This window comes from Mercenaria mercenaria, chromosome 5 (assembly GCF_021730395.1).
Source record: "Mercenaria mercenaria strain notata chromosome 5, MADL_Memer_1, whole genome shotgun sequence".
In the NCBI taxonomy this organism is placed as follows: Eukaryota; Metazoa; Mollusca; class Bivalvia; order Venerida; family Veneridae; genus Mercenaria; species Mercenaria mercenaria.
Genome location: NC_069365.1, coordinates 51,598,177 through 51,742,355, shown reverse-complemented (window position 1 = coordinate 51,742,355; position 144,179 = coordinate 51,598,177). Strand labels below are relative to the sequence as shown.

Genomic DNA, 144,179 nt, shown 5'->3' with positions numbered 1-144,179 from the left:
TACATTGCTTAAAGTGCGACTAATGCGCAAAATAACATAAGATTTTATACACTGTCCTTACTGTTTCGCAGGTATTGCCATGAAAATGAAAAATAAAATTCTGATGCGGTATTTAATAATGCTTTTGGCATAAAGAAATGATGTTGAATATTTCAAAAGTTTCATGTAGTCAGTAATCTCTACACCCCGCCTCCCTCGCCCCCTGTCAACTAAAAGCCATTTTATTATAATTTAAGCATTTTAAAATGAAATTTGCACAGATTTCGATCATAAAACTGATAGAACAGCAAAGCGCGAAATAAATGCTGTATACAACTAAGGAAGATTTAATACCTAATAACAATATATCCATTCAGGAAGGTCTAATACGCAGTTGTTCCAGATCCATTCGATATCAGTTAAATATGTAGTTAAACAAAAACAAACTGAGGCTAGTTTTCTTGCATATACTTCACATGCATGATGCAGTGAGGTCAATATGCCATTGAATCAACATAAAAACATAGTACTGGTATATTAAGCAAAGTTTTAGAATTCTTTTCACATTTATACGGAACCAAAAGAGTAGAGTTCAACACTTGTATTTTAAATGTTGAGGATATTTGCTTGTTTCATCTTTCACAAGTGAAACACCAGATGATATATTTTCACGAATAGCTACATCGCCACAAGTGAAACTGTAAGATATAGCATTCATGAGTGAAAGATATTTTGATCTTACATGTAAAATAAACAAATTTTCATTTTATTTCATGTTTTGACTAAATTCGTCCATTTTATAATTTCTTACCTGTGAAAAACACATTTGATATTTTTCACTGTGACAATATCCAATATATTTCATGGTAATATTTCGAACATACAATCAATTACGGTATTTTTAAATTTCGTATTTACAGAAACAATAAATATATCTGAAATAAATGTACAGATTATTTCTTAAAAATGCAAATAATATGCTGTTGTGTCGGATGTCACTCTATTGATTCCGCACAATTACATGTATTTTATTGCCATTCTTATCTAAAAAAGACATTCACATTCTCTCTAACATATTCTTTGAACGAGTTTCTTTTACTTTATTGCAAATAGAAAACATTTTCACCTGTAAGATGCATATAAACTCTTGCAAATCACTGAATATTAAGTTAGAACAACATCCACGTTATTCTGCAGCAAATCCACCCAGCCCTTCTCTAAACATCCACAAAATGCACTAAATGTGTTCGGTTAAGTTTATTCCGAAGATGAGATTACATAATATAACCATGGCAACGAAAAAGATATCTTATGTATGATTTGTTCGAGGGATTAAAACCATATGTTTGCCGGTAAAATGTAGCCTGGCTCCCTGGCTGCATGGTTATTTTTATATAAATACTGCAGGCAAAATAAGAAAATCTTAAACCTCTAAAATAGCACATTTTATCTGATGGCTGAACCATACCTATGTTCGGAGCCAGGGACAATAAAAAATGTCAATGTAGAAACAACATACAGGGGTTACTTCCCTCTTAATGAATAAACTTATAAAGGCCTATATTATATATGTAAATAAGAACAAACATACGGACGGGAGCCAGTCTAGGTAAAATGCATAAGATGTGTGGCGAGATACCTATGTTGATTTGATTTAGTAGTCACATACCTTAAGATTCGTACCTAAAATATTCGTACCACGTTTTCGACCCACCGATGAGCCGTCATAATTCAGTAGACTTAATTAAGTAAACATTAATCTTTCATGAATACATAGAAGAGAGAAAGTTCTATCTACTACTACGATAAAACCAATATTTAAGGCGTTAATAATGGAAAATATACAAAGATTAGTCAAATTACGCACTTAGATGATCATTGTACTAAGGAGCTTGATTTTGTCATTATCATTGAGCGCTCATTAATTACAGTTGGGAAAAAGGTTATAAATACCAGGGCAACATCACGAAGTGATCAGAATCTGCCAAGCTACCGACTGAATAACATCGCTGAAAAATAAATAATATAATAAATTGCCAAATACTATCGGGTTCTTGACCTCCTATCATAGTCTGGGTTCTTACTCAGAACATTGCGTTCCGTTTAAGTTCCACGACGATAGGAACTCGACATCTGGTGGTATTTAGGTAAAATCTTAATGTATGGTATTCACCTCAGGCATAGTTTGTTGTGAATCGCCATACTACAAGAGATCCCATCCGCTAATTTTGAGTGCTCGTCATCAGTTAAATTGAGATAGATTGATTAGCATTAATTATTTTATATTTCACCAATCATTTTAAGAATCATTTGTTTTCCAATCATTCGGCAAGGAAGCCCATAGGAAAATTATATTATATTTAATATACTGAGCTAGACCGTGCACGCTACAGATGTAACGCATTAAATAAATCGGTAATAGGGAGAGTGCGAAATGGAACTTATTCGGCAGCGATATGGATTTGACGTTTCCGGAATCGCGGATTTATTTTTGAATACGGGCTTCCATACAATGTGTCTAAATCTTCAAAAACTTATATGATAGATAAGAGTAAACGTACATTTGGCTCTTTTTTATCATAAAGTCATCCGATATGTATCACAAAAATAAAGGGGAGGGGTTTTGGCTAGTGTTAATGGTGTCTGGCCGCTGAATCCAGAGGTCGTGGGTTTCGAGCCTCACTGGGTCACGACCAAGGCTCCAAAATGACACCAGAACTGGGTTTTCAAGGAAGCGGACCCTAGAGTAGTTCAAATAAGTTTAAAGCTTTCATCACAATCGAGCTAAAATAAATTAGCATAAACTAAATATAGCGATAACTTCGAAATGGACAGTGTGCACGAGAAAACACCACCTATTCGTTATTGTATTTCAACGTAGCGCATTTCTTTAATAGAGCAGTAGATATATAGTTAGACTATGAGCCGAAGGGGTTTTGCTTCCCCCCACCCCCCGGGGGGAATTTTGTGGACCAAAATTTTTTTGAAACCCAATTTTGGGGTGAAAAATTTTGGCATAAAGTTTGCAACGGGCGAGTGGGGCTTTTCTCCGTAACCAACACCTTAAAATACTTACCCTAAAAACCCAAAATTTTTTATCAATATTACAGACAAATGGTACCATTATGTGTTAATCATTTCAAGTCTGCATATTTTATTACAAGGTGTATACTAGATGCTGCCAATTTGATAAAATTTCAATATCTAAAATGTGATGTTAAAGAAGAAAAATATCGCAAAAAGATACGTTACCCTAAAAAAGCAACATTTTTGGCATAAAGGTTTTTATTGCAAATTTAGATGACCAGGTAATTAGAAATTGAAGTTACTTTTAAAAAGTTCGAAGTTCAGCAAAAACAATGATTTATAGATGCTATAAAAAATTTAAAGGGAAAGCATACTTTTAGCGATTTTTAAATGTAACGTCATTCTTCCAAAGTATGCTTATTTTCAATCATACCTACTTCAAACATGTTTTTCATAAAAATGTCTGTCAATTTTATATTGACATTCTCTAGTTACATGAAATAAAACTATATACTTATTTATCAACAAACTTCTAACTTGTAAGATGTCTTTCATTGAATTCTACATTACATTTTACGTTACCAACATACAAAATTTTTATTGTATGTCTTCATTTTTTTTTAAAAACACACTTTATTAGTTTGAAAAAAAAAAAACAATATAATTCTGTTTCTCAACAGTATAGTTTGGCATTTCAAACTGAAGGTTTAACTTAAAACACGTATAAATATATCAAATTAAGTTACAATTTACTTTAACGAAACAAACTAACTATATCTCTTGTGTTTGTTACCTTAAAATACTGTAGCACTTAAAAAAAAGCATATCTAAAATTCAATCAAAATATGTTTTAACATAGCTTTGCATTTTAACTTTAAACCCATGTATTTAAAAAAACAGTCTACGTTACAATTTACGTTGTACGTTGCCTAACATATAAGCTAACATTTTTATGTATTCTGTGGTTGTAAACATATACTTTATTTTGGAAAAATAGCAAACTTACAATGATTTTGTTTGTTTAAATATTTTGCTTTCAATTCTAAACACATTCAGAACCAAATTTAAATGGTCCATGATTACACCTTCACGAGAAAAAACTATGCACCCAAAATATTTTTTTAAACAATTGATATATATTTTCAGCTATTTAAGCCATTGAAGTGACATACTTTAATTATACAGACATTCCCCAAACACAGTGCTCTATAAAGATGCTAAATTTAAAACAGGCTTTACACGATATTTAGAAATCTTGTGCATGTTTATGCACACACATTTTTCTTTGTTAATGCTTTATGTTGTAACTGTGATTGTTTTGAATGTACAGTAGATTCATTCACAACATAGACTTCACCCAAATTTTGTCAATCTCAAACTGTATCCTTTAAATAGGATAACCATTACATGATCTTCTATGGAGCCGGTATCCCGTAATGGTCATGACTGGAATACTGTGACTTTCTTTAATACGGTATGTATATATTGATGGTATTCAATAAGACAATTATAGGCACTCGCCTTAAAAAAAAGGAATTCTGCAAGTGAAATTAATGTAACTCTAGTAGGTAAAGTAAAGTGCATTTGAAATTTCCCACTCAGAAGGCAAGTTCTTACAAAACTAACTCTTTTGATGGCAATATGGGACTTTAAACTTTTATGGGTGAATTCCGTTACCAATTGACAAGTTTATTTCCCGACAGGACCTATTTGAAATTTTTAGTCATTTGAACCTCAACTGGTTCTAGAGAACCTAAGGTCAGAGACAAATAACACTATTGGGGAATATTGTTTTCTAAAAGTCAAGCCCCTTGTGTGAAGTTCGGAGGCCACTTTCTTTCCAAAGTTTGTGTACCTCATACTAAAACCCTATTCAACATCAACATCAAAAGCCCGCTTGAGTACTGCCCTTCAATCATACTGGGCAGTTGCCTTTTTAATAATGTTGGGTACCAACAGTCAATCTATATTGTTTTGTCTAGGTCAGAGGGCATACAGGCCTGGTGGTTGCCACCACTAGAAACCTTATTGTATTCGGTACCACCTTCTCTAAAAAGGGTTCCATCTTCCTGCATTTAAACCCAAGTGCATGTACAAACAAGTTATCTCCATGACGCAACTATGGAACAAAATATGTTGAGCAATACTTTTCCTGCGTCGCAAACTGCAGTGTCGTTGTTTTGGGGATCAGTGTCCTTCATGTCTATTTAACTAATCCCTTCATTCCGAGGTTGGTAGTTTACACTACCCTACTGTGCACATTCGGGGGAAAGGGTTGGGGTTATGACAGCAATTACGTATGACCTTGCTCCTGAAACTATGGCTTTTACACAATTATGGAAACATCGACTTTGGGGGGGCTGGGTCTATTGGGTGTGTTCATGTCTCCTGTTCTGAAAGGATTGGCCAGTAGGGGCACGTTGTGCCAGAGTCTCACTTATTGGTCTGGTTTTGGCTTGCTTACCCTTACCAGTAAGTGGACGTGTGGATTTGGTTAAGCGGCGGCAAGATCAACTTATCTCCAGTGTGAGACTGCAGTCTCTAAACCTGATGGTAGTATGGCTGTGCAGCCTTTATTTAACCACAACATCCTAAGTCTTTTTACTTACGAGTCCTTTCAATGGGTATTGGTATTTCGGGACCTTTTGAGGGACCTGTCTGGTTTAAGCAATAGAGATTCTTGGGCTGGAGGCTAGGAAAGGGACTTCGAGTCATGGATCATTTACTTGAGACCCTCGTTTAGATATGTAGAGGCAAAGCCCCGTCCAGCAATAGACACAGAAACTGTGGGCCACTGTTTTGAAGTCTTCCCAGCTTCCTGGGTATCCCAGGTTTATCCTTGTGAAAGATTAGAAGCTATGTCCCTCCGTCCGCCACACTTTCACGAAACCCAAGTTTTCTCAGATTTGTATGTTTTGCTAGTATCTTGACTGTGTTTTGAAATATAGGTCAGAATGAGTATCCCATATACACATTAGTATGGGTATTCCAGCACGGTAATAATTTGGTACATTTCTCCGTGCAACCCAAAAGTTTATGAACTAATGCAGTATGTGTATTTACCTTTGGGATTATATTAGTGTCAGTATTATGGTCCTTGCTCTGGGTATCCCAGGGGCCTTTGATAAATTGGTATTTTTTTTTTAGGCATCCCGGAAGTTATGAACTTGGGTCAGGTATCCATGACCTTAAAGGTTTTTTTATTATAAGATATGTGTGGAATAACTGCTTCAGGGATAGTAATTAACCATCTATTGGGGAATCTCGTCTGTTTTAAAAAGGAAGTACTTCTTGTTGCTTCGCATTAGATGTATGATTTTTATTGGCAAAACCTCCATATTAATTATCCTGCAGGGTATCCCTGTTATGTCTGATTCTGCAAGGAATCCATTTGTGACCCCCCAAGCCCTTATGACCCATTTTATAGAACAGGGCTGGGGGAGTGTAGTGAGAATGCTGTTAATGGTTACCAAGGGGACTGTCAGAAGTCACAGGAGAAACAGCAAATCAGCGAGGAGGATCGACATCACATGGCTAGGAGGATCAATCGTTTACGAGGAGTATCTCCTCTAGACCAGACTCTATTGAATGCAGCTGTATTTATCATCAACAACCGAAATCTAAGGCCATCTGCCTTTTAGCGTTAGAAACCTCTTCTGCCCCTAATAAGAGTGTATAGTGAATACCATTTTTCACTTCAAGCTCAATGTCACACTTAGTCATCAGAGGTCATACTAATATTGCTTTGCATTGCGGAGTCTATGTTATTTAATTATACTAATGATAATTATGATATGCAGTCATACTGGTACATTCAAAGAGCTATATATTCTTAATATACATTTAAATAATATTTCTAATGAATTATAAAATCTATATACACTTATATGATAATGTTGTTCATGTCTGGTGATGTTTATTTATAGTCCAATGTATATTATTTTTAAAATCCTGACCATATAGGTAATACCAAAATTTTAAATATTTTTTCTTTAACACATTTTTCGGAAAGGTAACGTATCATATGTGACATATTGAATAAGTTAACTCTAGAGACAGTTTTATTATATATAAATTTAATTACTGAACTGTGTATTGACCATTATCAGTATTTTACAACTTAAAAAATCATCATTGTTGATATATTTCTATGTTCTAGTAATTTCAAAAGAAGTAACGTAAGCTACGGATAATACATAACATCTATTCACCTAAAATGATATGAACATATGATAATTTCTATTTTAAATTCATAAACGTATCTAAGCGTCTTGTTTATTACGACTAATTGTACAACAGGCATGTTTATAATATTAAATTAACATAAATGGTGAATTAAATGAAAATTTGCATGGTAACGTATTTTAAATCTCCGTAACTCGTTAAAGCCCCAACGGAAACTTGCAAACTTTTGTCTGTGAATGCCAACTACCATAAGGTTTAAGAAAATCATAGTGTTGAAAATCCCCCCCCCCCCCGCGGGGGGGGGGGGTGAAGCAGGGTCAATTGTCAGCTCAAGGTCTAAGTGCCAATATTGTGCTAAATGATGGACAAACAACAAACTAGGCAGAAAATGAGTGAGTGAGTTGAATTTTACGGCGAATCGACACAAAATAGTATTATATCGCCGAAGGTAGACAGTGAAGACATGGTGTTTTATTATTCATAAACGAAAAATAAAAATGTGTGACATTTTTAAAATGGCCAAATAGCACTTTCTGAAAAATATTACAATATCTCTTATCTCTGACTCTCACCCCTACGACTTACAGACAAATCCAGCATCATCCTGATGCTCTAGTTATCAGTACCATTAATTAGGTTAATTGACTACCAGTAATAATAATCTAGTTATCATGCTAGGTCAGCAGTGCTGTTTCTGGGGTGCTGTGTGGAACGTTTAGGCCACGCCATGTACACACTGATATAAGGATCAGGAAATAATAAATAAAATAGATTTATTCGATGATATGTTCAAAAAGAATATATGAAATCAAAATGAGACATTATGTAAGACAGTTAATAGGTGTTTAGTGCAAAATAACGAGAAATTACATACCCGTAATTCTGATAGAATATGTACGAAAACTCTTTATTTCCTAATTCGCTACGCTCAAACGTAAATAAGTTATTTATCCCATAATCAACGTAAATCGAGGGAAGAAAGGAGAACAAATACATAAATGCATTTTAGGATTTGTTGTCTGCATTGTCATATATATCCACATTGTTAACACATTTCTAGCTTTAACACAACACATCATGCATGTACTTTAACAATATTTTGTTTTTAACTGAGCGAAAACTGCACATATTTATATACATAATATATAAACTGCCAAAACCTTCTTTATAATTATATCTTGTTCAACTGAACTTCAATCATATAAAATATCAATTTTCTTTAATTCCTAGGCGGAAAACTTACAAATATGAATATACTTTCCCAGTCAATGTGCTGCGAGGCGGCTACTCAACCCTAACTCCGTCATGGGAGGGGAATTAGAAAGATTCCAAGTCTCAAGACCAGCTACCATCTTCTGGTAGCCTGACAACACTCACCCCACAATTTATTGCCAAAAATATTATCCTCAGTGAAGATAATGTAGTCCATAGAAGTTCAATTGCTAGCCAAAAGCATGTACATTCATTAAATGTATGTCTTCCGAACATATCATTTCATTAAACTTACAAGTACAAATAAATTCATTTGAATTCTTACAATACATTTATATCTTAATGAGACTATGATAAAATCGGTTTCGCACCTTTGGTAAAATACTGTCTTTGTTTTTCTATCTTACAATAAAAAGTAACTTCCTCTTTTTACAGGATCTTTAAACGAGACAAATGTATCATTCGTGGTACAGTCTGTTATATAACAGTTCTCTATATGCATCAATGTAAAACGCATATCCATCCCGAGAAATCTAGACGACAATGTATCCAGAAGAACTCCTCAACTCTTGGAATAATCTGGAAAATATAAACTAAACTGTATTATTATCAACATCACGTTGAAAACTGTACCGATTATACTTAAATCAGCTCTTACAATTAAGCCCAGCAAGTTAAGCAAACATATCATAAAGTACACGAGGGAAACTTCGATGCCGTGATACTATGCCCCAACGATAACTTGATATTTACAAACATGACTATAAATAGATTAAAATGGAACATAGGGAATTCAACATTTTACTAACATGTTACAATCTAAATATTTCGAGGTTTTGTACCAGTTAAGAATTAGCTCAGTGGTAAAGCATACAGTCCATGTTCAACAGATGTTTTGCCGTGTGGGTTCGAAACTCAGCATCAACATTTATTTTTTTTTTTTCACTTTTGAATAAAAATTAAGATTCCTTCATGAGCTCTGTGGCAACACGACAGAGGTATCTAAAGGCGAGATGGCAGATCGGAAGGTGTATTACATAACAAAGATGATATTATTAAATGCACTAAGTCGTGCAAATAATGAACATACTAGTGTCTTATATAAAGACATATATACAAATACAAGTATGCCCACGGGCAGAATGTCGAGCCCACCAGCACCTTTGACCTCTAAGTGTGACCTTGACCTTGGGACCTGCTTCTTACGCATGACACTCCGTCTTATAATGGTGAACACTGATGCCAAGTTACATCAAAATCCTACCATGCACGAAGAAAAAATGCTCCGGACAAACTTTAATTTGACCTTTGAGATAGGAACATGGGGTTTGAGCATGACACGCCTTCTCATTGAACATTAATGCGAAATATAAACAAGATGTCAAAGTTATGGTCCGGGCAAAATCGTACGGACGCACGCACATACACCGAAAGTGGCGTCCATCAAAGAAAGAAACAAAAATACGGAAAACAAAAAGGAAAAAAATCTAAAAAAAAAAAAACACTCGTGAGGATTCGAACCCACAAAACGATCTGCTTGCACCCAATTATTATCTGCCTTTCGCCCAATTGAGCTATGTTGCCATATACTTAGTGGGTATTTGAAATGAAAGAAATACTAATATTTACTTGTCAAGTAATGTGCAAGCATTATGAATGGTTATTTCATCCGTTATCATGAATTAGACTCGTCCTCGCGTTTCGGCGGGAACCACGTTATCGTTGGGGATTAGTATGTACTGTTAATATTCGAAATAACGTAAAATCTCATATTACATTTGTTTATGACGTGGCTGTCACACTTTTATGAACATAAACATATAATTTATTTTTTAGTTCCTAATTTCTTTCTTTTGATAATTGTTTTCTCCAATATTTGAAAATTTGTCAGAAGTTTGATGATTAATTGATATTTAAATTCAATTGAAACTATTATTGAATTTTCTTGTTCTGATTGCCTCCCTTTATGGCTATTGTATAATTTCGTTTTAAATATTGAGATAAATGCCACTCCAACCATGTACAAAATGCACAACATGTATATCGACCAGTTTATTATTTACATTATTATCATTATTTATTTGTTTCAATTTTTATAGTTTTTCAAGACTTCAACATTTTATTGAAATTCAAAAAAGCTTTCAATGGGTGGGCGGGATGGGATCCAGTTTGTATACATATATGTAGTGTGTGTTGTGTTTAGCATTGCAGACAACCTCGAATAACTAACTGACTATTCAACTCAGCTATATACCAACTGAAATTTGCACTAAATAATCGTGCAACAAACACTTCAATAAATTTTCAATACAGTAAAATCTCAATTACTTTAAGGTACCGGGTAACTTGACATGGACAACCAAGATGGCGTCACGAAATTGGGGTTGGTCACATTATTTACTGGTATAGGCGATATGCTGCTACAGAGGTCTAAAGATGCATTTTAATCATTTAATACACACATATACAATTGTAAAAATGCATTTAATTTATAAAATTATAAAATCAAATGTTCTGAAACTCACCATGAAAACTAGTCAATTTTTGTGCGCATTTTGCTGAAAAGTTATGTATCCAAACTGAAAATAATTTATATCCTCATATCTTTGAATATGTCCTTTAGGTGCTCCACCTATTAACAAAAGAACTTATCCACTGAGTTTTATGCTATTTGCTATGTAATTTCATAAGGAAATTATAAATTTCAATATTTTGTTGCAAATAAATTCAGTAACAAGGGGCTATGCAATTCCAAAAATATGTTTATCGTAAAACTCACCCAGTCCTATGAACGGAAAGTGAACCCAAACATATCTGATGTTGGGTATATTACTTTGTTTTTTATGACTCCTGCATGTTCAAATGCAGAAATCCTCATCTAAACTGGCTCTACATTTTTTGGGGGGCAACAGAAAATCAAGAAAATGTACTTATCAATTACATTACACATACATTAATTTAGTATGGCCTAAGACCCACGCTTTGCATGAGATTTCCTTGCAAGTCAGTGAAGTTTTGAAATTGAGGGTTATTCAAACAGTAGCAAGCACATTTGAACTAGGACACAGATTGAAAAGATTGTTAACGTTTTATAAAATTAAAATACAAACACTGTAGAATTACTAAGAAATGAACTCAGCACTCAAAACTCTAAATATGTGAGGATGTAAAGTCTCAGAAATAAGGACAAAATAAACTTACATGTACTTCGAATTTTTTTAATTACCCTCATACTGCAGGCAGGTTTCAACTTTTTAGGCTGTAAAATATAGAGATTTATAATTTACCAACGAAATTCCAGAGCAAATAGCATAAAACGCAATGGATAAGTTCTTTTGTTAATAGGTGGAGCACCTGAAGGACTTATTCAAAGATATGAGGATATAAATTATTTTAAGTTTGGATACATAACTTTTCCGCAAAATGTGCACAAAAATTGACTAGTTTTCATGGTGAGTTTCAGAACATTTGATTTTATAGTTTTATAAATTAAATGCATTTTTACAACTGTTTATGTGTGTATTAAATGATTAAAATGCATCTTTAGACCTTTGTAGCAGCATATCGTCTATACGAGTAAATAATGTGACCAACTCCAATTTGGTGACGCCATCTTGGTTGTCCATGTCAAGTTACCTTAAACCTAGAATAAGTACATTTATTGAGCTTCAGCTTGTGTATATGATTTGATTTAATTGAAAAGACCTATAGACCTTGAGCTGACAATTGACCCTGCTCCCCCCCCCCCCCCCCCCCCCCCCTTATGGTAGTTGGCATTCACAGACAAAAGTTTGCAAGTTTCCGTTGGGGCTTTAACGAGTTACGGAGATTTAAAATACGTTACCATGCAAATTTTCATTTAATTCACCATTTATGTTAATTTAATATTATAAACATGCCTGTTGTACAATTAATCGTAATAAACAAGACGCTTAGATATGTTTATGTATTTAAAATAGAAATTATCATATGTTCATATCATTTTAGGCGAATAGATGTTATGTATTATCCGTAACTTACGTTACTTCTTTTGAAATTACTAGAACATAGAAATATATCAACAATGATGATTTTTTAAGTTGTAAAATACTGATAATGGCCAATACACAGTTCAGTAATTAAATTTATATATAATAAAACTGTCTCTAGAGTTAACTTATTCAATATGTCACATATGATACGTTACCTTTCCGAAATATGTGTTAAAGAAAAAATATTTAAAATTCTGGTATTACCTATATGGTCAGGATTTTAAAAATAATATACATTGGACTATAAATAAACATCACCAGACATGAACAACATTATCAAATAAATGTATATAGATTTTATAATTCATTAGAAATATTATTTAAAGTTATATTAAGAATATATAGCTCTTTGAATGTACCAGTATGACTGCATATCATAATTATCATTAGTATATAATTAAATAACATAGACTCCGCAATGCGAAGCAATATTAGTCCATAAAAGGTATGACCTCTGACGACTAAGAGTGACATTGAGCTTGAAGTGAAAAATGGTATTCACTATACACTCTTATAAGGGACGGAAGAGGTTTCTAACGCTAAAAGGCAGATGGCCTTAGATTTCGGTTGTTGATGATAAATACAACTGCATTCAATAGAGTTTGGTCTAGAGGAGTACTCCTCGTAAACGATTGATCCTCCTAGCCATGTGATGTCGATCCTCCTCCTGTGACCTCTGACAGTGACATTGGTTACCATTAACAGCATTCTCACTACACTCCCGCAGCCCTGTTCTATAAAGTGGGTCATAAGGGCTTGGGAGGCCACAAATGGATTCCTTGCAGAATCAGACATAACAGGGATACCCTGCAGGATAATTAACATGGAGGTTTTGCCAATAACAATCATACATCTAATGCGAAGCAGACCACAAGTACTTCCTTCTTAAAACAGACGAGATTCCCAAATGGATGGTTAATTACTATACTGAAGCAGTTATTCCACACATATCTTATAATAACAAAACTTAAGGTCATGGGATACCCTGACCCAAGTTCATAAACTTCCGGGATGCCTGGAAAAAATACCAAATTATTAAGGCCCTGGGATACCCAGAGCAAGGACCATAATACTGACACTAATGTATGCCAGGTGATACACATACTGCATTAGTTCATAAACTCTTGGATTGCATGGAGAAATGTACCAAATTATTACCGTGCTGGAATACCCATACTAATGTGTACTATGGGATACACATTCTGACCTATATTTCTAAAACACAGTCAAGATACCTAGCAAAACATACAAATATGAGAAACTTGGGTTTTCTTGAAAGTTTGGCGGACGGATGGACATAGCTTCTGTATCTTTCACAAGGATAAACCTGGGATACCCAGGAAGCTGGGAAGACTTCAAACGCATGGACACAGTTTCTGCGTCTATTGCTGTACTGGGCTTTGCCTCTGCTGACACATATCTAAACGAGGGTCTCAAGTAAATGATTCATGACCCGAAGTCCCTTTCCTAGGCCTCCAGCCCAAGAATCTCTATTGCTTAAACCAGACAGGTCCCTCAAAAGGTCCCGAAATACCAATACCCATCTGGAAGGGACTCGTGTTTCAACCCAAGTACAAAGGATGTTGTGGTTAAATATAGGCTGCACAGCCATATCTACCATCAGTTTTAGAGACTGCAGTCTCACACTGGAGATAAGTTGATCTTGCCGCCACTTAACCAAATCCACACGTCCACTTACTGAGTAAGGGTAAGCAAGCCAATCCCAGACCAATAAGTGAGACTCTGGCACAACGTGCCCCTACTGGTCTATCCATCAGAACAGGAGACATGAACACATCCCATAGACCCAGCCCCTCAAAGTCGATGTTTCCATAATTGTGTAAAGCCATAGTTTCAGGAGCAAGATCCATACAGTAATTGTTGTCATAACCCAACCCTTTCCCCCGAAATGTGCACAGTAAGGGTATTGTAAACTACCAACCTCGGAATGAAGGAATTAGTAAAATAGAAATGAAGGACACTTATCCCCAAACAACGACACTGCAGTTTGCGACGCAGGACAAGTATTGCTCAACATATATTTGTTCCATAACTGCTGTCATGGAGATGGACTTGATGTACATGCACTTAGGTTAAATGCAGGAAGATGGAACCCTGTTAGAGAAGGTGGTACCGAATACAATAAGGTTTCTAGTGGTGGCAACCACCAGGCCTGTATGCCCTCATGACCTAGACAAATGCCCTCATGACCTAGACAAAACAATGATAGATTGACTGTTGGTACCCAACATTATTAAAAGGCAACTGCACAGTGTGATTGAAGGGCAGTACTCAAGCAGGCTTTTGATGTTGATGTTGAATAGGGTTGCTAGTATGAGGTATACAAACCTTTGGAAGAAAGTGGCCTCCGAACTTCACACAAGTGGCTTGACTTTTAGTAACAATATTCCCCAATAGTGTTATTTGTCTCTGACCTTAGGTTCTCTAGAAACCAGTTGAGGTTCAAATGACTGGAAATCAAATAGGTCCTCTATCTGGAATAAACTTGTCAATTGGTAACAGAATTCACCCATAAAAGTTTAAAGTCCCATATTTGCCATCAAAAGAGTTAGTTTTGTAAGAACTTGCCTTCAGAGTGGGCAATCAAATGCACTTTACTTTACCTACTAGAGTTACATTAATTTCACTTGCAGAATATCCTATTTTAAGGCAGCTCCTGTAATTGTCTTATTGAACTACCATCAATATATACATACCGTATTAAAAAAGTCACAGTACTCCAGTCATGACCATTACTGGATACCGGCTCCATAGAAGATACATGTACATGGTATATCTACTTAAAGATACAGTTGAGATTGACATGTTGGATGAAGTCTATGTTGATGAATGAATCTACTGTACATTCAAAACAATCACAGTTACAACATACAGCAGTTAACAAAATGTAAAATGTGTGTGCATAAACATGCACAAGATTTCTAAATATCGTGATATGCCTGTTTTAAATTTAGCATCTTTATAGAGCACTGTGTTGGGCAATGTCTGTATATATTATAAGTATGTCACTTCAATGTGCTTAAATAGCTGAATATATATATCAGTTGTTTAAAAAATGTTTGGCTGCATAGTGTTCTCGTGAAGGTGTAATCATGGACCATGTAAATAAGGTTCTAGAATGTGTTTAGAATTGAAAGCAAAATATTTAAAACAAAAAAAAATCATTGTAAGTTTGCTATTTTTCCAAGATAAAGTATATGTTCACAATACAGAATACATGAAAATGTATAGCTTATATGTTAGGTAACGTACAACGTAAATTGTAACGTAGACTGTTTTTTAAATACATGGGTTTAAAGTTAAAATGCAAAGCTATGTTAAAACATATTTTGATTGAATTGTAGATATGTATTTTCAAAGTGCTACAGTATATTTAAGGTAACAGAACACAAGAGATATAGTTAGTTTGTTCGGTAACGTAAACTGTAACTAAATTTGATATATTTATACGTGTTTTAAGTTAAACCTTCAGTTTGAAATGCAAAACTATACTGTTGAGAACAGAATTATATTGTTGTTGTTTCTTTTCAACTGATAAAGTGTGTTTAAAAGAAAATGAAGACATACAATATAATTTGTATGTTTGTTAACGTAAAATGTAATGTAGAATTCAATGTAAGACATCTTACAAGTTAGAGGTTTGTTGATAAATAAGTATATAGTTGTATAACATGTAACTAAAGAATGTCAATGTAAAATTGATAGAACATTTTTATGAAAAACATGTTTGAAGTAGGTATGATTGAAAATTAGCATATTTTGGAAGAATGACGTTACATTTTAAGAATCGCTAAAAATATGCTTTCCCTTAACTTAAACTAGCAATCTATATATCATTGTTTTTGCTAAACTTTGAACATTTTAATAGTAACTTCAATTTCTAATTACCTGGTCATCTAAATTTGCAATAAAAACTTCATGCCAAAAATGTTGCTTTTTTAGGGTAACGTATCTTTTTCCGATATTTTTCTTCTTTAACATCACATTTTAGATATTGAAATTTTATCAAATTGCAGCATCTAATATACACCTTGTAATAAAATATGCAAACTTGAAATGATTTACTAACATAATGGTACCATTCGTCTGTAAAAATTGAAGAAAAAATTTTTGGTTTTGAGGGTAACGTATTTTAAGGTGGTGTTACGGAGAAAAGCCCCACTCGCCAGTTGCAAACTTTATGCCAAAATGTTCACCACACATTGGAGTTTCAAAAAAATATGATCCACAAAATTCCCCCTGGGGGGGGGAGCAAAACCCCTTCTGGCTCATAGTCTACTAATTACAATATGTGTGACCAGTGATAAATCTTAGACGAAATTGTATTACTATATATTGTAACGTTGATACGCCAGACACTTAATACTTACAGGAAAAAATATGAGAAACATTAAAACAGGTTGACCCTGTTAACATATTGTTAGTCTTCTATAAAAAAAGATTAATTCGTGTTCATTTTCTGCGACATTCAATATCAGTTTGTCAACATTTGTAGGAAACAATTATAGGTGAAATGTTTAAACATGCATAAGCCATATCTATACCAATAGAAAAATCCCGTATTAATAATAATTCTAACTAACAAATGTCTCTACAAGGAATAAAACTCGAATAAGGTTTTCATTAGCATAATACATGACTCTATTGAGATGATCCTAGAGGGTTTTCTGAGAAAATGTCAGTGTCAGTATAAAGTGTCAGTATGAAAGAAGACTAAACCTTATTACAGATTACTTGATCTGAACATCCTTTGTAAGTCTAACACCCTCAGTATTTTTTTTTCTATAATATGTGCTTCAAACACCGTAGGTAATTATATGAAATGTCCGAAGTGTAAAGGAAATTTACATTTTTGATGGCAACTTTAGTTTGGTTTGAGATGTTAACTTTTGGTTTCACCTCAGGATGAAAGAACTATCTAAGAACTATAAAAATACTAAAAGGACTGTGACTAAAACAGATCTGGCACGACTGTGATATAGTAGAGACTCTGGTATATACCAGATTCAAGAAATTGGAATGAAGGGTATCTTTAGTGTATATATTTTGTAACTATGGTAATATTAACCCTAACCAGTAGTCAGTATATTATGCATATTATACACTAAATGCGTGTAGACATGCAGCAATTTTCGTATTTTGTCATACGTTCCGATGATGATATTTTGACACGCACTTTTGGGCTCTTTTATTCTCTTTGAACTTGGTTACTCATGCGGCTTCATTCAGACTGAAATGAAATGAAAGTGATTACGTCACGAGTTGGATTATCATTAACAGTGCCCAGAGCGCAGATCTACGGATCGAGGGGTCGTATGTTCTCCGTGACGATTGATAAAAGAAATTGTGTCTGAAATATTATTCGTCCTCCACCTCAGTTAAAGATAAAGTAAAGTTTCTTGTTCAATGTGGGTAGTCGATGAAAGATTCCACCTAGAATGGATGGAACAACTTATTTCCAGCCGGCAGATGTCATATTTACTTCCCCAGCATCAAGTTTAGGCCGATACTGATGGAAACAGTACCAATTTAAGTAAATCACAAAGCACTGAACACTAGTTGGGATATCAGCCGCGACCGGGAATCGAACCCAAGACCGCTGGCGTTGTAGTCCAACCGGCTAATCACTGCGCCACTGACTCTCTATATTTATACTCCGTTACATACCTGAAATACTGTTGAAAAATGGCGTCAAACCCAAAACAAACAGACAAAAAATCATCAACAGCTCGAGAGTCATCTGGCATGGAGGTGCCAAATGGGGTTTTCTTGCACACTGGACTGGCATTTCCGGTGATTTTACCCATGCCGGTAAATCCCATCTGGATGTCACGAATCATATTTTTGATGTTTAATACTAAGCAGGTTATTGGGTTTAACAATCTTGTCGATTAAGGGATACTTACTGGACACTTTTCTAGGGATTTTCATCGCTTTTGATAATTTTGGTCGTAGCTAGGCTTATAGAAATGTGTAAATTCACTTTGCATTTGTTTATAAAGTTCCTCTTAAAAGAAAAGAAATTCTAATAAAACCGTATCTTGCCTTTCTGCATAACTTGACCATTTGTATTTGGTAGTATTTGGTTGTTAAAATTTGACTTATGGTTCATGTTCTTACAGCAAAAGCTCTAGAATTTGCACTTTGTACACATGATTATCATAATTACTTAGGCCAGTAATTCAAAAGCTCTCATTAATCTTTTGTTGCCAGATCGAACCTTTGTAGCATATGAAAATTGAATGTATACAGTATGTACAGTATGTATATTTATATATGTAGGGTCCAGGGAAACCCACAAATATAGCATTCAATCTTTATATTTAAATTGTTATAGTAGTTTACTACAAAAATAAGTGATTTGCTTTCCACGAGTATCAGAAAGTCTGAATATCGATCTTTTCAAAATCTAAATAGAAAATACTTGCACACGGCCTTTTAAATCGTTTTTGGTTTTTATTTAGAAAAATCATATATTCGTGTCGATTTAGTTTTGATCTTTACTGTCAGAAATAGTAGTTATAGCCGTAATTTAATGGGGGTTTTTAAATGTTGGTGTCAAATTTTAGAAGAATTTGTCGAACGAGGCCATTTTGTTTGTATCCTTTGTGAATTGCGCGTGCAATCTTGCTTGATATTATTACAATAATGATATTTATACGAAAATAACCTACAAAAAATATAGTGGATGTAAATACACGTGTATCTATTTTTATTCCATTATTTTTTGTTTTGACTAGAAAGGCAATAGCTCGATTACTAAAGAATTGATTTTTCATGAATATAACAGTAGAGGATTGTTTGAATTTCACGAAAAACTATTGACAGCAGACGGACTGTTGTCACAACCATTATGTTTTGACGTAAGCTGACTAATGATTTTTGAAATCGCGTCTGAATAAGATCTATTTAAGACACGAAATGCATTGTAAGATCATTCAGTTATGATTTAAATATAAACCATTGTACAGTTTAAATGGAAATGCAAGTAACAACGCAAAATGTCTCTATATCATAATACGCAGAAATTGAAAGCTATTTGTGAAACCATCATTAAGATTATTAAACGACATTGACATATTTCTTCCAAATTACTACTTTTATCTGTATTTTGCTTATCAAAGAACGATAAATTTACGCCTAGAAACAACCAAATCAGATGCGGTTGTTTTGAGATTTGTCCCCGAAACTTGAACATTGTACTGTTTTACAAAATCTACAATAAAATGACATAACAAGCAAAATTAAACTAGAAAATTGTTTATTAATTTTCACAATGATACAACACATTCAGTGTTATTTTCAATGTTTTGTGATATCATATTGTTACAATTATACGTGCTAGAAGTAACTTTCTTTCACTTTGAATGTACGTTATTTTTTTCATTCCTGTTCATGTCAATATGATCTAAATATCTTTTCTTCTAACAAACCAGGCTAAGTACGGAAAAACATTAGTGCCAGGTGCGTTTTATTTATTAACTCGAAATTTCGAGATACTAACTAAAACATTCGGGTTATTAACGAAATTTCGACTTTGTATCTTGCCTTTTTTTCCGCAAAATCTGAACGTCTGTCCGTCTGTCAAAGGCCAAAAATGTAATGGACGACTTTTGACTCTTCGAAGTGGAATCATCTATCTACACATCCATATATTGTACCCAACATGTAGCGACTTGAACATATACTACTATACATCAATGTATGACCTACCCAATAGCCTCTAGAGCTACTCCAGATTTCAAACTGTATCCAGGATATATACCTTCATTTACATGGTTAGTATGTTCAGGTGATAGGGGCTCGAAATAGGTAGAAAATCTTCAAGATATGGCCAAAATAGTGAAATATTCTAAGTTTGTATACTTTTAAGTCGCCTTCAATGACCTCTCCTCAAAATTTAGATCTATCCAGGTACCCAGTCTTGGTCAGACTCATTACTACACGTCAGGAGGTTAGTACTAATTTTTGCACTAAATGCATTAGTCTGTGTTCAGACCTTATGTTTTGTTCACAGGAGATAACTCCTGAGGCTATACAAATTTTGTATCATTATGTCCCTTTTATTCCCTAAACATAAGATAATCAGAGCCAAGACTGATGAAGTCAGAATATTATATAAAAGAATTATTTTTTCTAAAAAAAAAAAAGATTAACTAGTCGGTAGCCAGACTATAAATGCATATGTGCACAATTTATGAAGCGCACCTGTACGTATAGTGCGTTTTATTCGACCTGGTGGGGCGGAGTTAATCTCTGACTTATGCAAATAATGGTAATCTCAAAAAACGAGCAAAATAGGTAGAGCAATGTAATTGTTTAATTCCGTAATCTTCGGTAACCAACGACTTAAATTCAACGCTTCATTGGTTACATGTACTACATACCCTGCACAATAATGTAGTGGACCGTTGCGAAACCACGCCCTTCCAGGTCAAATAAAATGCACTGTAATAAATTTAGATATAAAATGTTGTTAAATATAGCGCATAACCATTAACAGATAAATACCTAAATAGGTACTTGCAGTTTACATAATCTTATTTCCTTCACTAGTAAGAGTTAAGAAAATGAGACCTAGACCGAAAGTGATTCTTGTTGGTATCCTGATAATATGTGGAACTGTTGGATCATTTTTTTTAGTTAAAGCTGCTGGATATCTTATATCAGCGTTTACGTTTGGTTTGGACATTTACGGATTCACTGACAGCTTCGATGATGACAAAACGTACACAGACGACAGTAAGTACAAGGATTTGGAAAAGGTGTTGTCTGACAAAATTGATACATCTACACGTTCTATAATAGCAAACATTGATCTTCACGATCATTTTAAGCGTTTACTTGACATAAGCGGAGTCACCAGTTCTTTATTGGATGATTTTCGAAATATCATTGACTCAAAAACGAAGGTAGCTAGAGATGAAAACATAAAAAGGTTTAAGGTATAGGTCCATGTTTCGGAGAAAAAAGTTCGAACGTCATCAAATCATAGAAAGAAAGTATTGTTTTACATGAAAATTTAACAGCGTATAAAACATTTATATTATTCTACAAAACCATTGTCAATTTACTCATATATGTATTGAATTCCGGAAAGGGACTGCATGAAGGGGCCACACTTCTGGACAGTTCAGCGCCTTTAAAAACTCACCATTATTTAAAAGCTGTTTCATGTCTTCGTTTTGATGCATTTGCATCATCGTGCGAGTGTTTAAACTTTACATTACTAGGTAAAACATCGTTTTTAACAATTGTTTACATTTATTTCTTTACAAATGGCATTCTTATTTAAAGGGGGACAACTCATTTAGAATATTTTAAGTATCCAACTCTGTGGGACAAAACAGTAAAACATGTATTGAACAGATAAGTTGTGTGTCAAGATGCTGTTCATTTACTAAAAAAATCTGTTGTTTTGTGATATACTGCTAAACCTTAAAGAAAAGTTCACAGTAAACGAAGTTAATATACAAAATATTGCCAGAGTACTGACTGCGAAGATATCTGTTAATGGTCAGAAGAAACGTCTGATAGACGTGTTCGTTGAAACGGTCGACTGTAGTCTAACAAGTCTGCAAGAGTTTATGGTCTACTACATGGATCTCGTATCAAGCGCTTTTGCAATAGATTTAACGAATGAACGTTTCAGCGTTGTCGATTTGTCAAACCAAACCAAGGAGTTTTGGACTGGCCATGTGGAGAAGCTGGTTGCAGAATTTGAAGCGAAGAAAAATGGGTGTATCGATCACTTTCCTCAGCTTGTCAAAGACGACCTCGAGGGTGTTGAAAATGCCAGTGATCTTCAGAGTAAAAACGCACTTAGATATTCAGACAAACTGAATAGTGTGATATTTGTCGGCAGTGACACTGACAGTCAGATCAAGTATTTGGAGCATGATGATACTATTTTCTTTAACACAACAACTGCAAAACAAAAAATTGTATTTTTCGAAAGGAAAAATGAAACTATTGAAACTCTCGGTCACAACTCAACAAAAGGCGAGGATAACTATACAAAAGCATTTCCGACTACACTCAATATCTCAAACCTGGTGAGCAAAATCAAAGAGAGAAACTGTGGTACGGAAACGATTGGTGAAATGATAGACGATATGTTCTTCTGGCGAAGCTACATCCTACGGTTCTGGTTGATAATGAATCATGAGTCACAAAATGAAATAGCCTTTGATCAAAGTAAGTCGTCTTTATTTCTGTTTTATGCTTATCAAATAAAGGAAAAAATAGTTTGCACACACTCTAGTGATGACATTCTTTAAAATGTGCAATGCCTGTCTATAACAATTCAATTTAAATATTCTATATGTTACATATAGTAATTGCAGAGTACTCAAAAAATATTATGACCGCGTTCTAGAATTTTGATATTACTTACAATGTATCGACACATTTTTTTACCAGGTACCCGGACAGCTTATATTGTAGAATGTGAAAAAGACATTATAATAGCAGTTAAAGAATGGAAAGCGGAAAATGCTTTTAATTCAGTTTACAAGACGATGAATAAGGACACAAGCGGTGTTGCTATAGTAACTGTGCCTACAACCTTCATACTTTGTTTGGTCATTAGTTACCTTGTAGAATTTATTTCATAAGATGTCCTCTCATTCTGTACTGGCAATTAGGTGATTTGTCAATTTTCTTTACATCGAACATAATCTTTTATTGAACAAAATATGTAGACAACACTGCTGGCGGAATTTGATAAAACAATGACCTTTCAATAAAACTTTATTGAAGAACCGAAACTGGATACCTTTAATACCATGCAATTGTAATCCGATGCATAGTATACAAAGTTCATAGAAATTATACACTTAATTCCTTTACAATTAAGTGTATTATTTCTATGATATGCGAAGCAAGACTTATCCGCAGACTTAATTTCTATGCGAGCATCTGCAAGCATTATATTACATGGCTGCAATCTTTTTAAGATTGCAGTAAGCTTACGCATGCTTATTACAAACTTCTCACAATCTTGTCGCATGCTTGTATTTTGGTTTGGGCTAGCTCATACTGAAAGGCGACGATTAACCTTTAACCTGCTGCAGGCAATAGATTCTGCCTTTTCGACCAGTGCAGGCTGATTATGGTCTGCACTGTTCGCTTTTCAGTCTGTAAATATTCAGTGGACATTCCTTCAAATAGTAAGTGGTACTGTCTATATTGAATGATTGAACTGTCCATGTTAGTAATTTAGCAGGCTAAAGGTTAAGCTAGTGGTAAGATACAGGTATTCTGTATTAACATGTGAACAAATAGGCATACTAAACATTATGACATTGGTATGAATATATTTATAGTATTTTGCATTGTTAGGGCGTCAAACAAATGAAATACAGAAGATGAAATCCTTATACAATTTTTCTGATACAATCAGTAATTCCTCGGTGAAACGTTAGCGCGCTCTGTTTCAGACACGTGCTCAGTACATTTTTCGTGAATTCGATTCCTAGAGCAATATTAACTGATATGAAGATTAATCATGTTTGTTTTCGATCCAGTTTTTACAGCAGTAAAATATTTCTTTTAATAGAAAATAAAAACACGTTATTACATCAAAATACACGTCGCTATTTTAATTTGTAATTTGTTACTTCTTGTGATATCGTAAAGCAAAAGGAGCTTATCTTAAAGTAGTTATTTTATACATACAGTGATATTAAACTGTTTTTAATATGTAAGCTTGTACATATTTCATAATATATACTCCAAACCTTGTGTCAGTTACTTCAAAATGTAATTAATTAAATTGCAATTACATTGTGAAATGTCAAATTAACTTACAATAACCATTACATGAAATTTTCCAATGGAATTAATTAAATTACAATTAAATTGCAAATTGTAATAATTACATTCAATTACAATACCAAATGTGGTAACAACCTAACATGCTTCTTACATGAACACTGTAGCAAAGTTCTTTACTTTGTACTACATATATAAACTGATTTCAGTAATTTCAAAATTGAATTTATGCTCAAAGTAAAATGTATGTTTGCGGGAGAACATTTCTAAGCCCTTAATATTGCAAAAGAAGCTAATAATCAGCCCTTAATTATTATTCAATACATTGTCAAGCAAAATTCAGTTAGAGAAAATGCATGTAAAGCCAAGTATTTCTACGAGATCTGAATTTCTCTGAAGTTTATACGATCATGGTTCTGCAGTATGTTTCACATTAAGCTAGTATAGTTCAGTATTCAATCATTTACATTTTAATCATGTATTTAAAGTTTGTATCCTTGACACTACATGTTATCAAAAGGATACCATTGGAAATAAGTTGTAAAACATTCTTGAGCCATCCTAGAATAACTATGTCACTAAAACTATAGAATACTCCTAATACCTACAATAATAATTATGTTTTTTTATCTTGTTAGAACTGTGATGTGAAATGTTATGTTGTTTGTATCATTTAATACGACATATTTTATCACAGATAAAAAATGATTAAACTGAATGCAAAGCTTTTCAGTTTTTGCTCCGATAAAAATCAAAATAATAATGATGCAAATAACAATTTCAATAACTTGATCATTTTCTTCAAACACATAGTGAAAAACATCATCAAAACAGTTGGCTCTATGCTAATAAAACAATTATATCAGAACAAAGGAGCTATGTCCAAAGGATTAACACCTACCAAAATAATCTATTATTATTTTTCACATCTATGAAATGCAAATTAGCATGTTTAAGAGAAGTGTCACTGGTAATATTGTTCAACAAACTGAAATAAAGCATGTGCCATGTAACTGGAAAGTTACTGAAATATAATCGTCAATTATTGATTAAATTACAATTACATGTAGTTAACACATGCCCCAATTACAAATTACATTCAATTACTTAGGGAATGTAATTTAATTGCATTTAATTACGGTTACATTTTTAATTACCACAGGTCTGATAGTCTCTTTATTGCCTCTTTCGCAGCAATATGCCGCTTTTTGCAATGTCAGAATCTGGTAATGTGAAAATATTTGTAAACTACTGGTACATGAGAAGTAGAATTACAGATCTGTAAATGCGTGTATCATTTATTTAAATTTAAAAATATTAAAATAAAACTGATATTGTTCATATTATTCTCATTATGTAATTTTGTTTGTTAATAGCGCTACCCATGTATTTATGCAATTATTATATAAGGATCTTATATGACTGGCTGTGTAAGATGGGTTAGCAATGAGTGGAAAGCCGAGTGCTACTGAGTTATTTTATCCACGCTGTCGCGAGGTTTGGGAAAGCACCTGCCTTACTCAGGCATTCGTCTTAGATATTTTTTCTTGCCTACCTTAGATATTATTGCAATATTTACAAAGATATTATAAATAAAAATGCACTATGACGTCATAGTATGACGCCAATATGTGCACGTGAGAAAGATAAGCAAGGTTATTGTCTTAGGAGATCAGTGTATGAGCGACTTTTGATTTACATCTTTGAAACTGATGCAATGGCATTAACAGTAGGCACGCAAAATAATCTAACATGATGTCTGCCTTAGTTCACGTTTTCCCTCGGGTGTGAGAAAACCCTGTCTTACACAGGCAGGCATTCAATTGTGATGCACAATCATAATACTTTTTCTTCTTTCTGAACTTGAAACAGAAACATATTATGCATGTTATTCTTATTTTTGTCTTTTGCAAAATTTGTTGATGTATATATATATATATATATATTTTTTTTTTACCCTGGATCGTACACTTCCAATAATCATCCGCATATCATGTGAATATTTGAATATACTCTATTCTCAAACATACGATTAAACATTGTACGTAAAATCATTGGTATCAATAAAGAAATCGGCCACATTTTATTATGATATCGACTTTTATGACGTTTAATACTGCAATCTGTTCTCAATTACAAGCTGTCTTTGTGTTTTTCAAAAGATATTTTGAAGATTTGGAAATATAGACAACTCTCGAAAACATTAATCACGCAATTGAATTTAGCATAATACGGCCTTAAGATTTATTTCAAAACATAGAGAAACTTGAATATTGCAAATTGAATATGGCAAAACCTTGTAATTTATAAGCCTTTGAAACACACAGACAAATCTCAAAAGTATTAATCACTCAATGTAAATGTTTTGTCAGTTGGAAGAAAATAAATATAGCTAAGTTTTATTACACTGTGAACTTGATTATAACAAAAGATAAAAGATCACCCCTAACACAACCATAGAGCCATGCACCGCAAAGTAGGTCCAAAACGAAAAAAAGTTGTAACGGAAAAATATTTCAGACGGATTGCTTCAAAAATCGAACAACAAGTACATTTTAATTATAGACACAATGCAGAAAAAGGGGAGGGGTAAGCAGTAGATAAAAGGGTCGGGTGTTGAGTGGAAAATTGGAGCAAGGATAAATATTCAACATGGAAAGCAACGTTCCTTAAAGCAGTCTTCATACATCGTAAAGCGCAGCAGAGCAGACACGCACATACAAAATACAAACGCACACACAACAAACAAAAACATATTTTGCTGCTCTTTTTCTATGTAAAATTCGTTATTCATGTATACAATATCTCTTTTGATATGAATCGTTTTTAGAAAAAGATGTTTGTTGTAGATATCTCGTAATGCAATTTGATGAAAACAAGACAGAAGAGTTTGAAAATTTCTAGAAAATATTGCATCAGAAAACATGCATTGGTTATATCTTACGTTCTTATGCTAAACATGTTCCTTCGAATAACATGAATATTGCTTTATTGAGCATCTGTATAGCTGTATAAAACCTAAAAGATTAATTGCAGGAATACGTTTTTTTTTCTATTATTTATATTCTACAACAAAGATAAGTTCAGTTTATTCAATACACACTTCACATAATCTTACATTGAAAGTGTACTGTAAATAATTTCCCAGGCATGCAGAACTTTAGAGGAATAGGTCTTGCGAAGAGATAATTCTACCTGGATTAACTTGAAACTGACCCATTTAATGATATCATATAGTGTTAAGTACCTTATACATTTATTTCCTGAAAAGCTATCTTTCGAAATAATAAAAATCGTGTGCAATTTTCAGTTCCTCTAAAAATTCCTTTATGTAAGCCTTTCATTAACTGCCTTATTTTTCTTTTATTTACAATATCATTTTTTGAATGTCACATTTTAATAACTTCTCCTACCAGCTGAATAATCCTAAAGAGTATCAAATATAGTTGCCGGTTTCTGCCTGCACCTAATTACGAATCTTCGACAATCTCAGCAAACTTCGAAGAGAATTAAAAACGTAAAGTGTTGCTGACGCACTTGTTAACAGAGTAAATAACATGCAGAAACAATAACTAATTAATTAAATATGTCTGAATGAAAGTAGGCATCTTCAACGTATAAACCATTGACAAAATGATTGGTTCCAAAAGCTGTGTAACTATTGTAAATAACATATTCATGTTTGTTTTGTTGTTATTTTTACAGCATTTGTAGAAGCAGTCGCTCTTATTCTTGAAGGAGTTCATTTAGTTGGTAAATCGATGGTATGAAAGTTCTTTATTCACAACTAATTTTGGTTTTTACTTGCTGACTGTTTCGGACAGTCCTCTGTCCTTCATCACGAGCACTGTCTTTCGGTCATCTTCTACTGTTTCCGCCACTGCACGGGTGAGCGGCGAAAACGGAATCATTCCAACCTCACAAAGGAGGAGAGAAATGCCCTAAAAGAACTGTCCAAGGACGACCAAACCATGATCCTCCTGGCCGACAAAGTAAAGGCTACGATTGTCATGAACAAGGATGAGTAAGAGTCGAAAGTTAATGACATGTTGTCTGACGATAGGACCTATGAAAAGTTAAATAAGGATCCTACTGCATCATACAAGCGTCAGCTGATTGGAATTCTGACTAGGCTTAAAAGAGAGAAAAAGATTGACGAGAAACAGTACAGGTATCTTTATCCAGTTTCGGAAACTATACCCCGTATGTATTGCACTCCCAAAATACATAAGCCAGGAAACCCCTTATGTTCAATTGTTGACTAGTGTGGCTCCATAGGGTACAATACCTCTCGAGCATTAGCAGACGTGTTAGGTCCAATAGTAGGGGAAACGCAGCACCACGTGAAAAACTCCAAAAACTTGTCTGACTCTCTTGCATTTGTCATGATACAGGAAGTTGAGACTTTCGCATCCAACGACGTGGTATCGTTGTTCACGAACACGCCCATTGAGAAAGCCATTTCAGTGATTTCAGACAGACTTGAAAAAGGTAACACCTTGAAAGACCGTACACATTTGTCAGTGCCGGACATTATGGAGTTATGCAAGTTCATACTCACCACAACTTACTTTCAATTTAAGGAAGTAATATATAGACAAAAATTTGGGACGGCCATGGGGAGCCCAGTATCACCCATTGTAGCCAACATATACATGGGAGTACTTGGAGCAGCAGGCTATAGCCACATCCCCACTGGATTGTCGGCCCACGCTATGGAAGCGATATGTTGATGACGTCCTAGAACGCATCAAAAAGGGACAATTGCAAAATATCACAGACCATCTGAATACAGTCGATAGTACCGGGAGTATAAAGTTTACTCACAAAGAGGAAAAGGATGGAACAACTGCGTTCTTGGACACACTAATAGTGCACAAGGGTGATGGAAGTGTCAAGTTACTTGTATACCGCAAAAGTACTCACACCGACCAGTACCTTAGTTATCACTCACACCACCCTCTCCATCAAAAACTAGGTGTCATACGTACATTAATAGAGAGATGTTTTACAATTGTGACGGAGGAGAAAGATAGATCGGATGAGGAAAAACATATCAGAACAACACAAGGAAAGTGTGGATATCTAAAATGGACATTTGATTAAGTGAAGCGTTCACTACAAAACAAGAGAGACGATAAGAAAAAGAAACAAAAGAAGAAGGACAATTCAGACACCAAATCGCGTGGACTCGTGGTACTCCCATACGTACAAGGGATTTCCGAGGCAATAGAGAGAACATTCCGGAAACACAAAGTTTCAACGGCAATGAAGCCACACAAGACTATAAGATCCTTGCTTGTGCACCCGAAAGATAAAACAAAATATAGTGAAAAATGTGAAGTAGTGTACAAAATAGAATGTATTGTGATGAGGTATACATCGGTGAGACTTGGAGAAAGTTTGAGACCAGATTGAAGGAAGATATGAGAGATACACAACAACATGAAAGATCCAATTTCACAAGATCAGAAAGGAAGAATTCACTGCCTCAGTACAACAAAAGTACAATTACGGATCATGTGACTCAGAAAAATCACGTCATAAGCTGGAAGGGGGCGAGGACAGTGGATAGGGAGAGTGACACCCGAACTCGACAAGTATAAGAGGCAATACATATCAAGCGCCAATCTTCGACTATGAACCATGACGAGAGGGTGTACAAGCTTGCAAGCGTCTACGATTCCGTTTTCGCCGTTCATCCGTGCAGTGGCGGAAACAGTCGAAGATGACCGGAAGTCAGTTCTCGTGATGAAGGACAGAGAACTGTCCGAAACAGTCAGCAGGTAAAACCCAAAATTACTTGTGAATAAAGAACTTTCATTCCGCAGTCGCTCTTAGTTTTCAGACTATCGAAAGTCTGACCAGGGAACATAATCAAATAAAACATTCGTTTACCGTGCTTGATCACATATTTTTCATTCTCACTACTACCGGTATTCAGTGTTATTTGATTTTTATTTAATAATACATGTAGTGCAGTAGTATACATCGGCTGAATGGAAATGTATTTCAGGTTCACGATATTTCTTATAAATGATTAATTATAACGTGGCATTTATAAGAAAGATACAGTGGTTTGGGGTATAGGGAAAGCAAACAAACTTTTCCTACGAAAATAAAGTTAGTAGGGTTTTTTTTTTTTTGGTTATTTTTTCATGTATGTTAGAATAGAAGTGTATATTCTTTTCAAAACATTTAGCATTTAATAAAAATTCATGTGTTTTCACTCCTTGGCATTGTTTACATACGCTCTGATTTAGTGTGTAGGGGATAGCTTTGGTTTTTTTACAGTTATTGTGATAAATACTTAAATTTCTATCCAATACTTTTCATTCACTGATGTTTACTACAAACACATTGATTAAGTCAGTAAAGCATACGTTGACATGTGCACAATAACACCAGAAACAAACATTTAAGACATTCAGAACGTCTGTCACAGGGGCAAAAACATTTTCAAAATGACTTTTTGGCATTTTTAGCTCACCTGTCACGTAGTGACAGAGCGAGCTTTTATGATCGCCCTTCGTTCGTCGTCCGTCCGTCCACAATTTCCTTGTGAACACGATAGAGACCACATTATGTATTTGATTTTAATCAAACTTACACACAACTTGTACGGGCATAATATCTCGGTTCCATTCGAAAACTGGCCAGATCCCATCATGGGTTCTAGAGGTATGGCTCCTTAAAGGGTCAAACTTGCCATTTTTGGCTTGTGAACACGATAGAGACTACATTTTATTTATCAATTGTACTCAAATTTGCACATAAACTTGTATTGGCATGATATCTCGGTTCCTTTCGGAAACTGGCGAGATCCCATCATGGGTTCAAGAGGTATGGCCCCTTGAAGGGCCAAACATTACTATTTTTGATTTGTGAACACGATAGAGACCATATTTTGCAATCAACTTTACCCAAATCTGCACATAAACTTGTATTGGCATAATATCTCGGTTCCTTTTGAAGACTGGCCAGATCCCATCATGGGCTGCAGAGTTATGGTCCATTAAAGAGCCAAACATTTGTTATTTCTAGCTTGTGAACACGATAGAGACAGCATTTTGCAATCGAATATAATCAAACTTGCATATAACTTGTGTTGGCATAATATCTCGATTTCTTTCCGAAACTGGCTAGATCCCATCATGGGATCCAGAGTTATGGCCCCTTGATGGGCCAAAATTTGCTATTTTGGCTTTTGCAGCCATATAGAGACTTCATTTACGGTTTGATTTGATACAAACTTGTAAAATATTTTCAACACAATAACTCTTGGATTTCATAATGAATCTGTCAGATCCAATCATAGGTTCTGGAGTTATAGTCCCTGATTGACCCCTGAAAGGGCCAAAACTTGGTAATTTTTACCTTGTGAATACGACAGAAGTAACATTTTAGATTTGCTTTTAACCACATTTACAAACAACCTAAATCACCATAAGATCTCGGTTTCTTTCGAAAACCGACTAGATTCTGTCATAGGTTCTAGAGTTACTGCACATGAAAGGGGCAAATTTTCTATTTTGGCACTTTCAGCCATAAAGAGGTTTCATTTATGTTTTGATCTGATACAAACTTGCATAGAATGATTGTCTTGATGATCTCTAGGCCTGGATTGAAACTGGGTCATGTCGGGTCAAAAACTATGTCATCAGGTCAAATCAAAGGTAAAGATTGTTAACAACCTAGAGGCCATATTTATGATCCTATCTTCATGAAACTTGGTCAGAATGTTTATCTTGATGATTTCTAGGTCAAGTTTGAAACTGGGTCATATGGGGCCACAAACTAGGTCATCAGATCTAATAAAAGGAAAAGCTTGTTAGCACTCTTCAGAGGTAAAGATTGTTAACAACCTAGAGACCACATTTATGACCCTATCTTTATGAAACTTGGTCAGAATGTTTATCTTGATGATTCTTAGGCCTAGTTTGAAACTGGGTCATATGGGGTCAAAAACTAGGTCACCTAGTCAAATCAAAGGAAAAGCTTGTTTCCACTCTGTTTGCATGAAATATCGGATGAATTTTTATTTGGGTCATGTGGAGATAAAAACTAGGTCAGCAGGTCAAATCAAAGAAAAAGCTTGTTTACACCAAAGGGGGCAGATATTTTGATTCTATCTTCATGAAATTTGGTCAGAATATTTGTTATCATGAAGTCTTGGCCGATTTCAAATCTGGGTCAGATGGGTCCGAAACTTGGTCAAATTATAGGAAAAGCTTGTTTACACTCACGTTTTTTGGTCCAATCTTAATGAAAATTGGTCAGAATATTTGTCTTCATGAAATCACTAAGTAAAACGTGTTTACACTGTTATGGTGTGTTACACAGGTGAGCGACCTATGGCCATCTTGGCCCTCTTGTTTCTGAGAAAACATTATAACTGTAATCCGAGGTACGTTACTGCCACCTGTGATTAAAAACAAAGAACGCTAATGCGTTTGAAGATTCTAAGATAATTTTTGTTTTATTCAATTTATCTAAAGGTCAGTGGGACTACCATGACTGGCGTGGCCCATTATTTAAATTTTCAGAAAATGATGTTTTTTATATTTGATTATCTGTAATTTATTAATGAAAATAGACATTCTACGTATCTAAGTGCCTTTTCATTATTTTCAGACGGCAGATAACTTTTACACTGGAAAAATCAAGATCTCAATAATAATTTATTGCTAATTTTCTAACTCCTTAATATTTTCAGAAAATATTTAGTTTTGATAGAAGAGACACTGTATTCATTATTAATGTATCAATCGTATGTTCACTTGTTCATTTAAAATACAAAATATAAATATTTTGGATATATGTTAGATATAATCTACTCTTTCTGTGAAAGAGCATGCTATATATGTTGTTTAGAATTTGCATAGTTACATAAATCACTCAGTTGTTGGAAATAATATATGCTGTACATCACCTGAAATTCAAAATTTATTTCATATTGTTGTAAAAATGGACTTTTACTACATGAAATTTGACAATATACTGTTTTAGTATTGCATAACATTATTCAATAGCTTATAAGTATGTTTTTTATTGAATGAAAAGTCACCGGTACTTTTAGTCTGTCCTTATTGTTACAAACTTAATAGTATTTTATATCATTGTATATTTCTTTTTATTTTCACCATCTTTTTCAGCATGACTAATTTCGAACAAAAAATGAGCATGTTAACAATGATCTGGTCATAGGTAGCTTGTAAAATCAATGTTGGATGGCTGATCAGAAAGAGGCTGACCAATCAGAATGTACTTTTTATCTCTTACAGAAGAAACGCATTCAGGGATAATTTCAATTTTATGTAAAGTAAATTTGGACTGACAACATTAAAAAGCTTTTTTTACGGTTTAGTAATTAATATCTGATTATTTCATGGCTATTTATCCAATCTGAGAGGTTTACCAATTTCATTGTAACTGTTCTAAATTTAGTCATTTATTTTTCTTCTGTTTATTTTTTGGCAGAATTTTTAAAAAGTATTCTTATTATTCATTAAGCTGCTTTATTATATCTTGTATATTTAGATCACTTTGTGAAAAATAGTAAAACATTTGGTTGAGGTTAGATTTTTTCATAAAGATCTCCTGTTATAATATATTCGATATATTCTGTACAAATCATAATTTGTTATGTGATAAAGCAGTTTGTTGTGTACATTTATTAGTTTGTCCGGCACATATCTTAGTTTTTGTTGTGCATTCAGTAGTTTGTGCTGACCAATTAGTTTGTTTTGTGGATCTGGCAGTCTGTTCTAAATAGTAAATAGTTCGTCATGTGCATTTAGCAATATATTCGGTACACTTATATTTATATAACAAATTATGATTTGTACCGAATAAATTGGAAAATGCACATGACCAACCATTAATTGTACAGAACAAACTAGTCAGTGCACAGCACAAAATGAGATATGTACATGACAAACTAATCAATGTACATAACAAACTGTTTTATCTGCAAAAACCAGCAAAAGCACATGTCAAGGCAGTCTACGCGTTCCATACACAAGCGTGATTAATTTACTTAGTATTGGTGTATTCCACTATATAAGAGTGTGTCAAAAGAGTGCTATATGTGACGCCATCTGCAAGTTCGTTGTCGTACAAGCTGCTCGTATACACAAACTGTATGACATGCTTTGTTCGTTGATAAACGCATAATTATCCTATAAACGATCATGGTTCTCCAGTGTTTTTGCATGTTCTAGAAAAACTCGTCTAACAACCAGGCGTGTATGATGATTCATGTGCTGTAATTTAAGAATGAAAGTTTTCGTTCTATTATTATGTCTCTTCTATTAAATGAAAAATATGCAAAATAAAAATCTAACCTCATTTCGTTGAAGGTGCGGATGGAAATTTCATACTCTCCGGTAACTGTTAAGCGTAAACCAGTTATTTCCACCGCATCTTCAACCTATAAACTGTTACCATTTACTACTGAAATTTGTTCCCAAACCTGTGTCACTTTATCGAGGGCTTGGTGCAAAACTGTTGTAAGTGTATATAATTAAAGAACAAGATACAATAGTTTTGCGCCAAGCCCTCGATATATATTGCTTTATTTTGTAAATATTGTATTCATGTGTTTCTGTAGCATCTTTAGAAGCCGTTGCTGCTTTGTTTTCAGATTTTCAAAAGTCTTACCAGGGTGAACATTTATTTAACGCGCTTGATCACCTTTTTTTATTCTCACTACTGTTCAGTATTCTATTGATTAAATGATACCTGTAGTGTAGTAGTCTATATCGATTAAATGGAAATGTATTTTTATGTTAACAATACAGAACGAGCTACCCGAGTCAAGTGGTATAAACCTAAACTTAGTAACAAAACACGGAAATTCCTATTCTAAAATAACAAAAATAAAGCTATTATTAATATTATAAATTGCGCTTCAAGTAACTATAAATAACGGATATAGAGCAAAGGACGAGGCCACCACAACTTACCCATTATATATATATATATATATATATGAGCCGTGCCATGAGAAAACCAACACAGTGGGTTTGCGACCAGCATGGATCCAGACCAGCCTGCGCATCCGCGCAGTCTGGTCGGGATCCATGCTGTTCGCTTTTAAAGCCTATTGGAATTGGAGAAACTGTTAGCGAACAGCATGGATCCTGGCTGGTCGCAAACCCACTATGTTGGTTTTCTCATGGCATGGCTCATATAATCTGAATCTGATGTCTCATTATCTATCACTTGTATATGAAAATATAAAAAAAATGGGCATACTACATATTTAAGCAGCTTTTTAGAGTTTTCAGACGGTAAATGTTCTAATAAATTAATTTCACATTGTAAATATCAAAAGCTCTAATGATCACAATGATAATTTTTATATTAGATACTGATGTTCTTATTCTTTAATATTTTCAGAAAGTATTAGTATTTCGTCATTTAAAATAAAGAAAAATATATACGTTACTCCTATGAAAGAGATATTATACTACTATAATTTTTGTAGTTACATAAATCACTCATTTGTGGAAATAATATATGCCGTACATTACCTGAAGTGCCAACCTTGTTCTATATTGTTGTAAAGTTGGACTTTTACAACATAGAATTATACAATTTATGGTTTAGTATTACTTATCATTATTCAATATCTTATATATTTCATATTAAATGATATACAGTACAGGCTTAAAACGCGTTGCCTTTGAGCTAGTTTTTTAAGGGACTGAGATCGTCTATTACGGGCAGCTCATTCTTTTTATTACATTCATCATATTCTTGAAACAAATGTTAAGTATATTTATTTCTGATACCTTATTATTTACTTAAAGTTAATAGTTATTGGTACTTTCAGTTTGTCTTTATTGTTACAAACTTAGTAGTAAATAATTGTATATATTGTTTCATCACTGATCTTGAGTAGGACCAATTATAAAAGAAATCAGAGCATGTAAACAACGATTAGTCATAAACGATTTGTAAAATCAATTTTGGATTGCTTGTCAAAGAAGGTGTGCTTTATATCCTTTGTAATACAGTCAGAGAGCATTTAACAAAGCCATTCTTTTACACAGTTTAGACGTTTTGGACTGACAAATTCTTTTGTATTTATTTTTTTGGCCATATATCTTATCTCAGAAAATTCATTGTAAATTTTCTAAAATTAATTAGAATGTGTTTTTTTTTCAGTTAAATACCTAAAATTCTATTGTTTTAACGGCAGCTTCTGTAGTTACCTTTAAATACTTTACTTATAATAAGTAAATAATTTACATTGTTGTTATTTTTCAGCGCAGAGTCACGCAAGCTCAGAGTTTCAAAAATACATTTTAATTGTAATACTTATTTACTTTTGGCAGAACTTGAAACTTTATTGTTTTTATTCCTTTAGCTTATTTATCAACTTTATCAGAATTGTATGGCATTTTAAAACTTGTATATTTAGGTTACTTTGTAAATTATTTGTTTAGAAAGTTAAGTAAAATGTGCTTGGTTTCAAATTTATACAGTGTTTGTGTCTTTATTTTACCTTTCAAAATATGATATCAGCCTGACGTAATATTTACTACCAGTAAACTGACAGACTACTTTTTCCAAGCCAACTGTTAAACGAAGGAAAAAAACACAGTTATATTAGACCTATAAATCGCCCACATAAATGGTGTAAAGAGTCGAGCCGCACATAGATAAATTTTTAATTCCAACAACACAAAAGTACTACTTCTTCTCATGAAACACCCGATGTATCATCACCAAACTTGGTTTGTAGTTTCTTAGTAAGGTCACAAAATTAGTTCAAATGGTTCTGCTTGACTGATCTTAAGTGCCACCATAGCTAAAAATAGAAGAAAAACAACATTTAAACTACTTCTGCTCTTTAACCACTTGACGAATCATCACCCAATTTGGTCTGCATCATTATTGTAATATGAAATGTGGACTAATTTTTATACATTGTTATACAAGATAAAAATACTGTAATGTGAAGAGTGGGATTTATTTCTTAGAGGAAAAGTGGAGTTGATATATAAGATATATAGGACTGAAACTGTTATTCACATGTAAATATATTTTTTAATTAAACAAATAATCTGGAACTAGTACTTATAATGAAATTCTCAGGATATATAGCTGATACACTTAAGTTACAAACAGCCTACTAACATTCCAAAATTGCAGTCAAATTTTATATAATATATCCTAATGTTCCTTTGGTAAAGTTCTATCAAGGATAACAGTCCCGATTACTAAAAAATACTGGGCGACATCTGCTGGGCTTTAAAGTACTTGGAGGACACTTTGAAAATTATCTTCTTTGAAACTGTTCCATTTAAGAATCGATTTCACATAATATTCCGTTCTTATGACCTTCTGCTAAAATTATTTAATTGTCACCATTATTGCACAACCCCAAAGAAACATGTTTGAGCTGTGAAACTCAGTAAGCGATCTAAGACCATCATGACCATCTTGTTCTACAATTTAACCTAAAGACCTAGTTTTCAACATCATTTCATCTAGTTAAAACTTTTACCTAGATTTCATAGAAATAAATATTATGAAAAGACTTCTAATGAATAAATAGAAAATACTAAATTTTGAACAATGTTTTTATGTTTTTATCGATGATTTTACTTCGTGACTTAGTTTTTGACCTCGTGTAACCCACTAGATTTCATGGAGACAAACATTCGGTCTGTATCTAAAAGTCGCCAGTTGTTTGGTACACGCGTGTTTTTTCCCGTGTCTTTGTTGTGTGGTGTTTTACACTACTTATGCCTCGGGTTTACATATATAACAGGCCTTCTATAGTTCTAAACGTTTTCAAAATCCTCTATCATCGAGTATGAGTATATAAGAACAATAGAGATTCATCAATAACTGAAAATATACCCCAAAAATAAGGGAATCTCATTTTGGTGAGTATAAAATAACTTGCTGGGCTTTTTCTTAGTGCAAACAAAATATCTCCTTTGTCAAAACGTCACTGTAAATTCAACATCGCGATAAAAAAATATCTTCGTGATCTAAAGAAATACACTGATTATGGTGCTAAAGGTTTATTTCGTGCGGAGGGCGTAATCGGTAAAACATCACGTGCAGTCAATTCGACTGAACAAGTTGGGCAAAAATTTCAAAAGAACAAGATTACTGACTTAGTTACTCAGAGTCGAATATGGCTTTGTACCCTTTCCCCATGTTATTAACAAACGAGTGACCCAATTTCTATATTTAGTAATATATAACCTGCATCCACACTTCAAGCTGGTTTCCCACCACGTATGACAAAAGCAAAATGACTACATCTTTATAAATAGATAAAGATATTTGGGAAGCCAAAAATTGGAAATAAAATGACCCAGAAAGACTGGTGTACTGTATTTTATGCGATACACGTCGCCATTTATTACTTAAGAAATAATATATCTCATTTAGTGATTTGTCACTGAATAAATGATTGTTCGGCGTTCAGATGCGAAGGAATTAGTTTACGAGGGCGCAGCCAGACAGTGAATTGTTGAATAATAATTGACTGTTTTCAGCCTTCTTTGTTTAATAGGAAAATGAACCGGATCGTGTTAGAATAGGCGTTGTTTCATCAGTGGAGCTATTGGCATAGGTGGATGATCTGGCGTCCATCGCCCGTCGTCAACTGTTCGTCATCGTTATCAGTATATAACTCATACTTTCAGCCCAGTTTTAATGAAATTGGTTAAAATGTTTGTCTTTATTACATCTGGAACGAAATTAAAACTGTCATTTTGGGTCAAAAACTAACTCACTTGTCAAATTATAGAAAAACACTTCAGAGCTGATCTTTATGAAATCTGGTCAGATTACTTGCAACTACCCATTTTCACATTGGGTCAATTTGGGTGTAATAACTAAAATTTCTCCATTATTTCTATATGAAATCTGGTGAGAATGTTTATCTATATGACATCTAGGTCATTTAAATTCTGGGTCAAATGTGTCTAAAAGTAGATCACCATGCGCGTATCCAGAGTGGGGTGGGGGAAGGGTCCGGTGGTCTGGACCCCTCTGGAAAATCCTAAAAAAAAGGGAAGAAGAGAAGACGAAAAGATAATGTTTTTTTTTTCAAAAATGGCAACATTAGGACCGCATTCACAGTGTATGTGGCTGCTGCTACATACGACCCCGATATAATTCAGATTTATGTTGATTATCTCAAAGAAACTAAGAATTTTACCTTTAAGAAAACTTAATTTTATTACTTTTTCTCAAATTTAACTGGTTAGCTCACAAAAATGTGAAAATTAGGGGTATATTATATATAAAATTGCAGTGGAAAAGGTGTTCTTAAATGCTCTTAAAATGCCCCAGAATACAGGAAATGAAGCCCTGAATTTCAAAATTTTCCAGGGGCCCCCAATGATTTGTACCGAATATACCGGAAAATGCACATGACGAAATATTAATTGTACAGCACAAACTAGTGAATGCACAGCACAAACTAAAATATGTACTGGACAAACTAGTAAATATACATATCAAACTGCTTTATCTACATAACAAATTATGATTTGTACCGAATATATTGGCAAATGCACATGACCAACTATTAATTGTACAGCACAAACTAGTGAATGTACACCACAAACTGACGTATGTACAGGACAAACTAGCAAATGTACATAACAAACTGCTTTATCTACACAACAAATTATGATTTGTACAGAATATATTGGAAATGGCACATGACGAACTAATAATTATCACGCAAATGCAGTTTAGGCGTTCCATACGAAGGTCTGACATCGGTGTTTTCATTTGGTTTGGACATTTACGGATTCATTGAAAGTTGCAAGGATGAAAATTCTCATAGAGACGACAGTAAGTACGGAGAATTGAAAAAGGATTTCTCTGAAAAAATCGCTGCATTAACAAGTTCTATCTCAGCAAAAATTGATATGCAGGGTCATTCTGATAGATTGTTTGAAATAAGCAAATTCATAAATGCTTTACTGATTGGTATAGAAAATATCATTCAATCAAAAACGAAGGAAGCTAGAGATGAAAACATAAAAATATTTAAATACGGTTTCAAAGAACACTAAGCTGAAATACAACACATTGCCCGTTTACTGACAGCTACGATACCCGTTAGTGGCCTGTCGAAGCCAAGTCTCAAAGATGCGTTCGTTGAAATGGTCGACTGTAATCTAACAAGTCTGAAAGAATTTATGAAATATTACATGGATCTCGTATCAACCGCGTTTGCAATAGATTTAACGAATGAATGTTTCAACGTTGTCGGTTTGTCAAACCATACAAAGTCTTATTGGACAGATGAAGTGGAGATCCTTTTTGTAGAATTTGAATCGCAGAAAAACGTGTGTATCGCTCGCTTTCCTCAGCTTGTCAAAGACGACCTCGCAGGTGATGAGAATGCCACTGACCTTCAGAATAAAAACGCGCTTAGATATTCAGACAAACTGAATAGTGTCGTATATGTCGGCAGTGACACAGACGGAGAGATCAAATATTTGGAGAATTGAGGTAATATTTTCTCAAAAACAACAGCTAGAAAATTTGTATTGTTCGAAAAGAAATATGAAAATGATGAAACGCAACGGAAGTTCAGAATAACAGTACAAAATATTTTCCAACTGAACCTGACATCTTGAGGCTAGAAAGAAAAACTGAGGAGGACAACTGTGATACGGGAACAATTAGTAAAGCGATAGATGATATGTTTTATTTGCGTGGCTACACCCTGTCGTTCATGTTGATAATGGACGATAAGCCACAGAATCAGATAGCCACCGATCCAAGTAAGAATCTTCAGTTTTATCTTATCATACTTATACAATAAAATTGTAATGTAATTGATAATTATATCTAACTTTTCATGTCAATTGATTTAGAATGTTAGAGAAATAGAATAAAAACCAAATAACCACTGGTCACTTAACACGGTATAAATGAAAATGTTGCAGGCTCGGTTTTATTGGGCATGTTCATGGACGGTAGTGGGTATGCAATCTGCAGCCCACGCCCTTAGGCCCCGTGTTGAACAGAAACTTTACACATGTTACAAGTACAAAAATATAATATATAAAAAAAACACTGGCTATTTTAGTTTTCAAAATGATATTCCTTTTTTCTTAAACTTGTTTAAAACAAATGAAGTTTGTTTGATCACCATTTTTGCAGTCTTTCTATTTTTTTCTTCTATTTTATACTTTACTTTAAATAACTTTGTCTAGTCATAAATTTTAATATTATGTTGTCAATCAAAGGTTTTGTCAATTATACGAAAATAATCGCTTTTTTCTTTCCATACAAAATATATAGATAATGTAAATAAATGTATATATACATTAAGAATACGCAAACATCTGTTTCTTTCCATTTACTTCTTATGTTTTTCTTTTTAATTTTTTTTTTCATAAGACAGACAATAGTTCGATTGGCAAAGCTGAAGTATCTACAATTGATTTTTTATGAATATAAAAGTAGAGGATTGTTTGAACTTTACTCCTGATATCAATGAATTATTGACTGCGACCGACTGTAGTCACAACCATTGTGTTTTGACGTTGGTAATGATATTTGAAACCGTGATCGATAAAAAACTATTTTAGACACAAAATGTAATTGTAAGGACATTATATAAACCATTGTACAGTTTAAATGGAATACCAATAACTACCTGCAGAATCGAGTCTTGAAAAGAAACTTGATAAAACTGACGAAAAATTGAATAACGGCCAGCTCATTTATATCTTAATACGCAGAACATGAAATATATTTGGGAAACCTCTTTATGGGAGATCAGTTTTGATTATTAATCGACACACATTATATTTCTTCAAACATTACTACTTTAATTTTGTGTTTTGCCTATTAAAGAACAGAGTCACGATAATTTTATGCTCAGAAACAATCAAATCAGATGCGGTTGGTTTGAGATTTGTACCCGTAACTTGAACATTGTACTGTTTTACATAATCTACAATAAAATAACATTATAAGCAAAATTTAACTAGAAAAATATTTATTAATTTTCACAGTGATACAACGCATTCAGTATTTTCAACGTTTTGTGATATTGTTATAATTATACGTGCTAGGAGTAAGTTTCTTTCACTTGGAATGATGGGCCTCCGTGGCCGAGTGATTAAGGTCGCTGACTTCAAATCACTTGCCTCTCAACGTTGTGGAATCGAGCCTCACTTTGGGCGTTGAATTCTTCATGCGAGGAAGCCAAACTAATATTGACATACTTCACTGTCTACTTAAGGTTAAGAAGGTGTGATAATCGGAAAATTTGTGTCCGTTCTGTATCTCCTAAACGTCTTGAAGGATTTTCACGAAACTTTGGGCAAATAATCACCTCATCAAGACAAAGTACACAACTTATAAGTCAGCCATGTCGGCTCAAGCTTAAGGTCAAAGGGTCAAAGGTTTGAGCATTCTATTTTGTGATTTTCATGAAACTTAGGAAAAATGATTAACTCATCAAGACAATGTGCAAAACATATAAGTCAACCATGTTGGCTCATTGTCAAGGTGACTACTCAAGGTCAAAGGTTTAAGCCTTCCATTTTGTGTCCCCTCTGTTTCTCCTAAACCCCTTTGATTTTGAAATTCATTGATGTCGTCATACATGGACTATACAATATACTTAACAACGGCAATGCTTCCACCCAATACCATCAACTCTTTAACTTTCCATAATAGCGGCGGTGGATATAGCTGTCTTTTAGACTGCCTTATTCAAATATAATAAACTTATTTATCAATTTATTAAAAAAATCATAATGTTTAAGAAAGAATTTAGCAAGTTTTTATTTCAAGTTCTATATGGGACAAGCACAAATTCAAATTTGATTTTTTAGAAAAATGTGACAGTCTCTCATATTATATTCTATTTACTGTTTTCATTACGTATTTCAATTTTAATATATCTTTTAATATCTTTGATGGTAAAATTTAGATACGATATGACATAACTGTTTATTTGCGTATGTATGGCGCAAAATGGTATGTCGTCACGCTCCTGTCTCTATACACGCCAGGAACGGAAATGGTAATACGTCTTGCGGAATACTAATAGTTCCATTAGGGAATTATTCTGTACAGCTAAAAATTATCTCCGTGTGTGTAAATTAGTTAAGACAGTAATGACTGGTGACATTGCGCTTTTAAACATGTTTTAAGTAAAATATTTTATCAAGTTTGAAAGCGCTATTTGAAACTCAGTATAGACAAAAACACAATAATACGATTTTATCCTGCCAAATTATATTTCAATGCATGTATCTGATAAAAACATTTTCCCATTCCTTTTGTAAGTATTGTATATACATAATGGTATGATCACTTTCAACAGTATGAACTTTTTTATAATTATGATATTGGCAGATACTGTTTGTGAATACAAAGAAACTAAACCTGTTGTTTGTTATTATCATAATTAGTATCCTTTTTTAATAACAATCGTAATCATTATAATTATTCTTACTATTATTATTATCATTTTTCACTCAGAGAAGGAAAATTAATTTATTTACACACCTTCATGGCCTAGTGGGGCACCTGCACGGGCTAATTGCCCTATAATTAGACACTGTTACATAATTGCTGATAAGCAGATAAGGCTGGATTTGTTTATTGTTGGATTATTTGCGGGAAGGTTGTGGGGGGTGCACTGATACAGTAGTGGATTTAGGCCTTTAACTAAAATTAAAATTTACCTACTTTTAGCGTTTGTATATAAATAGTGTGTCCGCTTATTCGAAAGAAGCAAATACGCTAGTGTTTTACTGGTTGACATACAAAATATCATTGAGTCAAAAACAAAGAACGCTAGAGATGGAAACATAAAAAGATTTAAAGATGGCTTCAAGGAACACCAAGCTGATAAACAAGAAATTTCCTGTTTACTGATAGTGACAATACCTGTGTCCTATCGAAGCCTCTTGTAGACATGTTCGCTGAACAGGTCGGCTATAGCCTAAAAGTCTGCAGCAATTTGAAGACTATAACATGAATCTTACATCAAACGCTTAAGGTGGTGAGAGTGCCACTGATCTTTGGAGAAAACACGCACGTAGATATTCAGACAAACTAAATAGCATCGTATATGTGGACAGAAACACTGACTGTGACATCAAGTATTTGAAGCACAATGATTATATTGTCTTTAATACAAAATCTGCAAAACGAAAGATTGTATTTTTCGAAAGAAAAAATGAAACCATTTTAACATTCGTTCAAAACTCAACGAAAACTGAGGAAAGATGTTCAAAAGTATTTCTGACTTTACTCGTTATCTCAAGGCTAGTAAGCAAACTCAAGAAGGTAAACTGTGATACGGAACGATTGGTAAAATGATAGAAGCTATGTTCTTCCGGCGAGGCTACAACCTGTGGGTCAGGTTAATAATGAGCCATAAGCCACAGAATGAGATAGCCATTGATCCACGTAAGTCTATATTTCAGTTTTATGCTTGATCAAATACAGGGAAAAAATATTTTTCAGACACACTAGTGATAACATTCTCTTAAAGGTGCAATGTCGCCATTAAACAGTTCATTTTAAATATTCTATATGTAACATATTATAGTAATTACGGAGTACTCAACAATATGACCACGTTCTTGAATTTTGATAAAACTTATAATGTATTACTACATTATTTTAACAGGTTCCTGGACAACTTAGATTGTAGAATGTGGAAAAGATCTTGTAATAGCGGTTGAAGAATGGAAAGCAGAAAATACTTCTTATTCAGTTTATGAGACGATTATGATGAATAAGGCAGTCCCAAGTGGTGTTGCTATAGTAACTGTGCCTACAAATTTGATACTTTGTTTGTTCATTAGTTACGTTATAGAATTTATTTCATAAGATGTCCTCCCATTCTTTACTTTGCAATTAGTGATTTGTCAACTTTCTTTACATTGAACATATTCTTTTATTGATGAAAATAGCAAGATTCTCTTTACATACAGCACTGCTGGTGGAACTTGTTAAATTAAGCTTTATTGAAGAACCGAAACTGGATTCCTTTAATACCCGTAACTGTAATCCAATACATAGTTTACATAGTTCATGAAAATAATACACCTAATTTCTTTTTAACATGCTTACTTTAACACAAAACCAGTGAAAACTCTTTTGTTCATAATGTACGTGCAGGTGAAAGGTTAAATTTGCGGAGACAAAACTAGTATGTTGTAAGATACAAGTATTCTGCATTTACATGTGAATAAATAAGCACACAAAACATTATGTTATTGGTATGAATATATTTACATATAGGTATCTTACGGTGTTAGGGCGTAAATACTTTGGAACGTTAAGTACATTTTCGTGAGCAGTATAATTCTCTTTTCAACTCTATTATTTCAAACTGAACTGATATGAAGATTAAATGTATTAGTTTTTGATCCAGTTTTTACAGCGGTAAATATGTCCTTTTAATAGAAAATAAAAGCACGAAATGTTATCAAAATACACGTGTCTATTTTTAACTTTAAAATTTGTGACTTCTTGTGATATCGTAAAGAAAAAGGAGTTAATCTCAGAGTAGATAATATTGATATTAAACTGTCATCCTGAATATGTAAGCTTGTACATATTTCATAATATAGTACCTTTGGAGACATATGCCACTTTTTGTAATGCCAGAATCTAGTAATGTTAAAATATTAGTAAATTACTGGTAAATGAGAAATGGTTTGAATAGTTGGCATGCAAAATGAAATAACATGTCTGCCTTAGTAAGGTTTTCAATTTCATGTTTTCCCTCAGGTATGAAAAAAACCTGTCTTTCACAGGCAGACATGTAAGATCCTTATAATGATATGTCCATTTGTGTATATTTACGTTAAGGTATCCGATCCACAAATACGCAACTTCTATATAAATAAATATCAAATATTGATGATTGGCAAGCTGATACAAATTAGATATCATGTCTACCTAAAAAGAAAATATAAATTACATGACCGTGGTAAAAATATCTATAGAATTTTTATTATTTTGCCTTATATTTTTCAATGATGCTTCAACAGAAATCCAGCTATTACTGTGTATGATTTATCATTTCGAAGTCAAAAAACATGACTGTTATGAATTGTGATCATCCTTTTTACTAATTTTTGTTCAGCAGACACAACTCGTTCAAATGATACCAACCGTGGGGTCAACAGGTATCGAAATGTAATATACTTGTTGATCAAATACATTAATAGTTTACAATTTAAAGGCCGGGTGACTAGGTGCCCTCTAATTCATTACATTTGTATATAAATGTTTGTTATTATAATATACGCAAACATAAGTCACTATATCAAAAGATTAGATCTATCTTGTTTTTAAAGTCAGTGACAACGTATTACACAAATTTTACCACCGCTATAGAGGCTGAAATTAAGAAATGTTAGTAGGCGTGTGTTTGTCAGTTTATGTTATATTTTAAGGTTCTGTTATAGAGATAAATTGAAAGGTTCTGATTGCCATGTACTATAGCTTCAACTTTTAAATTAATGTAGACCTTTGTCTACGGTTCTTTATAAAATTAAAATCTTCAGGCAAGGACAACGTTAGTCAACCCCAAATTGGTATCTATTTTCATTTTTATGTGCATGAATACATTTATTTGACAATACCGTATTAAATAATATACATTTTCGACTTGTTCCGCTTTTCACTTTGATATTGAAACTTCATTCAAGTATATCGTTTGGTTGGAGTTACTGTTAAAAAGGCATATTAAAGAAAAGTAACAATCTGCATGTTATATTGGTTGTCTGCTTCTTATTGACTGTCACGGTTATGTGACACGCATTGAGAGAATGTGTAGGCTAAAGGTCACTAATACAAATCCTTCTTTGTTCCATATAAATACGACAATTTTAGGGATTATTTGCGTATCCTTATAGAATATCACTTTTTCCTACATCTGTGTTTCATGACTGTCATTTTAGTATAAAAAGAACTTGCCCAAAAGTATGCTTTGATCCTTGCCATCGTGATAGTGTAAGACTTCCTTGCTTAATATTGATTATCTGATATCTATAGTTTAAAATGTACGATATTTGATCAGTTATATGACGTAAATTATTCGTAGATTTAGGTAAACAAATAACAAATGGATTACCACAGTTAAGACACTTGTACGAGTGGAATTAACAAAAAAAATGTGAGTATATTTTTAACTTATTCAAGATTTGCTAGTGTTAAAGCGACAGTTCATAGTATAAATAGAGAACGATAACATTATCGGAAAAGTCTTTATAGGTAATTCAGTGTTTACTTCACGGTAAATAGGGTTTTCAATACGATTCAAAAACAGTACAACTATTTTGTCACGGATAATGGTTTCACTGCCTGATTCCCCGTTTCTCAATAATAACATTTAACAAGTTATTGTTACAAATACCGTGCGAGAGTAGTAGCACCTATATTTCGTAAATAATAATATAAGATATAATATACACGGCAAAGTATGTATTAGAAATCGGCCAATTACTAAAAATGCCTAGGGCGTCACTAGAGTAAATGTATAAGGTTAGATTGTTACATTGTGCATGTCCGTAAAATACATCTGGACCAATATGCACAACTCTAAATACATCCGAAGTAATGCCCTTTTACGTTCTGCTATAAATGACATTTCTTTCACCAAATGTTGATGTCAGAGGTATTGTTAGCAATCTTTCATTTGGATTTTACTGGAAAAATATCACTTGCAAATTTTCAGGTGTGCCAGCTGCAGGTTTATGCCAATATTATGTATTTTTCTTATTTTGTTTAATTAAACAAAGTGCTATTTTGCTCTATAAAGAAAATTCCATATCAGCTCGTAATTGCAAATTATGCGCACAAAATAATTACTTAAATAATATGATTATTTTCTCTTTTTTATATTATAACCATTCATACTGTATATGGCAATTTACTTTTCTCACAGCGAACATTACTGCAAATAACGGAACCGCTAAATTGACATTCGACATTTTTATGTTAAATGTTACATTCTTTTTACCATATTCGTACGAAGGTTTTTGTTTTTGTGAAACTTACGTACGAACTTCTTGAAATTTTCGTATGTTTTGCGAACGAAATCATCGTGCAAACTTCGTACGAAAAAGTTTCGTGAAATAGGCCCCAGGACGACACGGCAGTATAACATAAGGAAATGTCCTAAATCATTCAGTATATATTTGACATTTGGGAACGTGGTGCGTGTAAACACGTTTGATCCAGAAGCGCTAAATTTAATAAAAAAAGCGCGTGATTTCTTATCGATTTTAGTCAGTTCATGTATATACACGTTGATAAAAAATTAAATACTTCTGCATATTCTCATCAAGTGCTTGTGGCAAATACTGGGGTTTTTGTTGTTGTTTTTTTTTTTCAAGATTTATAGATCCAGTAAGTTATTTTTTTATCTTTCCAGCACTTTCTGTGAGAGGAAAAAAATACAAAAACGTTCTAAATGCAATACGGAAGAGCATTAGTGCCATGTGCGTTTCATTTATTAACTCAAAATTTCGAGATACTAACTCGAATTTTCGGGTTACTAACTCAAAATTTCGAGATATTTAACTCGAAATTTCGAGATATAAACTCGCAATTTGGACTTAGTAACTCAAAATTTCGAATAGCTTAATTTGAAATTTCGAGATACTAAGTTGAAATTTCGAGTACTGAGTTAATAACATCATATTTCGACTTCATTTCTTGGCCATATTGTCTCAAACTAGGTCGAAACCCTTCCAGACTTAAACATAGTTTAAATAGTGATATTTGATGACCAATGCTGCCCAGTAATCTTAATTACATGACACTGTAGAGCTACCTGATGGAGACATAAGGTACCGAATCTTGGCCAGGGCCTACATGTATACATCAACGTAAACTATTGTAGTTAGTAACTCGAAATTCCGAGATACGTAACTCGATATTTCGGCATAATAACTCGAATTTTCGACTTAGTAACTCGAAATTTCGAGATATGTAACTCGAAATTTCAAGATATTTTCGAGTCAGTAACTCAAAATTTCGAGTTAATAATAAATAACATACATCTGGCACTAATGCTTTTCCGTACTGCAAAGACGAATTACGGCAAAAATAAAAGTCATCCGTTCTAAATGTAGTACATTAGGATGTCAATACGGTACGTGACTGGTCACATGATACATCAGCACTAAAGAAACATGGACAGGTTAGACGAAAAATCAACGAAAACAGTATTTTTCAAGTTGTTGAAAAAATACTGATCTAAGGGACGCCTTCGTTGTAACTGAGACAAGTATGATTTTCTAATGTCCGCCATGTAATAAATGTATATATCATATGATCTCAGCTATTTGCATATGCAACAGCAGAACTGGCGGGATAGTGATACCGGAGGACGATCCAGATTTTCATCATCAAATAGAAGTAAACTGCAATTATTGATATTAAACAGAGCAATGTTTGAAGACGTTTAACAATCAACAGCCAGGCCTACGATTACTATATGTTCTAAACAGACAATGTACAATTTTGCAGTTTTGACCTGTATTCCATCCCCCATCCCAACAAAACAACAAGAGGGCCATGATGTTAACATAGTCGATGTCATCTACTCTCTCAGTTCTATCACACTATGAAGTTTGAAGGTTCTGGGTCAAATGATTCTCAACTTATTGATTGGAAAGTGGTTTCCATGTTCACGCATCTGTGACCTTTACCCTTGCTCAATTAATCAAAACACGAAAGGGGTCATCTACTCGGTAAGTCCTATCATCCTACGAATGTTGAAGGTTCCGGCTCAAATTGTTCTTAAGTTATTTATCAGAAACCGTTTTCCATGTTCTGGTCTCTGTGACATTGACCTTTAAACAAGTGACAAAAGAAATTAATAGGGGACATTTTCTCTTCATGTCCAATCCTCCTAAGTTTCAACAATTTTGGTCAAGTGATTCTCAAGTTATTGATCAGAAATTGTTTCCATGTCCAGGCCTCTGTGACCTTGACTTTTGATCTAGTAACCCTAAAAATATTCGGGGTCATCCCTGAGTTTTATAACCTTATGAACTTTGACAGTTCTAAGTCAAATGCTTCTCCGGATATTGATCGAAAATAAAGTGTGACGGACGGATGGCCCCTGTGACCTTAACCTTTGATGGAGTGACCCGAAAAAAGAGTAGGGACCAACTACTTTGTAAGTATCATCCTATGAAGTTTGAAGGTTCTAGGTCAGATGGTTCTCAAGTTACTCATTGTAAATCGATTTTCATGGTCTGCTCCCTGTGACCTTGACCTTTGAAGGGGTTACCCCTAAAATAATAAGACGATCTACTCTGCATGTCCAATCATCAAATCAAGTTTCAATATTCTGATTCAAGTGGTTCTAAAGTTATTGAATCAGCATTGGTTTTCCATGTTCCGGTCCCTGTTATCTTGACCTCTAACAGAGTGACTCAAAAATCATAAGGCATCGTCTACTCTGCGTGTCCAATACTTCTATGAAGTTTTAAGATTCTGGGTTAATGTTATTAAGTTATTGATCGGAAATGTTTTTTTCATGTTCAGGCCCATGTGACCTTGACATTTGATGGAGTGACAAAAAAACAAAACAATAGGGGCCGTCTACTCCATAACCCTTGCAACCCTATGGAGTTGAATTTTTCAGGTCAAATGATTCTCAAGTTACTCAATGGACATGGATTCCCTATGACCATGACCTTTAACATAGTGACCTCAAATCAAAATGAGTCATCTACTCTGCGTATCCAATAATTCTATGAAGCTTCAAGATTCTTGGTCAAGTTTTTCTCAAGTTATTGATCGGAAATGGCTTTTTGTTCAGGCACCTGTGACCTTGACTTTTCATGGGGTGACCCAAGAGTGGGGCTATATTTGGCTCTGGGAGGGGGAAATTTGAATAATCTTGGTAGAGGACCATTAGTTGATGCTACATACAAAGTATCAAAGCCCTAGGCCATGTGGTTTGGACAAGAGGATTTTCTAAGTTTCCGCAAACCATGTGACCCCCAGGGTGGGGCCATATTTCATCCAAGGGGAATAATTTGAAAAATTTTGGTAGAGGACCACTAGATGATGCTGCATGCCAAATATCAAGGCCCTAGGCCATGTGGTTTTATACAAGAAGATGTTTAAAGTTTTTCCCCTGTATAAGGAAGGCTATATAAACAATGTGACCCATAGGGTGGAGCCATATTTGATCCCAGGTAAATACTAGTAATTTGAATTATCTTAGTAGATGATCACTAAATGGTGCTACATAACAAATATCATTGTCCTTGGTCTTTTAGTGTTGGAAAAGAAGATTTTCAATGTTTTCCTTATGTAAGTCTATATAAACCACGTGACTCCAAGAGCGGGGACATATCTGACTCTAGGGGATAATTTGAACAACCTTGGTAGAGGACCACTAGATGATGCTAGATACCAAAAATCAAAGCTTTAGGACCTGTGATTTTGGACAAGAAGGATTTTTTTCCTTTTGGTTGCCCTGGCCACCAGCGATCTGTATGGAATTAAATTCTATGAACAATTCTTAAAGAATACCATCTCAGAAACATTATTTTGCAGTTGGCCTGGTTATTTCGGAGGAGATGTTGTTTAAAGGAAAGTAAAGACGGATGACGGTCGGACGGACGTACGCCGGACAGACTGATCACAAAAGGTGACCCTGAGAACTTTGTGCTCTGGTGAGCTAACATACTTTCATAAAACAGAACTATTCAAAGAAAACATCCAGCCACAAATAATCGTATTCATTTCTTCAAATGTAAGTTAATCTATTCAACAATAGTAGCTTGCATAATTTATGCCTGATTCCAACCATATGCTACTTTCTAAAATAGTCCCGAATGACTCAAAAATTTCTAAATTTTACATTCAAAGAGCTTCATTACAATAACTTAAATATAAGCAAATGTACGGATTTCAATCTATTGTCTTTTTTATTCAGAATCTGTGGCATATGCTTCAGAGAAATGGTCCTTAAGACGTTTCACGAGCTACTGAAAGGCGAGAGAGGATATGCCTTGTATTTAGCAGATATTTCACAGATGTCTATTCGCGAAGCAACGAAAACGTTAGTTGAAACCGTGAATGAAATTTTAAATGAATTTGAGGATAAAACGGATTACATAGTTTCAAAGTTCGTCATTGGCAAAACATATGCACCGCAAGTGCAAGAGGAAAATGAAACATATCAGGATTCCAATGTAAGCACTTGGAATGACGAAGGTGTGATATCAAGATGGAATACAAAGTATAAAAATGCGGGGTTCAACGGAATGCTTGTACTATGTGGGATCACATGTCAAACAGTCAAAGAAATGATTAGATATGAGGCTTCCAATGATTCTGATTCGGAAATTGTGAGCGATAGCGATAGCGATGACGATGACGACTGCGAGTTATCAAACCAACAGGATTATACCCTAGCTCTAGAACAGCGACTAATTCATCATTTTGCATACGTCAAACACGACCACAGATTGGGAAACGAGACATTATGTACAGGAAGACGTGGCCCACGAGATGCGGCCGGCGTCGTTTACCTTGTGTATAAATTTTAACAAGCGGAAGAGTAATCGAAATTGGCAAATCGATATTGCCTAACCTGCAAAATACTACACAAAGCTAATTTTATTGTTCTCTTATCAACTATCTTAATTAATACACTCATGTAATGTCAGGATTTGAAAGCAACGATGTGCACGAATCAACAGGCCGATATGTTTGCTATGGGGGCGTGGGCAGTGTTGCATTTTCCATTACTGCTCATGAACAGACTCAATCAAACCGAGTCTGCAATTTTTACTGTTTGCCTTGTTCTCGGTGCTTCCGAGGGATCTACTTTCTAGATTTTATTTATATTTATTTACATTAATTTGAAAGCAAACAGACAAAACTTAAACTTATCATATGGGCAATTTACACAATTGTCTAAATATAAACAGTTATTTGTTGACAATTTTAAGGAGTTCACTGAAGAGTATTTTGTTACTTTATTCATGTAAGCATGGATATATTCTACATTGTTAAAATGACAAAATTTAGTTTGATTAAACTAAAAAGGCATGTCCTATTGTCATGTTTACTGCAATACCACTTACAGTGTCGGAGAGAATGTTCATGCAATTCTACATCTAAATATGATGCTGTGATTGTATTCAAGACAAATCAAAATATACTTTCTTCATTTAATTCTTTCCATTGTATTATTTTATATATATCAATTTGCTGTGAATGAATTAAGACCAGTCAAAATGTACATTCTTCATTTAATTCTTTCCATTGTATTATTTTACATGTTTTAATTTGCTGTGAATGTATTCAAGACCAGTCGAAATGTACTTTCTTCATTTAATTCTTCTCATTGTATTATTTTACATATATTAATTTGCTGTGAATGTATTCATGACCAGTCAAAATGTACTTTCTTCATTTAATTCTTTCCATTGTATTATTTTACAAAACATTGGTATGGCATTGACACATGGAAGTCAAATTACAACAGACGTGTAATGCCATTGCTGCTGTGACCGAGGTTCTAGTTTCTATTGTGTTGGGTAATTGTGGCTGATAAGGTAAATGTCTCATAAATTACAATGAGAATATTCAAATATGCAAAACTTGTATTTTTAATAACTCAGGATGTAAATAACTTGTGGTTAAATTGGGACTGATAAGGTTTGGATCTTAAAAGGAATGTTTTACTAATTTGCGATACCTAAATATGTAAAATGTTGTTGGATTTAACGTCGCACCGACACATGATAGGTCATATGGCGACTTTCCAGCTTTAATGGTGGAGGAAGACCACAGGTGCCCCTCCGTGCATTATTTCGTCACGAGCGGGCACCTGGGTAGAACCACCGACCTTCCGTAAGCCAGCTGGATGGCTTCCTCACATGAAGAATTCAACGTCCCGAGTGAGGCTCGAACCCACATCGATAAAGGGCAAGTGATTTGAAGTCAGCGACCTTAACCACTCGGCCACGGAGGCCCCTTGTAATATATTGACACAAGATCAAGACAGTCATAAAGTCACGAAAAACAACAACTTTTAAACCAATGCGATGAAGGACGAACCTACTACCAACAAATTTGATCATCCTAACATAAATAACCTTTATATGTATGCTTCTTAGAATTTTGAATTATCACGAAAGATTATTCGTATCAGTAAGGCAGCGTTATTTTTCTATCCCCAAAGATATATTTCAGAACGATATCCGCTACGCTTCTGTAATTCCATTATGCGACAGTTTACATAACACAGATTTCAACTTTAGGTAACACCCACTGGCACCAGACCAGAAAGAAAATGCCTCTGTACACGCTATACCCTTCCCGTAAGTATAATATAAAAACCATGGACATGAAAAGAAAAATACGCTTACCAGTTTCAATCGTGCATTTCTCACCTAAAACGTGCAGTTCGGTAAATGTATACTATGGATATTGAACAAGTGGTAATTTATCTTCCATTGTGTACCGGTCATATTTCCTCAATATTTCTTATCTTAGAGAAACAATGCGTAGCTTATAGTTTCGTCAACGTTACAGAAAAAAACTTTGATGAACTTCCCTGGTGAACTTCCGGTCTAGATTACAAAAATATTCTGATTTGTTGATGTGAAAATGTAGGTCAGTTAACTTCACGTGTTCGCTTAAATATGTATATGTAGCATAAACGTGCAATGTGAATAAAATAAACAAAACAGATGTATACCAATGTATGACTTCAAATTCAAAATAATATTTAGGATGAATTTCATTCATCATTTTGAGTTATATTGTAAAAGTGTGAATGTTTTTCTTTGTTTACATTTGGCCTAAAATGTGCATACTGCTGTGACCTCTAGACCGGATGTTCATTAAGGAAGTTCACGCAAGTTTTTTCTGTAACAATGACGAAAGCATAAAATATGTGGAGTATCTATGCAATATGAAATATTGAGACAATGTGACTGGTGCACGATGGAAAATAAATTACCGCTTGTTCAATATGCTTGGTACCTATTCATCGAACTGCGCGTTTTAGGTGAGAAATGTACGCTTGAAATGGGCTGGTGTATTTTCCCGTTCCCAAGGTTCTTATAGTATATCTTGGAGTAGGGTATAACATGTACAGTTGCATTTTCTTTCTGTTCTGGTGCCAGTGGTAACACCGTTTGAGGCCTACATTTGTAGTATTTCCCCATCAATGTTAAACAAAACCTGGCAGCCTATCAACAGATTCTTCTTCTTCTTCCGTTAATATGCAAGTCCCACTCTGGAGCATCGTCGCATATGAAGACTATGTACAAGGTCGTTATGATGAGCAAACAGTGAAAGATAAAAGCGATAAAAGATGATAAAAACCCTGTATGGCTCTATTTGCGATGGACGACAAGCCCGACCTTGAAGACGTCCAAGGTTTGGGCTGTGGCGACTTGCTGCGGCAGCTGGTTCCACAGACGGATGCCAGCTGGGAAGAAGGAGTGTTGGTATCCTGCTGTCCGGCAGAATTGCAGCATGTATTTCATTGTTCGACCGGATTGTAAGTGCCGATGGGTGAAGGTACTGTCCACCAGGGATGTCTATGAGGCCATGGATGATCCTGTACATCATCACCAGTCTGTTACTGGTTCTTCTCTGCTGTAGAGAGTCCCAGCCTAGACTACCTATCATCTGGCTGGTGCTGCTGGTGGTTTTGTAGTCACCCATCACGAATCTGGCTGCTCTTCGCTGGACTGCCTCCGGCTGCTGGATGTTCCTGCTGGTGCGGGGGTCCCATGCGGTTGAGGCGTATTCAATGATGGGTCTGACCAAACTGGTGCAGCATTGGGCATTTGTTCCCTTTGGGCATCTGGATACGTTCCGTAGGAGAAAACCAAGTGTGTTGTTGGCTTTCTTGGTCTTGTCTCTGATTGGGTTACGTTTCCTAGTAATCCTGACAACTTCACACTTGGAGGGGTTGAATGACATTTGCCAGTCCTTCTCCCACTGTTGCAGACGTTCAAGCTCATCCTGTGGTGCAGAAGCATCCTGCTCTGTGCGGATTTTTATGTATAAGAGACTGTCGTCTGCAAAAGGCAGGTCGTTGATGACACTTTCTGTGGTAGGTCGTTGATGTATAGAAGGAATAGCATAGGACCAAGGACAGTACCTTGTGGGGCACCGGAAGTGTGATGAATGTCCCTCGACAATGACCTTTTGACTGCGGATGGAGAGAAAACTCTGAATCCACTTGTAGGTGTTCCCGTTGATACCGTAGTGGTCGAGTTTCAATAGGAATCACTTGTGAGGTACCTTGTCGAAGGCCTTGGAGAAGTCCAGGACGATCGCATCTATTTGTTCTCCTTCATCAAGTCCAGCATCGAGGTCCTGGATTGTTAAGATAAACTGACTATCACATGACCTTTTCTTCCGGAAACCATGTTGGCTGTCAGACAGGATGTCGTGTACTTCAAGGTGCTGCATGACTTGGCTGTGGATGATGTGCTCCATCACTTTGCAGCATACTGAAGTGAGAGATATGGGCCTGTAGTTGGCAGGGGAGCTCTTGACGCCTTTCTTAAAGATGGATGTGACGAGAGCTTGTTTCCAGTCGTCTGGGACTGTACCCTGTTGCAAGGAGGCCTGGAACACGAGAGTAAAAGCTGGGGATATTTCCACTGCACACTCTTTGGGAAAACACGATGGGATAGCATCTGGTCCCTGGGCCTTGTGTTGGTTGAGATCTCGAAGCAACTTCAAGACACCGTTATGGCTAATGCTGAATGCGTTCATCTTTGGCGATGAGTTGCTAGACATTGAGGGCAAGGTAGACAGGTCTTCCTTGGTGAAGGCGTTGCTGAACAGGTCGTTCAAAATGATTTCCGCATCGCTGTGGGAGAGACCATCTTTCTTCAGTAGAGAGACACCGCTGCTGTCCCATCTTTTGCCGTTGATGAACGGAAACAACTTCTTCGGGTTTCTGTCAGTTTCAGGTGTGACCATGTCATTCACATACCTGTAGTATGCCCGTTTTGACTCATATTTGGTGTCCTTTTGGAATTGCCTGAAGTTCTTCATGTCTTGTTCGTCTCCGCTCCGCTTGGCTCTTCGATAGGCCCTTTCCTTCTTCCTAGATAGACGCTTGATGTTGCGTGATTCAGGGTATGTGGTGGCGGGATGTGTGTGTGGGGGTGTGTGCATGCGTGCGTGCGTGTGTGCGTGCGTGCGTGCATGTGTGTGTGTGTGTGTGTTTGTGTTCGAGTTTGACGTCTTTTTCAGCAATTTTTCAGTCATATAAACGACGGTGTCTACTTGTAGCAGTGAGCACAATGCCCAACTTTTAAGTGCTGCCTCACTGTAATATCACGCCGTAAACACGTGGCATGATTCCCCACCCAGTCACATTATACAGACACCAAGCTGACCAGCCCTAGCACTATCCTCTTAATGCTGAGCGCAAAGCGAGAAAGCTACTAGTACCATTTTTACGTCTTTGGTATGACGCGGCCGGTGATCGAGCCCACGACCTCCCGCACTCGAAGCGGACGCTCTACCACTAGGCTACCGAGGCGGTTGGTGGCGGGATGAGGACATCTTTGAAGGACGTTGGAGTCTATGACTTCTTGGCAGAAGGTGTTGTACATACTCCAGAGTCCGTTAATGTTGCTGTCAGGTGTGTTCCCCAGTGTGAAGTTGTCGGAAAAAGCTTGGGCTTGTGAGTTAATGTCGTCAATACTAGCTCGTTTCCAGAGTTGGATTTTCCTCCGCGGATGTTTCTTTCTTGGCGCTAGGACTTTGTCTTCTACGATGCCATGGTCGCTGACTCCAGGCATTGGTTTACATTAATAGACTAGGGATGGTCTGTTGGTTAGGAAGATGTCTAGTGTGTTGTAACTACGTTTGGGAATTTGACCACCTGTCTAAATTGGTATCATACATGGTGTCGAGTAGGAGTTGGTTGATTTGCTGTTTCTAGTTTGAACCAGAAATCGTATTCTTGTCCCAGTCTATATCGGGGAGGTTAGCATAATACCCTCCGTAATACCGTCTTACTTTACGAAGAAGACATATTTTACAAAGGAGCCATCACTCCACCAAATATTATTGATTTCTATTATTTTACATGCTGCGCAGGTATTTAGATCTAAAAGCATCACTCCATCTAAGCACTGAACTGCCTCATAATCAAATGTCTCTTATCCAATGTATGAAAATACATTGAGGTTGAACGAAAATTAAATTACAATTTGACAGGCATTGTACAATGACGTGTTTAAGACAGATCAGTGACACAAGATAGTAAGATAATAATTGCCTCTGGCATGTATCACTCGATACAAGGGGATTATTGACAACTGTCAAAATTGTACTTTATGATGCCTCCATCAAGTTTGAGTTTAATTTCCAACCTACTCAATAAAAATTTCAATGTAGCCCGGCGGGCGGGCATGCTCTGAAAAAAATTAAGTAGCCCGACAGAATTTTCTAGAAGCCCCCGGGGTCCAGACATCGGATTTCTAAAACCCTGATTCTAACCAATATCGAACTTGACCTGTATTTGTCACCAAAAATGAATTGAATCCAAGTTATCGACAGTTTACAATGTTTTATGTCGCAAAGGGCCATAATTCTGTCCAAAATGTTGTTTTGTAACTAAAGTGGAAGTTGGATTGCATTTTATGATCAAATAGCTGTGTATTTAAAATAAATTCAATCCAATAATTCCTTCTAGTATAATTGAATGGACAACCAAATTTTAATTAAAAAGGAGACCATAACATCCCCTTCTATTGGTGGATTGTCACCGAAGTCGAATTTGGTCTGCATTTCATAATTATATACGTGTCAATCAAAGTGAATTAAATCCATTCATTCTTTCAAAAGTTATCGAAGGACGCAGACATTCAGCAAAGTTTAAGAATAAAATGGGCCATAACTAGCCAAAAATGTGTGTATTAAAACCGAAAACGAACTAAGTCTGCATTTCAATGGCATGTCCCTGTCTAATAAAAGTGAATTCAATCCATTCATCCTTCTAAGAAGTATCAAATAGACATCGATATTTTGCTGTATGCTTAGTCGAAAATGGACTTCGCCACAAAGTGATTGTAACGGAAATAAACTAAGCCTGCATTTTAAGAGTTATTAAGCGGACATGGACATTCTGCTGAAAGTCGAAAAGGCGCCATAACTCTTGCAAAAAATAAGTGGATTTAATTTGAATCATCCTTAATCTGTATTACCCGTGTACCAAAATGAGCTCACCACACTTGCAAGAGTATCGCAGTTTTACGAACGCAAGGACGGACGCATCGACATGGTGACTCCATCATTAACTTCGTTTACAGGGATATAACAGATATGAAACTGTGATATAGAGGATATTTGTTTGTTCTGAGTGAATATGGAATATATCTCACTGAAAAGTGAGAAAGTTTCAAATATTTTCACGAGCGCGTAGCGCGAGTGAAAATGTGAACATTTTCTCACTTCGAGGTGAGATATATTCAATATTCACGAAACACAAAAAAAATTCTTTTTATTTTATGCTCAATTACGTTGAAATGTGCATTTTGCAACAATTTTTAATCTCAGCGTGGGAAACAGACGCGCGTAAACAGACATGGCGTCAGACGTGTTGTGACATTAGAAAGACGCACACAACATAATGTTCCATTTTTTTCCTGTATAACGTTATGAAATTCTCATTTAGTAAAATAATTTGAATCGAGAAATATACTACAAAGAACAAAGTGCGACCACAATTTTCATCCTGTTTTAAGCAAATAATTTAAAATTCATACACAATGTATTAGGGGGGAGCTATATCTCTCACAGTGTGAAAATATAGATTTCATATTTTCACAGTGTGAGTGATGAGATATAAAAATATTTAACTGATAGAATACAGTATTTCATTTCTTAGCATAAAATAAAACACAGTATTTCATCAGTTAGCATGAAATAAATGTATGTACTGTTTTAAAAACAGAAATTAAATATCAAGGTTTTGTGACCATTGCTAAAAACCTTTTTAAATAAAATTACATGAAAATCTAATAAAATAACTGTCAGGCAATGTTTCGGAATTTTACACTGTATTTTGAAAATATCAACTAGTATTTCCACAAGTATAATAAGACTAGATGCCCACGGGCAACATGTCGAGCCCGCCAGCTGTCAAAAGTACTGGGAGTTGCACATGACACTCCTTGTCTCATTGAGGCAAACATTTATGCCAAATAAAAAAGAGCTTGCAAAAAGTTACAATAGAAGTTATTTAAAGTAACAACAAAGAGACGTAAATCTTAAAAAAAAATCTAAGTCCACACAAAAATCCTCACCAGTAGGGATAGGTCAAAATACACCTGAAAATTGGATGTAACATGCATGTTGTACTACAGAAAAGTGGTCTTGACTTTTCCCTACGACCAGTAATAAAATAGTTACGAATATAAGCTATTTATAGTAACAACAAAGGGAAGTAATTCTAAAATCTTGCGCATGAAACTCCATCTTATAATGATGAACAATTGTGCCAAGTTACATCAAAATCCCTCTATGCATCAAAAAGAAATGCTCCAGACAAAGTCATTCTTGTATCTGACTTTTGACCTCTAAGTGTGACCTTGACCTTAGACCTAGGGACTGATTCTTGCGCATGACACTTCGTCTCATGGTCGTAAACATTTGTGCCAAGTTACATCAAAATCAAGAAGAAATGCTCCAGACAAAGTTTCATTTCACAATTCTTCATTTCAATCAAAGGTTTCATCCTTACAATCATCGACATCAATCTGAAGAAGAAAACAACATTATTTATTATTATATGTTCTAAAAATAACCTGAATTCCATTGGCCGAAACAGCTCATCATCTTTCAAAATATATTTCATGTTTAATGGTTAGTGGGTTTTCCCCATTAAACATGACTTTCTGAAAAAAGATTGGAAGTTTCACACACTAATTGTTACTTTCAAAAACACTAAATAAGTTGCAACAAATATTTGTTACTTATTCTTAAATCTGAACCGATATAATTAAACAGTAACTGACTCTTGAGCCATTGCATATGATGTGATATTCACCGGGAGGGCAATATTGATCTCTTCCGGTGAATATCGGCTATCGCCTCGATCAATATTGCCCTCTTCCGGTGAAAATTACATCATATCCAATAGTCCAAGAGTCAATGATTGTATACTATTCTACTGGCCGATATTTATTGAGCAAATTATAGATTTAGATGATATTTTACTTTCATGTATTATAAACAATACTCTAAAAGTCTTTTCTTAATTTCATTGAAATAACATCACAGTATCACTTCTAAATTATGCAAAAAGCACACATTTAAATTCTTCATACACGTATTTTTTCAACAGCGCGAATGAAACAATAGAATATCAATATAATGTCTAAACTGCAGCATTATTTCCACATTATAAAACAATACCAGAGTTTCAAAATCTGAAGTTAAAATGCATCAATATTTCTGTCCCCGAGCGAGGTGTATACTCTTCCTGACGATTTTATAAAAGGCACTGTATTTAAAATCATTCGTTCATTTTGCGAAGTTGGCACTTACTTGCGGAGAATAGGTTAGTATTGGTACAGAATTGAGGAGCCCGCCCGCTTAGCTCAGTAGGTAACAGCGTTGGTCTATGGCTCGCGGGGTCGCGAGTTCGATCCTCGGGCGGGGCGTATGTTCTCTGTGACTATTTGATAAACGACATTGTGTCTGAAATCATTAGCCCTCCACCTCTGATTCATGTGGGGAAGTTGGCAGTTACTTGTGGAGAACAGGTTTGTACTGGTACAGAATCCAGGAACACTGGTTAGGTTAACTGCCCGCCGTTACATGACTGAAATACTGTTGAAAAACGGCGTTAAACCCAAAACAAACAAACAGAATTGAGGGACATTCGTTAGATTAACTGCCCGCCGTTACTTAGCTGAAATACTGTTAAAAAGCGGTGCTAAATCTCTCACGACAAATGAAACGGCTTGAAACCTTCCACTTATTTTTACAGAATGGCCTGAACAATAGTTTTACATGAGATATTAATTAAAAGTACCGGCGAGTTTTCACATACCTGTTATTTGCCCTTCTGCATCAACCTGACATTGAAACAGAAAAGTATAGTATACTATCTGCCAATATGGTATAAATATTACTATAAAGAAAAAAAAAACAAGAAATAAAATGCGAATGTGTATAGGTACGTCAGAAAGTCAAACAAAACATGCTGCTTATGAAAGTGCTGAACTAAAAAGTGTTTTTCTTGTGTTTTTGTGGTGGAAAACGATTTAACATTTATTCTAATATGACTAACAATGCTTTAATCATCACAACGATATTATGTTGACGTCACGTCAACGTGATATTTAGCGCCATGTACGCATCACGAAATAGCGCTTTCAACTTTCATGAAATATTTTACTTAATACATGTAACATGTTTTAAACGAAATGCCATATCGCACAAATGTGTTGGTTAATTTACACACATACTGAGTTAGTTATTCGCTTTGCTGAATAATTCACAATAGTTTTCGCCCAAACTGAACTCTGCCGCAAGACGTATTACCATTTCCAGTCCTGGCGTGAATAAACAAAGACCTACTATTGGCGCCGTGCTTGCGCGAAGAAACAGTTCCATCATATTTGATATAAATTTTACAATAAAGAACATATTAGAATCGAAATAATCTACAGGAAAACAGTGCGCCCTTGTGAAATTATTACGCCCGACGTAAAACCGCCCATCGTTTATAAATAGTGTTAAAACACTGTTTTGCTATGAATTATTTCTTAATTATGTTGTTACTATAATGTTATTAGAAAAGTCAGTGCAGAAATAACCACTAGAAATGTTAAAATAAGCCTTTCCCATGTAGAGAATGGAATTTTTTTTCTAATGCTTACCAGGCTTCGTCCGTCTGATCAAAGCAGTCCTGAATTCCGTCACAAACCCGTGAATTCGGAATACATTTGCCGTTATCACAACTTGTAGAGCCAGGCCCGCAGCCGTAAGGGTAGTGTGACGTCGCTGGTGATAATAAATGAAATAATGTTCTATAAGAAAGAATCTGTACATTTATTTGGAATATATAGAATATTGTTTTGCAGCAATTGCTGATCATTTAGAAATCAAAATGACTTTAAAATTGATGCCGTCGTGTAACATTGTCTTGCAAATTTCTTTACCGTGTCTTTGCATATCAGAAGAAATGAAACTTTTGTGAAACATTTGATAAATACTTTCATAAAATTCGTAGAACTATTAGATAAATACTTTTTGACAAAATTCATTTGAACATGGGATAAACATTTGTGACAAAATTCATAGAGAGACTTTGGATAAATAATTTAAAAAATCATAGACTTCGGATAAATGTTTTTGTCAGAAATCATAGAAACATTGGGATAAACATAAAAAAATTCATAGAAATTTGGGCTAAAGTTTTTTGGACAAAATTCATAGAAACATTGGATAAACTTTTGTGGCAAAATTCATAGAGACTTTGGATAAATATCTTTTAAAAATTCATAGAAACTTTGGATAAGTGTTTTTGATCGAATTCATAGAAACATTGGTTGGATAAACATTTTTTTTTTTAAAAAATTCATAGAAACTTTGGATAAATGTTTTCAACAAAATTCATAGAGACTTTGGATAAATATTGTTTGTAAAATTTATAGAAAATTTGGATAAATATTTTTGATAGAATTCATAAAAACATTGTTTGGAGAAACTGGATAAATATTTTTGACAAAATTCATAGAAACACCGGATAAACTTTCTTAAGAATATTCACAGAAACATTTGATAGATGGTTTTGACAAAATTAATAGAAACATTGGATAAACACTTTTTGACAAAAAAAATCATAGAAAATAAAACTGGATAAACAATTTTAACAAAATTAATAGAAACATTGGATAGTTATTTTTAACGAAATTCATAGAAACATTGGATAAACATTTTTGACAAAATTCAAAGAAAGATAAGATAGGATAAAGACTTTTGACAATATTCGTAGGAAAGTTGAATATCTCAGCAATGAATTTTTATGCGATTCAAACTTTTTGTTAGTTTGTCCAATTTATGTTTTTTTTTTTCTTTCTTTTTTTATTCATTTATTTTCTATTAGCTATACCATTGTAGTACAATTCGACGAACATTTATTTGCGTCATATTAAACTGTTGTAACATGCGTACTTTCCATTAACTTTGATTAAACTTTGTTGTTCAATTGACTTTAAATATAGATACAATAATGTTTTAAGTACGATTACTTAATAAAATATGTAAATACTTATACTTTTTTCTAACTGAATGCTAAGGGGCAGTGCTATTTACAGTCCAAACAGTAATCAAAACGTTGCTACACTCTAACTTGCTCTTAATGAATATTCGTTATCATTTTTATTTTCAATGAAAATAATAATGTCTAGATCTAGCTGTTTTAAGATATTCTTTAAATAAATTACATAACCTGTGTCGCTTACCAGCAGAAATCCTTGCTATCGAAACAATTCCTATGACAAGTAATGCCATTGCAAATCTGCTTTCCATTTTTAGTTTCTGCTCAAATTTAATATCATACACGCAGATGACACACTGATTTCTCTAATCATTTAACTTAATTTACAGATGACTTTTATGTCCTGTTGCTTTGATTGTGCATGCCAAGCAGGGGCGTACCTGGATGGATGATTTTGAACTGTACGCCAGATATGAACAGCATAGCTACGAACCAAACAGAGATGCTGCGAGTGTGGGGTAGGTGAAAGAGGAGTTCTCCATCTCATCTCCCGGCGCATTGCGCTTTTGGGGCTTCACCTTGAAACTGTTGAAATTTTTTCGGCAAGAGATGCGTTCTCTTGCTATATTCCAGCGTTAATATATATTTTGTTTGTCACATTTGTACTACATATTACAAAGCCCGCCCGCTTAGCTCAGTAGGGAGAGCGTTGGTCTGCGAATCGCGGGGTCGCGAGTTCGAACACCTAACCAGTGTTCCTGGTTAGGTTCTAACCAGTGTTCCTTGTTAACCTAACCAGGAACACGGGTTAGGTTAACTGCCCGTCGTGACTGAAATACTGCTGAAAAACGGCGTTAAACCCAAAACAAACAAACAAACTACATATTACAAAGATAACCATTGAAATTGATACCATTATCACACCACTCATGTTTACTGGCAGGGATCGTGAATGTGTCTAAAACTGCAACTAGAGCAGTCCCCGGATATTTTGTGGAATATAACAATTTTTTGTATAAAGTCCTGTGTAACTTTACGATTCAATAGCTCGATCGCTCTAGCACAATACTTGGCCAGTACTAGTATGCATTAATAATTTTATCTAAGATTTTAAAATGTTTAATATCTTTTTCGCAGATTTTTCGTTGAATTACTTCGATACAACGATGAATAACAAAATGAATTATGCCAGACTTAGAATGTTGAAAAATCAGAGGTCTGTGAATTGCTCTATACAATACACTTCATAACAAAACAACTTTAAATCAATAGTAACAATAGATATATAGTTATATTTCAAAATAGTTGCGTCACTGAAATGCTGTGTCATTATATGATATATTTTATTGTGCAACTGCCAAGACCCGCACAGGCATATTGTGTATCGCCAAAGAGACCTAACAATGTGTCCGTTAGGGTAACTGCATCTAAACTCTTACCTAAACTGCTACACATGTGAACAAATCGCATATTCGAACCGTGTGCAAAGCTTTTATTATCATTATTTATTTTATCTATTTATTGGTTTATCTAATATCCTCTACAATGTGAAGATTGCATAGGCAATACTCAAACATCAAGGATATACTAGTTGTTTTTTGTGTTATCGTTTTTGAAATCTTCGTCAATGTTTAATTTAATGACTTCTGCATCCGCATTTTGACAGGTTTTTGATAAATGTATCTACCCACACATTGCAAATATTTCAAGGTTTCTCACGCGAAATGGAACTTTTTTTCTAGTTAACGTAAACAACATCTAATATTAGCAAACGCAAATTCAAACTACGCAAATTGCTAAATGGTATTTCGCTATCCAGATTTGGATATAGATTGATAGCCATTAAAATGTTCAATATCACACCAAGAGTGTTATATTTACCGCAGCTTTTTTTCTTACTTGAGATATCGACTGATCATAGATTTTATAGTTTATTTATGTCTCATTCATTTACAAACATAAAAATGTGCATACAACATAAAACAATTGTAAATGACCGTTCTAACTAGAACTACAAGAGACAGTATACAGACTCGAATTAAAAACATACCATTTAACTTACAAATTCATTTTAAAACATGTTTTAAGAATTAATATGCCCATATTGAATACATTGAGGTCCAAAGACAAAGTTAGTGTTATTTTGATATGTTTGTAGAAAACGAGCGCTCGGTCGTTGCCGTAGAAATTTGCATGCACAATAGATTTGTTGGGTATAACGACACACCGACACAAAATTAGGTCAAATGGGAACGTTCTAGCTTTGGTGGTGGAGGAAAATCCCAGGTGTCCCTCTATGCATCATTTCATCACGGGCGGTCACCTAGGTAGAACCACCGACCTTCCGTAAGCCAGCTAGATGCCTTCCTCACATGATATTCACAACAGAATCTCTTTTTTGACAGAGTATTGCAGCTTGAAGTTTGTGGCAAAATGATTTCCTCGAAGTGGTGCTCTAAATGTAAAACATCCAATTAGTATACATGTATGAATGAAAATTCAACTGCGTGGTTTCAGTCATTATTAAATTGTTTACAGCTTTTTACTTTCTCACATAAAAATGTATTGAAAGCCAACTTGGGAGCTTTCATCCATCTACTATGGACTTCATCTGCCAACTGATCTTCTTTACATTGACTGGGGATTAGGATTAACATCACCCGAGGGCCTGAGTGATGTTAATGCTGTGTCCCACATGTGCGGTAACTGAAAACAGCCCCCGTCCAGTTAAGCGTATGCTCTGATGTAGACCGCCTCCTTGACCCCACTTTCAGACCAAGAGGGTTCCCGGTCAAGAATTCGCACGGATTCCAATGAGACAGCGTGATCTGGGCTGTCTTGGTGTATGTGGCGTGATACTTCGCTACTACTAGAACTAGGTCGTCTATATTCCATGAATCTTGCTTTCAGTGTTCGTTCCGTTTCACCTATGTAGTCCTTGTTACATTGAAACTTTTCATGTCCTTCACATTTTATTTGGTAAATTGGGCCGCTGATTTCTTGTTTACTTGTTTTATCCTTTGCTTTTACAAGGATTTGTCTAAGTGTGCGCTGTGGTTTAAAACACACTTTTATCTTGTGTTTATTGAAAATTGTCTTCAGATGTTCACTTTTTCTTTTCATGTATGGGAGGATGACACTTCCCTTTGAGTCTTTTCTATCCGATGTTTTCCTTCTACTTTGGTTTTTCTTATTCAACAGATGTTTCTTAACTTTGTTAATTGCCCATCTTGGGTACTTGAACACATTTAGGGCTTTATTCACATGTTTTATTTCGGCCTTTAGGTTTCTAGGATCTGAGGTCACCACTTCCGCTCTTTGGTGTAAAGTTCTTATAACTCCAAGTTTGTGTTCTTCATGGTGCGCTGAGTTAAAATCCAGATACTGATCAGTTTGTGTTGGTTTCCGAAATACTGTTGTTTTCCAATGACCATCACTGAGTCTTATAATGTTCGTTTCATATGCATGCGGAAAAGTTTTCTAAAGAAAGTCAACTGAAGATATTTTTAGCGTCATACAATTAATGGTCACATGATTCGTTGGACAGGTAACACGTCATTAACACGTCATAGTAATAAAGTGGCAAAGTACAAGTAGTTTTTTGTTGTTGTTTTTATCATGTTTTAACATCGAGTAGACTTAAAAGAACAATCATATTTTTAGATATGGACTGGTAATTATTCGATGATTTGCCAGAAGTCCTGTGATTTATACCTGTCTAGGTGCACATTTACTTCTTTTTTTTTCTAAAATAGAACATATATTTTTTTCAGTAGTTTGCTACAAAGTAACGTTGGTATTTTTCCATGTGTATCAGATGGTCTGACTAAAATCAGACTATTCATCTTTACAGCATTTGACATAGAAGGAAGGCAATTTAGTTGGGTTTTTTTATCTTAAGTTTTTTTTTATGCTAAACATATGTATTGCCAATAAATTGCTCTATAATGTGCCGAAAACTGCATCTAAAAATAATAAGCGGTTACGGAACTACATACGGAGTAACATTACATATTGAACGCCCCTCGTATATGGTGATAATACGTTGATACATCAAGTCATATGGATTAACTTAGGTCTTTTTTAATGAACTTATATAATCTAAACAATGATGCCTTAAGTAATTAAAAAGGGCTACGTAACGTTAGAGGTTCTCATATAAATTTGCTTAGCAACTTGCTGGCATTTGGTATCTGTCTATAATAACACTTGATATACTGTTGGCGTAACCTGTTGTATACTGCATATATAAACAGAAAATGAAAAATATACATATGACTGCCATTGTCACACGCACATACGATTTGGAGAAAAGTTATAAAATGACATATTGTAAAAATATAACAAACATTAAGAATATAAACACCCAGCTTGAAGAAACCTTTTCCAATTATTTGTCGTGCATGTAATATTTAAAATACGATCTATTTTCTATAACCACGTAATTGTTCCATTCGAGTAAGTTCTTTGGGATGGCTCTTGTGTCTGTTTTATTGCAATACTCTGTAGCATGCGTTTGTAATTCCCTATTTAGTTAACACTATATAAGTACTAAGCCCCATAACTCGTGGCATTCCTCTGGAAATCCGAATAGCAAGACCGCATTTCTTCACCTATAGCAGTTAACATTGTGTTCAATATTTTATTGAAAGACGCTAGATATATATTAGATATGTCTTCGGGTGAACGGAAGAGGGAAATAATACCATATACAGTAAACACTTTACAAGTACCGAGGACCATAACTCTTGTTTTCCTCTATCAATCTCACTGAAACTTGTTGAGCTGAATCTTTATGTTTACATAAACCTTACGTAAAGTGTTCATTTTTTTCACATACGAAATCCGGGCCTATGGGACCTTTATAAAAACGAATTGTTGCATTTATTTTATCTTTATTTCAATGATTATAAACAATTCTTCATTTCAATCAAAGGTTTATTCCTTATAACCATCGACATCAATTTGAGGAAGAAAACAACATCATTTATTATTATACGTTCTAAAAATAACCTGAATTTCATTGGCCGAAACCGCTCATCATCTTTCAAAATATATTTCATGTTTAATGGTTAGTGGGATTTCCCCATTAAACATGACTTTCTGAAAAAAGAATGGAAGTTTCACACAGTTATTGTTACTTTCAAACATTTAATATGTTGCAACAAATATTTGTTACTTATTCCTAAACCTGAACCGATATTGACTCCAGGCCTCGATCTTAACCTACTTTTGCTGGTAGCCAGCAGGGCTACCAACTTGTGAAATCAAGTAGCCCGATCAGGTTTCTGGTAGTCCCGTTTTGGAAAAGAGAAAAATATATTACAGTCTTCGTCTTAATTTTTTTTCAGCACTTGTCATTTCAGGCAAGTAAGTTAAGAAAACCACTTGCCCAAAAAACATTTTTAATTGCCCGAAATCATTTTGTTTAAAAAATATGATGTATTTTAGTTTATGCTTGATTCAACATTCAGTTATTTAAAGTGTAGGCAACTAAACTACCCACACTATCCATGGGCAGGCTAAGCAAACGTAAGTGGATAACATGTTGCAATATTCAAGTAACTAGCAGACAGAAATTATGGGAGAAAACTGTAGAAAAAAAGTAAGACATATACCAGTATCTAGTTATATGCCAGGCATGGGGTTCAAATTTGCACTACCCTTCTAAAACTTACTTTTTAGTCAGGGCCTTTAAAATATAGTGTACCTGTTCAAATTTAACTGCAATAATGGATCTGGCTGGTTAGCCCCCCACTCCCACTCCACCCACCCCCAAAAATGTTGCGTTTCTGGTGGCCAAAAAAAGTAGGGTCGGTAGGTCGGTATGTTCTTTTTTTAAGCACTATTATCAAGTAAATGTAGCCTATTATCACAGTCCGGGGCGACGTGGACAAAATTATATGTCCATAATCATCATCAACCCACCCGTGTTTAAAGCGAAAAAAACCCCATCAATTATCGGTAATTATTCTGTTGTTAAACAAGTAATTGGCCTTGTTTTCATTATCAATTAAAACCCACTCAAAGAGCTAAAAGAAGTGTGTCGGCATCACGGCATCTGAAGTGGAGATCAAAGCGGTATAATTGCCCGAGATTGTCATGGCATTACGTCATGTTTTCGCGCCATGTGACACATCACTGTCTGATCGTACGGCATCGGTTCTTTAAACTGCTGAGAAGAAATCAGTAAAAAAGGTTTCTTCTTTATTTTTTTTTCAAGCGAATGTGCAGTATCCCGTATAAACTGACAGGTAAATGTGTCAAACAATATTATTTACGTTCACGAGGTCCCGTAACCTATTCATCCGCACTTGCAGAAATCTGTTTGCCAAAAAATCATTTTACTCGATGTATTTAAATTGCTGCCGCTTTTTAATAATTTAAGATTTTTTAATTCTGTTTTTAGTACTTTCTTGTCAGAAGTCTGAATTTTATGACCATAGTATGTATTATTTATTTACTTTTAGAAATAAATAAATAATTAAGATCGCGCTTTTTGAAATTTTACAAATAATTGTATGAAACTTCGATCGTTTTTATAAAATTTTGCCTACATTTCTGTCGACATTTTATTAAGATCGTTATAGAATTCAAACTGTATTACTTCTAAAGCGGGGCTGAAAATTTGAAGCGATTATATCAAAAAATTAATGCACTACAAGCGTTTTTTGTGTACGTGTCGATAAACATTACGATAGGTCGCACGTGGAATGGAAAATTACTGGCATGACGTTTTGATATCTTTACGATTCGCGGGTAAATTCTAGTCAATCCAGGTAATTTTCGTGTTATGCGGACCGGAAATATCGTTGTCATTTAAAAGGAAACATCAGATAAATTGGTGAAATTTCACGCTTAATTTTATTATTAACAAGTTTGAAAACTTAGTAGCCCGACGGACTACCCAGCTTGGGAAATTCGGTAGTCCGTCTGAAAAACTGGTAGCCTCGGGCTACCGGGCTACCGTCAAGATCGAGGCCTGGTGTCACTCTTGAGCCATTGCATATGATGTGATATTCATCGGAAGAGGGCAATATTGACCTCTTTCGGTGAATATCACATCATGTATAATATTCTATTAACCGATATTTATTGAGCAAATTATAGATTAAGATGGTAGTTTACTTTCATGTATTATAAACAATACTTTGTAAATATTTTCTTAATTCCAATGAAATAATATCACAGTCTCTTTTCTAAATTATGAAGAAAAAAACACTCATTTAAAATCATCATTCACGTATTTTTTTCTATATCATTTCAACAGCGCGAATTAAACAATAGAATATCAATATAATGTCTAAACTGCAGCATTATTTCCAGATTATTAAACAATACCAGAAGTTAAAATGCATCAATATTTCTATCCCCTGGCGAAGTGTATACTCTTCGTCACGATTTGATAAAAGGCACTTTGTTTAAAATTATTTGTCCTCTACCTCTGGTTCATTTTGAGAAGCGGATTGGTAACTCATTAGGTTAACTGCCCCTCGTTACATAACTGCAATACTGCTGAAAAGCGGTGCTAAATCCAAAAACAAAAATTTCTCACGACAAACGAAACGCCTTCAAACCTTCCTCTTATCTTTACAGAATGGCCTGAACAATATATATAGTTTTACATGAGATATTGATTAAACGTACCGACGAGTTTTCACATACTAGGCCCAGTGTTCACAAAACATTTTCAGTCTCGGCTGAGTTTGATGATGAAACTTTGTCATTTATATCTAAATAGCATGTTTGAAACTAAATTTCAAGTTATTAACTATTTTCAAATGACTTTTCAGTAGTGATGGTCAGTTTCAGCTGAAATTAAGTCTTGAAGTTTTAGTAAAATTGATATTAAAATTTCAAACTCAAACGCAGCTGAGAGCGAAAAATGTTTTGTGAACACGGGGCCTGGTATTTGTCCTTCTGCATCAACCTGACATTGAAACAGGAAAGTACAGTATGCTATCTGCCAATATGGTATAAAAATTATTATAAATAAAAAACAAGAAATAAAATGCGAATGTGTATAGTTACGTCAGAAAGTCAAACAAAACATGCTGCTTATGAAAGTGCTAAAAAATAGTGTTTTTCTTGTGTTTTTGTGTTTTTAGGATGGGAAGCGATTTAACATTTATAATGTTATTACTATAACATAATGTTATTAGAAAAGTAACTGCAGAAATAACCACTAGAAATGTTGAAATAAGTTTTTCCCATGTAGAGAATTGACATTTTTCTAATGCTTACCAGAACAATTGGCTTCGTCCGTCTGATCATTGCAGTCCTGAATTCCGTCACAAACCCGTGAATTCGGAATACATCTGCCGTTATCACAACTTGTATAGTAGGCTAACCTCCCGCAGCCGCCGGCCCCATGTTGTGACGTCACTGGTGATAATAAATGAAATAATGTTCTATAAGAAATATTCTGTTTATTTATTTGGAATATATATAGAGTATTGTTTTGCAGCAATTGCTGATCGATTAGAAATAAAAATGAATTTAGAATTAATGCCGTCGTGTAACATTGTCTTGTAAATTTCTTTACCGTGCCTTTGCATATCACTAGAAATGGAAATTCTGTGAATCATTTGATAAATTCTTTTATAAAATTTGTACAATCATTAGATAAATACTTTTATAAAATTCGTACAATCATTAGATAAATACTTTTTGACAAAATTCATTTGAACATTGGATAAACATTTGTGACAAAATTCATAGAGACGAGACCTTGGATAAATATTTGTTTTAATTCATAGAAACTTCGGATAAATGTGTTTGATAGAATTGATAGAAACACTGGTCGGATAAACATTTTTTAAAAAAATCATAGAAACTTTGGATGATTTTTTTGGACAAAATTCACAGAAACATTGAATAAACTTTCTTCAGAATATCCACAGAAAGATTTGATAAATATTTTTGACAAAATTAATAAAAACATCGGATTAACACTTTTTGAGAAAATTCACAGAAACATTTGATAAATATTTTTGACAAAATTAATAGACACATTAGATAAGTACTTTTGACGAAATTCATAGAAACACTGAATTAACCTAAGAAGTATAAAATTTCATTTCACCAAAAAAAATATTTTTATAGCTCTTCGAATAAACATTTTTGACAAAATTCATAGAAAGATAAGATAAAGACAATTGACAATATTCGTAGAAAAGTTAAATACCATGATTCGTAGCAATGATTTTCTATGGTTTCAAATAGTCCAAAATTATGGTTTGTTTCTTTGTTTTTATTTTCTATTAGTTTAACCATTGTAGTACATTTCGAATAACATTTATTCGCATCATATTGAAATGCTCTAGAAATTTTACCTTTCATTTACTTGTGTGTTGGAACTTGTATTTTTATCCTTCATTCTTTCACTCGGGCTGTTTACTTTTTACTGGTGACAACGCATGAAGCTGACTGTTGTCTTAGGTTATATTCACAAGACAACAACCAGACATTACGTATTGTACCAGCATTTTGATCTGTCATTTGGGCACAGTGACGTCATCGATCTTTCCTTATATGGGCATTACCATATATGGAAAATCAGTGGATAACAACTAAGAGAAACATATTTTGTGAGCTATAATATAATATGAACCTTAATATGTGCGTAAAATGGTATACCTTAATTTTAAACTCCATGTTTAATTGTATTTAACATAATCTTGCCATATATACAATATTTACTAATGCCCATTTAAGGAAAGAACGATGACGTCACTGTGTCCAAAATGGCTGCCGTTTCATTAATTGATATTATTTGAACTGCCATATCTTTTTTGTTTGTAGTCCGATTTTCATAATATTGTAAGGGAAGTGGGTTATCGGACTTTTATAAATGCTTCAGACAACCCCCATCTTTCTTCACAGAGAAACATTTAGAATGGAAATTGCTAACAATTTAACTAGGACAAATTCATAATCTACAATACTAATACTACTGGAACACTATTTACATTTAGAATTTATTAGAAATAAACATTGAAAACACCCTTACCTCTGCCAGAAATTCCGACCAGAGACTGTACTGTTTACATCAGTAAAAACACTTATTATAGGAAAATGACTGTGTATATTTTGCTAAATGGACATTTATAGGACATTAATAACTATAGGATACAGTATACAGACATAAAATATTACCTTTTTGTTGAAATTCTCAATTGAATATCTCCAATCTGATCCTAGCAGTTATTACTGTTCTTACGGATTTGTCTCCCTTGATTTCTGCATTTAAATCCTAATCTTAAGTCAGAGACAGCTTATAAGTGACTACTTATTGTATGTAAAGGATGAATAAGTTTTATTCTGTCTTAGGAATATGTAAATTTAACTTTTATATTGTCTGTTTTTCTGTAATTTTGAGTAATATCATTCACCTGTTTGACCTTCAAGTTTTCCAGGCGGTAAAATTCAAATTCCTGCCCACTAGGAATTTTCAAGTGCTAATAACCTTTCATAAGAGTAACAAATTATTATAAGTAGTGTCTGTATTTCAGGAATATGTTGTAATTGACCTTTTTATCATGTTAGTTTTGTTTTATAGCCATAACTGTAGCTGAAAATCTGATTTTTATGACATTGTCCTGGCAATATGGCTGCTTTGCTTCCAGGAATTGTAAATTCCTGCCTGACTCCCTGGATTAATGCAGGGTTCTGATTGGTTCATTTTGCTGGTCCTGGCAACTTCAGAGACTATAAATTTGTGACAGCCAGTGATCCAGCATTCTCTTATTTGGTCATCATTGAACAAAGGTCGTGAAAACAGGTGACAGTTAATATTATGTAACTTGAACATATTTAAGTACTGTCTGGTGCTCATGTTAATGAGGTGTTATTACTCCAGTTATTTCATGCTTATATTATAAAGGAGATGTAGACCATAAGCTCACAATATTTTCGCCAGGTTATAATATCCATTGAATTATTTCTAAATATATACATTGACAAATGTTGAATATTCCCCTTTAAGTAGATATTTTTCCAAAACTTATATGTTAGAGTTCAACCAGAGAACATCTGTGTTGACTGGCCAGAAGCGACCTTAAGACCCGTCACGCCGAGCAGTCGTCAAAGATCCAGTAACTTAGCAGTCTACAAATAGTCAGTCACATTGATTAGCCTACAGAGCCAAGACACGTCGAGCAGTCTACATATATCCGGTCACGTAATACATCTTACAGAGCAAGTCACATCTAGGAATCCACAGAGAACCAGTTAGGTGGAGCAGTCTACATAGCTAGCTACTTCAAGCAGTCTACAGGGAACCAGTCATGTGGAGCAGTCTACAAAACCAGTCACGTTGGGCAGTCTACATGTGTTAAGTCACACTTAGCAGCCTACGGAAATCAAGTCACGTCGAGCAGCCCACGTAGGTGCAGTCAGGCCAAGCAAACTATCAAGCTACACTGAGAGGCCGAAGTTAGACCTACCAATTATATATATAAATATTCACTACCCGACCCTAACGCTCGGTCCGACCTAGTCCAGTGTAGTCCAGAACCACACCGAAGGGCTGCAGTCCGGTAGCCCTTACTAGCACATGTGCTAGGCAGCAACTAACCACTGTCATAGCATATAGGCTATATTCAGAGCCAAATAATTCCGAAGGCTCCTCCAAGGGGCAGGAGCGTAACAATATTAAACTGCTGTAACGTGTGTATTTTCAATTAAATTTGACTAAACCTTGTTGTTAAATTAACTTTAAATATAGATGTGATTGCTTATGTAAATACTTAATATTTTTGCTAACTGAATGTTGATGAACAGTGCTATTTTCAGTCATAACAGTAAACAAAACGTTGAAACGTTGTCGCACTCTTACTTGCTTTTAATGAATATTTGTTATCATTTCTATTTTCAATGAAAATGATAATGTCTAGATCTAGTTGTTTTAAGATATTCTTCAAATAAATTACATAACTTGTATCTCTTACCAACACAAATCCTTGCGATCAAAACAGTTCCTATAACCAGTAATGCCATTGCAAATCTGCTTTCCATTTTTAGTTTTGTTTTCTTTGACTACGCAAATTTAATTTCACACACGCAGACGACACACTGACTGTCTCTAAACACTGACTGTCTCTAATCAGTGTTATGTATATATATATACTCAGCAGACTTAACATATTTTTACAGATAACTTTTATGTCATGTTGCTTTGACTGTGAATGCTAAGTTGACCGTGTACAGTAGTCTGTGTCATATCGTTCTGTTACATCGTTCTAATTTATTGTGTAGATCAGATACTATGAATTCAAAAAAGTGATGACGAATTTCCAGTTGTCACGGTACGGACTTGGTCGCGTTAGGCAGGCAGACAGTTAGCTCAGTCGATAGAGCACTGGCCCTGTAAGCAAGGAGTCCTGGATTTGAGCCTTGGACTAACTGCACATATTTATCATCTAAGTAATTGATTTCAAGATTCAACCTTTTTTTATTGCGTTTGCAGTATTTTATTAAACAGAAGCCGCTTCAAACATGTGAGCGTCGTTTGGAAGAGCTGCATATGATATTTCTTGGTCATGGCTCCTGTATCTGAAATTAGGATATAAAGATATTCAATTAAAATTATCATACCGTATGTGTAGCACTTCATGTAGATCTAATAAAACACACACGCTGTAAAATATTTCATTTCATAAGCATAAGTTACGCTTTTTGTAACTTTCGGGGACATAAATTCGAGGATTTCAAAGATAAAGAAATAAAACTTTTCTTTGTTCGTTGCGATTGCGCGGATTGATTTAACCAAGATACACGAAAATAAGGCCCCTAAACCCCTCGAATAGTATAATTTCTACAGACAGCTGTACATGGTTAACATAATATTTACAAAATTATCATTAGTGCTGCAATAGATCTGTGCATGTTTTATTTCCTCCGAAATTGATTTAAATCAAACTACTAACAGCTTTTTGGATGAGATTTTAATGCAATGTCTAATTTATTTGATGATTATATAGGATGTATAGGTCTACGCTTTGTAAGGTCTACTTAACTTTCATTGATGTACTGTATCAATATGGCGATGCAAATGTAGATAGTGACATTAAACTACAGCTGCAAAATGACAGAGATGGTAGTTAAGCCTATAGAGTAAACTAGCCTAACATCGACACTTTCCAGTTCCGATGGGGATATGAACTTTTGAACATAAACTCAATGGAAATTTTACCTGTTCGTTGGGATTAAATTTCGTGGATTGACTTAACCACGAAATCTACGAAAATTAGTCCCCCACGAATATAAATGATTTCAAAGTACTTGGAGAGATCAAACGAATTCTTGACGTTGATGGACGGTCTACTCCGTTTCCAAATAACTTACCTGGATATAAATGGTTTAGTGCATTCCAAAGGCGCAATCCAGAGTTATCGAAGAGAACACCTATGAGCCTAGGGCATGAAAGGTCAAAAATAAACATGGATGTGATAACAGGATGGTTCGATGGGTTGTATATTTACCTTAAGAACGAAATTCCAGGGTATGAGAGTCAGGTTAAAGATCCGAGGCGTATATTTAACGCCGACGAATCGGGCTTTCCGTTAGCAGTGAAGTCGGGTCAAGTTCTGGCACCAAAAGGGTATAAAAATGTTTATAAAGTCGTTACAAAAAAAGCTTCAAATCACTGTTATGGAAGGATTCAATGCATTCGGACAGTATGTACCTCCACTTATTTTGTTTCCGGGAGAAAGATTACGTGACGTTGGACTAAACGGATTCATGGAGGCAATTTATGCCGCTACCGAAAATGGGTGGATGGATTCAGAAACATTTGTGGCCATTGTACGTACTGTGGAAGAGTATGCAAAAGCCCAAGAGATAAGGTTTCCTATCATCCTTTTCGTCGATGGTGATTTTACTCACATGAGTCTAACTGTTGCGGAGTACAGCAAGGAGAATGACGTCATACTGTATCGTCTGTTGCCAAATGCGACGCACATCTTCCAGGTCTGTGACATTGGATTTTTCAGCCTGATGAAATCCGCATGGAAGCAATGTGCAAAGGATTGTCAAATGGACAATATTGGAAAAGTACTTGGCAAGAAAGAGTTTCAAGTCTGTTTAAAAAACAAATTTTCACAGACAGCTGCGTATGACAAACATAACATTTACAAATAAATATCATTAGTGCTGTAATAAATGATTGCATTATTGTCATTTCAGTGGTAAAGTGGATGTAGATAATATTACTAACAGCTTTCTGGATGAGATTTTAATACAATGTCTAATGTATTGAATATTTTGCACTGGCATGTAAATGAATTTCGTGTGGCTTTTGGAAATCTAGTCACTTATCATACATTTTTCTCCAAAATTAAAATGGTGTGTATTCTTATGGAAGCCCTGGAGGGCAATTTTAACTTGCGACTAATGACTTAAAACTTTTGACTTAAGACTTATGACTTGTGACTTTCGAGTTATGACTTGTACCTTCGGTGTAATATTGGCGCGCATTTCGAGAACGTGCGTAGAAGATGGCTGACGTTGGCAACGATGGCAAATATCTCTAAAAGGTTAGTAGTATCTTGCTCATTTTGCAAAATTGGAAGAGCATTGTTCATGATTGATGTCCGAGTTTACATGGAACTATTTCGGCAAAATTCGTAGAAATGCATTGGCAGATGTTTTGTATACCATCAAATTCAATGTGTGTAATGTTGGCTAATTAATGAAAACTATTTCTGGTATTTAAAGTCATCTTAATCTAGTCAATTTCCACATAATTATTTTTGGTATGTGCAGATTTGTGTTCAGATATGCTGGTGCTTACTTCCTATTTAGTCTCGTTGTATTATGCTATGTTCTCATACGTCATATGTCTGTGTGACCTTTGACGTACTTCCACGTGCAAGTAACATTCCCTGGTGGAAAATATTATTTAAAGTCTGAATCTTTTACTATTACAGATAAGTTATCGACAGACAGTCGAACTGAAGAGGTGCGTTGTATTTCTCATGTCGACACTGCTGGAAACGGTAGTTTGTGTGGTGCCGACTTATTTGCCTACAACATATTTAAATAATGGAAGGTCCTTATTCATTGTTGAATATTTCAAGGAAATTCTTGGATTTTTGCTGTTAAGACACGGGATTTTGTTGGGTCCAGTTGAAAAACATCCTTAAGAAGCTAAACTTGAAACATCGGGTGTTGCACACCTATACTCCACTGGATACAGTTGTTCATGTTATCGACAACGACAAGTACTGGCGGACAATCTGTTGGTTATCGATCTATGTGACACCGGCTAAGAGTAGATCATAATATGAACGTAAAGCGTAATGACATTATGGATATAATGTAAGCGTTGGTTCCAGATTGTACTGACCTCAGAAAGGCACATCGTCTTTAAAGGCGCATTTATTGTGCGAAAGGTCCTAACTATGGATGGTCTAAACAGTTACCCTCGAGGCCGGATATTCCCATATGCACCTACAACCAGTGAAAGAATCTTATATCACAACATAATGAGCCTGCGGCAGCACTGTCCTGATTAAGCTGTTTTGATTTAGTCTTGTAACAGTTGTAACAGTTAGTCTGTTGTGATGATTACATTGTCTGACAGAAATTTTAACACATTGTCAACCATGACATTTTATTTTCTAATTTTATGAAAGTACGCTGCAAATATTTAATGCTGTGGGCCGCATTGACATTTCATACTGCAAACATTCCTTGATAATTTTTTTGATATCATGTGGACGACTTGCTCTGTATTCAAACGAACTAAGCCATGTGGAATTTCTTTCCTCACCATTTTTTACTGAATTATCTCCCTCATTTGCACCGGCACTGTATGCAGCTTCCAGGTTCCAGACTGTTCTCTCTGTATACAGTTCAACATATGTACAACACATACTCCATACATCTGAAGGTGTTTTTGCTGATAGCAAGTTTACAGGTACCTCAGGAGCCTAATAAGCTGGGGTCCCTGGTTACATATCTTTCTTCTGTACTATTGTAAAGCGCATGGTGTTCATTAGTTTCATTTTTGATAACCCCATATCACAGACCTTTGCAATTTCATAGCTTCTGGAAAGCAGGACATTCTTAATATCCCTGTATATAATGGTGGGGTTTCGATTATGCAAATATGCAACTGCCTGACAGACTTGTGATGCAATAGAATGCTTCTGTGGCAATGAAAATTTATGACCCAGTTCTCCAAACAATACGTCATCCAAATTTGGACCTTAATCAGTATAGGTAGTCAGCTTCTATTGAGTAGCCCATCAGAAAAACTATGCTTGGGTGTCTGATGTGGCTATTGACTTGAGCCTCCTTTAGCAATGATTGCTTAACCAGTTTTAAACGTTTCACCTTCAACTTCTTCACAGCAACAAGTGTTCCTAGATACACACCCCGGAACACCTCCCCGAATCCTCCTTCACCAATCTTATCCAGTACTTCAAAATCATCAAACTTAATATGTAAGTGATTTATTTCCTCTAAACATTTTTCTTATTTGTTGACTCATCTCCATTTGTTGGAATCAGTGTCACATCTGTGGATGTTTGAGTGCTAACAGTTGGCCTGACTTCATTCCTTTCAACAACTCTTCCTCTAACAGGATTGAAAGTCGCTGTAATAGTAAAAGATTCAGACTTTAAATAATATTTTCCACCAGGGAATGTTACTTGCACGTGGAAGTACGTCAAAGGTCATACAGACATATGACGTATCAGAACATAGCATACTACAATGAGACTAAATAGGAAGCAAGCACCAGCATATCTGAACACAAATCTGCACATGCCAAAAATAATTATGTGGAAATTGACTAGATTAAGATGACTTTTTCATCTCAGTGTTGTTATATTTTCTGGTCCTTCGGGATCATTGATTTCAACTCATTTAGATTTGAAGATTGAATACTGCTTAAGCCGGTGTTAGGGGGCGTGGGCAGTGTTGCATTTTCCACTACTGCATATGAACTGACTCAACCAAACCGAGTCTGCAATTTTCACAGTTTGCCTTGTTCTCGGTGCTTCCGAGGGATCTACTTTCCAGATTTTAAATACTAGAAATAGTTTTTATTAATTAGCCAACATTATACACATTGAATTTGATGGTATACCAAACATCTGCCAATGCATTTCTTGCGAATTATGCCGAAATAGTGCCATGTAAACTTGGACATCAATCATTAGCAATGGTCTTCCAATTTTGCAAAATGAGCAAGACTACTAACCTTTTAAAGATTTAGAAATTGTCACATTTATGAAGAGTTGTTTTAATACATGACAGGTGTTATTTAAGCTGTAATCATATTGATCTATAGTTCCCATGCCTAATTAGTGAGTAATTTTCAGTGGACGTTACCTAGTGCATGCTAATAACAGCAAGTTGTGAACAACGTAAGCAATGTCACGTAAGCTAATCTGACTGATTAATACTCACAATGACTTGCTAGCATTTTGCAATGCACCTTAAGCAACATTCAGAGTGCCATGAACAAGAGCAACCGAGTAATGTTCAGTAAGTAACATTCAGAGTGCCGTGAATATTAGCAACTGAGCAATGTTCAGTAAGTAAGATTCAGAGTGCCGTGAATATTAGCAACTGAGCAATGTTCAGTAAGTAAGATTCAGAGTGCCGTGAACACTAGCAACTGAGCAATGTTCAGTACGTAACTTTCAAAGTGCCGTGAATATTAGCAACTGAGCAATGTTCAGTACGAAACTTTCAGAGTGCCGTGAATACTAGCAACTGAGCAATGTTCAGTACGTAACATTCAGAGTGCCGTGAACACTAGCAACTGAGCAATGTTCAGTACGTAACATTCAGAGTGCCGTGAACACTAGCAACTGAGCAATGTTCAGTACGTAACTTTCAGAGTGCCGTGAATATTAGCAACTGAGCAATGTTCAGTACGTAACTTTCAGAGTGCCGTGAACACTAGCAACTGAGCAATGTTCAGTACGTAACATTCAGAGTGCCGTGAACACTAGCAACTGAGCAATGTTCAGTACGTAACTTTCAGAGTGCCGTGAATATTAGCAACTGAGCAATGTTCAGTACGTAACTTTCAGGGTGCCGTGAATACTAGCAACTGAGCAATGTTCAGTACGTAACATTCAGAGTGCCGTGAACACTAGCAACTGAGCAATGTTCAGTACGTAACTTTCAGAGTGCCGTGAATATTAGCAACTGAGCAATGTTCAGTACGTAACTTTCAGAGTGCCGTGAATACTAGCAACTGAGCAATGTTCAGTAAGTAACACTCAGAGTGCCGTGAACAAGAGCAACTGGGCAATGTTCAGTTAGAAAGATTCAGAGTGCCGTGAATATAAGTAACTAAGCAATGTTCCGTAACTAACAATTAGAGTGCCGTGAATATAAGTAACTAAGCAATGTTCCGTAAGTAGCATTTACTCTGTCGATAACACTAGCAACTGAGCAATATTCAGTAAGTAACATTCAGACTGTCGTGAACAAGAGCCTCTTAGCAATGGTCATATAGTAGCATTCACAGTCTCGAGAACACTAGTAACTGAGCAATGTTCAGTATGTAACATTCAGAGTGCCGTGAACACTAGCTACTGAGCAATGCGCAGAAAGTAACATTTAGACTACCGTGAACACTAGCTACTGAGCAATTTTCAGAAAGTAATATTCAGACTGCCGTGAACAAGAGCAACTTAGCAATGGTCATATAATAGCATTCACACTGCCGAGAATAATAGTAACTCTGCAAAGTTCAGTATGTAACATTCAGATTGCTGTGAATATTAGCAACAGAGCAATGTTCAGTAAGTAACATTCAGAGTGCCGTGAACAAGAGTAAATGGGCAATGTTAAGTAAGTAGCATTCATAGTGTCGAGAACACTTGAAACTGAGCAATATTCAGTATGTAACATTCAGAATGCTGTGAATAAAAGCAACTGAGTATTGTTCAGTAAGTAACATTCAGAGTGCCGTGAACGAAAGAAAATGAGCAATGTTCAGTAAGAAGCATTCACAGTGTCGAGAACACTAGAAACTGAGCAATATTCAGTATGTAACATTCAGAATGCTGTGAACAAGAGCAACTGAGTAATGATCAGTAAGTAACATTCAGAGTGCCGTGAACGAAAGTAAATGAGCAATGTTCAGTAAATAACATTCACAGTCCCGATAAAACTAGCAATTGAGCAATATTTAGTAAATGAGCAATGTTCAGTATGTAACATTCAGAGTGCCGTGGATAAAATTTACAGAGCAATGTTCAGTAAGTAACATTCAGTGTGCCGTGAATAATAGTAACTGAGCAATGTTCAATAAGTAACATTCAAAGTGACGTGAACAATAGTAAATGAGCAATGTTCCTCAAGCAACATTCAGAGTACCGTGAACTCTAGTAACTGAGCAAAGTTCACAAAGTAACATTCAGACTGCCGTGAACAAAAGCAATTTAGCAATGGTCATATAGTAGCATTCACAGTGGCGAGAACACTAGTAACTGTGCAATGGTCAGTATGTAACATTCAGATAGCTGTGAACAACAGCAACCGAGTTATGTTCAGTAAGTAACATTCAGAGTACCGTGAACAAGAGTAAATGAGCAATGTTCAGTAAGTAACATTCAGAGTACCGTGAACAAGAGTAAATGAGCAATGTTCAGTAAGCAACATTCAGAGTACCGTGAACAAGAGTATATGAGCAATGTTCAGTAAGTAACATTCTGGGTGCCGTGAACAAGAGTAAATGAGCAATGTTCAGTAAGTAACATTCTGGGTGCCGTGAACAAGAGTAAATGAGCAATGTTCAGTAAGTAACATTCTGGGTGCCGTGAACAAAAGTAAATGAGCAATGTTTAGTAAGTAACATTCAGAGTACCGTGAACAAGAGTAAATGAGCAATGTTCAGTAAGTAACATTCAGAGTGCCGCGGACAAGAGTAAATGAGCAATGTTCAGTAAGTAGCATTTATACTGCAACAAACACTAGAAAATGAGAAATTTTAGTAAGTAACATTCAGTGGCCGTGAACAAGACCAACTGTGTAGTGTTCATTAAGTAACATTCAGAGTGACGTGAAAAAATAGTAAATGAGCAATGTTCCTTGACCAACATTCAGAATACAGTGAACACTAGCAACTGAACAAAGTTCAGAAAGTAATATTGAGACTGCCGAGAACACTACCAACTGAGCAATCTTTAGAAAGTAACATTCAGATTGCCGAAAACACTAGCAACTAGCAACATGTTCCGAAAGTAATATTCAGACTGCCGTAAAAAAGAGCAACTTAGCAATGGTCATATAGTAGCGTTCACAGTGTCGAGAACACTAGTATCTTAGCAATGTTCAGTATGTAACATTCAGAGTGCAGTTAACACTAGCAACAGAGCAATGTTCAGTATGTAACATTCAGAGTGCCGTGAACAAGAGGAACTGAGTAATCTTCAGAAAGTAACATTCAGAGTGCCGTGAAAAAACGCAAATGAGCAATGCTCAGTAAGTAACATTCACAGTGCCTAGAACACTAGCAACTGAGCAATGTTCAGTATGTAACATTCAGTGTGCCGTGAACAAGAGCAACTGAGCAATGTTCAGTAAGTAACATTCAGTGTGCCGTGAATAATAGTAACTGGGCAATGTTCAGTAAGTAACATTCAGAGTGCCGTGAATAATAGTAACTGAGCAATGTTCAGTAAGTAACATTCTGGGTGCCGTGAACAAGGGTAACAAAGCTATGTTCAGTAACTAATATTCTGAGTGACGTGAACAAGAGGAAATGAGAAATGTTCCTTAAGCAACATTCAGAGTGCCGTGAACACTAGCTACTGAGCAATGTGCAGAAAGTAAGATTCAGACTGCCGCGAACAAGAGCAAACTGAGCAAAGTTCAGAAAGTAACATTCAGACTGCTGTGAACAAGAGCAACGTAGCAATTGTCATATAGTAACATTTACAGTGTCGAGAACACTAGCAATTGAGTATTATTCTAAGGCAACCTTCAGAGTGCAACTGAGCAATGTTCAGTCGGTAGCATTTACAGTGCCGAGAACACTAGCAACTGAGCAATGTTCAGTCGGTAGCATTTACAGTGCCGAGAACACTAGCAACTGAGCATTTCAGAAAGTAACATTCAGTGTGCCGTGAACAAGCGCAACTGAGCAATGTTCAGTAAATAACATTCTGAGTGAAGTGAATAATAGTAACTGAGCAATGTTCAGTAAGTAACATTCTGAGTGACGTGAATAATAGTAACTGAGCAGTGTTCAGTAAGTTACATTCTGAGTGACGTGAATAATAGTAACTGAGCAATGTTCAGTTAGTAACATTCTGAGTGACATGAACAAGAGTATATGAGCAATGTTCCTTAAGCAACATTCAGAGTGCCGTGAACAATAGCATTTAAGCAAAGTTCATAAAGTAACATTCAGAGTGCCATGAACACTAGCTACTGAACAAAGTTCAGAAAGTAACAATCAGACTGCCGTGAACACTAGATACTGCGCAAAGTTCAAAAAGTATCATTCAGATTGCCGTGAACAAGAGAAACTTAGCAATTGTCATACAGTAGCAATCACACTGCCGAGAACACTAGTAATTGAGTAATGCTCCTAAAGCAACATTCAGAGTGCAACTGAGCAATGTTCAGTCGGTAGCATTCACAGTGCCGAGAACAGAAGCAACTGAGCAATATTCAGCCGGTAGCATTCACAGTGCCGAGAACACTAGCAACTAAGCAATGTTCAGTCGGTAGCATTCACAGTGCCGAGAACACTAGCAACTGAGCAATGTTCAGTCGGTAGCATTCACAGTGCCGAGAAAACTAGCAAATGAGAAATGTTCAGTAAGTAACAGTCAGATTGCCGTGATCAAGAGCAGCTTAGCAATGTTCAGCCACTAGCAACAGAGCAATATTCAGTATGTAACATTCAGAGTGCCGTGAATATAAGTAATTAAGCAATGTTCAGTAAGTAACATTCAGAGTGTCGTGAACAAGAGTAAATGAGCAATGTCCAATAAGTAGCATTCACAGTGCCGAGAACACTAGCTACTGAGCAATGTTCAGTAAGTAGTATTCACACTGTCAATAACACTAGCAACTGAGCAATGCTCAGAAAGAAGAATCCAGAGTGTCTTTTACACTAGCAACTGAGCAATGTTCAAAAAGTAACATTCAGAGTGCCTTGAACACAAGCAATTGAACAAGGTTCAGAAAGTAATATTCAGTGCCGTGACCGCAAACAGCAACGAAGCAATGTTCAATAAATAGCCTACACAGTGCGGTGAACACTATTAACTGTGCAATGTTTAGTAAGTAGCATTCAAAGTGCGGTGAATACTACAACTGAGCCATGTTTAGTAAGTAGCTTTCAGAATGCCGTGATCACCAGCAACTAAGCAATGTTCAGTAAGTAGTACCCAGAGTATGGTGAACAAGAGCAAATTAGTAATGCACAGTAAATAGAATTCACAATGCCAAGAACACTAGCAATATCCCGTGGACTATTCTAGATGATTATTACTAACAGTGCCGTGCTTGCTTGCACTTTGAAATTCCAATTAAGTAGCATTCAGAGTACCGTGAGTACTAGAAACAGAGCAATGTTCATTATTAAGTAGCGTCCAGAGTGTCGTGAGCAAGAGCAACTGAGCAATATTCAGTAAGAAAAATTCTTCAAAGTTTAAAGAACACTAGCAACTGAGCAATGCACCGGCAACTGTGCAATGTTTAGTAAGTAGCATTCAGAGTGCCATGAACACTAACAATATTGCAATGTAAAGTGAATTCTATTCACAGTGCAATGAACAGTAGCAACTGGGCAATATTCAATTTGTTACATCCACAGTGCAAAGACCACAAGCAATGTCCCGTGAACTATTCTGTGTGATTAAATACTCATAGTGCCGTGCTAGTTTTTTTGCAATTTTCATTAAGTAGCATTCAGAGTACCGTAAACAAGAGTAATTGGCCCATGTTCAGTAAGTTACTTTCAAAGTGCAAAGAACACTAGCAACACGGCAATGTTCAGAAAGTAACATTCAGAGGATCATGAACACTAGTAACTGAGCAATGTTCATATAGCAGCATTCAGAGGTCTATGGACAATATGAACTGAGCAACGTTTAGTAAGTAGCATTCAAAATGCATAGACCACTAGCAACTAAGAAATATTCAGTGAGTAACATTCCGAGTGCCTTGAACTCTAGCAAATGAGCTGTGTTCAGCACGTAACATTCAGAGTGCCGTGAACAACAGCAACTGAGTAATGATCCGTAAGTAGCATTCAGAATGCCGTGAACATGATCAACTAAGCAATGTTCAGTACGTAACATTCAGAGTGCCGTGAACAACAGCAACTGAGCAATGCTAATTAAGAAGCATTCCGAGTGCCGTAACAACTAGCAACTAAGCAATTTTCAGTAAGTAGCACTCAGCGCCGCGAAAACTTACAAATGAGCAATGTTCAGGAGCTAGTCCTCACAGTTCCGTGAACACTAGCATTGATCAATGTTCAGAAATTATCATCATTCTGAGTGCCGTGACCACTAGCAACTGAGCAATGTTTAGTAAGTAGCATTTAGTGTGACGTGATCATTAGCAACTGAGCAATATACAGATAATACCACTCACCGTGCAAAGAACACTAGCAGCTGAACAATGTTCATCAAGTGTCATTCAGAGTGCCGAGAACACTAGCAAAAGAGCAAGAGTAAGTAAGCAACATTCAGAGTGCCGTGACCACTAGCAACTGAGCAATGTTCAGTAAATACAATTGACAGTGCCGAAAACACTACTACAGTACGCTAGAAACTGAGCAATATTCAGCAAATAGCATTCAGAGAACCCGTGAACACTAGCATCTGAGAAATTTTCTGGAAGTGGCATTCAAAGTGCCGTTAACTTTAGCAACTGGCAATGTTCATCAAGTGGCATTCAGATTGCCTTGGACTTTAGCAACTGGGCAAATGTTCAATAAGTAGCATTCACAGTACCGAGAACACTAGCAACTGAGCAATGTTCAGTAAGTAACATTTAGAGTGCCGTGAACAAGAGTAAATGAGCAATGTTCAGTAAGTAGCATTCACACTGTCGACAACACTAGCAACTGAACAATGTTCAGAAAGAAGCATCCAGAGTGTATTTTACAATAGCAACTGAACAAGGTTCAGAAAGTAGCATTCAGTGCCGTGGCCACAAGCAGCAACGGAACAATGTTCAGTAAATAGCCTACGCAGTGCGGTAAACATTATTAACTTGACAATGTTTAATAAGTAGCACTCAAGTGCGGTGAATACTACAACTGAGCAATGTTTAGTAAGTGGCTTTCAGAGTGCCGTGAACACTAGCAATTAAGCAATGTTCAGTAAGTAGTATCCATAGTATGGTGAACAAGAGCAACTGAGCAATGTACAGTAAATAGAATTCACAATGCCAAGAACACTAGGAATGTTCTGTGAACTATTCTGGATGATTAATACTCACAGTGCCGTGCTGCACTTTGAAATGTCAATTAAGTAGTATTCCGAGTGCCGTGAACAAGAGCAAGTGAGCAATGTTCAGTAAAAAACATTCACACTGCCATTAAGACTAGCAACTGAAAAATATTCAGATAGTAACATTCCAAGTGCTGTGACCAATTGAAACTAAGCAATGTTCAGTAAGTAACATTCAAAGTGCAAAGGACACTAAAATCTGAGCAATGTTCAGTAAATAGCATTCAGAGTACCGCGATTACTAGACACAGCGCAATGTTCTTTGTTTTAATAAGTAGCGTCCAGAGTGTCGTGAGCAAGAACAACTGAGCAATATTCAGTAAGAATAATTCAAAGTTTAAAGAACACTAGCAACTGAGCAATGTATAGAAAATAGCATTTTGAGTGCCATGAACACCGGTAACTGAGCAATGTTTAGTAAGTAGCATTCGGAGTGCCATGAACACTAAAAACTAAGCAATGTACAATGAACACTAGCAACTGGGCAGTACTCAGTTAGTTACATCCACAGTGCAAAAACCACAAGCAATGTCCCGTGAACTATTCTGGGTTATTAAATACTCACAGTGCCGTGCTAGGTCTTTTGCAATTTTCATTAAGTAGCATTCAGAGTACCATGAACAAGAGTAACTGGGCCATGTTCAGTAAGTTACTTTCAAAGTGCAAAGAACACTAGCAACACGGCAATGTTCAGAAAGTAGCATTCAGAGGGCCATGAACACTAGTAACTGAGCAATGTTCATATAGCAGCATTCAGAGGGCTATGAACAGTATGAACTGAGCAACGTTTAGTAATTAGCATTCAAAATGCATAGACCACTAGGAACTGAGAAATATTCAGTTAGTAACATTCCGAGTGCCTTGAACACTTCCAAAAGCGCAATGTTCAATACGTTACCTTCAACGTGCCGGGAACAACAGCAACTGAGTAATGATCCGTAAGTAGCATTCAGAATGCCGTGAACACTAGCAAATTAGCAATGCTAATTAAGAAGCATTCCGAGTGCCGTAACAACTAGCAACTAAGCAATTTTCAGTAAGTAGCACCCAGAGCCGCGAAAACTTGCAAATGAGCAATGTTCAGGAGCTAGTCTTCACAGTTCCGTGAACACTAGCATTGATCAATGTTCAGAAGGTAGCATCATTCTGAGTGCCATGAACACTAGCAACTGAGCAATGTTTAGTAAGTAGCATTTAGTGCAACTGAGCAATGTACAGAAAATACCATTCACCGTGCAAAGAACACTAGCAGCTGAGCAATGTTCATCAAGTATCATTCAGAGTGCCGACAATACTAGCAACTGAGCAATGTTCAGTAAGCAACATTCAGAGTGCCGTGAATACTAGTGAAAAAGCAAGAGTCAGTAAGCAACAATTTAGATTGCCGTGACCACTAGCAACTGAGAATGTTCAGTAAATACCATTGACAGTGCCGTAAACACTAGCAACTGAGCAATGTACAGTTGATACTATTTACAGTGCAAAGAATGCTAGAAACTGAGCAATATTCAGTACGTAGCATTCAGAGAACCGTGAACACTAGCAACTGAGCAAATTTCTGAAAGTGTGGCAGTCTGATTGCCGTAAACACTAACAACTGAGCAATGTTCTGAAAGTGGCAGTCTGATTGCCTTGAACACTAGCAACTGAGCAATGTTCTGAAGGTGGCATTCAAGTGCCGTGAACACTAGGCACTGAGCAATATTCTGAAAGTGGCATTCGGAGTGCCTTGAACACTAGCAAATGAGCAATGTTCTGAAGGTGGCATTCAAGTGCCGTGAACACTAGCAACTGAGCAATGTTCTGAAAGTGGCATTCGGAGTGCCTTGAACACTAGCAAATGAGCAATGTTCTGAAGGTGGCATTCAAGTGCCGTGAACACTAGCAACTGAGCAATGTTCTAAAGGTGGCATTCGGAGTGCCTGGAACACTAGCAACTGAGCAATGTTCTGAAGGTGGCATTCAATGTGCCGTGAACTCTAGCAACTGGCAATGATCATCAAGCGGCAGATTGCTTTGAACATTAGCAGCTGGGCAAATGTTCATTTAGTAGCATTCACGGTGCAAAGTACACTTGCAAATGAACAATGTTCAGCAAGTAGCATTTCGAGTGTTGTGAACACTATTCAGTGATCAGCAGCCAATGAGTCGTTCTCAGGGTTGAGAAGAGTTTATGCCGAGCGTACGGAATTATCAGTGAAAATTGTCTACCAAGCACACTAAAGTCCTGCTAACAGATCATTTCTCTCCACAGAAATAAATCGACTTGGGTCCTACTGCTGATTACTGTTCAAGCGTTCTTTAAATGTTTATGGCTACGTCAAGAGAATTTATTTGAAGGGATTTTACCAAAAATCTTGCAAGAATAGTCAACACATACTAATTTATCCAAGATATTTAACATATTTAAGAAAAGCGTGAATTAAAAACGTATATGATATACATGTAGAACACTTATTGACATTCTGATGGGTTCTGATTGAAAAAGTTTTGTAGTAAGTGAAAGCAATAACTTAAATTCATTAGAATATCAATAAGTGATATATATTCTAAATAAATTGAATTGTATTATAAGTGGATTTAGACATGTTTATACTTTTTAAAACCATACTTTTGCCAAACTTGGGATTTTGTCCTACATTCGTTTCGTTATCATATTGATACTACAGTATCTAAGTTGAATATAAATGACAGTTTTAAAATCAAAAACCGTTTGGAAAATTCTTCAAAGTACGCGATCCGTTCGGATAAGATGCTTCAAGAAATTTGAAAAGAGAAGTTTAAACGTGGGTTGAAAGCTGAAAAAAAAACAATATGAGCCGCGCCATGTGAAAACCAACATAGTGCGTTTGCGACCAGCATGGATCCAGACCAGCCTGCGCATCCGCGCAGTCTTGTCAGGATCCATGCTGTTCGCTTTCAAAGCCTTTCAAAGCCTATTGCAATGAGAGAAACCATTAGCGAACTGCATGCTGGTCGCAAACGCACTATGTTGGTTTTCTCATGGTGCGGCTCAATATTATAAAGAAAAGAGCAGTTTCAGTTTGAAAGAATACTGTCTGTTTTTTGTTATGAAACACATCAAAATAATAGACACACTATATCACACAAAAAGTTATCTGCCAAACCAAGATATCGGAGATGGAAAATGAAAATCATATGCGCACTGAATTAATGTCAAAAGAAACTGACATTGTGACCGATATATGCAAACTATGTGTTGTCTATAATAATCATGGCTTCTAAGAACAAACTGTCAGCCTTGATCTAATCTAACATGTACATTTTGAAATGAAAGAAAATACAGAATTATCATCGGCCTGATCGTGGAATGTGACAGATGGGAGCATATTGGTTTCCCCCAATGTTTCCCCTGTTACGAATTCTTCTGTGGTACAATATCGTTGCGTGAGGCCTTACAAAGATGTAAGTTGGGTGATTCATACCTTACTTTGTAGAAATTAACAGTGAATCTGAAAATCGATTACAGGTAGGTTTCAACATGTTTTGCTACAGCTGCCAGTTTTTTCAAGGAGTTTGGATTGGAGCATCTGATAATGACCGGAATCGCAAATGCTATATAGAAGAAACTCAAATATTTCTTTCGAAGAAATGGACTTGTGTACAATACCGCAAGGCTGCCAGAGGAAAACCTGAAACTTGCCTTCTAATGGGCAGTTAGGTAAACTTTCAACGCGTAGACAAAGATTGCAGGCACTTGTATGAAAATGTTAATATTATATAATGTTAATATATCTCAGAAACCCCAAATAGATCTACATAATTATGTGTTAATCATAGCAGACGTGATATTTTACAGAAACAAACTTTTATTTCGCCTCTCAACTTTGATTCGTCATCAGATTTCCGTATGAAAATAATACTGCCTCTGTGGATTGTTACCTTGCACATGTTCGTCTAAAATAAACATGCGTGTGAAATCCTCAAATTTAATTTTGAATTACTCTTGGTTTAAAAAAACTAAATGAACATGATTGTCCTATAGAGCTCATCGATGCATTTTCTTCAGGCTTGCACGACTGTCACGGTATTGTTTTTGGGCGAAACTTATATTCCAGATATTTCACACCCATGTGGAGACCGGTAACAATGTTTTGAAGGATTCTAATTGTACCTATTACAAGATCACCTAGCAATCACTGCAGTTGAACAAATCCAATACTGAATAACAACATTAGTCACTAAGGAAAATCTTTGAAGGGATAAACAGCCTTTAATTACTTCTTACCTATGCATAAATCACTCCTACATGGCCATAGATCGTAGTCGTGGGGGAGTGTTTTAATAACAAGAGAGCCTTAAAAGCCCTGTATCGCTCACCTGAGCTAGTTCTTAACTATGATGTCCTAGTATTTGATTTGGCCTAGATTTCATACAGACAAATATTTTAACCATGTTCTATGTAAATCATTAACCAAGTTTTTCCAATGATTTGACCTAGTGCCAAAGTTCTTGGCCTCATGTAGTCATGTTTGAATCTGACATAGATTTCATACAGACAAATATTCTGACAAAGATTTATGAAGATGAAGTTTAAATAGTGGCCTCTAAAGGTCTAAAAACTGAGCCAATGACCTAGGTTTTCCCAAAGTGACCCAGTTTTAAACTTGACCCAGATTTCAGAAAGACAAACATTTTAAGAAAGTTTTAAGATCAAACAGAAAAAAGGGACTAGAGTGTTAACAGTGTTCTATGTTTTGGTTTGGTGTCCTACTTTTTGAGCTAGGTAATTCAGTGTACATGTATTAATGGACCTACATTTCATACAGATAAATATTCTGACCAAGTTTTATGAAAAATAAAGTAGAAAAGATTGCCTCTAGTGTTTACATGTTTTTTCTATCATTTGACCCAGTGACCTAGTTAAATCCTCAGGTAACCCAGTTTTGAACCTCACTTAGATTTCAAAATGACCTGCTTAAACATTCTGACAGAGATTTATGAAGATCAAGTAGTAAGTGTGCCTTCTAGGGTGTAAACAATGTTTTTCTATGATTGAACCTAGTGACTTAGTTTCTGACCTCATGTAGCCTAGTTTTGAACTCAGTCTAGATTTGATAGAAACAAACATTATGACCAAGTTTCAAACAGATCAGACAGAAAATGTGGCATATTGAGTGTTAACAATGTTTTTCTGATTTGACCTAGTAACCTTGCAAGATTTTATAGAGAAAAACATTTTGACAATGTTTCATAAAGGCGAGGTAAAAAATATAGCCTAGAGTGTTAGGTTTCCCTACTAATTTACCTAGTGACCTAGCTTTTGATCCCAGATTACCCAGATGCAAACTCATCCGAGATTTTATTAGGGAAAATGTTTTTAACCAAGTTTCATCAAGACTGAGCTAAAATTGTGTTAACAGTCAAATTGTTGAAGACGCACATAACGCAACAAGAGGGCCATAATGGCCCTATATCGCTCACCTGTTATCATCGCACTTGAGAACAAGAAGGTCCTCAGTAAAATATCAAAGTCCAAAGGACAGGAACAACAAAGAGAAGAAATTTAACCAAAAAGAAAAAAAAATCTTACAAGGTATAGATATGTCAAAATACACCTAAATATTGGAGGTACCATCCATGTTGTACCACAGAAAAGTGGTCTCGGTTTTTCCCTACGGCCAATAATAAAAAAGTTACTAAAAATAAGCTATTTATAGTAACGTAAAAGGGAAGTAATTAAAAAAATAAATATTGTAAGTGAACAAAAGAAGGATCTGCCAAATAAATCTGTTGACATAAATGAAATTTCAGATCCTGACAGTATCTTCATTAGTTATGGAGATATACCCATTTTAATTTGAAATAAAGGGAGGTAATTTGACATAAAATCAGTCCATAGTTATGTACCCTGATTGTCTCTGTCCAACTAATAACAATAATGAAATTTCAAATAAGTCCTATAAGTACTTACTGATATAAATCCATTTTGATTACAATCAGGGGAGGTAATCAGATATAAAATAACTCTGGAACCTACGATTGGATCTGATTTGTCATGGAATCCAAGATTTATTGATGTTGAAGATATTTTGGAAGTTTGTATCAAATAAAACCATAAACGAAGTCTCTATATGGCTGCAAAAGCCAAAATAGCCAATTTTGGACCTTTAAGGGGCCATAACTCTGGAACCCATGAAGGAATCTGGCCAGTTGAAGAAAGGAAGCAAGATCTCGTAGTGATACAAGTTGTGTGCAAGTTTGGTTAAAATCAAATCATAAATGAAGCTGCTATTGTGCAGACAAGGTCAAAATAGCTAATTTTGGCCCTTTCAGGGCCATAACTCTGGAAACCCATTGTGGGATCTGGCCGGATCAAGAAAGAACCGAGATCTTATGGTGACACAAGTTTTGTGCAAGTTTGATTAAATTCAAATCATAAATGAAGCTGCTATTGTGCAGACAATGTCAAAATAGCTAATTTTGGCCCTTTCAGGGGCCATCACTCTGGAACCCAAAATGGAATCTCGCCAGTTCAAGACAGGAACCAAGACTTTATGGTGATACAAGTTGTGTGCAAGTTTGGTTAAATTCAAATCATAAATGAAGCTGCTATTGTGCAGACAAGGTCAAAATAGCTAATTCTGGCCCTTTAAGGGGCCATAACTCTGGAACCCATAATGGAAGCTGGCCAGTTCAAGAAAGGAACCAAGATCTCGTGGTGATACAAGTTGTGTGCCAGTTTGGTAAAAATCAAATCATAAATAAAGCTGCTATTGTGCAGACAAGCTCAAAATATCTAATTTTGGCCCTTTCAGGGGCCATAACTCTGGAACCCATAATGGGATCTGGCCAGTTCAAGAAAGGAACTGTGACCTTATGGTGATACAAGTTGTGTGCAAGTTTGGTTAAAATAAAATCATAAATGAAACCACTATCGTGCAGACAAGGAATTGTTGACGCACGGACGAAGGACGAAGGGTGATCACAAAAGCTCACCTTGTCACTATGACAGGTGAGCTAATAAACAAAGACGGACACAAGGTTATCTCAATAGCTCACCTCGAGAACTACTTTGTGCTCAAGGTGAGCTAAAAATGGTCAGGATCGACCTTCATGTTTAACTTTCCCTGGGAATTACAGTGTACTGTTTGATCCACCAAATCTGTTCGTCATGAATTTTTTTCCCATTTTTTTGCAATATCTAAATGAAAATCTGTATAAATCTTTGGAACAAGAATATGAGTGCTTGGACATGCTGTTTTTATGCTAGGGTATTCTGAAATTTCTTCTTTGGACTCGAAACACTGAAAGACGGAATGAGAAAAGAAACAACAAATCTTTGGATTTCTGTATTTTAATTTCTTAAAAATTCAAAAAAATACTGTATATGTATCAACTACACTACTTGTACACATTTTTGTTCAAAGCATACATATTAAGTTAATGCAAAGATATACATGAATGTGTTTTCCCAGTTCTCAAACTATTTCTACATAACAGACCAACTGAGGTGACTATAAACTAAATTTAAAGAGTATCTGGCAGTATAGCTGTCAGTCACCTTTTAACTACCACCATGTCATCACTTGAACCATAAATTGGTTAATACTTCTCATAATGTTCATAAATTTTTCAACAGCTATGATGTTCTTACCGTGACAAAACATTCAAACTTCATTCGCTCGAACTCCGATACTTCGAATCAAAGAGCTATAAAAATAAATGGATCGGCAACTTAAAAGGCATATAGAGCAAATCTCGCCAACATCCTGTGACAACTGAATGAGATCTCGTTTACCGGAAGTGAAACCATGCGCCATTTTGTATGCGAAAGCAATTATTCATCGGTAAATTAATAATGGCCGTATGACCACGCTTTTTTTGATGGCAAGAAACGTGTACTTTGTGTCTTAAGACTATTTCACATTAAACTAATGTTGTTTTAGAAGCTAACATGTATTTTAAATGTAGTTTTAAAGGTACAAATTGTAACTCTAAGCTTACCGATGTTTGTTTTTACTAAGATAAAGCCGATTCACGCTCTGACACGAGATCACGCGAGATTACAGCCAGTTGCCATTCTGTGTATTTTATACTTCTTTGTTCGAATGCAACACTTTGCTGAAACTCATTGTCAGGTCCCTGCAAAAACCCTATGCAATGTATATTTTTCAATTGCTTAAACTACTGACAACTCCTGTAAAATTCAGAAGTCTTGTCGAGTTCAAGCGAGCGAAGTTCGTCTGTAATTATTTTCAAAATAATGAAACTTAACACATACTTGAGATTCCAAAAAATTTCTCTGAGACTACTCGTAAAAAAAAAAAAAAACAAATTCACAAATAGATCATGTTGGAAATGTTAGTTTTTTGATGACAGCGCAAATGCATAAATAATCAAAATGTAAAATAATCTACAAGAACATAAAGAACAAAATAAAATAAATATAGCAAATCTACACGTAGCTGGACGGATTGGAATGAAAGTGAAAGATACCGTAAAAAAACAAACTGCAAAGTCGAGCGACTTTACCCAATGTCTGTATCCTAGTACTTCATATATACAAATAAATTTAACCTAAGGACATGAAGTGCTGCCTTATTGTAGTATTATCTAAATAGTTTGAACTATTAAAACAATACTAATGTATGAAGCTGTTCAAACAAAAAGGAAAATCCAACACAATACTTTAGGCTTTCAATTTTAAGCTGGCTAGGGTTTTACTTTTTGTCTAAGAAACTGATGTAACAAATCATGTTGATAAAAGTTCCTAACAAATATTCTTCTATCTTCTAACAAAATACAATTTCACCCTGAACAAAAAAAATGAGACAGAAAACTGAAGTAATTTTCCTCTGTTTTCTATTTACTTTTTAGAAAATGATGAAGTTGTAATACTTCTAAATACTTAAGTTTAAATAACCTTTAAGCCAATCAAAATATTAGTAAGAATTTTCAAAATTTGTAACAGCATATTTGATTGGTAAATCCTTTCAGCCAATCAAACAACTTGAGATATCGGTAAGAATTTTCAAACTTTGTAACAGCACATTTGATTGGTAAAATTTCACCTTAAAGGTGAATAATATCACAGATACTGGTACTTATATACTAGTAGTTCTTGCTTTAGACTGACAATTCCATAGAAGTGTAAAGAATTGAAAATCAAATAAAAAAACAGTAATACAATGACAGAATAACTTTGAACTTTTTACTTGCAGTCTGTTGCAATAGAATTTTTCTCATGTCATGTTTTGTGTCTTTCTAAAACAAGAACTTTGACAAGGTAAGAAAAATGTTATCACAGTAGCACACTAGGAAAATACCTTTACATATTTAAAATACATCTCTTCTGCTAACTCAATACTAATAGCTGAATTCTTATTTAACAACATTATCCATGGTTCACAGCATCATCTATGGTTAAGAAAAACACCCATAGTTCGTAGCTTTAACAATATCTAGTCAAGTTAAATGACTACATCCTTTCATTTGCCTTTAACATTTGTGACTGTTTTCGTCACTTCCGCTTCTACAACATGTTCCTTGCTGCAACATATGAAATTCTTAAGTCTAAAACTGACACAGAACATTTGTTTGATTAAACTTTGCTGTGATGCAATTTTAGGTCATACGATGCTCCAGCTTTTTAATGGTGAAGGAAAACCCCAAATGCCCCTTTGTGAATTATTTCCGACACAAGCTGGCAACAACAATTAGTAAGCATATTGGAGCAGTAACGAAATAAAACTACCGAAAATACCAATATACTATCTTTTTTATATTTGTTTTAGATAATGCTGTGACACATAGAAATGTAATGCTTAACATCTTAACAATATTAAATAATAAACAAAATTTTCTAACTCAACTGAACTGGTCCCTTTACAAGTCAATACAGGTCAACACTGGTCAAATATCATTTCGGCACTTCTGGCAATCAACAATAATAACTCAACCTGAGCTGGTGAGAACAAAACATCTATCGCTTTCTCATATAAAGATCATATAAATCCTTCCTAGAGTCTCCTTAAAATGTTTGACATGTTTTACATGTGGAATGTTATTAAATAGTTTAAGATTCATCAAAGAAGGTCTGAGTTGTAACTTTTAGTAGCGGTGTCTGGATCGTCTAGGGAGTAGCCACTTCGATCGGGTGAGCGTCGTCGGGAAGAACTTAAATATGATGTTTCTGGGCTACGGCTCCTGAATCTGAAATACAAAATTTATATAACTATGAAAACATTCAATTTCAGTGACATAAATTAAATAATTTTAGTCAATTTAAAAGAAAAAAGATTATTTTATGTGGACATAAATTAGTGGAAATATGTTGGTTGTGATTCAATATTGTGGAATGACACGAACATAATATCTACGAAAATTAATCACCAACAAACAATACTGATTTCACAGTATTTCATGTGGATGACATAGCTTATACACACATAAAATGACCGTTACTGCAATAATAGAAATATGCAAGCATTTATTTGATCACAAATGATAGAAATGTTATAGAGGTTACAATGTAAATTACCAACAGTCAGTTTTGATGGGTTTGGCATCGCACCGACACAATTATAGGTCATATGGTAACTTTTTCAGCTTTGATAGTGGAGGAAAGCCCCAGGTGCCCCACTGTTCATTATTTAATCATGTGCCGGCTTCTGGGTAGAACCACCAACCTTCTGAAAGCCAGCTGGATGGCTTGCTCACATGAAAAATACAAACTCTCTGAGTGTGGCTCAAACCCACATCAATGAGGAGCAAGTGATTTGAAGTCTGTGACCTAAACCACTTGGCCACGGATGCCCCTGCCAACAGTCCTCTGGATGAGATTTTAATAAAAGTTCCCCTGTATCAGTACATGTATTTTATGTATCAGATGTGTAAACACACAGGAACTTTTTGGAATTTAAATCACTTTGCTCTAAATTTAATTTGACTTAACATTCTTATGGAGGTTGCCTATATATCTAACCAGCAGCAACCAGAAATGAAGACAGTTGTATGTAAAATTAAACTTAGGAAATTAGAGAAAATATTAGGATAATTTTTAGAAATTCCCACTGGTTTTTATAGTTTCTTAGTAATTCTAGTAAAACTTGAAACAAAAATAGGATGGTTTTTAATTTCAGGGCAACTTGAAAACTTGCAACTGTTCAATAGATTTAACTTCAAATTTCATGAAATAAACAAGTATAGAAGTTCCTTTAGCAACCCAATACTTAATGCCTCTTCCTAAATAAGGTATATTCATCTGGATACAACATAAATAAAACGTAACCCCAGCAAAATGGAAAGTATGACCAAAATCTTTATCAATGTACCTGGTAGGACTTCTGGAGCGCGACCTGGGAGACCTGACGGGACTTGTGGACCTGTATCTCGTGCTGCTCGTGTAGTCCATCGTAGGCACTGGTGGTACAAGGCCATGTCTTCTCAATTCCTGCACAGCCCGTTCTCTGCAAGATACAGTAACAAATTTAAACAAACACATCCTAGCATTTGCAAATTTATCTAGTAATCTAGCATTAAGTGATTATCAAATTTTTTAACATCATAATCAGATCCCTAAAGAGGAGATTCTTAATAAATCTTATTTTGTTTGAGATATAACAGAAACTACATATGAGCCGCACCATGAGAAAACCAACATAGTGGGTTTGCGACCAGCATGGATCCAGACCAGCCTGCGCATCCGCGCAGTCTGGTCAGGATCCATGCTGTTCACTTTCAAAGCCTATTGCAATTAGAGAAACTGTTAGCGAACAGCATGGATCCTGACAAGACTGCGCGGATGCGCAGGCTGGTCTGGATCAATGCTGGTCGCAAACCCACTCTGTTGGTTTTCTCATGGCACGGCTCATATAAACATCAAACACTGTGTTAATCTTGTATTTAAATATAAATTTACAGGTTGTTTTGGTAAAATAGCATAATCTTTAAATGTGTTACCCTTTTTGAAACAACAGACTGTTGTATATGTCAAGAATGAGATGACAATTTTTTTTTTTTTTTTCGCTACAGACCTCTAATATATATAAAGTACATTTACATGCAGCTTCAAGTATCGATACACCATCCCAGATACGTTGTCATATATCATTTAAATACACAGACATAAAAAGCTACACATGCAAGCAGGCAAAGAAATTTAGTTTCAGTAGAACATTTCATATCCCAATAAGAGTTAAAAAAGATCCTTGCATACAATATACATGTTAGTTATATAACGTTCATTATGTTAGATGACTTATCTATTCATTCCAGCACCAACATGTACTAAAGCAATAATATAGATATAACCAAATCCAAGTTGCATTTACAAATATACACAGTTCTTTATAAGCCAAGATATGGGTGTAAAAAATAATAACTTGTTTAAAACTGCACCTATCTGATGCTATAAGCTGTATACATAAATTCAGGCTAGAAAAAAAATGTTTTGGTTATCAAGAAATGAAAATTGAATGTAGTAATTGCTAATGTAAACAGTATCAATAAAAATATCAAGAAAAGTATGTCTGCTCAACACAAGAACAAAGGTCTCTGTAAGTGCAAAATACCACTTATATCTCAAAACAGAATATAAAGAACTGTACATACATGCAAAAATTTACATTACAAAATAATTTAAAATTGTCTCAGCTAGTGATATATGATAACCCTGTAATACAAGGCAATGGCATGCAGACATGAAGCGGGACTATGTGATTCAATTATACCAAGTAATCAGTGTTCCTCAAACTGTCATATGATGTGTCAAACAGATAATTATTCCTCTCCCTCTGTCTAAAACATAATTTAAATAACCTTTTCTTCACATATTTTCCTCAAATTTACATTAATATCTATAAAGACAAAACCTATATACTGTGTAAATTACAATGTGTACACTACACAGATGTTAAAATACTTATGGTTCCCCTCTCCAAATTTACAACAAACTGATTTTCCTGGTTTTAAATGTTACCTCATATTTCAATAAAATTACAATTTTATTTAAAAAGTAAAACACAAACAAAGATTTCAATCACCAAAGAACCACATCTAAATTTGATTTTAAAAATTCAATTTAAATCTTATTATCAGAAAAGAAGCCATTTCCAGACAAGTCTACATTTCCAATTGTAAAGACCACCTGCAAAGTATTATTTCCCAGGTAAGTCTTTTACATTCCAACTTAAAAATTCTAAAAATCCTATACAAAAGACATATGAATTTCTCATCTACAATACTCACTGCATGCCATAGTTTTCAAATGAGAATATTGTAACACTACGTCCTGCCTGAGAGGTTACTGCAGACCTAGCACTATGTAGGAACATTATTCATTAGGCAGTATTTTTCTAATCAATTAGCCATTAAATTCAGACTTTTATCAATGAAAACCATCAAACCTTAGATAAACATCAAATACTGTAAAGCCATTAAACTTTGTTGGCAAGACATTTTGTGGTTCTGTCCAACAGTTACTTCGTGGAGATCTGAATTTGTGGACAACAACTTCGAAAGATAGAATGAATGGGAACTTTACTTGTTTGCTGGGACTAAATTTCGAAGATTCATAGCCAAGAAATCAATGAAAATTAGTCCCCCACAAATATTTATGACTTTACAGTATAGCGGTAATTAAGAGTTTAGTGCACAAAGCAAGTCAGCAAATTGTAGTTTTGAGGATGTAACTTATTTAACATTGTGCATGTAAACATGTATGCACCAACTTAAAGATGACATTATTCATGTTAGGTATGAATGCATTTGAGCCGTGCCATGAGAAAACCAACATAGTGGGTTTGCGACCAGCATGGATCCAGAACAGCCTGCGCATCTGCGCAGTCTGGTCAGGATCCATGCTGTTCGCTTTTAAATCCTACTGCAATTAGAGAAACCGTTAGCGAACAGCATGGATCCTGACCAGACTGCGCAGATGCGCATGCTGGTCTGGATCCATGCTGGTCGCAAAGCCACTATGTTGGTTTTCCCATGGCACAGCTCATTTAACCAAAGAAAAATAGCCCAACTGCATATAATAAGACACGTCTTTACTGACACTGAATTTCTACAAATCTATATTTTTCAAATCTGAAAATAGTTTTTTTGAAGTCTGCAAGATTTCTCTTTGTGGAGATTCACGAATTCTATATACAACCCTTGAGGAACACAAGCTTTGTTCAAATGCTAACGTCCAAACAAAACTTATTCACAATGTGACAATAAATTTCTATCTAAGTTAAATCATAAAAACTGCATTTTTTTAAATGAGACGTGCCATGAGAAAACCAACATAGTGGCTTTGCGACCAGCATGGATCCAGACCAGCCTGCGCATCCGCGCAGTCTGGTCAGGATCCATGCTGTTCGCTTTCAAAGCCTATTGCAATTAGAGAAACGTTAGCGAACAGCATGGATCCTGACCAGACTGCGCGGATGCACAGGCTGGTCTGGATCCATGCTGGTCGCAAAGCCACCATGTTGGTTTTCTCATGTAGCAGCTCAAAAACGGATGTGCATTAGACAAGTAAAATACCACTCAAACACACAACTAACATGATTACATGTGTAAATGGTTGTTTCAAAGCAACACAGGGAAGCTCAGCAAGGTTAAAACTTGGATGAACAACCTCATAGTGGTGATATTTACCTTTCAAATTTCTCACTGGTGAGTTGTCTTCGTAGTCTCTCTACATCACCCTCCAGTTCAACATTTCTTGTACGTAAAGAGGCAATTTCTCGGCTCTGACTTTGTCTATAAAACAAAACAAAAGTTTTTAACTTGAATAACAGTAGTAATTCTGTTTCTGTAGTAAAGTACGATATTCCTTAAAAAACTCACATATCCCTTGCAATAAATAGTACTTTTTAACTGTTAGCATTTTCAGCCCAGATTTTATAACCAGATTAGAACAACATTTGAGATAATATACAAATTTCAAAGCATTTTCTCATATCTACCACAGAAATTTGGTAAAAATGATTAAATTTTGTATTTTATCATATCAAATCTCCATCAAAATTTGATTTTATTACTGGATAATCTTTCATCACTTACATTTTACTCTCATTAAGGGAGAGTCTATCTTTCAGCATCTGTATTTCAGCGCTATGTTCCTGTGTTTGTAGCTGGGACTGGAATTCTTTCTCCCTGTTGTTCTGTAGCAGCCCCTCCAAGTTCTTGTTGGACTGGCGCTCTGAGGTAAGCTGACTGCGGTATAACTCACACTCCTGGGCAATGTCTTCAGACTGGCTCTGAAGCTGTTAAAAAGCAAAAACAAATTGAATTGAAACACAAAAGAGTCAACTGGAAAAATCATGAAGAATAAATCAAAAGTACAAAGAATAAATCAAAGTACAAAGAACAAACCAAAGTACAAGGAATAAATTGAAGTACAAATCAAAGTACCAAGAATAAAGTTTAGTACAAATAATAAATCTAAGTACAAAGAATAAGAGTAGGAACTTTTAAATAAACCTAACTTTTTCTAAAAGTTTAGAATAAGAGAAAACAATTAATTTCAAAAGTTTTGTTTCTTGAAAGATGACAAAATTGAGCAGAATTAAAGAGATATACAAATCAAAGAAATGTACAAAGTGACTTCCACTTTTTAAAATTCAGATTAACATCTTGCTCTTTATTTAATACTAGCCATTTATGACAATTACTGTTATATGTGTGAGTGTGTCTAAGTTCAGGTTCAGGATCTTTTTTCTACAATTTTTCAGTCATATAAACAAGGGTGTTTACCTGTAGCAGTGAGCGCAATGCCCAACTTTATAGTGCTGCCTCACTTGAATATCACTCTGTAGACATGTGATATGATACCCAATGTAGTTAAAATATACCGACACCGGGCTGACCAGTTGTTCAGCGCCAGCTACTTTTACCTTTTTTTACGTCTTTGGTATGAAATGGCCAAAGAGTGAACCAATGACCTCCCACGCTTGAAGCGGATGCTCTACCAATACGCTACCGAGGCGGTTAATTACTGTTGAAAGGAATTCTGAATAATATTAATGTACAAACAAACCTGTTCTTTATCAATAGTTAGAGCAGTCAGTTGTCTTTGTAGAGACTCTTTGGTACCTTCCAGCCTGGAGCAGAGCTCGCGTACAGCTGTCAGGTCACTGAGAAGCGTGTTCTTGTCATCATCTGTCTGTCTGAGGTTGTCTTCAAGGTTGGCCACACAGCGAGTCAAGTTGGACACCTGTAGCTCATATGCCTGCTGAGCACTCAAATGCTGGAAAAAACATGTACAAGTAAACTACCTGCTTAAACAACCCATTTAAACTGGCCAGAGCTGACACCACTAACCTATGACCTGGAGAAAATGAAAACATTTTAAAGCTGTATAAATGAAGTATAAAAGATTGTCAAAAATATAATGTCAACTCTGCATAAAAAGTAAAAACATTAATGTATGCTGATTCTTTGAAATACTCAAAAAAAAAATTCCTGAATTTGATTGTTACATTTACCGTAACAAAATTTTTAAACTGTGAAACTTCAACCCGATACTTAAATCCTGACCAACCTATCAGAAAAACATATTTGAACATTTTATAAGTTCTTGTCTATCTTATGTAGAAAGTTTCTGCAAAACTTTGAAATTTGAGATAAAACTTACTTCCTGAATTTCTCTTTCATAGTTGTCAACCTTATCCCTGAGTCGCCTAAGTTCTGAATCCTTGGTCATAATTTCCAGCCTCATGTTTGAACCCTCACTCTCCAGCTGATGGGTGGCAGTTTGGTATTGTTCAGCCTCGGAGGACAGGGCTCGGTACTGATCCAGCAAGTCAGATCTTTCTTTCTCCTACAATCAATATGTAACAATGTTATTCAACTACCAGTATTTCCTGACCAAACATACAATAAATATATCTTCTATTCTGTAAAACATATACGTTACATTATCAACTGAAATGCTTATGTGCTCTTTTCTCAGAAAATCGTTTCTTTCCCTAATTTTTTAAAAATTAAACTTGAAGGGATGTCTTTAACATAATCATTTTAATATCACTAGAAATAACTAAATATTAAATAGTCGAAATACTAGGACATGATAGTAACATTTAACTGGCTCCAGTGGAGATACAGAAACAATAAAATATCACATCAGACCAGAAAATAAGCCATTCTGATAAGCTGTACGAGTCTGGCTAAATGTTACACCATGTGTCATTAAGTATGCAAAAGTTTACCATAGGGACTAGGCCATCTTCTATGCGTCTGACAACAATCATTTCAATGTCATTAGATACATAAAGCAAAATCTTACAAGGCTAATCATAATGTAGTTACATTACCTTTGAGGCTAGGACATCTTCTATACTTCTGACTTCCAGTATATACTGCTGTACCTGTTGTTTCAGGCCTTCCTTGTCCTCTAATGCCTCCTGTAGCTCTTGATTGATTTTCTGTAAAAATATTGTTGATAAAGAGTAAGCAGAACAAAATCATCAACACAATGTTTGTTATTTAACTTATCCAATCAGATTTTTTAAATGTGTGATGGTTAAGACTTTGAGTTTGAAATACTATCATGGAAAACACAACTTCTTTTTTCCTGTCATATTTGAATTTCTAAGTTCTATTATTCCTTCTAAACCACTGTAATTCAAAACAGTAGACAAAAAATTATTTGCATTATAACTAAACTCCCACCCTACCCACTGAATGAAACAAGTAGGTAAGTGTCAAATTCTCTCCAAAGCAGTCGAAATAAATATAAAATTCTCAAAATGTATCTTTTTAGCTGTACTGGTATTTGTTTGAGGAACTGTCTTCATTATATATTTCTCTTCAGGTACTAAAATTACTGATCAATTAATACCCTGTACCACATGTCTATGTTAACGTTTCACCTAAGCAGCATGTTTATACCTGATTTTCCCTGGTCATGACTGCAAGGTCATCCTGCAGACGTCTATTTTCTCTCAAAGCAACTTCTTTTCCTCGACTGTTCTCATTCAGGTCTTCTGAGGTACTGTCTAGCTGACGTTTGAGAGACTTTAATTCCCGATCTTTCATGTTGATGTTACCATTTGCATGGCTATAATATATTTGTTAAGTTTCATTTACATCATTATATTTCAGCTCGATTGTAAACATATTTTAAGTCAGTTTTCATCATTACTGCAATGCATTTTGATAACTGTTAAAGTGTGGCTATGGCCAAACTTAGTTCAAACCAACAAGCTACTGGCTAACCAGCTGGCACCTCACTTAATGCACAGCCACATCCTCCCCTTTCCATTTTTTCCAAATTTTCATATAATAAATGCGACCATACTTTTTTTCACTTCATTTGCTTTTAGAAAAAATGTTACATTCGGTGTTAAATACAAAACTAACTGATCATATGGAAACTTTCAAAAATTAAATTGTTTTATTTTAGAATTTCAATTGCAAGTTCTTATTTCAAGTGACGTAATAACACCAATATTTACCCTAATTGTGCCTCTATTTCACTGATCCTAACCTTCAGATCACTGATCAACTTCTCCTGAAATGACAAAAGTTAAAATTTCATGAGTTTTCACACAACAACGATAAAACAGGTTACCAATACTGGTAACACTTTTAGACAAAATGATCCTGATGTCCGTTCCACACTAACCCTAACAGCAAAATCTGAGTACATGAAGAATTAAAGGGCTCGTGGAAATTGTTATATAGTGCTTTTAAACATTAATTTCCAAATATACCTTGAAAAACACATAATGAAGTAGAAAATAACACCCAAAAACAGAAGCAAAAGAAAAGTGCAATCTCACTGCAGACCATATAATGTGAAATCATTTAAATTCATGGGCATAAAATTTTGTGATTTTGGCAAAAGGGGCCATTTCATAGGGACAAGAATTCCTGAATTTCAAATTTTCAAGATACAATAATTGCACATTTTGTTTGTTGGGATTAAATTTTGTGGAATGGTACAACTATGAAATCCACAAACTTTAGTCCCCCTAAAATCTTAATTATTTAGTATATAATACTTAAAAACAGTTACTACACCCATTTCAAAACCAAAGCAATTAAACAAACGTACTTTGAGAAGAACTTCTTCATTGAGGTTAGCGATCTTCTCTGTCTTCTCATCAACATTGATCTGGAGGTTATCCTTCTCTCTGTCTAGCTGACTCACTGTCCTTCGTATATCGGAGTTTTCATCGGTCGAATGTGCCAATGTTCTCTGTAGCTCGGCAATCCTGTCCTCGAGTCGTGCACATCTTTCTTCCTGTGCAGCCAACTCACTCTCACGACGTGCCAGACGTTTTTGGGTGTCCTCCAAACCTCTCTCGGTCTCTTCTGCTAGCATCCTGAAGACAAGTTATAACATCTTATATCACAAGGTCATTTCTGTCCACCAAAACATAAATTACATCTGTAATTCCAATACTACAAGACATCAAAATATTTTGAATTTTTGCACTTGTAAACTTCAAGATAATCTTGAATTTCCCCTACGTTAGCTTGAGTATATGACATTTTTTGTGTTGCAGTACAGTTCAATCCCACACCTAAGTATAAGGAAATAACACAAATCACAAACAGTATTTTGACAAAATACAAGACTTCACATTGCGAGTGGAAAGACAGCCAAGATTCTCTCAGTGCTTAAGAAATGAGGAATTCCAAACTGTGACAAAAGATTTTTGGTGATAAATGCACGTATCAAAGGACAAGGGCAACTTTTGTGTCACAAACACTCCCATTTTGAAAAGGACACAAAAAACATACTTCATCTGAGTAGCCTTGGATTTGTTCTGAGAGTTTTCATCTTGTGTATCTGTGAGTCTGCCTGCCATGTCCTTGACCTGTTCTTCCAAGCTTCTAACATCCTCCTTCAGGGAGTTAACACGTACAATCAGCTCTCCGCGTTCGTTTTCCGCCTGAGTCAGTGCACTCTCCAAGTCCTCACCACGCTGTTCTAATTTCGCTTTCTCAGACAATGAGATTTCTGTTGCAATCTGAAAAATGAAAATGTATTACAATAAATACGACAAATCGGGTATTTCAACAGCAAAAGTCAGTAAAAAGTAAATCAACTGCAGATAAAAACGTCTACATGCTACCAGAAACAAAATTTCATTACACTTGATTGAAGTATTAACAAGAGCTGTCCGTAAGACAGCACGCTCGACTTTTCTCAGTGATTGACTCTGAATAAGAGCTTTGCCAGTAAAACAAATTCAAGTTAAAAAGGGACATAACTCTGTCAAAATTCAAATCAGAGTTATGGGCATTGTGTCTGCTGGTGTAGACTTTGATAGTAAATAACTATTTTGAGTTTCAAGTCAAAAGCTTTAATAGTGACAGAGATATTTGACTTTATCAAAAATTTTAACAAAACATTCTAAGTTAAAAAGGGGCATAATTCAGTCAAAATTCAAACCAGAGTTATGGGAATTGTGTCTCCTGGTGTAGACTTTGATAGTAAATAACTATTTTGAGTTTCAAGTCAAAAGCTTTGATAGTAACAGAGATATTTGACTTTATCAAAAATTTTAACCAAAAATTCTAAGTTAAAAAGGGGCATAATTCTGTCAAATTTCAAATCAGAGTTATGGGGATTGTTTCTCCTGATGCAGACTTTAATAGTAAATAACTGTTTTAAGTTTCAAGTCAACAGCTTTGATAGAAACAGAGATATTTGACTTTATCGAAAACTATAACCAATGGCGACGCCGACACCGGGGTGAGTGCAATAGCTCTACTTTTTCTTCAAACAAGAGCACCGCCTTGCGGGTGCTGACGCTCATCTGATTTTTTTTGTGTAATAGAAATATTGTCCTACCCATGATTTTCTAAGTCTAAAAAGGGCCATCATTCTTGCAAAAAGCAGGATAGAGTTATGTTTCTTGATGTACAGTGTCCACTTATGATGGTGAAAAACTGTTGCAAGTTTTAAAGCAATAGCTTTGATAGTTTATGAGAAAAGTTGACTTAAACATAATACTCAACCAAGAAAATGATTTTCTAAGTCCAAAAGGGGCAATAAGTTTTGCAAAAAGCAGGATGGAGTTATGTTGCTTGCTGTACAGGGTCAGCTTATGATGGTGAACAAGTGTTACAAGTTTCAAAGCAATAGCTTTGATAGTTTAAGAGAAAAAGTTGACCTAAACATAAAACTTAACCAAGAAATCTGATATTTTCTAAGTCCAAAAGGGGCCATAAATCTTGCAAAAAGCAGGACGGAGTTATGTTTCTTGCTATACAGGGTCAACTTATGATGGTGAACAAGTGTTGCAAGTTTTAAAGCAATAGCTTTGATAGTTTAGGATAAAAGCTGACCTAAACATAAAACTTAACCAAGAAAACTGATTTTCTAAGTCCAAAAGGGGCAATAAATCTTGCAAAAAGCAAGATGGAGTTATGTTTCTTGATGTACAGGGTCTGCTTATGATGGTGAACAAGTATTCCAAGTTTCAAAGCAATAGCTTTGATAGTTTAGGAGAAAAGTTGACCTAAACATAAAACTTAACCAAGAAATCTGATATTTTCTAAGTACAAAAGGGGCCATAAATCTTGCAAAAAGCAAGATGGAGTTATGTTTCTTGCTATACAGGGTCAGCTTATGATGGTGAACAAGTATTCCAAGTTTCAAAGCAATAGCTTTGATAGTTTAGGAGAAAAGCTGACCTAAACATAAAACTTAACCAGGCAACGCCGACGCAGACGCCGACGCCGACAACCGCTCAAGTGATGACAATAACTCATCATTTTTTTTCAAAAAATCAGATGAGCTAAAAATCGAGCTAAAAATAAATGATTACTGAATATATGCATCTCTTGATATTTCTATGAATTGTTAAAATAGTTTGTATTAAGCCCATGTAGTTGTTGCAATATGTCATGAAGGTATGCGGAAATAAACAGTATGGCATTACAATAACAGGCAGAGATTATCTGCCTATATCAAAAGTGAATCTGTAATGCCCTCAAGTTGTGGAGAAGGAAATGTCCAAACTAGGTTTAGACTTCTCCAAAAAATGAGTTTTTTGACTTTCCTCAAACCAATGATGGGAATTCCTTACTTCCAAAACTCAATTTGATGTATTCTGCTGATTACCTTATCATCAAGTGTGAAGATAAACGTCTGATTTTTTAAAACAAAAAATTGGCTATCTGACACTTTATTTGACTGATCTACTTAACTTTAGCAAAATAAGGCGTAACAGGTCTAGAATTGAGTCAAATATCAAAAGCCTGAAAAGCTTTCATTCTAATCACCTTATTCAATACAGTTATAGAGTGAAAATCTTGCACTCAAAAACCTGAAATCAGGACCAGCCCTGAAATATCCCTGGCCTAATAAACTATGCAATCAAGCTATAAAAAGTAGTATAATAAAGCTGCCGATCACCAGAATGAGACAAACATTGAGATAAGTTTATCTCTTCGTTTTGAATGTTCTGTTTCATAGGTGAGAAAACCAAACCCAAATTCAGTTTAAAGTCTGTCCTAAAATAAAAATACAATATTTTCCTACCTTCAATCTCTCTCTAAGGCTGTCTCTTTCCGTTGTCATTCTTCGGAGTTCGGAGACTGCATCGTCACGTTCATTCTCCACACGACGAAGCACTGCCTGTGCAGCTAGAGAGGTTTTGGGTGATTTGGGTGACCTAACAAGTTCACGTCTGACTTTATGTAACTCATCCTTGGTCTGTGTAAAAAGAATTAAATTAAAATATATGAATATATATATATTGGGTTAAATAATCCCTTTTCAGAAATATTACCCAAATGTCACTGCAGATTTCTAGATTTCCAATGTGCACATTTAATGTCAACACTTAAAACAAAGATGTAAATGCCAGCAATAATGTATGTTTTTTTTATTGTTCTTTCTTTTTTTCTCTTTGGGGGTGGAGAGAGTTGTTCAGAGACATAACAACATAATTAAGCTTTTTCAAGCTTCTGATGGTAGAGGTTGACCCCAGGAATTGTTTTCAGCATTGGTGAGCACCTGGGTAGAACCACCACCCCACCATACAAATTCTACATCTCCAGCTAGGTTTTGAACCCGCATCTGTAAGGGGCAAGTGATCTGAAGACAGTGACCAGCCATATAGGCCCTTTGTGGTGTACAGCTGACCCTTTAGAGCTATTTGGAAAGTTTGAAATACTTCAAAAGTCAATATTGTCTTGCAACAATTAATTACCTCTTCATACATCTTGTTAAGCTTGTCTCTTTCTCCAGTCAATACCTTCACATTTGCTTGGATCTGTCAAGGAAAACAGGTTAAAATTTCACTATCACGATTTTAATGTAGAATTTCCACTTCATACATTTTACTTCCATCATTCTTTTTTTTGTGCATATGAAAAATGCAAATCATGTCAAATAAAGGTTAAGTAAGACTATTTTAAAACTGTTTATTTGCACTGTGAAAACACTGGTAAAGATTTTATGAGGAACATTCAAAAGAAATGCATATAATGTGCCATGTGTGAATATGAAAATATCTTTGACCTTTGCAGTAAAGTTGAAATTTCAATCTCCTGTTCTTTCTTGATTACTTGTAATTTTGTATGTATATATCTTAAATGTGTGTTATGTAATTGTAAAGCGCAATAGAATATTTTATAATTTTTACGCTATATAAATGCCATGTATTTGTATTTGTATTGTAATGCTTTTCAATTCTTGAGAAATATAAATATATTTATCACGAACACAGCTGTAGGTAAAGAGAAAGCCTAAAGTCGGACAATGGCATCATATATTATATATGATTTCACAACAACACTTACCCTGCTAAATTTCTATAATGAACTCATCCATCTTTCAATTTGGACAGTGCCATTAACTGTTAAAAGGGGTGCTTACCTAAATATACCGACTGAATAGTGAACAGTGCAGATCATGATCAGACTGCATGGATGTGCAGGCTGATCATGATCTACACTGGTCGCAAAGGCAGAATCAATCGTGTCCAGCATGGTTAAAAGGTTAAAAGCCAAGAAAACAGTTATTTTTAGAAGACAACTTATTCTCATATGAATACAATTCAAAGCCAGTTCTGAATCCTACCTCAGCCATATGACGCTCAAACTTGTCCAGGAGTTGTCTCATCTCGTCTCTTTCCCTGGTGAGCTTCTCAACATCCTCGGTCATACCCTGAAATAACAACAACATTTATCTTGCAATAACGTTTTCTACATAAATACAACAAATAAACTGTCAAGGCATCTTTCATCATCTTTTACAAAGTGATGCACAATTCTGATAAATTCGTCTATTCTACATATATTTTTTACCATGTGACTAAAGTTTTTGATAAATTTCTACCATTTTTTCATACTATGTGAGTTTTTTTATAAATAAATACTCCTTGGAACTCTCCGAATCCCTTTGTTGTTCCTTTCTTTTTAATACGATTGCAGAAAAGACTACTGCGAAATCATTAATATTCATGGGGGACTAATTTTCGTGGATTTCGTGGTTGAGTCAATCCACGAAATTTAATCCCAACGAATAAGTAAAATTCCCATTCATTTTATGTTCAAAAGTTGAAATCCACGAATTCATATCCCCACGAAATTGCCGTTTTGACCAAAACCATGAAATTTCATGCCCACGAAATTTAATGATTTCACAGTACTCAAAATATTACAAATAAAACGTTTTGTGATTTAGAGAACTGAAAAAAAGTCTGAAAAGGGTATGTGACCAAATAGGGCACTGGACCCAATTGGGTTCTGGGCCAAACAGGGTCTCTTGGCCAGTAAATTTTCATTCCAATTACCTCTCATATTCCTGCTTAAATCAAATAAAACATGATTCTTATTCCTGGATTGTAAATGAACAAAATAATAAAATATTAATGGTGTTTAAACAGTTGGCTGATAAAGTAGCTTTAATGAAGTTATAAATACCCAGTTCATTTTATGTTTTGCATGCATCGCTGCAACAATTCCTAATAAATAAATGGAAGTAATTCAATCTGAGTACAGCATTGCATGTGCTGTATTTCAAAGTATATCGATTACATTTTTTATTTACACATTTTTGTGTGTGTTGCCTGAAATAACCTTAGATGGTTAACGTATTCAACTTGAGGCCAAAACTGGAAAACTCTCAAATAACCTTAAAAGGTTAGTACGTAACTTAAGGCTAATACTGTAAAACTTTTGTAAATCTGAATAGAGAACAGTGCAGATCATGATCAAACTGCACGGATGTGCACGCTGATCATGATCTACACTGGTCGCAAAGCAGAATCAATCGTGTCCAGCATGGTAAGGGTTAATCAAGAATTTTAAACATCAAAGAATACAGGCCCTTGAGAGACCATAATTTTATAGCAGATACATTAATTATCATATATCAAACACAAAATTAAAGATCTTTACTGCAAAATCTAGTCACACTTTGAGTACAAAGTATTAAAAGGACATTCACAAAGAAGCAAACATATATTACACAAAATAAGAAAAAAAGTACAAAAATACACAAACAAGTTCCAAGTATAAAGCCACTTAGGGCAATATACTGTAATATGCTTTTACATGTCTAATAAGGCACAGCTGATTATGCAAAAAAAAATTGATAAAACTGCCACCAAAGGCACTGAATTCTTCTATACATATAAGTCAAGCAGGTGTAATGTACAATACAAGGCAGGAAAGGAAAACAATTGTTCTGCTTCTGTTTTTAAAATGGAATTTTGAAATTTAAATCACATTTTTCACTACTGCTTTCTTATATATAGAAACTTAAAAAAAACAGATATATTTTTAAATAATAAGATGCATGGATCCAATTTATGTTCAAAAGTGGCTATTAAATTGCTATAACCTGGAACATAGATTAATTAAATAATTACCGACTGCTATGAATCAATATATCTCCTTTACAAAGAATCTTTTGAATGTGTGATGAAATTTACATCAACGGGCAGTAAAATGCACATAAACGGGTATAATCAAAGTACCTAATATAGAGATCTAACAATTAGTCTAAATCAGAAACAAAACTTGACAAAGTGAAAGCAACAGAAGCTCGTGTCAGTGTTCTTTTTACCAGCATGTATAATACTTACAAACTTTTTTAACTTGTTTTCACTGTCCTGGCAACATTAAATAGACAGAACATCATAAATGTGAAGACCTCTATCTAATAATCGTTGCAAATTGTTTATGTTTTGCTGCATTTAGTTTTAATTCACAGTAACACAATTAATGTCATATGACAAGTTTTTAGCTTTGATGGTGGAAGAATATCCCGAGGAACATCTCCTGGCTTGATTTCAGGCATGGGTGGGAATCTGAGTAGAACCATCGACATTCTACAAACAAACTAGATAGCTATCTCACTTGATGTTGTGACCAGGGATTGTATGCACACAGCTCAGGTTCAACTGATCCGAATTCAGTGACGTTTTCCACTCAACAGTGGAGGTTTACCAGGCAATTAGGTTTGGAATATTATATTGGTGACCATGTATGTTTAATAATGTGGGTCACTTAATCTTATCCATGTTCCTGGAATATGTACCAGACATAACTTTTTCTCTCAAAATAACTGAAGAAATTCTCAGCATGAATCAAGGACTAAAGAGTAAAGAGAAATGAATGACCGAGGACATATTTTCTTCAGTCAGACTGTCACACAGAACAAGCATCTTGCCTTGGATTTGTTGTGTTCTCTCATTTCCAAGAGTTGTGTACATAAAGTTATCAAAACTTACATTAACTTTACTGACCAGTACTGCGAACTTGGTTAGTGACTGTGGAGACAGTTATTAATTACACTCTCACTGAAATTCACACCTTTGACCTCAGGATCAGGTATCCAACCCTCTACCCCTACACCATTGTACCTACTTAGGTAACTAGTCAACTTGATATAAATGGAAGAGTGCAGGAAAACTAAGCCAGTGCAAAACCCAACTTTTCTGGGTATAATTTCTCAGACAGGGTAGTTACAAACTGCACTTTGCAATACATTATGGTCACTGAAAAGACATTCCTCTGTGTACAAGATTCGATAACCCTTATAACCAAAATGCATACACCCATTACACAACATTGTGCAGTGCACATTACAAACCATTAAGTAACTGTACTGGTTATACACCTAGAGTAACGTCAAAATCATACAAAACAATCAATATCATATCCATAAATGTAATATATAATATGCCAATGACTCATGATAAATGAAACATGAAAATATAAGAGAATGAAACAAAGTTGTTAAACCATATCTTCATTTTTACTGAAAGATTAAAACATACTGTTCCACCCTATCTTTAAACAATACAACAGCAATTCAATTAGCCCATAATCACAACCAGTGTGAATAATATCATCAAAGACGGTATACAGATAATTTTCAAAGCAAAAGATCCCTCTATCCCTTATATCATATGTGTAATGTTATATTCACTGGTGTACAAGGAGGGGCAAATTTTCTATTGGGTTAATAAAATGGGAAAAAATCGTATATGTTCAAATCAATCAAGGTTTATGACACATCATCATGATCAAAATTAATGTTAAATATACCTCACAAATATGTTAGGCTCTCGAGAAAATAAAAATTCCAGTATTAGCAAGGTATGGAAAAGTTGGACAAAAGTCTCGATAAAAACTGTTATAGTTCCAAGGACTAAATGAGTAAACTGTAAGAAAAAGGGTCCGATGTGGATTTTATACTTACAAAGCGCTTAGTGTTAGTCTCGAATGTCTAGAAAGACAGTGAAAATGAAATGAAGATGATGCTTCCGACGTAATACTGTGAAATCATTAATATTCGCGGGCGACAAATTTTCTCGGATTTCATGGCTGAACCGAACCACAAAATTGAATCACAACCAGTCAGTAAAATTCCCATTAATTTTATGTTCAAAAGTTGAAATTCACGAATTCATATCCAAACAAAAAAGTCATTTTGGCCAAAACCACAAAATTCCGTGCCCACGGAATTAAATGATTTCACAGTAATGAAATGACAACAACTGAAATGAGTATTTAAGATGAGAAATTTATATGCTCTCTACTATCAAAACCATAAAACTTGAAGTTTTTCATTAAAGCTCAAAGAAAATTTTTATCTATTAGTATAAGCAAGTGTCGTAACAACCATCACTCTACTAAGTTATTATAAACTGACCACCGAAACTGAAATATGAACTTCTTTTTCCATGTTTTAACCAAAGAACACTAAGCATAAACCTTAAAAATCCATGTACAAAAAAACCTAACGTAACAGAAATTTGAACAAGAAAAAAAAAAAAAAAAAACACTGCCAGGCGATTTAACGGTAATTGTTTTTTTTTTAGAAAACATGTCTTCAATTATGTAGTTGAAAACAGTAGTTACCGACAATCAGTTCCCTGACACAGAACACTTTACATGTTAGGAAGATGATGTTAATATGTTGTATTTACCTTTGTGGGTGTGGCCCTGGCAGACGAGGCCCTCTTGGTGGCTTTTAAGATCTCATATTCACCCTTGTAATAATCTCTCTCCTCCTCCAAAACCCTCATAATGGCCTCGTACTGTGCAGCAGCCTGTCAAAGTTACATCACATAGGTTTATTGTCTTTCCCATTTTAAGTTTTGTTAATTTAATTTGTAAATCACACCAACAATATTTCTGTCATACCACAACTTTCTGGATTTTAATAGTAAAGGGAGAGACCAACTGCCCCTTTGGCATTATTTTGAGAACATCAGGCACACAGGAGCCACTGATCTCCAAGTGAGGTTTCGAACTGAAACAGGTGAGGGTGAAGGGCAAGTCCTAATTTCAGCACTATTTTAGGCATTGCAGGCACCTGGGTAGAACCACTGACTTCCAGCCAAAGGGTTTATCACATGAAAAAAATCTATGTCCCAAATAGGTTTTGGACCCAAAGAGACAAAGGGTAAATGATTCAGTCAGCAACCTTAACCACTCGGCTATATGCCCCTTTCCAGTTCATAGCCATTTAACAATAATGCAGAACTGAATGCTAAATTTAAATCTGGTAAATACTAGTACATGTACAAAAAAGAAGCACACAAAACAAAACACTATGGAGATAAAAAATTTGGAAGTTTTACACTAGTGAACAATTTACTATTAAAATGAAATTCTTTTCTAAGAAAGCTATTTTAAAACCATCTAAGTAATTCTGTTCTCCTATACAACCTAAAATTGATCTTATTCAAAATGGATGACAACCATGCCTTATTGTACTTATGTGACATAATCCTATTGATCTAAATCCCACCATATGTATCGCTTGTCAGACATTAAATTAATCCTTCTGCTGTATTAAGGACTGTACACTTTCAAAAGTTTTGAGGTTCTTTTAGGTCAATTTTGACATATATTGTAGTATTACTGACCTAACTGTCCTAAAAGCCTACACTTGTATTAAACTTAAATCAGTGCAACTGATATATTCCAAGCCCTACTACATCTAAAAATATTACGAACTTTATTCTAATTTTAATTTCTTATGTAGTAAAAAGTTATAACAAGGCTGAACATACACTGCTTAAGAGGAGAGGTGGTCTAGTGGATAAGGAGTTGACCGCTCAACGTGGTGTTATGGGTTTGAGCCCTTCTGGGGACATGACCACACCTTCTCATATGCCACCAATACTGGTTTTTCCAAGAAGCGGACTCAAGAGTTGTTCAAAAAAGCATGAAAACTTCATAACAATCAAATTAAAACAAATAAGTATAAACTAAATACTGCTTCATGTACCTTCTTATCTGCTTTAGCTGAAGCATTGAGCTCTCTGGCAGGACTGGCTGACCTAGATGAAGGACGTGATGGAGTTCTAGAACGTGGCGGACTACGTGATCGTGATGGAATCTCTCCACGTAACATTTTCTGGAATGCTTCAGCCTGATCCCTGTAGTAGTTCCTCTCTTCCTCTATGCTCCGTACAAACGCATCAAGTTTACTCGGGATTTTACCTTTCTTGGCGGCCCCAGCAGGTCCATTCTTACGTTTTAATCTTTCTATTTCAAGCACCAATTCTTTCTCTGAAAAATCAAAAAGTATTTCTCAATGTTATTATACTTTATAACAACCATATGTTATATCAAGAGCTTGACCTTGTACAACTTAACATCTTCGTTAAATTAAAATTCAAAGTTCCAAGCAATATATCAATCTGTCATTTTTTATATATTCTATAAGTTGTGCGTTGAATGCATCACTGCCACAAGTCCTTCTTTATTTGATGATTTACAACAATATTGCCTTCAACTCTGGTTGTGCATTTATGATCTTGTAAAATAATGGTTTTCAAACTTTGCAAAAATCCAGAGCTGTTGTATATGTATTCCAAACTGGTTTTACATTCTCACTGACTATTCTGGCTAAGATAATACACATAAAATTACGTGAAAAGCACTCGTGAAACCTACCATTGGCCATTAATTTATTGACACGATGACTTAGACGTTTTTTATCCTCTGAAACTCTATCATGAAGCTCTTCCAATCTCATAAGGTCACTAGTTTTTGTCATGAGAGAAGATCTGGTTTCTGTGAACTCTTTCGTTAATCGAGCATTTTCCTAAGATAACGTAGAAAAAGAATTATTAGAACTCCTAAAAGCAAAAGAAATATTGTAATAAATCTAAATCTTGTTAAGTTAGGTTTTGCGTATTTTCATTTATAAGAAAAATGCGTTATTCTATAATTACTGGCATTAACGGTTTTATCAGTTAAATTGATGTGTTAAAATTTAATTTCTAGCCACACAGGGACCAAATATCTTACATCAACTACTGCTAAGCCACTTTTCATTTATATTTTTCAACATCAGAGAATGGAATATTAAAATCAAGCACAACTTACTGCTCTTAGTTGTGCTATTTCAACATCTAAATCTTCCATTTCATGCCGAGATTTTTCTAATTCCCCTTTGGCCTCTTCCATTTCACGATCAGCTGTTTTTAAAACAATGCTTTTATCAGTTTCTAAACGTTTTGCATGTCTATCAACACTCTGAAATTCAAGTTCAAGGTCGCTCATACGAGCTTTGTACTTTGCGAGGTCAGATTCTACTTCACTCCTATCTGTGACTGCATCTCGATATTTCCTATCCATTTCTCTGTTCTTCTGCTGTAAGAAGTCAATCTGAAAGCATCAAAGAAAATATTTAGAATATATAAGAATAAAGCTTAAAAAATCATTTTAAAGATATACTGACACAATCTAGGTCACATATCTTCCCAGCTTTTATGGTAAAGACCCCTGGTGCCCCCCTGAGCATTATTTCAGACACAAAAGGGCCCCTGGGTAGAACTACAAAACTTCCCTTAGTCAGCTGGATGGCTTCCCAACTTGAAAGAATTCTACATTCTTGCAAGGTTTAGAACCGACAGATGTAAGAGGCAAGTGATTCGAAGTCACTGTTAACTAGAGCTATCACTGAAGGTGATTAATACCCCGAGACACCGCTTTGATAAAGAAAGGTGGTTGGACCTAGCGACATGGATCTTGCAACCATTTAGAAGATATTGCATGGTGAAGAAATAAAGCAATTTGACCTTTGGCCTCCAAGTGAGACCTTGAGATTGGACCTAGTAGCCAAGGTTATGCACTCTTACACATCATTTTGATAAAGTTAAAAAAAATAATGCTAATTTTATGAAAACGCTTCATGCAGTTTAGAGGGTATGCCAGGAGTGGACACGAAATAAAGCTATATGACATTTGACCTCCAAGTGTGACCGCTATATTGGACCTACAGACCTGTGCCATGCCTGTATCTTGTGGTATTATGATGGTTAAGTGTATGTACTATGTAGTTATTTGAAACTCAAGTGAGCAGTTTTAGAAATATGCCTTCAAACCAACAAACAGACATGCTTCACTCCAACATAGCCCCCATATAATTTGTACTATGGGGTATCCTATAATTAACTGAGAGCACCTTTACATTTAAAGAAGTAAACTGACACTTTTCGTTCAAAGTTTATCATATTCCATCTTTAACATTTCAACCTGCAAGCCTATACATTTATATACTTATACTTAAACAATTTAATACTCCAATTTAATTCACTTTTCACAAACCTAGAAGCAGACGACAGTGCTACATCCTATATGATAAACTAATGTCTATGGCTATTTTTTGGTCGCTGTTAGCCTTGAATTATAATAATGAGAACATTAACTACAATACCTGTATATTTAGATGTGAGATCATTCTCTCATTGGCTCTGTTGCGGGCCTCGAGGGCCACAACATCCGAGGGTCGTCCACCGTCCAACATTCTGTGCAGTCTCTCTATCTCCTCATCACGTCCTTCGACCTGTAATAACAGTTCAAATCAAATTTACTATAATAGCTGCAAAGTTTAACAAGAGACGTCGCTGTTACAAGTAAACGAAAAATGCCTCTGAAGAACAAAATGCCTTTGTATATTGGTTAGGGTAAGATGTTAAGGATATCCTGTGACCCTGACCTTAGTGGACCCCTATTTCTTGCAAGTAACCTTCCTTCTTGACCTACTTAGCACTTGTGTAAAGGTTCATCAAAATCTACCGAATTATTTTACATTCAAATCTGAAACACATAGTATTTTGAATGGACATACATACTGACAGAGTGCAATAACTCATATGTCTCCCTTCTATGTATTTAAAAATATTGCACAACCTGATTTGTTGTGCAACATGCACCCAGTGTCCTGCCCTTTCTGGTGGGATACAATAATCCCTTTAGTCTTCATGTTTGATCCAGTGTGTTTATATTGTTGAAATATCAGATAAAACAAAATGTGCTAAACTCAATACAAAACAAAAACCAATGAACAGGATGTATCATGATTCCATTATACTTGAATGATGTAAAGTATTGGTCTGAGGACTAATGCTTTGTGACCATGTAAATAATTATATTACAGGTGTAGGCAAACAAAAGAAATCAATAAACAAGAGGCAGATAAAAGCTGTATTCCATACATTAACATAAGAGAAACATCAAAAAGATGTCACAACCCTATCTGGTATCTGAGTCATGACTTCTACTCCAGTAATGGTTGCCTTGTGATACTTTTTTCTGGGGGCTGCATAACTCGGCTCGACAGGAGTTGCTTGGTAGAATCAAAGGTTTAGCTTGCTATTTGGACCAATGTCATTTTAATTCTACTATTACTTAAATAATTGGGGTGGCAATGCTATAAAATAATAAATGTGCAAAAGCTATGATTAGGTATGCTAATGCATTTTAAACTAGACAGGAAGATAAAATTCGAACACTTAATTTTTTTCCCCGAAAATTTATTAGATTTTTTTTTTCATTGTACAAGTACTGGAGTGGTTCTGTACAAATTTTTCCCTATATGAATACACAAATAGACTCAACGTGAACATATCTGAAGAGCTCTTTATACCAGCCATGGATACCGGCAATAAATTGCAATAAAATGGATCCCACTTACAAACCCTCACAATATACTGAACAAGACCAACTGTTATAAACTGCCTAAATATTTACATTGAGTGTTCTTTAACTTATTTATTTACCACATCATGAAAATACTTTTCTAGCTTTAAAATTTTATTTTTAAAAAAATATGAATTAGATCTTAATCATTATTTTCTTTATTTTTATTTCAATGTTCTGTTGACTCGTTTTACAGATAGTTTAAGCTATTCAAACTATACCACAAAAAGGGGGGCAATCTTGAACTTTTAAGCATTCCTTCAAAGAGCAGGGTGAAACATGTTTAAGAAGTTTGTGTAAGACATTTTATATACAAAATCAACATAATTTACATTTGAATTGATTTTGGGTCTTAAAGCATACATAAACTTAAATATTTGAGATAAGTCGAGCACATATAGAAACGGAAAAGATAAGTAGTTAAAAGGCATTAAATGATTATTTAGAGCACTATCTCTGGCAATTTTATACACAAGATACTCTGAAATGTACTGATCGGAAAAACAATTTCATACACATTATGTCTTATAAGAAAAATTGGCAGTGAATTTCAAATTCCAAAAATTCTTGAAATAAACATTAGGACTACTTTTACGGGGTTTTTTTTACAAATTTCAAACTTTTATGTTTCATTCAAAGGAGACATGATGTTTGGGGCTGGTGTCAACCCTTCAACCTGTGGGTAGATCTAGTTCTATTGAGGAAATGAATAATGTTTTCAACAGGCTTTACAAAGTTAAATTTGTGCAAAAAAAAAATAAACGATTAAAATCTTTTGAATTCTTAATTCTCTTAAGCAAAAAAAATGTCTGGTACAGACAGTTGTTGGAATGGCAAATGTTCTAAGTCATGTCACAGTGCACGCTTTCCATGGGCAATGAGCCGTAATGTCCGCTAAAATGCACCTGTCTCGTAGACTAAGTGATATATGATAACAAGTCTAGCTAAATGAGTGTTGTGACCTTTCGAATGATCTGCCTTTGAAGTCGTCAGATTTCATTGCAATTGTTAAACGTGGGCATACTGTTCCACCAAAGGAAACATATGGGCTACAAATATTAAAATGCGAAAGTTTCTGTCCTGAAAAAATCTTTTATATTTTATGATACAAAACTTCACTGTTGTTTGGAGTGTAACAGAATTTGTCCAAATTTTAATTTACCAAGTACACCTTACTAAGTGTCACAGCAAGCAAGTTCTATAAAACAAATCAGAATAGATACAATCTGAATTTTGATACGCTACAACCAAATGTCTTTTGTTTTTGCTTACAATACATAAACTTGAACGTCTGTAGTCTTGCAATAAATAAGCAGTAATTATAGATTACACATGTTGATTAAGCGTGCTCATTTTTGTTTCGTATACAAAGATCAATTAACCAATATAGTAAGCAATAGTACTACCATATTTCAGAGCTATGTGGAATGTATATAAATGATATTTCACATAACTAATGTACCTTGTAAAATATTTGACATGTCAACAAAAAATTTTCCTCATTATTAAGCAGGTATTATATTTTCTTTCTATTAATACTTACATTTATCATATTTCTACATTTATAAATTTTAAAACTAAATATACACATAATATCTAAACATGATGAAGTTATTTTAAGAAGGCATTGAAATAAGAAAGACCAGTAGATAAAGATAAACATATATTAAAACAAAATGGAAACGTTAACAAAGTTTTACCAGTTTTTCAGGAGAAAGTACTATAAATTTTTAATTTCAAACCGTAGGCATGTGCAGGTTTACCTGAGTATACCTAACTACTCTGATGTTCTTTGACAATAGCTTTTTTATCAGGTGTTTCTAAATTCCTGTGCAACAAAAAGCTTTAAGGACCAAAAAAGTTGTATCCAATGTACAACCAGGTTCATAAATCTTTGTTGAGCTCGACTTAACTTCTTGAACATTTGACAATGAACTACATTTTGTACTATCAATTAAGTTATGACTAAATTTCATTTATTTTTATGTTTTAGGTAGTAACCCTATTAAGGTAATCAATATATTCCATTAATTTTAATTATGTGACTTCAGCATAATGATTTCAGCATCTCCTGGCTGGCATGGGAAGTTATGTGTGCTAGTGTGTTTGGTATTAACCATCAAAGGATGCCAAAGTAAGATACAAGGATGTACTGCATACGAAAAAACAATATCAAAGCGTACTGAATTCGCAGTTACTATTACAGGTTTATTTTTCATTTTTGTTGCATTTAACGTCAAACCGACACAATTATAGGTCATATGGCAACTTGCAACCTTTGATGGTGGAGGTGCCATTCGCTGCCATTGTTTTATTATTTCATCACGTGCAAGCACCTGGGTATAACCACCGACCTTCCATAAGACAGCTGTATGGCTTCCTCACATGAAGAATTCAACGCCCCCCCCCCGAGTGAGACTCAAACCCACATCATTGAGGGACAAATGATTAGGAGTCAGAGACCTTAACCACTTGGTCACAGAAGCCCCAGTATTACAGGTTTACCACTGAAAGTATGCAAAGACCAGAAATATTACAAAAAAAAACATTCACCAAAGAATGTTGTTTTATGTCTACCAAGATAAATTTGGATGAATTTCTTTTGCTACTGTGTGAACATGTTGAGTCTTCTAACAAGATACCAGAAAAAACTATAACAGCAAGAAGAATGAGTGACATAAAAGTGGAGAAAGGGCAAAGTCTACAAAGTCTATAAAAATTTTGACTTTGAAAGCGTGTGACAGAAATTTTAGAACTAGTAATTGTCATTTTTCTGTATATCAGTGAAACGATATAATTAAAGTGGAAAAGGTCTGCCATCTGAAGAAAAAAATCCATTTCATAAAGTTAAATGGTGTTAACAGATCATTAAATTAAGCCATCAGAGGTTCTTAACAATAATCAGATGATTTCTATACTGTTTGGCAACTTCTCAAGACATTTTCTATAATCAAAGATAATGACTGAATATAAAATCAATATGAAAAATCTTTGACTATTCAGCAGTTTAAATGTATGAATGTTTAATTAATTTTAGTATCATCAAAAAAAAAGTACTGATGCAAGCAATAAAAATATTTATGTTCTTTACCCTTACTAAGACTGAATGAAAATTTCCTCTACTGTACTAAACTGGTATTTAATAAAATTCGCACATAAACCAGTAATTATTGTGCTGAATATAAAATCATCAAGACCTCCGTGGCCGCGTGGTTAAGGTCACTGACTTAGAATCACTTGCCCCTTGCTGATGTGGTTTTGAGCCTCGCTCCGGGCACTGAATTCTTCGTGTGAGGAAGCCATCTAGCTGGCTTATGGAAGTTCAGTGGTTCTACTCAGGTGCTGGTGCAACATTTAACCGAACAAAAAAAAAAAAAGAATAATATTATAAAATTATGATAACCAAATGATATAAACATTATGGATCCGTACGGAACTGTCAGATAACTGGTATCTTTCTCAGCGTTAACCCTTACCTTGCTAAATTTCTATAATGAACTTGTCCATCTTTCAATTTGGACTTAACCATTAACTGTTAAAAGGGGTGCTTACCAAAAAGATACACGGATGTGCAGGCTGATCACTGGTGGCAAAGGCAGAATCAATCATGTCCAGCATAATAAGGGTTAAAGCAACACAAACATGAATTCAATGTATTAAAATTTTGGAAAAACATCATATATTTTCTTAAGAAAATCAAATTTTTGTACATAAATTTAAAATGGTTCAAGATTTGATCAGAACTTAAAAAGTTTCAACATCTATCTCTGAAAAAAAAACCTGTAAAATAATGTACATCTTTGATCGGTATCAAGAAATTCATGAAGAAAAAAAAAGCTGTCGTAAATTTGACAGATCAAATACTTGTGTAAGTTGGTAAGAAATTTTCAGACTATAAATCCTGCTTTGAAGCAGAAATGTAGATCTTCTAAATGTAGGTCTTCTTTAAATTTACTGACTACTGAGAATTCACTGGTCTTTGTACATTTGGTTTTTCATCATTTATTTTTTCTTCTGAAATTTTCTTCATTTCTCATATAAACTGCACTTTAGCCCTTTAACAATACAAAGGGTATTTAAAACTTTTTGTCAAACATGAAAATGCTTATTGATTTCTCATTTATTTTATTTGTATGAATTCATCATAGGAATTCAGTGTTTTATAGGTTGTAAAAAAAAACACAATAATGTATTGTGATACAATTATAGGAATTAATCACAAAATAGTTGATAGATTTTTTCCTGCAGTGACATGCTACAGTGTGAGAACTATAAATAATTAAAACATGGTAAAACCATTTGTGTCAAACATTGTCACACATTTTGCTGAGAGTTTGTGAAAAACATTTCATCTTTTTAGAGATTTCTTGTACCTACATGACCTTAAATAAAGTAAAGAAGAAAATCATGAAGAAATCCCTTATATCCTTACATACTTTAATACTGTAAACTAATAACAAAAATTCAGGGGAAAACGATAGTTCCTCTGGGATTGGGGAAAAAGTAAAACCCCATCGAACTGGGGTGTGGGGGGGGGACGGGAAAGGTATTCTTCCTGTGATGGGTCTATTTTGGCCAAGAAGTCTTTAAACAAAGGTCTTAAATTGTATAAAACTCAAATTACTACCACTCGATCCTAACCTTCTTCATTTAATTTATCTTTCTATTGATTCATTACATGGAATAAAGATAAGGTCATTTTAGTTTAGATAAATTCATTGTTAAATTGAGTTATTCATTTTAAAGCACAATTTGCCTTGCCATGTTATAAAACAAAATAAATCGTAACTGAAACGGTAAATTGTAACAAACTGTTAACAAAAGACTGATAAGAGTAATATAAAGGTGAATTATTTACCGATCAAATAAAGATTAAAGTTTTATAGAAGGAAATATTTTCATAAAAGCTTTGTATGAACATGCTCTGCAAGTTTTAACTTTACAGTGTTGACAAATTTCCACTACTTTTAACTTTTTCACATATCGAGTATAATAATTTAGGTACAATATTTACAACAACTGTTAAAAGTATCAAATTCAAGTCTAGCTGATAAGTTGCAAAATTTTGTTTAAAACACACACATTAAAAAAGTTAAAATGCTTTGTTTCACACAATTAGTGAAAAAGTGCTATTGAAATTCAAGACAGTATGAACTTAAACCTTTTCATGCTCTTATCACTGACCGAAAATGATATAATTCTATTGTCGTATCCATGGAAATCATAGTAAACAATATGGTGGAAGGCATGCATGTACATTTAGTTTGATTAAAATACATGCATTTAAGTTTATTTGTAACAGAAAAGTTCCAAAATAAGCTTACCAAAAGTTTTAAATCCTGTCCGAGTCCTTTCACACGAGTTTTACAACCATGTACTAATCTCAATAACTCTTAAACCTTTTCACCAATAATGTACGAGCCAGTGACGTATGAAGTTTAATTATAAAGTCAATAATATCGCTAGTCCAATATAAGGTGTACAGTACTGAAGTTGGTAGGTAGAGGTAGACCGTGTTCGAACTTGTCCCCAAGTCCCCGGGATTTTTCTAACGAGGCACAGTCAAGGGTATTAACATTCAGCTGATAGATTATCAGTAAAATGTTTACGACACTATTTATTCAATATAAAAGTACCGATACACCTTTAATCTTAAATAGGAAATTTGCCATAAAGCTGAAATATTAGTATTGAAATCTAATTTACATTAGGTCCTAAATCTAAACGAGGATCCATTTAGGGGAAATTTTAATGCCTAAATTTTTAATATATAAAGTAATTTGATTCTGCAAATACTACACAATGTAGTGTAGTAAAACTTTTGATTTTAGTTAATCAGCAAATATTGGTAAAGGAAAATTTTAATGTAAAGAAATGTAAATATAATATTAGCTTATTGACTGTAGATTTAGTACCATAAGAATATTCATCATCATGCTTTTCATTATAGTTAACGGATGCACTGTATTTAAATTAGTAGTTTTCATTTCTTGTATTATGTCTTCAAATTCATTATGTACATAATGATAATTTCCAAAGCAAGTTTTGCAATTTAAAGTACTTTTGTTGTAATGGAAATTTTCTCTGATATTTTTTCCATTCAAATAAATTCCAAATTATAAAGTGCTTTTTGTTATTTTTACTTTTATTAATTGCAAAACTGACATGACACAGGAATTTAAAACTTGCAAGTCCACAAAAACTTTTTTTTACCCAGTATATTTTTGTTTAAAATTTAAGGACAATTCATTGTAACTGTTTAATCGCAAGTATGCTCAGTACATCTAGAAAGGCAACGTTTTTACTCTCGATTATTTCATACTTTCCTTGTACTTGTATATTTGAATTTTGTGTAGTAGTATTGTAAAATTGTGTAGAAACCTGACCATCATCCAAAACCAAAACCAAAAAAAAAAACAAGAGAGTCATGATGACCCTGGGTTGCTCACCTGAGTAATATGAGCCACATGTTTCAAATGGCAAACTGATGCTAAAATATTAAGAATGTAGGTCATAAGGTCATATTCATGGTAACTGAAAGTCAGTTTTAAGATCAGTGTGCAAAACTGTACATGTCATCCAAATTTCAAGGCTGTATCTTGAAAAACAAGAAAGTAGGTCAAGGTAACAGTCAAATGATCCCTAATCGCTTGGGGTCATCAGGTAATTATAATTAAACAGTCTAGGAAATATGGTCTGATAATTTTTGAAGTATCTTTTCCTATATAACTCATAATTATAACAAGTGACCCCCAGGGCGGGGCCTCTTTTCACCCCAGGGGCATAATTTGAACAAACTTGTTAGAGATCCACCAGGCAATACTACATACCAAATATCAAAGGCCTAGGCCTTGAACTTTCAGACAAGAAGATCTTAAAAAAAATTTCCTATATAAGTCTATGTTGGTATCCCCAGGACAGGGCCTCTTTTCATCCTAGGGACATAATTTGAATAATTTTGGTAGGGTAACACTAGGAAAGGCAACATACTTAATATCAAAAGCATTTTTAAGCAAGAAGATTTTTAAAGTTTTTTTCCTATATAAGTCCATGTAAAACTTGAGACCCCCCGGGGCAGGGCCTCTTTTCACCCCAGGGGCATAATTTGAAAAATTTTGGTAGAGGACCACAAGGCAATGCTACATATAAAATATTAAAGACCTAGGTCATCTGGTTTTAGACAAGAAGTTTTTCAAAGCTTTTTACTGTATAAGTCTATGTAAAACTAGTGACCCCCGGGACGGGGCCCCTTTTCACCCCAGGGGCACAATTTGACAATCTTGATAGAGGACCACAAGATAATGTCACATGCCAAATATCAAGGCTCTACATCTTGCGGTTTTTGACAAGAAGATTTTTAAAGTTTTTCCTTTCGGTTGCCATGGCAACCAGAGTTCTGCATGGAATTAAATTCTTTGAACAATTTTAAAAGAAGACCATCCAAGGATCATTCCTGTGAAGTTTGGTGTAATTCTGCCCATTGGTTTTCAAGAAGAAGATTTTTTTAGAAAATGTTGACGGACGGATGACACACGATGGACGACACACGACGGACGTCACAAGACGGACACTGAGCGGTCACAAAAGCTCACCATGAGCCTTTGGCTCAGGTGAGCTAAAAATCAAGTAAATGCAGTTTTCTTGTCAATTATCAGGTTAAAAAATATTGTCTGTAGACCAAGTGTTGCGTTTCTAAATGTACTTAGTATATTTTATCCCAAAACCAAATCTTCCAATGTGGGGGTACTGGGGTCAGGTGGAGGGAAGAGTGAAGGTATACTAGGATACACAAAACAATATGAACAAACACCAGTATCTGAAACAATTTTGTTTTACATTCATTCAGAATAATATCACTGTATGACAACTGGACTATTGTTGGACCTTCTACTTTGTGTGCCTGAAATTTTTGTGGTTTGGCCAAAAAACAACAAGGATATGAATTCAAACTTCAAATTTTGAACATAAAATGAATAATGCGGATTTAACTTTCTGTTGGGATTAAACCTTTCAATTAGACTCAACCACCAAAATGAGCCCCATCCTCGAAAATTAATGATTTCACAGTACTTTGTCATATATAGAAAAAGTAATCAATGTAATCAGGATGTAATGCCTACCTTTTTAAACAACAATAATTTAATCAATTACATTACATTTTATATAATCATAAAATTCTGAAGTAATTATAATTTTAATCAATAACAATTTTTAGAAAGTAATCAGCCACATCTCTGGGAATGTCAGTCCTGTGTCATCTATAGCTTTCAGACAACTTCCAAGACTCTTCTAATGCCACAGGAGGAATGGGTGATGTCAGTCCCGAGAAATTTATAGCCTTCATAACAGGAATGTGTGATGTCAGTCCTGACATATCTATACCATCACAGCAGGAATGTATGATATCAGTCCTGAGACATTCACAGCAGAAATGTGTAGTGTCAGTCCTGAGACATTTATAGCCTTCACAACAGGAAAGTGTGTGTGATGTCAGTCTGAGACATTTTTCACCTTCACAGCAGAAATGTGTAGTGTCAGTCCTGAGAAATTCATAGCTTTCACAACAGGAACGTCCTGACATATCTATAAAATCACAGCAGGAATGTATGATATCAGTCCTGAGACACTCACAACCTTCACAGCAGAAATGTGTAGTGTCAGTCCTGAGACATTTATAGCCTTCACAACGGGAATGTGTGATGTCAGTCTGAGACATTTATAGCCTTCATAACAGGAATGTGCAATGTCCGTCTGAGACATTTATAGCCTTCACAGCAGGAACGTGTAATGTCCGTCCTGACATATCTATACCATCACAGCAAGAATGTGTGATGTCAGTTCTGAGACATTCACAGCCTTCACAGCAGAAATGTGTACTGGTAGTGTCAGTCCTGAGACATTTATAGCCTTCACAATATAGCCTTCACAATGGGAATGTGTGATGTCAGTCCTGAGACATTTACAGCCTTCACAGCAGAAATGCGTAATGTCACTGAGACTTTTAAAACCTTCTTATAGAGACCGTACCATAGCTCTTTGCATACTTTGATTTTTCAAACTAAAGTGATTTTTACAAGTGCACCGGTTACGATAAAAATGTAAACAACGGACTCTGTCTATGAAACTTTGAAATGAATGAATGACAGTCGATCTTAGTCATAATACTGATTGACAGTGAATGCTAATGACTCCATGTGTTGCAGAAAGGTATTTAGTTTGTAACTGTAATTTCCCATTAATTGAAATTCTCTCAAAACTGGTAAAATAATTACTTATATTTGGACAAATGTTTATCGTCTTTGCCGTTCGGCAGCTGCAAAAAGGGCAAATATAAAATATTCAGTGTAAGTAATATTTCACTGGTACTGCCAGTTAGTAAGTTCATACTCTGAACAATACGTCAGAGAAATTTGGGCAGATTTGACCAATTATGACGTTGGCAGCATTAGATTATATTTTTTCTTTACACAAAAAATGCCGTTAGGTAACAAAGCGAATACGCCGATAATCCGGAGTTCACCGATTATTGTTCCAGTTCACGCAATGTAATCCAGCAATTAAACTGCATAGCTATTAGCTACTGCTGTTATAGGGAAGTGGTAGAGTGTCTGCCTTAAGTGTGAGAGGTCCTGGGTTCGAGTCCCAGTTAGAGCTTAACTATTTTGATTCTGCTAAAGCATAGTTTTTCTGTTAATAGACTGTTCCAGATGTTCTAAATTTTTAGCACACAGTATCATGGATCAGTATTTAGCAATCCAGATCAAAGTTGAATGTTAAATAAAATACACCCAATTAGAAAATATTGACTATATTATGTCCCTTTGATGTTTATGCTCTCCATGTTCAAGAAGAGTTACATGTCCTTGATCACAAAATTTTCGTTATCATGAAAATATTAAATGCTCATAACTCCGCACTTCTGGTTAAAATATTGTCTATATTTCTGTTTTTGAGAAATATATGGACATTTGTCTTCATTTCAAAGCGTTTTAACTTCAAACCTATGATTTGAAAAACTTAGGTACTATCTCTACTTCTTACAGGAATGTGTGATGTCAGTCCTGAGACATTTATGGCCTTCACAACGGGAATGTGTGATGTCAGTCCTGAAACATTTACAGCCTTCACAGCAGGAATGTGTGATGTCAGTCCTGAGACATTTATGGCCTTCACAACGGGAATGTGTGATGTCAGTCCTGAGATATTTACAGCCTTCACAGCAGGAATGTGTGATGTCAGTCCTGAGATATTTACAGCCTTCACAGCAGGAATGTGTGATGTCAGTCCTGAGATATTTATAGCCTTCGAAGCAAGAATGAGTGAATTCAGTTCTGAGACATTTACAGCCTTCACAGCTGGAACGTGTAGTATCAGTCCTGACATATCTATACCATCACAGCAGGAACGTGTGATATCACTCCTGAGACATTTATAGCCTTTACAGCAGAAACATGTAATGTCAGTCTTGAGATATTTACAGCCTTCACAGCAGGAATGTGTAATGCCAGTCCTTCAAAACCTTCTTACTAAATATCACAATAATTTCCTGACTTCTTAAAATTTTCCTTTTCCCTTTAAGACTACAATCTGAACTGAAGAATCCTTTACAAGAATGGATACATCAAATTTCGCAAACAAGGAGGTGCATGATTTTCCAGATAAGATACAACAGGCTTAAACCATTGCCTTTTGCCTAAAAAATTAAATTGACGGAGAAACAAGTGGTCCAACGAAAAATAAACCTTAAATTAATTGATGCTGTTACAACAAAACTCCTTGTAATGTCCCAAAAACATTCTGACAATAATATAGACATCTATATCTCTAAACTATCTTTTCGTACAAAACAAAATTCATCATCAAGTTTGCGACCAAAAGCCAGGAAATTCATTCAAAATGTTATTTTGTGAATGTTTATGTCTTTGACCTCTGAGCTCTAAATGAAGTCATCAAAGAATTCTTTTGTCTGAAGACCCAATCATTGCCTAGTTTTTCCCTGGAGGCGATTTTCAACCAATTAGTGGCATAAGCATACCAACTTAATGACACGTACAAATCTAGATCTATACTTTTCCTTCTTTGAAGCGTGGGATCCTAACAATTGTCATTCAGCAGCTTCTACATTGAGGAAGGTCTGTAACTTTAAGTTTACATTACATATGTTACTGGGTAATTTTATCACAACTGATTGCAAAGTATAACTCTGTATGGCATTAACAAAATCCTGCCTGCAAAACTATTTAAACATAGTGAAGCACTATGAAGTACCAAAGGGAAGCAACTGTTATTGTGTTTTGCAATTTATGCTCCTAGTACAAGTCCTTGTTTTCTATTCTACTCCCAGATCAAAATATATGGACATATTCACAAACCTAGAAGCAGCTATTTTCTAACAATTTTTGTAAGTACTAAAGTAGCATTACAAATAAATACTGTGTTTACTTACACAATTATGTATGTCAAGTTTTGTTTTTTTTGGATTTAACGTCGCAGCGACACATGATAGGTCATATGGCGACTTTCCAGATTTAATGGTGGAGGAAGACCCCCAGGTGCCTCTCCGTGCATTATTTCATCACGAGCGGGCACCTGGGTAGAACCACCGACCTTCCGTAAGCCAGCTGGATGGCTTCCTCACATGAAGAATTCAACGGCCCGAGTGAGGCTCGAACCCACATCGATGAGGTGCAAGTGATTTGAAGTCAGCGGCCTTAACCACTCGGCCACGGAGGCCCCCTTGTCAAGTTTTTTAAAGTCACATTACGCCAAAAAACAAGTATGCCCACTGGCAGAATGTCAAGCCCGCCAACTGTCAAGTGTGACCTTTACCTTAGACCTAGGGACCTGGTTCTTGCGCATGACACGTCATCTAATAATGGTGAACATTCATGCCAAGTTATATCAAAATACCACAATGCATGTAGAAGAATATTTAATGCTCCGGACAAACTTCAATTTGACCTTTGACCTCCAACTGTGACCTTGACCTTTGAGATAGGAACATGGGGTTTGTGCATGACATGCCTTCTCATTGAGGGTAAACAAGAATGATCCATGCATGTGAAAGTTATGGTCCGGACAAAATCGGATGCACGCACACACATACACCGAACCGCCAAAAGTGGCGACTATATCAAGCTCATGGCAAGCGGGCTCAACAAAAAACAAGAGATAAACTTGCTATCCAGATAGTGAGTATGCATAATTACATGGTAAGAAAACCACTACTTTAATATTGCACATGAACTTATACGGTCAAAGCCATAAAGGGAGGTAATCAAAAACAATGGATTCAATAATACTTTCAACTCTGTGAATCAAATATTGAAATCTTTGACAAATATTATGTTTATATGTCAAAATACTTATAGGAAGTAGGATTTAACAATAAATAAATATATTTTATGTTCATAGGCAATAACATAGCAGCCACATTATGTACAAAGTTATTTATTTCCCTTTAAACCTAACACAGTACTGCAAACACACAGGAGCATGCTACTTTATGTACAAAGACTGTGTATTTTAAAATTGTTTATATTTTCAAATCCGACTCCTGGGAACCTTTGATGGGAATGACAATAAGTATTTTTTTTCTTTTAGTAATTGCCACTGAAAAACACATATCACATGGCAACCAGCAATGAAACTTTTAACACGAGAGCAACACCTATGGGTGCCAATGCTCGTCTGTTTTAAAGTGCTTGAAATAAGGAAATATGCCAGAAAATGAGTTATTGTTACTGATCTTTTTCATACTTACCTACTGATGACAAAAATATACAAATATAATTCAGTTATAATTCAGGAAATCATGACAAAAACAAAATAACTTTTTTATCCTGTTACATCTTGGGAACAATTTAAATTCGTTTACATATTTGAAAATATACATGTACAAGCAGTGAAAAGTCAATATCTATATCATTATACCCTAATAAATTGTATTTGCTCATTTGAAATGAAACAACTTTTATGTGTTTTTTTTATGACTTTTTTAAATTTGGTAGACCGCAGAGGTCGTAAAATAAATTGATTAATATTTTTGCATTACCTGATTTTGCTGAGATTCTTTTATGTTATCATCATCCTTTTTTTTCTCAAATTAATGCGTCAAAAATGGAAAATGTGTATTTAGGAGTTGTGAAAGACATTGCCAAAAAAAATCAGGGGGTGTTAAAAGTTTCTGTTGGTATACTTTTCATGCACTTTTCAAGCATATTTTAACTGGTTTTTTAAGAATTTAATTTTTCTCAAAGTCACGTCTTGAAATCTATGACTGAACCACTTTTTTCAAGGAGGTTTAAAGGTCTAGCATCACCTTCATGGAAGTTTCAAGGTCTGTGCAAACCCTGTTAAAACATTAATGCAAGTTCTGATATTAAAGAATTAAGGATAATGAAAAATCTAACCTGTTGTCTAAAACTGGCCATTTTTCTGTCTGCAATCTCATTTTTATCACTCAGTTCACTGGCCTGCCTCTCCAGCTCTGCGATCCTGCTATCTGCCACCTGTAGAAGATCGGCCACGTAGGGATCATCAGCGAGATTTGGTTTAGATCTTTGGTAGTCATCCGCAGGTGGAACAGTGCAGTCAATCTCCATACGTTGTCGACGGAATGGTATAGTCTTCTTTTTACCGCCTGTAAAATATCCAATTACTTTACACAGGAAATGTAATTCAATTGAAATTCATTAAAATTCATTTTTAATTACTTCAGGTCTGCAAGATTATTCCACAATTAGTGCAGATAAGTTATTTACGTCTTTGTCGAATGCTGAAATAGCGATTATTCTAAAACGAAGAACCTTCATTAAATTATTATGAACTTGATAAAAAAACAGCTTAGCCAACACTGTAACATTTACAATTACATCTCCAATAACAAGAGAAAATTTTGTGTCATTCCATTATTTCTAGCTGAAACAAGAGCTATCCGTAAGACAGCCAATGCTCGACAATTGAACTGTTGTCCCAAAAGCAGAAATATTACCCAAAATGTTAAAATATTTATAGAGTTTCAATCCACTATCTGCATTAGTTTTGGAGATAGTAACTTGCATGCAAAACTTTAACCAGAAGGTTTAAATTCAAAATGGATCATAATTATGCAAAATACATGTAAAAGTTATGCAACTTGATGCTATCACCTACATGCAGTTTTATAAACCCGATGTGTGAAGTTTCAATTCAATATTTGCATTAGTTTTTGGGATAGTAACTTGCATGCAAAACTTTAACCAGGCTTCTCTAAGTCTAAAAGGGGGCATAATTTGGCTAAAATGCATGTACGAATTATGGAACTTGATAGTTATTGAGAAAAGGTGGACCTAAAAAAAAAATTAACCAAGAAACTCAAATTTTCTAAGTATAAAAAAGGCCATAATTTTTACAAAATACAAATCAGAGTTTTGGTTCTTGGCCTACACAGTCATCTAATAATGACAAACAGGTGTGCAAAGTTTCAGAGCTGTAGCTCTTATGGTTTTGAGAAAAGATGGACCTAAACAAAAACTTTAACAAACGCTGACGCTGACAGTCTGACACTGACGCTCAAGTGACGACAATACCTCATATACATTTTTTCTAAAATCAGACGAGCTAAAAATATCCAAGAGGAAGGCCCTGGAACCTCCGGGGAAATGAGTGCCTACATGTTGAATTTTGCAAAATTATTCCCCTGTATAAATATTCAATTGCATAAATATCAAAGAAACTAACCTGGCGTTGAAACAACTGCATGGAAATTCTTCTCCTGTAAATTGAGTATTCTATCAGATTTTTCTTTGGACTCTTTCTCTAGACCTCTGACCTTGTGAACATACTGATTATTTAGGAATTTCAGGTCAGCATTCTCATGCTCTAGCTTACGCAGTGAAGCCTTCAGCTCTACAAAAAAAAGAGTGTACTTCAGTCATTCGTGCAAGCACGCTTTTGCTATTGCAAAACTGTAGTTTGAAATTTAGTGGTTTTTATTTGAGTATTACAGTATTACACATGGCAATGTTTAAAATGAGTAATGTAAAAAAAACGTCTGTCATACATATATGGAAATTAATAATCTGGGATTATTTCAAACTTCCATTTAAGAATTTAAAATTTATGCTAAAAACAGATCAAACAGCTGCACAGAGAATAATTAAATTAATTATGCACTACTTTAAATATTGCACATGAACTCATACAGACAGATCCATAAAGGGAGGTAATAAAAATAACCATTCAGTAATATTTCCTACAATATGAATCATATATTTAAACCTATGATATTATATATGAGAAAACAATTGTTGACAACAGGATTTAATCAACAGTAGTAAACTGAATGTTGCTACATGTACTTCTGGAATGTTCTCCTACATATTGCATAAGTTTTGAAATGCAACAGTTGTAATACTTACTACTGTATATCAACCTATGTAAACTACCTGAAAGCCATATATCTATGTAGCAAATTCAGAGAGCCATTTTTTTTACATTCTTACTATCTCCAGTTTACAAAATGTCGCAAAAGAATGCCCTAGCAAATACATGTACACAAATATCGCCATGTCCTGTCTTACCTCTGAAAACTGCATCCGACTCCTCTTTCTGTTTGATAAGCTGTTTATGCAGATCATTGTTTTCCTTCACTAACTTAGCATTATCACTCTTGTATGGTTCTATTGCCGAGTCCAAATCTTTCGTCTCTGTTGTTTGCTGACCAATCTCAAGTTTCGCATTCTTTAAACTTTCTGTGGTGTGGACAAGGTCTGCGAACAACTTCTCCACAAGTGGGAGTGACTCTATTCCAAGGGGCTGTTTGTAGCCTAACTGGTCAAGACGTTTCCGTAGGTTAGAGAACTTCTGCTGAGCTTGTGCTGTTGCAGTTCCCGACATTTTCGCGATGTACTTTAGTTCATATCTGAAATGACAGAAAGAGAATCTATTCAGATAAATAAATAGCTTTTAGGACTGGACACAAAGTCGTAATGTCTTGGATGTGTGCTGTATAAATGAAGAGCATTTACATTAACATTTCCACAGAGCATATTTCACTAAATTCGTTCATATCTAGATACTAACTAAATACATGTATAAAAAACACATCAAATGAATTCAACATGGCTAAATATATAAACTATCTATGTTTGTAGTGCTGCAATCAAACTTAAATGTCATGTATAACAGTCATTTGTTAGAAGAACTTCCAGTTTTTAGTGGCAGCAGTAGCAGCACACATTTACTCTGTGCTCAGCTATAACACTTGTATTAGGTGCATAGTGTTTTAAACTTAACACAGTCCTGTTCTTACACACCACAAGCATGTTAAGTTTATGTCTTATACAGATTCTATGAAGTAAATGTTTATATTTTCAAATCTGGGTTAAATAATTATAGCTTTCAAAAGTTTGTTCATATTTTTCAAAAATGAATTTCAATCAGGGTTCAACAAAAATATAACTTTGCAAGTACCCTAATGGACTCTGAGGTCAGCCCTCCTGATTTCATCAAATAGAGACTAAATTTCCAAACATTCCATGTTATTTTATTAAGTAGATTTACATTATTAAAGCTCAACATATGCATATATTACTTCATCTATAAGCAGCAGTATTTTATTAACTCAGATAACGATCATACATAGTGTATCAAATTATCAACATATTATGTAAAGTCTGATACAATAACTTCATTGAATTTGAAAATGCACTTAATTCTTAATCAAATTGCTTACCGGATGCCTAGAAAATCCTAGAGGTTAGGCTAGAAGCCTGGTTACCAGACAGCTTTAATGCAGGCTAGGCATTTGGTTACCGTACCACTAGACACTTCCAGTGTTTGTGTTTACGACGTAAAAGTATCTTAATACGCAATAAAATTGGTTTGTACGCAAATTTTTCAAGGCCATTGCGTACATGGGACGCAAAGTAAAAATGGAATTGAACATTACCTGTTTAAAGTCAACAATACTAATCACGATTTCGGAATCACAATTTCATTTACTGCATTATTTTCTAAAAATAGCACAGAATGGCATAGCCTATTGTCATTCAGTGACATTTTCAGACTGGTTTAGCGTATTGATTAAAATCGCTACTTATCAATGTAAATTATATGGAAACAGTCCGGTTACTGTGGATATTATTGAAAACAGCTGACTCAAGCATTGCCAACTGAAAGTAAGATGTAGTCTCCAGCGAACGCGAAGACTGGTTTTATTTTTTAACTTAACTATTAATTAGTCAAAGCCATCATATTTGATGAAATTGTAATTTCTTTATACCTGTGTTGTGTTTATCAGAATTGGAATACATAAATGAAGTTAAATAAGGTGTTATTTATTGTAAAACACGGGCTATTGTCAATACTGTAGCCACAAAACCTGGGACTCAATCATAGTTGGCTGGGACTCAACATTTTTGGGAGGATTCAGTGAAATTTTCAGAAAACGTGAACACTGACTTCCATTAACAAATCTGTTCAGTTGAATCTTGGAACATTTTCATAATATCATGTGCTACTAGTGTTAGCGTCTCCAGCAGACTGTTAGCACCTAAAGTAAACCCTTGGAGAGATGTCATGGCGGAAAAAGTTGACCTCATATCCAGCAGAGGATGCCATGTAAGCAGTGAACTTATCAGCAATTTTACAGACAACAATGATGGAACAGCGTCTGCAACAACTGAAGCTTTTAAGTTCTACAATAACGCCTAAGTTTTCTAGACATGTGATCTGAAGGTCTGTCCAAGTGTCTCGAGCTTTTGCGACACCACATGTGCAGGTTCCAGAAAGAGAGAAAATACCAAGGTCCCTACTGGGGCACGAACTCCGAACCTCGTGATCTGTAGGTGGACACTCAACCACATCGCTAAAGGGTTAACCCAACAGCAAGGCTGTTGGAAGTGGTCTATAAACCTACTATCAATACACTTCTCCCCCTTTACTTTTCAGAGCTTACCAGCTCTCCAGAATGACACTCCATGCACACCGCATGAGTCCATCAAACACTTCTGACACCATAAATTAAAGTAAACCCTGGGGGGAGAACCATGGGAGAGAAAATACAGCGAACTTGCCCATTCCGAACCAGTTTTTAATTTTTTATCATTTTACTTCGTCAAGTTTATATTTTAAATATAAATTTCATTTCAAATGCTGGACAAATATGTCACAATTAAAATAATGTGAAAAGAAATTCGAAACAAAACATTGTTCGTAACCGATTTCTGTAATTGATCAGACTGGTACTGTGCGTAAACTGGGTCATACTCGCCTATTCCGAATCACCACAAATGACCTGAAATGGTTTTCTTACTACTATCCACAACAACATAAAACTACAGGCTACCATATTGAATCGAAAACTGAAATTATTTTATGTCAGGAATAGAAATAATCGCATTTAAGGCCAATTAAATAACTAAAACGATAGGCATGACATCCTTCTTTGGCATTATTGAAATATTCTGTTTTAAAACAGATATGTGGGCGGTCTTGTCCTTTATGTGAATCAAAGAAGTATAAAATACACAGAATAGCAACTGGCTGTAATCTCGCGTGAGCTCGTGTCAGAGCGTGATTCGGCGTTATCTTACTAAAAACAAACATCGGCGAGCATGGAGTTACAATTTGTACCTTTAAAACTACATTTAAAATACATGTTAGCTTCTAAAACAAAATTAGTTTAATGTGAAATGGTCTTAAGACACGAAGTACACGTTTTTTTGCCATCGAAAGAAGCGTGGTCATACGGTGATAATTATTTTACCGATGAATAATTGCTTTCGCATACAAAATGGCGCATGGAGAAAGCGCCACTTCCGGTAAACGAGATCTCATTTTTTTGTCACGGGAGGTTGGCCAGATTTGCTCTATATGCCTTTCAAGTTGCCAATCTATTTATTTTTATAGCTCTTTGTGTGAATTAAATAGTCACATTGTATAATAATACCTCCGCATTTTTCTTTAACATCTGGCCATGGGTAAAAACAATAACATAAATTAATATTTTGGACACACTGAATCGATGTTTTTTCTGCAATCTTTAAACAACATGCAGCAGAACCGAACTGAAAATGTGTGATTCGGAATAGGCACAATGTATGCCATCTATATTTCCTCTTTAGGCATCTCAATGGACAAATTGTTTTTAATGTGGGATATATGACTGGAAAGAGCATAAAATTTCCTTCTTTTTAATCTCCCTTCCGTTTCATTTCATTAAAAAACTAGAACGCAAGCTGACATTTTTGTTTACATTCGTCAAATTTCCACATATATAAGAAAAAATATAGCATTTGGACAATGTTGTAAATATGTATTATGTAAGAATAACTTGAACATTTACCAGCAATTAATTATTAGTTTAATGTATTAGATATAAAACCAAAACATAGCTTACGTTTTTTCTTGACGTATGCGCGACGTCTGCTTAAAAACTTGGAAATGAGTCAATTTACTGACTGGTTCGGAATAGGCAAGTTCACTGTACCAAGGTCCCTACTGCAAGGCTGTTGGAAGTGGCCTATAAACCTAATCAAATGGACAAGAATCTTGGACATTTAATGGCAACTGACCCACATCCATGTATTCATTAATGTCAAATATCGCAGATCTATGCAAGAGGATCAAACGTTTGTTTACACCACCCTCCCACCCAGTAACACTGACGTTTTATAAAAACTTCTGACGAAAAAGTAACATTAAAAAAATCGCACAAATCAGTATAAATTAAAACTATAAACAATCAGCGCAATGTTTTACCTATATTATGTGACACCTGTATGGAGAATTTTTAATTTTGTCAATAATAAACAAGTTTGGGCAAGATGAAAACAATTTTGAATATGGCGGAATTTCCTCCAATGCAGAGAGTACTTCATAGGCATAGTGAAACTAAAATTCTTCACTTCCACTAACAGATGAAATATGCAATTTCTTTGTTTCACTCAGGCCAAGCAAACAAACATTACACATACAGCAGGTGGAAACGTCCCGTAGTCAATATAGCTCCTGGTAAAAAAAGTCCTCCATTTTTTAAATATTTGATCAACACATCTTGCCATAAAATATCCAACCATTATTATCTGTGTATGATTTTTATTTACTTTGATATATATTTTTAACCATTCAAATGATATTTAAATCACAAAAATACTACTAAAAATTGAGGTACGTACCGAGGTTCTGGCAAACTCCAGATATGAATTGGATAGAAAGCAAGAAGTGAAGTATTTAAATTAAACAAGTTGTAGATAAAAACGCAAAATTCGATAGTTTCGCGTCCGACATGGTGACCTTCTTAGCATCGCACAGGTTAGAAATAGATGGAAAACTATGCCGTGTCACGACAAAAGTTCCAGTAGTTCTAAGTGATGGGAGTGCGTTAATTGACTTTAGGAAGAAGTTGATACCTTTTGCGTATGACCTGATGAAACCGGAGTTAGAAAAATATGAGAGCATCGAAAATACGATAAGTGCCACACTAACTTCTTGTAAATGCAGGAATTTAATGTTCGTGTTTCCAGATTTTCTTAAAAGTTTGTAATAAACATTACCAACTTTTAGTAACATCGATCTATCGGAAAATCGATAAATTTGCCTATATAAACAAAGAAGGAAAAAATACTTAAACTTAAATAGAAAAAGTTCTATTTGGAAATCAAAAATTCGATACCCCACAAATTAAAGTTTAATTTATTCCGGATATTATGAATATTTTTTAAAAAAAATATTTTAATATTTGGTTGGTCCTTTTCGACTTTAAATAGACCCACCTCAGTTCATATAGACTCTGTAGGAAACGGGTAAAAAAACTGACTTTTTCAAATATAACAGATAAAATGAGATATTTTCCGCAAATAATAAAAAAATCGATACCCCTAAAAATGTAGAAAAATTATTGAATTTTCGTTATGTGTAATTTGTTTTAAATTTTATAATGGTTTGTTTGGTCCTTTTTGCATTTTAGTGTGTACAGTGAACATTTCTTAAAAGATTCCGGCTTTTTCCGCCGTTATCCGTAAGTACTCGGAAGCTGTTACGGAAAATATTGTCGTCTGCTAGTCTGACTTAGTCGGTACAAATTATTATAGCTCAAAGCCTTTGAATTGTAGGCAACTTCACATTGACAAACAAAAAAAAAACAACAACTGAGATTGTAATTAGATAAATTAAAACAAATTAATTGTTGAACTCAGAAACGCCGAAACCTAGATCCGCTGTCGTTTAAAATAATGCTATGGAGGATTTAGTGTTCAATTCGCATTAAATATACAAATGCTTTTAATTTTCATCGCAAAAAATACTTAAAGCAACTAATTCTCATGTGTTTCCGTAAAATATAGTCTGTGTCAGTAATTGAGTTTCAAGAAATATAGCGATGATTAATTACCAGATACCTATATTATTTTTTGCCGAACGATCTAAGGAAATCGTCAGGAAATAGTCGTTTCTTCAGAATGGATGCAAAATCCGAATACAATTCAAGCAAAAAATTTTTTTAGGCTAATCACTTCCAAATAAAATTTAAGCGTTTGCTTGACACAAGTAGATAACATCGCTTCTTCTTTTACTTTTTCTATAGACAAGATGTAATTTTTGATGGGAATATAAGTCTGTTCAGATTTGATTTTCTAGAAAATGCCGAAATACCATTATCAAGCAAGTAGATTTTATATGAAATAAAGAATAGTCTGACTTAGTGTGTAATGTATTAGTGTATAATGTTAGCCCAAAAGTAATAAACCCCAAAACATCAGTAGGTGATTGCTTGATCCCAAAAACAAATGTTTGCAGGTGCTTCTATCATGAATGCTTTCAAACACATAATATCACTTAAGAGGCATAAAGAAATGCCCAATGCTAGTAAATCAACCC

The 144,179-nt window shown here is 34.9% G+C and overlaps 4 protein-coding genes and 1 long non-coding RNA gene across 18 annotated transcripts in view; 3 read left to right on the top strand and 2 right to left on the bottom strand.

The window, feature by feature from the left end:
- Positions 1-1,255, bottom strand: part of LOC128557038 (zinc finger protein 239-like) — a 3,187-nt gene extending 1,932 nt beyond the window's left edge. Inside the window, exon 1 of the mRNA XM_053543521.1 lies at positions 1,106-1,255. The gene's annotated coding sequence lies outside the window, so the exon portion shown is untranslated. The remainder of the gene's footprint in view (positions 1-1,105) is intronic.
- Positions 1,256-20,708: 19,453 nt separating this feature from the next.
- On the top strand, positions 20,709-36,719 carry LOC128557040 (uncharacterized). Its single transcript, XR_008371001.1, has 2 exons — positions 20,709-22,652; positions 22,878-36,719. It is a non-coding gene; the product is annotated as an uncharacterized LOC128557040 (long non-coding RNA).
- Positions 36,720-38,583: 1,864 nt separating this feature from the next.
- On the top strand, positions 38,584-53,499 carry LOC128557039 (uncharacterized). 5 transcript variants are annotated; one of them, XR_008370997.1, is made up of 3 exons: positions 41,921-44,669; positions 44,893-47,394; positions 52,186-53,499. XR_008370997.1 is itself a non-coding variant. In XM_053543522.1 (2 exons), the coding sequence occupies exon 2, from the start codon at positions 52,211-52,213 to the stop codon at positions 52,799-52,801; it is 591 nt and encodes a 196-aa protein (XP_053399497.1). In that variant the 5' UTR covers positions 49,530-49,978; positions 52,186-52,210; the 3' UTR covers positions 52,802-53,499. The 5 variants fall into 5 exon arrangements, 1 of the variants encoding a protein (XP_053399497.1); XR_008371000.1 differs by lacking the exons at positions 41,921-44,669; positions 44,893-47,394 and adding an exon at positions 38,584-41,011; XR_008370999.1 differs by lacking the exons at positions 41,921-44,669; positions 44,893-47,394 and adding an exon at positions 47,402-49,512.
- A 24,594-nt stretch (positions 53,500-78,093) lies between these two features.
- LOC128557324 (uncharacterized) lies at positions 78,094-78,624 on the top strand. The gene has a single exon (XM_053544599.1). It carries the CDS (start codon positions 78,094-78,096, stop codon positions 78,622-78,624), a length of 531 nt encoding a protein of 176 aa, XP_053400574.1.
- Positions 78,625-96,236: 17,612 nt separating this feature from the next.
- LOC123557199 (centrosomal protein of 135 kDa-like) lies at positions 96,237-142,398 on the bottom strand. Of its 10 annotated transcripts, none has more exons than XM_045348513.2 (26): positions 142,280-142,398; positions 137,882-138,222; positions 137,040-137,207; positions 135,731-135,960; positions 121,054-121,182; positions 119,721-120,002; positions 119,286-119,436; positions 118,615-118,898; positions 117,305-117,427; positions 116,575-116,601; positions 114,953-114,979; positions 112,942-113,028; positions 112,070-112,132; positions 111,397-111,570; positions 108,645-108,874; positions 107,953-108,223; positions 107,351-107,406; positions 106,785-106,953; positions 106,208-106,318; positions 105,529-105,714; positions 104,932-105,141; positions 103,956-104,158; positions 103,548-103,652; positions 102,147-102,218; positions 100,232-100,366; positions 96,237-99,110 (listed from the first exon to the last, which is right to left on the bottom strand). In XM_045348513.2, exons 2-26 carry the CDS (start codon positions 138,195-138,197, stop codon positions 98,984-98,986), a joined length of 3,936 nt encoding a protein of 1,311 aa, XP_045204448.2. In that variant the 5' UTR covers positions 138,198-138,222; positions 142,280-142,398; the 3' UTR covers positions 96,237-98,983. The 10 variants fall into 10 exon arrangements, with proteins under 10 accessions (XP_045204448.2, XP_045204449.2, XP_053399490.1 ...); XM_045348514.2 differs by lacking the exon at positions 142,280-142,398 and adding an exon at positions 142,065-142,186; XM_053543515.1 differs by lacking the exons at positions 102,147-102,218; positions 142,280-142,398 and adding exons at positions 101,630-101,696; positions 142,065-142,186.
- Positions 142,399-144,179: the final 1,781 nt, after the last annotated feature.

Excerpts from the sequence above, each read along its gene's own strand:
- LOC128557324 (XM_053544599.1), top strand. The coding sequence starts at position 78,094 with ATGTTTATAAAGTCGTTACAAAAAAAGCTTCAAATCACTGTTATGGAA.
- LOC123557199 (XM_045348513.2), bottom strand. The coding sequence starts at position 138,197 with ATGTCGGGAACTGCAACAGCACAAGCTCAGCAGAAGTTCTCTAACCTA. Across the intron at positions 117,428-118,614 it reads CAGCTAAAGCAGATAAGAAG|GCTGCTGCACAGTACGAGGC; the intron begins GTACATGAAGCA and ends TAACTTTGACAG. Across the intron at positions 114,980-116,574 it reads AGACTAACACTAAGCGCTTT|GACAGTGAAAACAAGTTAAA; the intron begins GTAAGTATAAAA and ends TAATGTTGCCAG.
- LOC128557039 (XM_053543522.1), top strand. The coding sequence starts at position 52,211 with ATGGTCCTTAAGACGTTTCACGAGCTACTGAAAGGCGAGAGAGGATAT.